Below are 144,179 nucleotides of genomic sequence, written 5' to 3'. Positions count from 1 at the left end.
TCTAAAATGCAAAGTTTTTTTTTTTTTACATTCATGTATATTCCCAAGTTTGTTTGCTATTCTTCTAAAGAGAGAATTATTTGTGATTTCCAATAAAAGACAAAGTACAGTATACAGACAGCTTTTACCGTCCAGGGGTGGGATTCTACCTGGTTGGACCGGTTCTATAGAACTGGTTGTTATGATTCTGCCCAGTTTGGAGAACCGGCAAATTGAGCCACTGGCTGGGCCCGCCCCTCCCCTCCCCACCCATTCACTCCTTATTTGGTATGCGCGCCATCAAACTTGCCTGCTAAGTTGCTATTTTTCCTTTTTTTTTCCTGACTATCAGCTGATCTGATGTGCCGGGAGATTTAGATTAGCTAGAAAGCAGGAAATCATTGAATTTCTTGCTTTTTAGTTAATCTAAAAGAAGAGCTGAACCTTCCTTAGGATTGAAGCTTCTATTTTTCAGTGCAGACTCAGATAGCAGATTGCAGATAGATAGATCTCTCGGTGAAGCTGTGATTCTGTGAGCAACTCAATCTGCCTGCTTGCTTTGCCTGATTTTGAGTAAAAGTTGCTCTTTTTAAAATAAAAAATTAAATATTTACATAAATATTTACAATATTTACATACAAGCCAGACCCAGCCAGTCACGTGACCACTAAGCCACACCCAGTCAGCAAGCCATGCCCACCCAGTCACATGACCACAAAGCCACAGCCACAAATTAGGCCACACCCACAGAACCGGTTGTTAAGAAATTTGAATCCCATCCCTGCTTTTACCATGTATAGAGTATCAACGCTGTACACTTTGTAGGGATGTAAGGTTTAGTAACTGAAACAATGCTTCCAGGAAAAAGAATTCCGACTTTAAGATTTATTTTATTCTACAATAAATCATCTTCCAGAATTGTTGAACTTTATAACATTACATCCAATATTTAAGAAAGATGAGACATAATTATTCCATTTACTACAGTTTTGGCAACCCGCATTAGACTAATGTGAGTTTCCTGGTACAATTCAAAGTGTTGTTTATCATTGTGAACATACAGCCTGGTTGTTTCAGGGACTGTCTTTTTCCATTTTTTTTTTCCTATCCATCTTTTAAGATCCAGCAGAGATGGCATGATTCAGGTCCTGTTTGTTAAGCAATGCCATCTTATGGGGCATGTCTTGTTACTACATATGCCCTCTGGGGAAAAAGATTCCCCCTTTGAGAAAAATCTCCCCTTTGAGATCCGGACAATTTGATCTTTCTATCCTTCAGGAGAGCTTTGAAGACCTAGCTTTTTTTCTAGGATCTGCACTAGGATAGCATCTGTATCCATTGTGAGGGATGAATTATGTTGTTGTGTGATGTTATTATGTAATGGGTTTAGTTTTTTTCCTTCCCAACATGACTGGGTTTTTTCCTTGTGTTTTTAACATAAAGCTTGTATGCTGCCTTGGAAAGTGGGCAGTTCTAGAACTTTAAATAAATAAACAAGCAGTTGGAAGCTGACCTGCAATTGTCTTCATTTTTGCTAACGTAAGAATGCAGCAAATAGGCAGATAACAGATAACAGATAATCAGAGTTGGAAGGGACCTTGTAGGTCATCTAGTCCAACCCCCTCCCAAGCAGGAGACCCTACACCATTTCTGACAAATGGCAGTCCAATCTCTTCTTGACAGTCTCAAGTAATGGGGCTCCCACAACTTCCGAGGGCAAGCTGTCCCATTGGTTAATTGTTCTCATTGTCAGAAAGTTTCTCCTTATTTCCTGGTTAAATCTCTCCTTGTTCAGTTTCCATACATTATTCCTTGTCTGGCCTTGGGTGCTTTAGAAAATAGCTTGACCAGGGAACACAAGTCAAATGCTTGGACTTCCATGAACAAAAATCCCTTTGAACCCCATGGCACCCTATGCAAAAGGGAAATAACATTAACTGCTAGCACTGTCTATCTCTGCAATTCCAAAACTTATTGTACTTATTTGGTTATCGGCAAATAAGAACAGTTGCTAAAAAGAAACCACTGAAATCTCTCTGAACCACTCTGAAACCACCGAGCCACCCTTCCTCTGTTGCATTTTAAAAGTTCTTGCTCGCTGGGATGGCAAAACATTAATGCCTCAATAATTTTACAACCCAGTGCTTCCCCAGTAGCTGCAGCCTTGGTTTCATGTTGGTAGGATCTGTGCAGCAGAGCAAGGGGAAAATAAATAAATAAATAAATAAGGCAACATAATCGAGTTGCTAAATTAATCCACTGGTCATTGTGTAAAAAATATGCCCTACCTGTATACGAAAAGTCATGGGAACATAAAGTAGAAAAAGTTGTCAAAAATGAAACAGTGAAGATCTTGTGGGACTTTCGAATATAGACCGATCACCATTTGGAACACAACACACCAGATATTATGGTTGTCAAGGGCCAAAGTGTATAATTTATTGATATCGCTGTACCAGGGGACGCCAGAGTCGAAGAAAAAGAACTGGAAAAAAAATCTTGAAATATCGCAACCTGGCCACTGAAAGTACATAGTTATGGATGAAACGTGTAACAGTGTCATCAGGGCACTTGGTACCATGTCCAAGAATTTTACAAAGCACATCAAGAAATTGCAGCTTCCTGCAATAACACCAGTGGAACTGCAAAAAAAACACTGTGCTACTCGGAACATTGTACATCTTAAGAGGATATTTGGTTGATACCTAGGATGCTGGCAGCAACCCGTACCAACCCTCAGAGCCAGTGAATGATATGATACATTTTTAAATGTTCAGTTGACTGAGTTTTGTGTTTAATGAATAAAAGAGATAATGATGGTGGTGGTGGTACCTTCAGACACAAACCGGTGGAAAATACCACTTGTTAAGACATGGTAAACTGAAACAGTTCTATAGCAACAACAATCTTATCTTTTACTCTACACAGAAAAGAAAAAAAAATTGCTAGAATCCTTCTCCCAATCCATAAGGCAGTTGCTCCAAAAAATTCCAGCCAGCCTATGCTTTGCATGATGGCTGATATTCTACTAAAAATAAAGTGGAAGCAGATACAACCTCCTTGCCTAAGCCAGAAGTTTTCAAAATCTGGGCAACCCTTTCAGGTGTGTCACCATATCTTCAAAATGTGGGTTACTTCTCGTTTAGTTTATACTTACCCAACTCACTGTTTACCCCTATACCCAAATCAGAGCATGCCAACACACTACTCACTTCAGCTAGCAAAAAATATCACTTGATGTTTATTTATCAGTCAGCGTCTAAAATAGTTAAATAATTGTACAGGATAAACAGTATTCTCAACCTTGGCAACTTTCAGATGTGTGGACTTCAATTCCCAGAATCCCCCTGCCCTTGAGAAACATTGGGATAAAAAATAAGGAAAAACAAGGACAGAAGCACCTGAGCAACATCAAAGTATTTACATTGTCTAGATATCTATTTATAGCTACCAAAAGCCCCACAACTTTCCAGAGCTGTCTTAACGCATGGGCCTGATGGGTTTGCCCATGGGCCCGAAGAGCATAGGTGCCTACCATCCCTGTCCTATTGTTTCTTTTTTTTTTTCTTATTTGTATCCATTTCATGTGTTCATAACCATATTTATACAGTACTTATACCTGTTATCTAATAATCGCTTGACAAAATAAATAAATAAATGAATGAATGAATACTAATCTCTCTGTGTTAACCCTTTAATGCACCTTGTATCATATAAATACAGCAACATATTTATTACATTTTTCTGCATTTTTATTAATACTAACATGCAAATATATGTTTAATTTTATCAACCATTTACATTTTTATTCCTGTGAGTAGTTGTCATAGGGGCTCCAGTACACTGCTTTGCCAGGGGCCCATAATGCTGTTAAAATAGCCATGTTTGCCTCCTATTTTCCCCACAACAACCCTGTGAAGTGGCTTGGCTTAAAGAGATAGAATGACTGGGCAATAGTTAATAGGAAATAGCTTTCATGTCTAGAATTCATGACCTTCTGGTTTTAGATGGTGTATTCAACCCAATGTAGTTTGTATGAAGCTGCAGGTATTCCAGAAAGAACAAATATCCAGAGATTCTGAGAATCTCAATCCCCAGTGAGCAAGATGAACTGCAGGGCTGGGCAACCAACTTCTGCTTTTGTGGTACAAAAAGGGGTTGCAGGGCAGACTTTGAACATGCAGTGCTTTGCTAATGGTGCAAAACAATGCCCTGGTACTGTGAGGACAGCCATGGCTCAGCAGTTACAAAGCACTGGGGAAATCATTTGCAATGAGCTTCCATATGATGCCAAGAGACAGTGGATTTTTGTATTGGAGCACGCAGATGGGATCTGGCCTCACAACCTGGTACACATAGTCCTCAACTTACAACCATTCATGAGTTCAAAGTTACAACGACTCTGAAGAAAAAAAGGTGATTTACTTGGATTTACAACCATCACAGCTCTATGATCAAAATATGGGTGCTTGGCAACGGCATGTACTTATGATGGTTGCAGCATTCCAGGGTCATGTGATAGTCAAATGCAGCCTTCCCAACTGGCTTCCAACAAGCAAGGTTGATGGGCAAAGCCAGATTCACTTAACAATCATATAATTCACTTATAACTATGAGGGGAAAAGATGTAAAATCTGATGCAATTCATTTAACAGCTGCCTTGCTTAGTAATGGAAATTCTGGTTTCAATTATGTTTGTAAGTCAAGGACTAACTATACCACAGACAGCAATCAGATCACTAAGGGCTTGAAGGGATGATTGGCAAAAAGGTGGAGACACTGCAGGGGTGTCAAACTGTCAGCCCGTGGGCTGGATGCATCATGCGCAGGCCACGCCCACCCCAGCTTTGCAAAGGGGAAAAACATCATGATACATCACGTGATGGCAACATGAGGGCCCAAATTTAACATCCATGAACTAAGAGTGGACAAGGGAAAGAGCAGAGAGTTGGCTGTTTGAGAGGTGGGAGGACGAGGAGAGTTAACTATAACCACACACTTGCTTGCAATGAAGTCTCAGAATTCTGAGCAGCTCAGGTAACAGGTAATTTCTTTTCCAGCTACCTTTGCTGGCTGAGGAATTCTGGGAGTTGAAGTCCACAAATCGCAGGTGAAAAGAGGTACTGCTGTCTCTTCCTGTGTGAACCTGATTGGAATGAAAGAATGAGGACCAAGCTGAAACACTTTACAACATTACCATTTTAAAAATGGGTGTTTTTCTCTGATGAATAAACAAATATAACTTAGTTGCACATCCTATAAGATATGCAACTGTTGTTTTAGTAAAATGATTAACTATTTGGTGAAAGTAGGTCCCCTAACAAAAATAGGAAAAACGTTTATCCAAGGCTGTTATGTATATGGGAACAAGGTGCAAGAATCTACCAATAGTTTAAACTGGCTGATAATCTTTTGTGCACTTGAAGAAATGGGATGATGGGCATTTGTTCAAACATCTGCAAAATATATATACCGTAAGTAGCCTGAAGTGAGGTACATTTGTACTGTAAAGCCATCAAGGCACAAGCCATCCTTTTCTTTCCAAGAAATGCAAGAAAAATGCTACAGCCCAAGAGCACAGAAGCAGAAGGAAGCTGAAGTTCCCACAGTCCCCTCCTCTCATAGACTCTGCAAACTTTCAATATTACAAATAGAAAAACTCCTTTTGGAGCAATTCTGTACACCGCGGCTGGGCCAAGTTAAGTGAGAGTGATCACTAGATGACAATGGAAATAATTTTCTGTTCCTCTTTTGTGCTACTTAGCTTTTACCAGCTAGCTTTGCTGGCTGAGGAATACTGGGAGTTGAAGTCCACAAATCTTAAAGTTGCCAGGTTTGGAGACCTCTGGTCTGGATTTTTTCAGCCCAAATCTTGCAGTGCTAGATCCGGTGTTTGGTGGCATCATTTTAATATATTGTAAGTTTCAATATCCATGCCAGATCTCATTTATATTTCTTTCCTTTGCCAACAATAGGTTCAAGATCCAGAAGGATCTTGACAGACTTGAAGACATTGGGCTTTATCTAATCAGATGTAATTCAGTTTTTCTTGCACTTTTCTCTCACTTAGGCAAGAAAAAACAAGTGCACACACTACTGTCAGTGTGTATCTAAACATTTCTAAATAATTAGTTAATGGTGGTTGGTGGGTGTGTGGTTGGGTGGTTTTGGATCAACATAACTTAATAGTTTATGGGGGAAAGTACACTGCTCAAAAAAAATAAAGGGAACACTTAAACAACACAATGTAACTCCAAGTCAATCACACTTCTGTGAAATCAAACTGTCCACTGAGGTAGCAACACTGATTGACAATCAATTTCACATGCTGTTGTGCAAATGGAATAGACAACAGGTGGAAAGCATAGGCAGTTAGCAAGACATCCCCAATAAAGGAGTGGTTCTGCAGGTGGTGACCACAGACCACTTCTCAGTTCCTATGCTTTCTGGCTGATGTTTTGGTCACTTTTGAATGCTGGCAGTGCTTTCACTCTAGTGGTAGCATGAGATGGAGTCTACAACCCACACAAGTGGCTCAGGTAGTGCAGCTCATCTAGGATGGCACATCAATGCGAGCTGTGGCAAGAAGGTTTGCTGTGTCTGTCAGCGTAGTATCCAGAGCATGGAGGCACTACCAGGAGACAGGCCAGTACATCAGGAAATGTGGAGGAGGCCGTAGGAGGGCAACAACCCAGTATCAGGACCTCTACCTCCGCCTTTGTGCAAGGAAGGACAGGAGGAGCACTGCCAGAGCCCTGAAAAATGACCTCCAGCAGGCCACAAATGTGCATGTGGCTGCTCAAATGGTCAGAAACAGACTCCATGAGGGTGGTATGAGGGCCTGACATCCACAGGTGGGGGTTGTACTTACAGCCCAACACCGTGCAGGACGTTTGGCATTTGCCAGAGAACACCAAGATTGGCAAATTCACCACTGGTGCACATGGAGCACATGTGACAGATGTGACAGGGTCTGGAGATGCCGTGGAGAATGTTCTGCTGCCTGCAACATCCTCCAGCATGACCGGTTTGGCAGTGGGTCAGTAATGGTGTGGGGTGGCATTTCTTTGGGGGGCTGCACAGCCCTCCATGTGCTCGCCAGAGGTAGCCTGACTGCCATTAGGTACTGAGATGAGATCCTCAGACCCCTTCTGAGACCATATGCTGGTGCGGTTGGCCCTGGGTTCCTCCTAATGCATGACAATGCTAGACCTCATGTGGCTGGAGTGTGTCAGCAGTTCCTGCAAGACAAAGGCATTGATGCTATGGACTGGCCTGCCCGTTCCCCAGACCCGAATCCAATTGAGCACATCTGGGACATCATGTCTCGCTCCATCCACCAATGCCATGTTGCACCACAGAGTGTCCAGGAGTTGGGGGATGCTTTAGTCCAGGTCTGGAAGGAGATCCCTCAGGAGACCATCCACCACTTCATCAGGAGCATGCCCAGGCATTGTATGGAGGTCATACAGGCAGGTGGAGGGCACACACACTACTGAGCCTCATTTTGACTTGTTTTAAGGACATTACATCAAAGTTGGATCAGCCTGTAGTGTTTTTTTCCACTTTAATTTTGAGTGTAGCTCCAAATCCAGACCTCCATGGGTTGCTAAATGTGATTTCCATTGATAATTTTTGTGTGATTTTGTTGTCAGCACATTCAACTATGTAATGAACAAAGTATTTAATAAGAATATTTCATTCATTCAGATCTAGGATGTCTTATTTTTGTGTTCCCTTTATTTTTTTGAGCAGTGTACATGAAAATAGGGCTGAGGCTTTTATTAAAACAACTTAAGAATTGTCCCAAAGGTACTTTTTCATTAGGCAACTGGACTTTCTGGTGTTTCTTTTAAGATGTTTCACTTCTTATCCAAGAAGCTTCTTCAGCTCTGAATCTTTTTTTTTTTTTTGAAAATTTTATTTGGGTTTTCACAAAAACAAAATACAAATAAAACATCTTTTTTGAAAATAGCATGGTCCCAGGTTATCTCTTCTTCATACAAACACAAAACTCAATTTCATGCTCATTTTTATATTCTATTCCAAATCTAATTACCATTTTATATTTTCTACATAGTTTTTCCCCTCTTTTAATTTTCTCAACTTTGTTTTAATTATGTCATCTCAATTCAAATCATTATATTTATACTTTTGTCTGTCCTGTTTCAATTTCACATTATCTTTTCTTATTAAGCAAATATTTCCCTGTAGTTACCAATTAGAGTATGACACCTTTATATCTTTTAATTTTATCCATTCAAACTCTTATTTAAGCTTCAATGTATACCTTTAAGATTATAGCATTCAATATAATACATAACTTCAAATCGAGTTCTGCTTGGTACATTCTTAAAATAGAGACTATATTCTTAAAAAGAAAAAATTATATATATGTGTGTGTGTGTGTGTGTGTGTGTGTGTGTATGTGTGTGTGTGTGTAAATAAACTATAACATTCCATTCCAATTCAATTCTATTATTAATATGCATTAAAATCTTAACATCTTTAACATTCCTTTTCAATTAAATATCATACTTCCTTGGGAACACTTATAAACTTTCCATAGTTAATTTTTTTTCCATATTTCTCACTTATATTTTTATAAATCATTACCAATAATTAAAAATGTTCCCTTTTAATTCTCTCAAACATTTTAATTCATTTATTTATTAACAAACATCCCACTACATTACAGTAAATGTTTTATCCATCATCATATTTTCTAAAATTATCTCTATTTGTAATATAACAATGCTATCTTATGTACCTTTGCAGAATCCCTTTTGCAATTAAATTTTCACCCATTATCTCTAAACAAGCTTATCATTACAATCCTTATATCTTTTCTCTGTTTCTCCATTTCTTGTTTCTCTTTTTTACAACTTCTTCTTCCCCCTCTTCTTCTCCCTCCCCTTTTTACCCCCTCGTCTCTCTACTTCTAACTCTCTCATCTGTAATCCCCTCTTCTGTTGCTTTCTAATATACTTATCTTTCAAATTGTTCTTCTTTGGGGTTGTTTTTTCTAGTCTTAAACCTTTCACTCTCTTTCCCCCCTTTTCTTCCCCCCACTTAAAATTATTTGATCATTAAAGATGGCTTCTTCTGTGTCCCAGTCTTCTTGTTCTGCAAGCATTTCTTGTTGCTTCTCATAGTTCCAGATCTCCATTTCTAATAATTGAAACACAAAGCCAAAAGAACTTCTCCCTTCTCTTTCCAATTTTAAAGTTCCGTTTTCAGTTCTTCTAAGACCATTTTAAAAACTTTTAAACAACCACCTGGTTAATTTTAGTCCATCTAGATGCAAAAACCAAAAATCACCAAATAATCCAAATAATCCAAGGCTGTTTCTACTTGCTTCTTTTTTCCACTTTCTCTTCCTGGGGTTCTATTATTTTGTTACCAAGTTTCAATTAAAATGTATCTTTGAGGAATCTTGTTAAAATTTCACTGTAAGTTCTTTTTAATTACAGTTTCATTCCTTAATTCCAGGCAGTCTCCTCCATTTTTCCAGATCCTGCCCTTTTATTCTTTTGTTTTCTCCTTTCCTGCTTTTAAAAACTTTTAAATGTCCAGAAATCTTTATTATCCCTTTTATTTTCAGCTTAGATGCCTATTAAAGTCAAAGTGGATTTTTTTTCAATTTCTTGCTTAAGTCTCTTAGCAATCAGTATAAGGAAGGGAAGAAAAAAAACCTAATCTTTTCCCTTCTCTCTCTCCTTCGCAGCTTCAAAATCTTCTTTGGGAACAATGTTGTTAAGTTTAAATTCCAGGGTACCTTATTTGTTGCTTTTGCTGTTTGACCTGGTCAACCAAAATTTTCTCTTCTTATCTTCCTCCTGCACATTCTTTTCCGGTTTAGTTCTTCTTTGTGGTGGCCATTTCTGACCACCGCTGCAACCGCCTTCGGGAAAGGGAGTAATGGCCAGCTGGGGAGGAGAGATGCGGCTCTCCTCAACCCTGCAGGCAGTCTCCCCCCTCTTCACCACCTCTATGGGGTGGCTTAGCCCCAAAACCAGCCAGCTCAGGGCGCTCCAGCGGCAAGCACGGATTGAAGAGACGCCTTGGAGAGACGAGGTTTTGGTCTGTCGCCAAAGAAGCTCAAACCGGAAGTCCCAGCTCTGAATCTTGAATGAGAAGCGAAACGTCTTCAAAGAAAAAACAAAAACTCCAATAGCTTCTTGAAAAAGCACCTTTGGGGCAACCATGACCAGAATGACTAAAATCTAAATAATTACACTTGAAATAATGATTAAGTTGAATACACATATATCATTTCTAAGTTCATCACTTAAAAATACATGTTTCATTTACTAAGCTATTTGATCTAGGACAGTTTTCATATTCAGAGCTATTTGGAAAAGAAGGGATTTAAGAGATTATCAGACAAATTATAAATGCGTTTATCTGGGAATTTGGACACTTCCAACACTGTCATCAGTTTCACCTCTCAAAATCTTAGTTTTTCAAATATTCAAAATTTGGTATAGATCTATCACAGCATCTGAATACACAACACACACACACACACACACACACCATGCACTTCCCTTTTCTAATTTAAATAGATACAATTCAGTGGCAACTTTTAGAAGTGATCTGGAGGATAACCAAGGTTACAGAATGGCCACATACGACCTGAGGCCGCATGTTGTAAACCCTAGTTCTTATCATCAGCACTGTTTATCACACAAATAATTCTTGGTGATTAGCAGAGAATGGAGACAGATAATTTTCTATCTCTTTTACCCTGTAAAAACATTTGGGTCCACTATTATATCTATGGATACTGGAAGACAGATGTCTGAAGAATACCTGGATAAAAGTTGTTAAGGAAAACGTTATTTTAACTTTTGCTTAAGTTTGTTTCCATATATAGTTTACCCCCACTCTGAAGCTATATATGGATTTAATATAAAAAGTATTAAAATCCTTGTAAATTGTTGCAACTTAGCATTAAATACTAAAAGTGTCTAAGAGTTGCATATCAATATGAGGTTTCTATTATCCTTTCTATGATCAGTTTTATAAGAATTGAAAAAGCAAATCCCCGCCCAGCTCCCCCCACCCAATTCTTTTTAAAAGGGGAGGGGGAGATAATGTCTCCCAAGTCAACACATTGTTTGAAATTTATAATGGAAACATAACACACAGTTTTATGGAAGTCCAGAGGTTGCTCAATTCATAGGGTGTCCATGTGTTCAGATTTAAAGAAAATTGCCACATAATGGTTCTGTTTGAAGGACTTGCCAGTCTAAGGCCGGTTTAAAGGTATTTTAAGGAGAAGCATTCTGTCTGACCATGAATATTCCTAAGAATGGGAATTTGACCTGAGCGATAATTAGTTAAGCAGGTTGTAAAGCTGTAACTTAAAGATTTATTTGAAGTACATTGCAGGGATAGGCAATGCTTAGTGAAATTCTATTGGCAGAGACACTGTGGCTCAGTGGCTAAGATGCTAAGCTTGTTGATCAGAAAGGTTGTCAGTTTGGTGATTCGAATCCCGAAGCGCCAAGTAACAGAGTGAGCTCCTGCTACTTGTCCCAGCTTTTGCCAACCTAGCAGTTCGAAAGCATGTAAAAATGCAAGTAGAAAAATAGGTATCACCTTTGGTAGGAAGGTAATAGCATTCTGTGCGCCTTCAGCATTTAGTCATGCACCAAAGGTTTAGTCAGGCTGGCCACATGATCACAGAGACATCTTTGGACAGTGCTGTCTATTCGGCTTTGAAACAGAGATGAGCAGCACTCCCTAGAGTCGGTCACAACTAGCACGTTTGTGCAGGGGAACCTTTACCTTTACCTTACTGGCAGAAAGCACAGGTCCAAATGGCGAGTGATTGAGCACCCCAATCCCTTTTTCATATACATAGTGATGGCATGTGAGAATGACCTTGGGAGACCTTGCAAGAAATGCAACTAAAGGAACAGTGGGAAATAGGCTAGCTTAGCCTGCAGCAGAATGTGGGAGGGGCCAGAGGCTCAGAAAAGACCTTCCCTCTTTTGGGGACTATAAAGGAGACAGGGGAAGCGAAATCCCTTCAGACTTGCAAGGTTCTGTTAATGTAACCTTACAATAAAGTAGAATTAGCTCATTTGGTCATGTTTCCTGTCTGATTTACCTCAGATTTACCTTATTACCTATGTATAAGGTTAATATGTAGTCTATAAAAATCATGCAAACAAGGATGGATATTTTTATTATTATTATTTAAATACAAAAAAAAGAGCTGAAAAAATATACAACAGATAAGATAGGAGAATGAAGCTGGTGGGAAGCCCTGTTTATACTATTTTTAGACTTTTTTAAAAAAAATATTTTTTCACTATCCTTTCACTATGTATATTTTACTTTTACCTATTGGGTTTTGTTTTGTTTTTGTTTTTATATATTATTTAATCAATAAAAAGAGAGGTTCAAACAAAAATTTCTATAGATTTTTAAGGGACATACTTTTTAACAAGAAATATTTTTGAAATGAATTCATTGCATTTATGTGGTTAAAGATGCAATGAAGTTATTCTTTATTTAAATTTATTGTTCTATTTCAGTAAGAAGCAATTACATATATTTACTTCTCTTTGAGATTTAATATTTGCAATCACATGGGAGTTGACTTCTGGACAAAAAAACTTACAAGTCAAAAGACTTATTGTACAGTATTGGAAAAACAAACATATGGCGCCAATTATTCAATGGTTTTCAGAATTGATTAATGTAGATAATTACGATTTCAGTTTATTGATATCTGTGTGACAAGCCTTTGATTGCCTGGTTGCACCCAGCATTTTTATATCATTAACCATTCTTGCTGTCAACCCTTCAAGGTTTTTCAGATCAGGAAACAGACTCCATAAAAAAAACTAGAATGATACTTGATTGAGTTAGTAACATAACAGATTCCTGCAAGTCTGCAGACTTCCTCTCCTCTTAGACCCAGAGAGTCAGGGAGGAGCTAGTCTGAATCCTTTCCAAATACTTTCCCCAGGGCTCAATGAAGGCATCTGCACTTTTGTTTTTGTAACAGTTTCTGAATATTTTCTCCAAAGTTATTTCCAGGATTCCTTATACCTGTAAGCACCTAGAAAGCACAACATGAATTGTGTCTGAGAACAAAAGAAAGAAGTGATCTGAGATTAGCAGTGTCTTAGACCAACTTCAAGTAGTGGCAGACAAAAAGATGACATAGAATAACTTCAGTCACTGAAGTTACCTTCCAAGAAAAGCAAGGAAACGAAAGTTTGTCCTTGTCCTGCCTTCCCACCTGAAGACAGGACAAGAAGCAATGGATGGAAACTAATCAAGGAGAGAACCAACCTAGAACTAAGGAGAAATTTCCTAACAATTAGAACAATTAATCAGTGGAGTGACTTACCTACAGAAATTGTGGGTGCTCCAACACTGGAGGTTTTTAAGAAGAAATTGGATAATCATTTGTCTGAAAAGTTAATAGGGTTTCTTGCTTGCGCAGGGAGTTGGACTACAAGACCTCCAAGGTCCCTTCCAATGCTGTTAGTCTGTTTAAGGAACTTAGGGTGGTGGATGCCACGCCAGCTTTCAAAACTTGTATACCCAGCCCTAGATTAATATTACAGATGGATTCCCAAAATTGAGATAAAGACACTACGGTGAAATGTCTAATATTATCAAGAGGGATTCAATTCTGTCATCCAGGTTTCAAAAGAGGTTATCTACAGGAACAATCAATATTATTTCCATCCCATATCCAAGCCTGAATCCTGACCAGAAGAGACCCAGATAATGTTCTTCATCTCTGATCCTCTGTAGACAATGCCCCTCCACACTCTGTAGAATCTTTCTCAGAAAGAGAGGTTGGAAACTGGACAGAGGTTCATCAGGTTCCACAAGACCAAAACAATCCCAGATTACAGTACAAGGTAGAGTCTTAATCCAATAGCCTAACCAGCTTCTGAGCACCCTGCATGAGCCCATGCTGCCCTGAGAAGGCTAAAAGCAATCTATTAGAGTGGTATCCCTCTTTTTTGGAAACTTCTCCTAACTACAAAAGATTTGGCTCGTTATTTCAAAAAAACTTTGCCAACTCTGCTTGTCTAGCAACCCAACTTACTTTTGGAAAGTGGAAATTGAAACAGATTCCATTCTTAGGATTCTTGCATAATAATACCACAAAAAAGTAATTTTTTTAAATTGCCCTATCCTCTGTAGACCTGAAAGGGATTAGAAAAATATTACAATATGCTATTCCAACTGAATTACAAAAATGCATTGCACATAACTACCTTATTAACTTCAGAATGCCAAAGTATTATAAAATGCAAAAAAGTAGACAGTAATTTGTTTACCAGTATGTTAATGTAGTAAATATCATACTGTTTCTTGCAATCAGTGAAATTACTGATTGCAAAATGTACCTCATAGCATAGATTTCAGAGGGCAACATTGCAGTTAATATACTACTTTTATCTTGTGTTTTACTGCTTTCCAACATAAATTGCTAATAACCAATTTACCTTGATTATATTGGCAGTGCACACATGTAAATGAGGTTTTTGGCTTTGTTTATTCATTTAGTTTGTTAGGTGCTAAAGTAGAATACAATTAATTTACTACAGAAATTCAAAGACTTGAAAAATACAGAAATTCAAAGATTTGAAAAGACTTAGTGAAGTGTTATCATTCAAGAATATTATAATTGTTTTGCTAATATAGGTAGTCCTCGACTTACAACAGTGCATTTAGTGATTGTTCAAAGTTACAACAGCACTGAAAAAAGTGACTTATGGCCATTTTTCACACTTATGATTGTTGCAGCATCCCTATGGTCACATGATTTACATTCAGATGTTTGACAACGGCTTCATATTTATGACCTTATTACTAACTAGTTCGATACTCGTGTTTCGCTACAAAACTATGTGGTCGGGCTTAGTTTTGGGGGAGGAAAATAAGGGTGGGAATTCTGCCTCTGCCTCTGCCTACCAGCATCCATCAGTATTCATCTGGCTAGCATCCTATCAGTTTGTGAGAGAGTTGAGGGCTGTTTGGAAACTGAAAGAGTATTTGCTGTGTGAGCAAGGAGACAGCAAGGAGCCTGGGCTTGGCTTAGGTCAACTGTTCAGTACTAAAACTGCTTAGTGCTGTGAAACTAAAACTGAAACTGAAACTGAAACTCCTCTCCTCTGCTTGTGTTTTGCATTTGGAACAGATTCTTTCCAGGTGGGGAGGGAGAGTAGAATTCAGCATGAGAGCATATTAATAATAATATACAAAATGCTAATGTTCTGGTGGTCATTTTGAAAAATCCTTTCTTAGTGAGCACCTAGAAGCCAAGAGGAACATACGTGCCAAGTTTCAAGTTTGTAGGCTTTACAGTTCTGGAGATTTTGTGATGATGCATGAGTGGTATTTCGCTTTTATATAGAGAGATTTAATAGTGTTTCACTTAACAAATGTGGCAAGAAAAGCCGTAAAATGCGGCAAAACTCTCTTAACAAATTTCTCACTCAGCAACATAAATTCTGGACCCAAGTGTGGTTGTAAGTCAAGGACGACCTATACAGACAATCTTCTTAGACTTCAATGGAGCAACTGGAATTTTTATTACTAGAAGTGTTTATGCTGGAAGAGCCCTTTCTTGGTTAATTCTGCATGTGATACAATCATGTTAAACTCCAACATTCTTCGCTAGATACCATAAACTCTATGTAATTCATTGAAGTGATCAGGAAAGTTCTTTCATTGGATGCTAATTGAGGGCATCAAATGAGGACCTAAAACGGGTGTTTTCATCAAGTTTTTGTATCTGCCATGTTTCCTGTAACTTTCTATTATCAAAACGAACTAAGTGATTTTTAAACAGAGAGTTAAAGGATCCATGTCCAATGTATGGTTCAATCTTGGAAATACCGAGTTATAGTATTGTGAGCAGATAGATCCCCGTTGAAAGAGAACTTAGAACCACCAAGATATGGCTGCATAATTAATCTGGTTTTATTTTTAGGAAATGTTTGGCCAAAAATATTTGATATTTTTATTAGTTTTTTTAACTGATAGATTGCTTTGATACAAACATTTAATAATATATAAAATATATGCTATATTAAATTAAAATATGCACATAACATTCTCAGTATGAAGGCAAATAGTCCAGCTTAGCTTTCAGCCTAGTAAATAAAGATTTTTGTGTCGTTGTCTCTCTTTTGAAATATTTGTTGAATGTAAATGGACATGTCTTTCTAAGTCATCAACCCATCCTTATCTAAATGTTCCAGTAGTTCAGTGACAGACCTCTTAATTGTATAAAAGATCCTAAATTGTATCCTACTTTGTGCCCAATAAATCATCCTTCCCCAAGTTGTGTAAGGATGACAAGGTTTAGAATTCCCCGGCAACTGATGAATTCTTTTGAAATGGCTGTTTAAGAAATACACAGTCATGGTGTGAAAGTGAGGTATTATTTCAGATTTGAAGGAGAAAAGATGCTGTGAAATGCAAAGGGTTGTGAACATACCCTATCTTAAACAAACCATTATTTTTCCTGGGATAGCTCTACAGCTTGGATGACACACAGTTGCTTTAATGAATTTCCCCATATGCCCCCAGGTACATTTTACTCTTTGAATCTAAAGCATTGTACAACTCTAAGAATTATAGTTTGACTGATTAGAGAAAGGTGCTGTTATTTTACAAACTGACTAGCTTTGTGTATCATAAGAAACTATTTTTATTAACTGTGGTTTAATAAATACTATAAGCAGGGATGGGATCCGACCGGTGTAACTACTGGTTCGGTGATTTACGTTTTGCGTGCACGTGTGAAATGTTGTCAGCTTGCAGCCTGGACAGCTGAGCATGGGTGCGTGGAGTTTGAAAAAGCACTTTTTTTCCTGCGTTTTCAACTGCTGCTGTGCCGCGCAAAGCAGCTGCGGTTGAAAAAGCAGGAAATAAAGGTCAGGTAGGAGCCCGGGCAGGCGGGTGCACCAAAACAGCAGTGGACATAGAACTGGTTCTATGTCTGCTGCTTTTCAGAGCTACTGGTTCTACAGAACTGGACAGAATCGGTAGAATCTCACCCCTGACTGTAAGCCTTAGTTGGATGGATTCATGCAACATATTATGTCAAAAAAATCAAATGTATGAAGCAACTACTGTATATCTTATGATTCCCCAAAGTGTATTTCTAAAAGTTGTACCTCTAAGATAAAAGATTCTCAAGCGGAAGACTTTGTACCTTGTGATGCCCTGAAGACTGTTGTATTGAGCAGTGAATTAAATATTCCTCAGAATTCAGCAGTAACCATAGTTACGCAACCTTCCACACAGGATTGTTAGAATAAAACTGCCTCATCTCAGATCTTGACTTTTTCATTTTTAGAAACAAGTGAGGTGCTACCAAATGAGGCCCCATCACCCCACATCAATACCAGTGCATTTCTCATAGTGTAATGCCCCTAATGTTTGCAAAATAACAGACTAATGCTAATCAGTGTTAAGACTCATGAAAAATATGGGTCTTTTCTCCCCTCATAGAACTAAATTATATAGCAGGTAAAAATTCAAGAATGAATGATTCGAGAAAGGATGGATTGCCTTTCAACTCAGCAGTGAGTCAAGGGCCTATGTCATCCTGAACCCCCATCATTAAATCATCTGTTATCTGATTTTTTGGAAAGAAAAACTCAGAGAACTTGCTGGTAACCTACACAGAGGACAGAAGGCATTTTATCCAGCTCTGCTTTTCTTAATAGTCTCAGAAATAAATGTTCCTGTGCAACTGGGTCTCACATGGGGAATATTTTGCAGCTCACTAGGCAAATGTGCAGAAATCTGAAGTAATAAGTACATGGGTTGAAAGGGAAAAGCAGGAAAGCTTCTTCCTGTATAATATTTGAGACATAAAAAAGTGAAGTAAAGGAACACTGGAAGGTCCCAACAGGTGGTGAGACAAATTAACCACCCATAAATTAGAAGCAGAAAAAGTGCGTGCTGATTGGCTACTCTACTTACTTACTCATTTCTACAAACAAACCCTTGCTTAAAATGCAAGCTATTGGGTGGGATATGGGAAAGCAGCCAGGATACAAATTATGAATGTCTTAAAAATGGCACAGTGCTTAGACAAAGATGGAGAGTGTCAGTATATAATAAGGCTCAGTGTTAAAATATTGCACTAAAATTCCATTTGTTTAGTTGACAGCTACCAGATCATGTGTAAAAATATAAAGCAGGGGATAATCAGTCAAGTGGTGCATACACTATATATGAGGATTAATGGTAAGTTTGAGGTTTCAGTGTTAACCAAAGTTACCAACTGATGAACTGAATGATGCAGTGAAGTAGGATGCTCTTGCTCCTAATATTCTTCCTTCCTTCATTTCCTTGAAAATTAGAAAGCTTAGAATTATTCTCTATTACCAAGTAACCTGGTCTGTGGATTGCTTATTTATTTTAAAGCATCCGGGTTCATCTAATGTCTTTGTAGTCCTTCTGGCTATCTGTAATCGTAAATGGGTTAATAAACTGGGTGTGGCATTAGGAGATTTCTGTAAACTGAATCAAGATTTTTAAAAAGTATGGTAAAACAATTTAACTTTCACCGGTTTATTTTTGTTCTTGCTGTCAACAATTATGAGTCCCTTTGATTCCCAGACATTAAAGATAATTTTGTGCACATTCTGATTGCTTCTTAAAACTGTATACAATATGAACAGGACCAAAACTATTTTTTAATATTGCAGGCTAAGCAGAAAAAAGAAGATGAATGCAAATTCTTAAAACTGTTTTCCCAAGTTTGACTGCACAACTGCACATGGGTTTTATCTGTTGCTAGAAATAGAACTGCTAATGACTCTCATCCATTCAAGCTTCAGATGAGCCCAAATTAAGAGCAGAGTAGCTCAGGCTATATCAGTGCAGAAATTTTAAAAAAATGTTAATTATGGTCAAACCTAAAGCTAATTTGTCTTTAAAAAAATCCAAACCTTTGAAGTTTTACATCAGAGATTAATTGAGTCAAATCAGAAAAGATGGCAAAAAATAATTAAATTCATAAACATAACATAACCTAGTGAGAAAATTCACTTTCTTTTTAAAATGCCATTATTACTGCTCCATTCTCCCCGTAGACAGATGGTTATTTTTATGTATGAAATGCATAGATGAAACTATTTTGTTCCACTTTTAAATCATATTTTAAGCAAGAAAATAATTGAAATACTCAACAAAGCACCAACTCCTAAAATGAAGAAGACAAAAGAAAACTAAGTAAAACCTAGCAAAATGAGAGAATGGCAAATAGCAGCATTTTGAATCATCATACTGTGCCATAATACAGTGGCATATCTACCTGATTTAGCATTCGCAAATCATGTTAAGATTTTAGATTAGTTGGTTTTTTTAATGGATGTCACTGTAATGAACTAATCAATAAAAGTATATGTAATAGAACAGAGTAAATAATAATGGGAAAAGAAGAAATTATGTTTAAAAAAACTGTAAAAAATGTTCATCCTATTTCTGAAAAGCCCTCAAATATTGACATATCAATAGTAAGAAGAGAGGACTCACTACAATATCATAAAAATGATCATGCTTTAAGATTCCCAAATGGTTAAGTTGTATTTTCTAGGAACAGAACAATGTTTACTGGAGAGGGGGAGAGAGGTTTTGTGTGTGTGTGTGTGTGTGTATTGATGCAAAATTATTATTATTAGTGCACTAGCAGCAGTAGCATGTTATTTTCCACCATTATTTCTGTGGAAGGGTTTCATTTTTCATAAATCGTTTTTCATATTTTGCAGAATTTATAAAGAAGTTTGGAGATTTGTCAAATAAGGGACAAGGAAGGGTATAACAGCAAATCTGTTAGAACACATATTAACTGAGCATATTCATATAGAGCATTTAGCCATGTTTGGTTTAGAAAATTCATTGTAACAACTTACTGTAAATAGCCATTATGTTCAAAGCTAGTATGCCCCTCAAAAGCAGGCAATCCGTAAAAGAGAATAACAGCCTTTATGTCTTTCAGGTGAATTGTCAGAAGACTCTGACCAACCACTGTTAGAATCAGAATGCTAGGTGAGAAAGAGCAGCCATCCATTTCCTGACAACAGTATGTTTCAGTATGTTTCAGATACAACAATGGTGGCTAGAGATGAGAGGAATAGTGATATAATATAATATCAGGAGAACCTGTAATAAAAATCACTGGAGAGATCCAGGGTGAGAAGCCTGGGATAAACCTTTACCCAGAATAAGATATATTCAGTGCTAAATAGTTTACATTAAAATGTTTTCCTAGACAGGTTAGTAACTTAAGGATAAAGAAATGTGTAACAAGAACATAAGTCTAGCATATAGACAGTATGATTCATTACAAGGTCTTTTAAATGGCTGGTGTGCTGTGAATATAGATTTTTATTAGCTTGGGGCTGAATGAGCAAGCATTGAATGTTGCCAGAGTCAACATAATTCAAGGTTTTTTTAACATGCAGGAGTGCCAATTTAATGTTGACCCACCACTTTATACGTCACCTTTGTAAAGAATGCTGGGCAAGCATAATATGATCATGATAGCACAAATCAATGAGGAAGTGTGCCAAGTACTCCAAAAACAGCTGCCAGCAACAGGACAGCCCTATATCAGAAGCCTTGTGATCAATGAGACGATTAATCAAGCCGAGTGTTCACAAGGATATGCGTTGCTCTTGCAAGGTCAGCGCAGGACATGTTAAAATATATATATATATATACAGACAGCACATAATACACAATTATATCAAGCTGCGCATTTTCCACCATGGAAAATGTACTGTCCCAAATGCCCCACGGTTCTGACCCTGTTCATTTTCATTGAGCAAGTCCCTTCCACTGCGGTAATCACTGCAATAGTCAATTTCTGCTTTAGAACAGAAAGCAGAAATTGGCATCATAATCTTCATCATCTATACATTAAACATTATAACAGTTTAAATGTGTCCAATTGTGTAATGTTCAGAAAGATCTTGCCTAAAGTCTAATAGGAATCGGAAGCTTCCATACAAGAGGTGGTATAATTTTTGGCATTCTTGGACAAGATGCAATGAGATTTCAAGCGATTCGAGGGGGAGAAGGAATTATCTGTGTCCCCAGCTGGTAACTTAGTCCTATCTTAAAAATCAAAAGAATCTGTGGAGGATATGCAGAATATCAAACCACTTCACTGCTTAAGTCAAGAGTATGCAACAATTGGAATCTTTTAGGTCTTTACAGAAGATCAGAGAGAGCAAATTTCACTCTGGAGAGGTAAGATGTTCCAAAGGGCAGAGAAGGCTCTTTTCCAAAGGTAGTATTCTGCAGGTTCTGACCAGTTCTGGAGAACCAGTAGCGGAAATTTTGAATAGTTTAGAGAACCAGCAAATACACCTCTGACTGGCCCTACCCCCATATGTTCTCGGCCTCCTGAGTCCCAGCTGATTGGCTGGGTCTTCTTTTGTTGCCCTGCACAGGAGAACACAGCTGGAATGCAGGTTAGTGGGGTGGGGAAGGAATGGGATTTTGCAGTAACCTTCCCCTGGAGTGGAGTGGGAATGGAGATTTTATAGTATCCTTCCCCTGCCATGCGCACCAAGCCACGCCCACCAAGCCATGCCCCCAGAACTGGTAGTAAAAAAAATTGAATCAGACCACTGCTCTTTTTCATGAAGAGGGCATAGCATAGCCATAGAGTCTAGTACATAGCCATACGTACTGTAAGAGAAACAAGTACAAACTTTCGTGCCTTCTTTTCTCTCTCCCTGTCTCTTACACATATCATCCCAATTAATAAAATTATACTCCTTAGCAGCAAAATGAAATATATTACATATAAAGCAGTCTATACTCTCCAGCTTTTGCACTTAAGGTTTCAGAGAAAGAATTATAATTTATGTCCTGTTAAGATTCATTAAAGTAACTATACAGATAATCCTCAATTTAGGACCACAATGGAGCTCAAAATTTCTATTGTTAAGTGAGTCATTTGTAAAGTGAGAGTTGCCCCATTTTATGACCTTTCTTGCCCCATTTGTTGAATGAATCACAGCAGTTAAGTTTGTAACATAGTTAAGTGAATCTGCCTTCCACATTTCCTTGTCAGACAATCTACAAGAGGTGATCACATGATCCAAGACACCGCACTCATCATAAATATGAGTCAGTTGCCAAGCCTCTGAATTTTGACCGTGTGACCATACAGATGCTGCAACAGTCGTAAGTGTGAAAAACGGTCATAAGAAACTTTGAACGATCATTAAGTTGTAAGTCAGGAACTATCTGTATAAGGAACTAGAGTCATGCTGGAGTCATAATTCAACATTTGAAGCAACTTTTCCATAATTCTTTCATTTTTTTTATTTAAGGATTGATATGCCACTTTTCAAAAAGGACTTTTTTTGCAGAACAATTTACAAAAAATGTACAGAACTTCAAATCGAAACTCAGCTTTTTTTTGGAAATGTTATGAGTTGGATTTTAACCTTCCACCTTGTTTTGTGTCAGAACATTTGGCAGTGTGGCTATTTTTATGAGATAACCCAGGAGCAACACACAGCACACAGACACTTAGACATTAACAGTGGTTTAATATACAACAGGTATACACGTGATAGGCAAAATACCTTTACAAGCAAGTTTTTCTTCTTCCTAATACACGGAGAACTTCTGCACTGAATACTGGCCATAAGGAAAGAGAACCACATCCTGTAATGGCTACCTTTATATACACACCTCTTAAGGGGATCTTTACTCTCTAGCCTTTACTCTCCAGCCATACTCTGCTGAATTACTCTTGTTATATCAGCCAGACTTATATCAGATTCACATCATCATGCAGCTGGTCAGTTTCTAAATCTTAATACCTTAACATTTTGCACAGGAATTGTTATCTGTATTTGGTTGGGGTTTTTTTTTCCTATATAGTTTATCTTTTTTCAAGCCTCCCCCAGCATATTTTGCCTTAACTTGGTTCATACAATCCCTGTTCCCCATCCCCCACCCCACTTGGTTATTTATATCTGTATTACCTATCTATATTTTTAAATTACTGGAAATGATACTTCCTCTTACAGGGCATATTTAAGGACATAATACTCAGTTTGTCATAGGATCCTAAAATCAGTTTTTGTATGTCGATGATATGTTCATAACGGCTTGTATCCAAAGCATTGATTTGAAACAGAGATCCTGAAGATCCACAACATCCTATCAATCCAGAGTGATGCCTGTTCACTTCAAAGAGAGAGGCATGTGAAATCTGCAACCTGCCCATTTATCTCTCCATAGGCCTTCCATGTATGCAATGCAGTCTTTGGACTGATCCAGTATTTTTAGGTGATACTGGCTTATCATGTAATTCGGCATTTTCCAAATAAGTTGACATTGGAAAGTTTGACTTGTCCGGGAATTAAGAAGTTTTGATTACTCATTTTTGGACAATACAAGCTCAGGCTAGGGCAGTACACAACAGTCATAGAGTAAGATATATAGAGAGAATATATATATAGAAAAGTTAACCAATGGAAAGGGCATTTAACTGGGAATTAAAGCAGTTCAGTCTGTATTATTCCAACAGTAGCTAAGTTCAGTCCAGTTCATAATTCTAATATCTACAATAGAGCAAGTGGCCTGGAATATTATAACATGGATCAATACAGCTTACCATATGACTTTCAGATTGATTAAAACACCACGACTAAGCACGCTACCATATAATTTCCACATTAATTAAAATAATCACAGTTCACAGCATTATTTTTAGCAAGTTTATCCTAATCTTGACAGCAACTGCAAATAAAGCCATCTGACTGCTACATAAATATTATTAACTGATAGCACCCCACTGATTATTTCAGTGGGTATCTTATCATACATTTTCCTGATCAATGGGAGGGGAAATTTTTTCTTTCTGATCTAGAATGCAAGTTATACAATAAAGCATAACGAACAATTGTTCCACTTTTCTACAAGTAGGAATGTTCTGCTCTATGCATACAAACTGATCATACAATTCTATTTCGGGGCAAACAATACTTATATAAGTAGTCCTCGACTTACAACAACTCATTTAGTGACTGTTCAAAGTTACAACAGCACTGAAAATTATGACCATTTTGGACACTTAGGACCATTGTAGCATCCCAATGGTCATGTGACTTACATTCAGATGTATCACAACTCATATCTAGCAAAATGAAATTCAATGTAGAGAAAAGTAAAGTCCTACACTTCGGCAAGAAAACCCAAAGTACACATATAGACTGGGTGAAACCAGGCTCAAACCAGGATCTTGGAGTCTTAGTGGACAACCAGCTAAATATGAGCCAGCAGTGTGCAGCAGGAGCCAAAAAAGTTAGTACAATCCTAAATTGTATTAACAGAGGGATACAATCAAGATCAAGGGAAGTACTAATACCACTCTATAAAGCCTTAGTAAGGCCACACCTAGAGTACTGCATCCAGTTTTGGTCACCACATTATAAAAAAGATGTTGAGACTCTAGAAAAAGTACAGAGAAGAGCAACCAGGATGATTGGGGGACTGGAAGCTAAAACATACAACGAACGGTTGCAGGAACTGGGCCTGGCTAGTCTAGTAAAGAGAAGGACCAGGGGAGACATGAGAGCGGTCTTCCAATATTTGAGGGGCTGCCACAGAGAGGAAAGGGTCAAGCTATTTTCTAAAGCACCTGTAGGCCAGACAAGGAATAATAGATGGAAACTGAACAAGGAGAGATTTAACCTGGAACTAAGGAAAAACTTTCTGACAGTGAGAACAATCAACCAATGGAACAGCTTGCCCTCAGAAGTTGTGGGAGCGCCATCACTTGAGACCTTCAAGAAGAGATAGGACCGCCATTTGTTAGAAATGGTGTAGAGTCTCCCGCTTGGGCGGGGGGTTGGATTAGATGACCTACAAGGTCCCTTCCAACTCTGATTATCTGTTAAATCATATTTATGATGGTTGCTATGTTCAGGAGTCATTTTGCGACCTTCTGACAAGCAAAGTCAATGGGAAAGCCTGATTTACTTTAACAATTACAATGATTCACCTAAGAAATGTGGCAAGAAAAGTCATAAAATAAACAAATTCACTTAACATTTTTTTTCATTTAACAACAGATGTTGGGCTCAATTGTAGTCGTAAGTTGATGATTACTTGTATAGGATTCAGAAAAGGAGGAAGAAATAGTAAACCAAAAAAACTAAAGCATAAGATTAAAAAGAAAAAAAACACAGCTAGAACTCATTCACTAGGTCTGTCTGTCTCTGTCTCTCTCCCTCTCCCCCGCTCTCTTTCCCTCCCTCCAAAGGTGGTATTCAGCAGGTTCTGACCAGTTCTGTAGTGGAAATTTTGAGTAGTTCAGAGAACTGGCAAATACCACCTCTGACTGGCCCCACCTCCATCTATTCTCTGCCTCCTGAGTCCCAGCTGATTGGCTGGGTCTTCTTTTGTTGCCCTGCACAGGAGAACAGAGCTGGAAAGCAGGTTAGTGGGGCGGGGGAGGAATGGAGATTTTACAGTATCCCTTCCCTGTCACACTCACCAAGCCACGCCCACAGAACCAGTAGTAAAAAAAAATTGAATCCCACCACTCCCTCCTTCCCTCCCCCCTCTGTCTCCCTCTCTCTTCATATCTTCCATTTCTTACAAACCATCATTCCTTTCTCTGGTCCACTCACATTGGGTGCCTGGATAAAATTTCTTTGAACAAATTAGGTGTTCAAATGGTGAATAGAAAGGTCAGGTGTACTATGTGGTTTCTTTGTAATAAATGAATGTTTATTGAAATAGGTGAAAATGACAGTGTTTAAGAGCAACAAAAGTTGTTGTTTGGAAGTAAGAGCTAGGGATGTAAGGAAACATAAAAGTAAGTTGAGAAGGAATATTTTAGAACTATAGGTAGTAAAACGCAAATTATAGAGGATCAAGTATGAATGGTCACTCAGTGAGCATGGACTGAGTATAATTACAACTCACTTGAGAAAGTCCTGTGAATGAAATTTATGAGATCTTCTGAAAAGAGAAAATGTGAAATTTAAAGAACAAAAGGCAATTGAATATTTTTAACCCTTTCTGTTTCAAATAATAAAACCATAAATTTCTTGTCCAAGGCATTTTCTTTCTTTCTTTGTTTCCTGAATCTTTCCAGTCTCCTTCATATGGATCAAACTTTTGTCCAGGTTATAATTTTCTCTGTGTTAAGCAGCTAATTGATTCATTTAATGAATATAAAGTTCAGAATAACAAATCATTGAGACAATGCAATAATCTTATTAATTGGTTTACGATTTCCCAATTCCATATTAACAATAATTTATCTTCATCTGGTCACTACTCAACAATACATTTGAAGTTTTTCATTTTTAAAAAAGGACAGTATAAAAATTCCTTCTGAAATAATAATAAGACATCTAAGCATACTTCAGGTACAATAAAGACTGTAAATATAATTGTAAACATATTAAACAATTTATGAAATCTTTTCAAGAACAGCATTATCAACTTGGTATGGTATAAAAATGATTGCATTCTGTCAAGGGCAAGTAAATGGAATAAAAAGGGGAAAACCTTGTTTCTTAGATTCTGGTTGTTTCCAGCAAATGCAGAAAGGAAACAAGCATATAGAAAACATTATTTATTGCCAAATCTGAAACATTTCTTTCCCTTCTGACTTTTTTGCTTCTCTCTCCCTCTCTCAATCTCTGTCTCTCATTCCCTCCCTTCCTCCCTCCCTCTCTCTCTCTCCATATATCACTAAGTTGTTTTCAGAGATCAAAACCTATTTAAACTTAAAGAAAAACTATTTTAATGAAAATATTCATGCAGATAATGAAAGGACTGTAATGACATTGAAATCACTTTATTATGACAATGAGCTTCTCAGGCTAACCTGTAGTTTCCTACAATTCAAAACCTACTCCTTTGGTTTGTGGGTATGGAAGACAGATATATCAGGGTACAGCCTGCAATCCAGGCCTGAAACTTTAAGAGAGAGTTTTTCTGATAGAAGCCAAAGAAATAAATAGAAGAATAGACAAGTTCCTAGCAATTCTAATAAAAACAGCAAGCATTATTTCTCCATTAAGCTTTTCAAGTGATCCATGGACATCACAATTCATTTATCACCAGGTCATTGAGGAAGTATTTAAGCCAACAGTAACATAGGACAGACAAGAGTTTCAAAATCGGTAATCAGTACAGGTAGTCCTTAACTTACAACCCACAAAATTTCTGTGGTTAAGTGAGACAACCGATAGTAAAAAACTTTGAATACCACCACTGAGCCATGTGATCTACAGACTATAGTGATCATAGATTTGAAGGGCATGGACTGTAGTCAATTGCTGTAATCAGCCAGTTGTAAATCTAGGCTGTCAGATCATCTTCACAGTAACTCCATAATTTTGTATTATTATAGTAGTTTAATTGGAGAGAGGAAAGTGTACAGGAAGACATAATGTCCATGAATATAATATTGAATTCCTGGGATACAGAAGTGGTATTCAGCAGTTTCTGACCAGTTCTGGAGAACCAGTAGTGGAAATTTTGAGTAGTTCGGAGAACCAGCAAATACCACCTCTGACTGGAGATTTTACGGTATCCTTCCAATGCCAAGCACACCAAGCCATGCCCACAGAACCAGTAGTAAAAAAATTTGAATCCCACCACTGCTGGGATAGATAAGAGCACTGCGATTATCATGGGATGTGGATGAGATACAAATCTTGTCAATAAGATGTATTTGAAATAGTGGCTGGATTGAGTCCAGGAAGCATGGCATGGCAAGATTTCCCACCAATATGAAATTTAACATTGTAAATTCTGCAGAGCTGTAATAATTCAAAGAAAAATACCAGCTTTGTTTCTGTTTCTAATGAACTGGAGCATTCAGAAACAAATGGATTCAGATAGCAAAAACAGATTTTATGAGATTAGTCTGTCAATATTCAATCCCAAAGTAGTACAAAGCATTGGTATGGAGGTGCCTTAAGCCTATATAATATATTTACATTCTTGGAGCATTCGATTAGAATATATTCATAAAACACATTCATCCTAATGAACTCAAGACATTCTTAAAATATAGTGACCATTTTTTCCTAGCCCTGACGACTGGTGTTGTCAACATGGCAATAGGTACTGAGGCAAGAATGCAAATGTAGCATTTACATGCTCATATCATCAGGTGTGCATGGCCCTACCTTCAAAAAAGGTACAGAACATGCATGGCCAATTAAACTATTTTGGCATCTAAATAGAATATATTTCCTCTGGGGAAAAAAATAAAATCTTTTTTCCTTTCCCTAGTATTATACTCCAATATGTTTCCATCCTTCTTTTTTTTTTCCTTCTCCCTCCAGTTATAGGCAGACACTGAATCTTCAACATACTCTTTCCTTCCCTTTTCATCCTACAGAGCTCTTTCTTGGGAGGATGCAGAGATTGGCATTTGAAGACAATTTTTTCACATTTTCAGCATTTACTATTAAAGACATTTCCATTTTAATTGATTAGAATTTTCACAACATTTAGGGGTCTATTTTATTTGCTTTTCACAAATAAAATGAACTCCAAACAATTTGAGTGGTGAAATGACAGCAGTTTGTGAGACCTTAAAGCTGGATCTTGGGTAGGAATGAATTCTTGGCCTACTGCCCATAAACTGAAAAATGGAAAAGAAAAGAAAAAAAGCTCAATTGACATTGAGTTATACTTTGCAACAAAGTTGCATAGGTCTCCCTAGCATGCCAAAAAGGAAAGGTTTCTTTTTAGTAATTAATTACTTTGTTCCTAATGTTGACTTTAAAGCAGTTCTGTCAGAATGACTGATGCGCTGCTTTCTATTGATTTCTGCGGAATAAATCCCCATCATGATCAAAATTAACAGCAGGGATGTTGAGGTCACCATTAAGCCCTCTATTCCCAGTGCCTCCAAGATTTTGTTCTTTGAAAATAAAGCAAAATGTAAGCCTAGACTGTAGGAGAATGAACACAGTTTCTTCCCCCTCCCCTCAATCTGCCACTCCCTGGCTTTAACAGGCAACAATCCACATTTATTATATGCCCTATGAATCCTTCTTCCCAATCCATCCAATTTGTTCTCCTTCCTTTCCATCCTCCGCAGATTTACACACAAATGTGAGTATTGAAAACGGTTTTGAAAGCTTGTCATCAGATGCCCCCTATTATCCATTTACTACAACACTACAATAAACCTTTTTGTCAATGCCACTGCCCTGCTTCATCTTACACAATTAGCCTGGTGACCCTGCCAAGTTCACAGGTTAACCAAGGAAGAATAAATAAGACAGTGTCTTCTATATAATACTTAACACAGTGCTGCAGCTGCAGGGTGACTATTCAGGTCAGGCCCCATTGAAAGTTGTGGAGGGCTTTTGTGAATACACCTACATCCTTAATACTGGGTGGTGTCTTTGACTCTGCACCTGTCCTATAATAATGGGGAAAAGCTGTAAATTTAGTATTTAATTTTACATTCTGCTGATAGCCTCATTTCTCAATTCCACCCCACCAGAACTAAGCTGAGTAGAAAATATAATCACTAACATTTCTCAGTGTTTAAATTACAGTAATTAAATTATTTTAATTTATTTTAAATCATTTTGATTTAATTTGTGAATAATAATTTCCCAGCATTCAAGTACACAACCCTCCGGTATATTTCTAATGAAAGCTTGATGGTGGTTTGATTTTCTTGATTAGCAAACATTGACTTTCTCCCCAAAAAGAGTTCATTTTTTTTCTCAGCCGTAACTTGTTACAGACAGTCCTCTCTACTTATGTATTTACAAGTTACAAACTTTTGCTGATATAAAAACAACTCTGTCCACAATTCTAACTAAGAAATTCATGGAAAGGTGGGAAAGGGTTAGTTTACAGCATGCCCAACACACACACACAAGCTTGTCAGCACCATCACATGTTGAGAAGTTGACCAAATCAAACTGATGGATCACTGAACAAATCAATTCAGAGTTCTCACCACAGGCACAGATGACTAGATTCAAGTTATCCTACTTTGGACAATTATGCTAAAACCTAACTTTCTTTAAAAATATTCTAATGCTGGGAAAGTTGGGAAGAAAGAGAAGAGAGTGACCAGTAGAAAGGTGGTGGACTCAATTACAGTTGCAGTGAGTTCACCATTGGAACACTTGGAAGAACAGGATGGGAGCAGATTGTCATGGAAAAATCTATGTGGTTCCTAAGGTGTCAGAAATGACTAGATGGCACATAATCAAGTCACAGTGACTGATGGTATCACCAACTCCAAGCAGACATTTGCATTTCTTAGAATGATTCCAAAGAAAGGGGGATCAGCACCACCCTAAACTTTTGCACCCTCAGTCAGTGCCTTCTCAGACGAAAGCTGGCTCTGTATACGGGGACAGTATGTTTAAAAAAAGAATTGCATCGTCCTGGTGACAAAGGACAATTAACTGTTATAATAACTTCCTTTTAATATGCAATTAGAGTTTTTATCTAGCTGCACCAAATTGTGCTTCAGACAGCCTAGAACCATACTAAATGTGCTCAGGCAATATTGCTCAGGTCTTGGCAGTGAATCTGACAGTGATGCCACAGTGTGACCATAGATATTAGTCCCATTTGTAATTAACTGTGAAATCATTTCCACACAATGGTTTTTTTTCTACAGACTTTGTATCACAAAGCATTATTTAAATAAACATTTCAGCAATGCTGCTTTGGCAATCTTAAAAGTCAAAATGGCTGCCAAATGAAATTTGGCATACGGGCAAGTTGAGGTAATTGTGCAGTTTATCATTTCAGCATTTGTTATAGATTACAGACAATTATAGTCCACATTTGTTTAATGGCACCTTCGTGGCATATTTGAAAAATACAATCCATTCTCTCCAACTTTTTTAACATTTGATGGACCACAGTAACCTTCAGTATATTTTTAAATCAATTGCAAATAGTGAATGGCAAATAACATATATCCTGCAAACCTATGGAAATACTACTTATAGGATACTGTGTATTAATTTGCTGTAGTATATGGAAGGCTGGGAAGAAAAAAATCAAATAACAGAGAATCATTTACTAAAAATGTATGATCCTACACAACAACCGCAAGATGTCCTACCAATAAAACAGAACAGAATAGAAGACAGCAAATGTAAAGAAGCAAAGTTTTAAAACTAGAGATGCATCAGCTCTTTAGCTCTTCAGGTTCTTTAATAATAATTCAATTTAAAACATGATTTATAAATATTGGGTGTTGGAAAACTAAGATGTAAAGAACATGGAATAGTTAATCCTGGAATTTTCAGAAATATGAAGTGGGATTATGAAATGTATACATCTCAGTTACAAATAATAAATTTCAAACATATCTATAGCTTGACAGCACTGCTTTTTTTTGGCAGTTGTGGAGGAAAAAGAGAAAGGTCTTGAGGAGCAGGAATAATATGACTACCATCAAGGTAATGATAAGAGGTTTCAGTGTAGAGCAAGAATGTAGCATGAATAAACAACCTAGACAGGTCCTAAGTTCATAAATTCTCTTGAAATTAAAGAAAAGGAAGAAGAAGCACATTTAAATTTGCAAGATTCTGTTGTTACAGCTTTACTATAATAAAGTAGTATTGATTTACATGACTTTGGTCTCTTAGCCTAGTCCACCTTGAAAAGCTGACATTAATGTGGGATAAATATATGCTAGAGCAGGGGTGTCAAACTCATGGCCTGCAGGCCGGATGTGTCATTCTCTGGCCACACCCACACCCAGTTTAGCGATGGGGAAAAATTTGTGATACATCACATGATCACAATATGTCATTGACAGTTTGACACTCCTGTGCTAGAGCTTAATATAAAAGAGACCTCCAAAGTCTTCCAAAACTGAATAATAAATATTTTAAATGTAAAGCACAAGTACAGACTTGTATATGAATTGGTAAATTAATACATACAATTGAATAAAGTTGGATAAGCCTTCAATGTCTTTATAAGTTCCTGGTAGTTTCTATCATCTCCTTTCAACAATCTAAATGGGTTACCTTGCCATTCTTGCCATTCTTGCCTTGAGAACAAAAAAAAAAAAAAAGATTTAACATTCTGTACCAGCTGGTGGAAGCTGGTAAAATGTTTACAATAGCCTGTAATAAGCAACAGTTGATTATGTCCCATCAAAATTCATATTACTGGGCAAACATAGGAAATTTCTGGTAAAAACCTTATCTGTGTGATATTTATTTAACAAAAGAGAAGTCAAACAATCTGTGATTTCACTTTGGAAACCAAAGCTGCTTCCTGAGTAGAAGGGGGTATTTTTTAAAAGGACCTATTTTTAGGCACAGAAGTTATATTTTTATCTACTATATATTCCTTGCCTCATTATCGACTATCACTGTCATAAATCCTTCAGGATGAATGATCTGCATACACCAGAACATTAACATCAGTAATCCCTGTGTGAAAGCCTAAGACCTCAGAAATCCTCAGAAAATAAATGCTATATGTGAGTATCCAAGAAGCCTCTTATCAGATAATTTATGTGCAGCAAAGAATGACTGATAGTTTACATAAACTCTGTAAAATAGAGACTTTAACTGCAATTCAGACATAATTAAATTTGTTAATTTCAAGGACAGTTACACATAAGCTTAATTCTACTCTTGGTATCAGTGAGATTTCAGAATGCTTAACCCAGCTGGATTTTATTATTTTATATATTTATTACTTGTAATAAACATTCCTGTAATTATTTACCTTTTCTTTTTAACAGAAACTGACCTTACCTTTAAGGAGCACATAACTTCACCACCTTTATAACTTTATCCTCAGAACATCCCTTACAAGTAGGTCAATAGATTGGGGAAGGGAGGGAGTTTTATACTATTATATTATTTATTAGACATTAAAGCTGTTCGGGTCCAAAAAGATTCTTGGCATCTTACAAAATTTTAGGAATCTCCACTCCTAATCTAACCCTAATCTGGATTCTACATTGGTTTAGTGCAGGGTTTTCACCCTCAGGAACTTTAAGGAGTATGGACGTCAACTATCAGAATTTCCCAGTCAGGATGGGAAATTCTGGAAGTTGAAGTCTATGTCTCTTAAAATTCTGAGGTTGAGGAAGTGAATGGATTTTATACAAAACCCAACATTTCCAAAGAACTTAGCATTCAGATCAGGGGTGTCAAACTCAAAGCCCGGGGGCCAGATCCTGCCCACAGGGTGCTTAGATCTGGTCCAGGGGCCCACCCTAGAAACCGCAAAGGAGCAGCCCATGGTGACTCTGCCAGTGAAAACGGAGCTCGGGAGGCAGTGGTGGGATTCAATTTTTTTACTATCGGTTCTGTGGGTGTGGATTGGTGGGCGTGGCAGGGAAAGGTTACTGCAAAATCTCCATTCTCTCCCCACCCCACTAACCGGCCTTCCAGCTCTGTTCTCCTGTGCAGGGCAACAAAAGAAGACCCAGCCTATCAGCTGAGACTTGGGAGGCAGATAATAGACGGGGCAGGCCAGTCAGAGGTGGTATTTCCGCTTCTCCGAACTACTCAAAATTTCTCCAGAACTGGTCAGAACCTGCTAAATACCACCTCGGGTCGGGAAGGCCATGCTGGCAGAGGGTTTCAGGAGGCCATTGCAGCTGAAAACTGAGCTCAGAAGCCCGTTTTCACCGGCAGTATGCTCAGGCCACCACAGGTGCCCCTGACAAAAGTGACGTCAAGCTGCCCACGCCCCCCCAGCCTCCCCAAGATCAAATATGGCCCTGATGGGGCCTTCAATGAAATTGAGTTTGACACCCCTGATTTAGATGGTCACTGCCTCAACCCATACCTCGATTATTTAAAATGCAACCTTGTAATGTAATAGTTTAGGTGTTGGAATAGGAGTAGGGAGACCAGATTCAAATCCATAACTTCACTGGAAGACTTTGGAACAGTTACCATCTTCTTCAGCTTCACCTACCTCACAGAATGGTTGTTTGGGAGGAAAATAAGAGGAGAAATAGAAGTGGCAGAACCTGAAGAGAGATCAGCTTAGTCACAACACAGCCACAGATAGACTAAGTCTAACCCCTCTGAACTACATTGACCCTTATCTAGCACCAAAATAGTGCTAACCATTAGTTGAGTTCATTCCTGTGTGTAGGCATGAGTAGTAATAAATCAATTTAATTGGAACTTTGCATGTGGTCCTGGTCTTTCAAGCCTGACAGAAGGGATCCGTATGAATCATAAGGACTGACTCCTTATGAGTCAGCATTTTTCTGACTGCTGGTTTAGTTGAAACCATCAAAGCTGAACTTTTTTGTGCAAATTGTGGGGTTGTGAATGGTCTGATTTTCTATTTACTTTTTCCCTGTTTCACCAGGCTGTCCACTGCATAGATGCTAGTGAGGATGTTCTTGTCCATAGTAAGGTGTCAAGGTGCCGGACTTAACATAGATGCTACCTAAAGCTTTGTTACAACTCCCCCTCACCTGAGATGCTCTTGGATGAATGCAAACAAATATGCTCCAGCATCACTAGCTTAAAACATCAGCAACCTACCTGAATTTTTCACCCCATTACTCAGACTTTGGCCTTAAGCAAGCTGTACCTCCCCCAGCACCATACCTGGACACATTATACAATAGGCTGCCATGTTACTCATCCAACAGGATAACTGTAGAGACTTTTTAATAGATATAGGAAATGGGCATCTTCATAACAATGTGGCTTCCCTATGTAAAGCCTCTCCTCTTCTTCCTCCTCTTGCTCTCCTGTTTCTTCCTTTGCAAATTATTGTAAAGGTACATCAGGTACCTGCAAACAAGGATGGAGGAAGTCTAAGCAAACTTTCTTCTTTTTTTTCCTATGGGGTTGGGACAAGAGGATTTATCTTACTGCAAGAGTGGTGAAGGTCAGAGGGCAATCCCTGTTTGATCCTCCGGAGAGACAACAGGGTGACTCATGATCCCTCTGCCTGATTTCAGAGTTGAGTCCAGGAGAAGACAAATGATCAAAGGCCAGCTTGAAATTGGTTTGGGAGAGATTTGGAGGGTGAGAGGAAGAAAATATATTGACTCTGGGTATTTCCTTCCCAATCAGGATGTATCTTTCTACTGGTATTATACCATTACAAAGAATAGAAAAGGACAAGTGTGAGATAGTGAGGAAGACAAAAAAAGTCAAGACTGCAGCTAGAACTAAATTTATTTTATTTTATTCATTTGATTTGCCAATCGCTTAAAGGATAACAGTATAAGTATAAACATATAGGAAATAGGTACGAATAAATGGGGACAATGCAATTCTATTGTTGATTTTGCTTTTTTATTTTTCCCCGGTTCTCTTAGTTGCCTAACTCCATTACATAAACTGCCTAGACTTTCTTTAATCATTAAGGCAGCATGCATAAGCAATTCTTTCTTTGGTTAGGAATGTATCAGCTCTATGTATGATGTGTTCTGTTCTACAATGAATTAATAAACAACTGTACCACATGCTTCTGGAATTTTGTTACAATAAAGTCTTTCATAGTGTAGGTAATCCTTGACTTGCAACCATTTGTTCAACAACTTTTCAAAACTACAATGCAGTTGAACAAAGGGACTTTTGAACCCCATCCTAAGTTCCAACTATTGCAGCGCCTCTGTGGTCATGTGATCAAAATTCAGGTACTTGGCAATGTACTTGCCATTACAACCACAGGAAAGCTGCAACTATACACACCTGCGCACACACCATGAGCTGGGAGGCCTTAGCCAGCCAGGGCCACTGGCACACAGAAACCTGCTGCAGGTCATTAGGCCTTGGCTGGCTAAGCCCACCTATGCATAGGACCCCTCTCTTCCTTCCCATGCCCCACTACTCTCAAGAGCCCTGAGCCTTCGCCCTGCCTCACCAGGCCTGGATCCCTTACCTTTCCCTTTCCCTGCAGCTAGTGATAGGCATGCCCAACCAAGCAAGGCCCAGCTAGAGAGCTAGCAAGGCAATTAATTCCTCAAGCCTAGGCAGGTAATCTTTCTCAAGGCTGGCCAAAAACAGGAACTTTGCTATTGCATATACATACCCACACGCACACACAGACACACAAATGCTCCCCAAAAATGATAGTACAACTTCAACACCATATTGTCAAATTGGTAATGCCAGGAATCTACAAAGGGTTAGGGTTAGATTAACTTGTATGTTGACATGATGTTCTGACAAGTCCAACATCAAGGCTTGAGCTAGAATCATGATCTCACTGCTAGTAATCAAATTCATGATACGAGCTGTGAAAACTCTCTAATCAGAAACATATAGCAATGGAGTTGGTTTAACTCCTGCCTAATGCTTATAAAATACAAGACAACCCGTAACCTATTGTGCCATTGTTTCAGAGATATTTCCTTATCTAAAAAAAACAGAATGAAAAACAGAATGACCACAGGCAAGCAAAAAGCAGTAGGAGCAGGAGCAACTTCCAACTTCCTGCCAGTTTTCCTATTGACTTTCCTTGCAGAAAGCTGGCAGAGAGCATTGGAAATGACAATCAAAAGATCACAACTGATAGTGGCAATGCAGTGGATGCAGATTTGCCAACTTTCAGTCTCACAGGTCCTGGATTATAAACAATTGTATAAGTTAGTCCATTTAAGGTATTTTGATTCAAAAATTATTGTGTTATTATATACAGTTTTGCCAAATTGAAGGTTGCAAACAATCACATAGATATGAGAGTATGTAGATGAGTGTAAAATGTGGCAGGTCATCTCACTTCAGGAAACAGTACAAAGCTTGAAAATCCCAAGCATTTCTTATAAAAAACAACAATGTCCTAAGGATAGATGCCTGAAAATTTAAATATGTGTGTGTATATGTGTATATGGGTGTATGTTGATGTATATGTGTATATGTATATCTCTGTGTGTATACACATATAAGTATGTGTATACATACTTATATGTATGTAAGCCTGATGATGGGCAGATGAAATTCTGCCGAAACGTTGCTACAACTTTAAAAGCACAACTATAATGACATGGGAAAATACCCGAACAAAGCTGAATACCATACATGTAAGTACCTGCGAAAACTTAAGAAAACACATATAAGTATACATATACATCAATATTTGTAGCTCAAGGTTGAACTGTGGAGTCAACCACCAAGAATCTCTCATCAACACTGACAGGGTAAACCACTAGTATGTAAAAATAAGTAAACCCCTCCCCCTTCTAGCACTGATGTTACCTATTTTGGTAAGGAAACATTTGCAAGAAAACCACAAACCTCAGAGAGCATCATGGATCCATAGAGAGAGAGAGAGAGAGATTACCAAAAGGGACGGGGAGAATGTTATGATAATAAATGGGATGGAAAATCAATGGGACTTCCCCAAGATATATACCAAAACATTTTCAACTATACTTTGCTTATCCATGTTTCAAATTGCTACCATTTCATAGTTCTTCCCATTCTGATTATACTTTAGCTCCATGAAAGAGAGTATGTAAGAACCATTTCTTGGCTTTTAATATATTCTGTATTTTGTTAATACTGACATCTTAGAAACTTTGCAAATTACCAAATGTACCATCAACAAGCAAAACTCTAAGTGTCTATTATGACAAATAGTGAATCTGTATTGTCTACCTTTTAAAAAGTGCCCAAAGATTAATAATAAGAGTACAGTTTTACAATCTAGGAGTTTCAGGATGGTGGAGTCTCTCCCATCCTGGGCTGAATTAAAATCTATGGTGAGCAACCTAATAAAAGTTATATTTCTTTTAGACTTCTATGTACAACAATTTATCCCAGAATTGTTTCACTCAAGACAGAGATATATTGTTCTGACCCAAAAAAAACTTTTCAAATTTATGATGAAATATATAAATATATATATAGCTATTGTTTGAAAAAACAAGCAATTTTTAAATGAAAGTATTATATTGTACATCTGCTGCTTTTGTTTTATCTATTAATGGGCTGCTAAAATACAGGACATTGGAAGATATGACAGAAATGATGTAATGCTAAAGCATTTCATTACACATGCAGTCCAACTCTTCTTCCCAGAAATGATTTATTATATTTTGTCAATCTGGTTCTTATGTGCCCACATCATTTTTAACATCATTTTTCTTCTGGACATCTTTACACTTTTACAAAAGCACATGAAGATAGCATCATAATACGAGGCCAGGCAGTGAAGTTGGCAGTTTACAAATAATGTTTCCAATATATAAATATCACATGGAAAGGAAACAAATGTTGGATATATGAAAGGCTAGCTATATTATTAGATGCCCCCATAGCTTTCCTCCTACCCAACTGACTCGTACAGTACATGTACTCTATCAGCTAAGGAGTGTGAGTTAGAATCATCTGACTTTCAATAGAGGGCTGGAGTTGGCAAGTCCACCCATGGAGTACAGAGGCAGGAGCAGCCCAGAAAGCTAGAGGAGGTCAATGCAGGATCCAGCAACCCAGGTTAAAAAAAGGAAAGGCTCCAAGTGCATTGTTGCAGCCACCATCTTGAATATTTTTCACCCCCTCCCTGCCGACAAGGGGGGAAACTTGACTGGGAAAATCAGTTAAAAGCAAGAGAAACCAGAGCAGAGGCAGTCAGAAGTCAACCAGATACTTGTTGGAAGTTGTTGGACCCATCTGGAAGAAGCAAAGCTTCAACTAGAGAAGGGCCAAAGCCCAACAAACCTCCAGCTGAAGCAGGAATATGCTCCATCTACAGACCACAAACTGAAGCATCACTGAAGGCAGCAAATCACACAGATCAAGAGCAACAAATGTCCTCCCAATCCAGAAACTATCCCAGCCAGGGGTAATCAATCTTCCCAGCATTAATTCAATTTTGACAACCCCAATAGATCTCAATAACCTTTAAGAAGCTTTAACCTGATAGCATAACCAGAAAGGAAACTAAAGAAAATGGGGAAAGGATAAACATGGGACTTGTGGGTTCTTCTGAATGGATAGCTCTGATGCCATTCAATAAAAGAAAAAATTGAATGGCAGGAAAAGATAGGCAGGACACCAAAAATTCCTTGAATAAGGCAAGATGTTTGTGCCATGAAGGTCTCATCTAGAACTACCCAAATCTTTCAGAATCAGCATAAATAGATTCAAACAATTGCCTAAATTATGTGGACGGCTATGGGTTTTCTCAAATGGGCCAATCCAGAGGAAGAAAAAAGTAGTACTAATAAAAAGCGGTAAGATAGCTGTGGCAATGATCAGACCCTACATAATCCAATGCAAATAAGTGTAAAACTACAAGAAGACAGATTTAATAGTCACAAATATTAATATATAATTATCTATAAATAAGATTACAGCTGTAACATTTTACTCAATATTTCACCCATTTGTTCTCTGTTTTAAAATGTTTTCTTGTTGTACTGCTTGATCTATTACTGTGTTGTTGTTTAATTCTATTATGAACGCAGTTCTGATTTATCCATCTTTTGTTTTACATTGTAAACCTGCTAAAATAGAGAGCTTTTTTATTAGATGACCTCAAACTGACCGAAGAAAAATTAAGCAACTTTTCCCCAGCATGTTTTTATCTACTGATCTATTTTATTTATACTGGCATAAATGGGAGTTTCATTATCTTTTCAGATTAAAATCAGGATGCAAATTAGAATTTTATTTTGCATGGAGTAACAACAGTATATGGGCCTGAATCTTTCTTGATTACAATCTTCCATCATTTTGATTTTATAATTACTGAATGACATACTGAAAGGAATCAATCAGTTTTCAATTGTTACCTTGGTGAAAGATTAAAACATCGTTACTTGTCATACATATTTCACACTTTAGCAAATTTTAATAAAGTGAATGCATGAGGAATGGTTGTGGGATGCTAATGACATTTCTATTGATTTTAATTCATATTTGTTGGTCAGAATTACTCAAATCCAAGCAAGGCATGGTGTCCTATAATTATTGCTAACAAATGAAGACCACAGAACACTGAAGCAGCTAAAATGAAATCATTAATCAAAAATTGTATAAAATAATTGCCTACAAGCTAGGGAAGTATCATCTTCCTAATGATCATCTTTTATGGCATATTGATCAGTTCTTAATGTTTACATCTTAGTGATTTCTCTACTAGAATATTAAATGCATTATTATATTTTTAAATAGGCACCTTGGGGTACAGAATGGAGACTGTATCACTATCAATCTAGTATGGTATCATTTCTGGATTTCCAAATTAATATGTCTAAAGATTCAGATCTTTGAAATCCCATGTACTACACAGAAGTCAGTTTTGATAAAACAAAATTTACAAAATTCTCTAGGCAAGAAATAAAAAGATGTGAACTTCAAATTGCAGGAGGGAATACTCCCATCTCAATTTTTGTAATCGATTTACCTACTATTTGGACTAATTCATAAACATAATGCCTGAGCCATGTCATTTTCATGTGAAAATAATGTTCACAGTCAACAAGAAATTATAAAAATAAAAATAATTAAAATGAACAAATCTTATAAGATGTTGCATAATGTACCGTACTTACTGATATTTCATAAGATTTCAGTATTCCAACATGAGATCACATTAAATTCTAGGGTGAGATTGCTGAAATATTGGGAAACTTTACTAATTCCAACCATTTTTTTTTAAATGAGCAGGATAGGAGCTCTAAATCAGGACTGTCAAATTCATGGCCCGCAGGCCAGATGTGTCATACACTGGCCACACCCAGGCCTGGTTTAGCAAAGGGGGCAAAGTCACGGCACATCACGTGATGACGCTGTAATGATGCAGGTTTGATATCCCTGCTCTAGATCATGGCATAAGATCAAGCAACAGAATCCAGGGACTGAAAAACAATCTGAACTTTGCAGAGCTCATCCAATGTTTTATAGCATTTAATGGCAATTTACATTCATATCTGGAGCTCTTCCTGGCTTCATCAATTGTACAGTACTGTGCCTTGTACTTCAGTGGCTGCATGAACTGGAACAATCTATTTTATTCTGTTTAATCTTGATGATTACTGCTCTTTTACGTTCGTTTTTCAGAGCATAGAATTCTGGATGTATTTCTAAAATAGTGCAACTAAATTCTTTACACTAAATTTGCAGCACTCAAGATTCCAAAGATGATAATTGTATCTTTGGGTTATTTTAATACTAAAAACTGGAAATGCCAGGTGAAATGGACCAATTATTTACTGTGCCATAAGGCAGCTTTCCATGTCTCTAATAATCTGAATGCATGTGGTTTCAGTGCCTTTCCCCTGGATTTAACCCCCCCCGCCCTTTGTTTTTAAGATGAAATTTTGCTTGAGAAGAACAGTGTTTATTTGTCTCATGTTAATTTAGCCAAATAATTTTAATTTTTCAGAGAAGGAGTTATGTGACAAAATGATTCTGTAAATTCTGTCAATTATGTTTCTTTCTTTCTTTCTTTTAATAAACAGCTTGTGTTTTTAATGAAGCCACAATAACTTGAACATTTACTTTTTTCATTCTGAATTTTTTTCAGAATTATGATCATCTTTGTCTCTTTATCTATTAATTTATTTATTGATTGATTTTGTATGTAGATATAATAACCAGGCTACCAGAAAACATATAACATACAAGAAAACATGCCACTCTAATCCTTGATAGCACCATTCTCACCCTGAAACCCCTGCAACACCTTTTTACAGAAACAACCTTTTTACAGAAAGTAAAATCCTTAAACTGGGCATCAGCTTGGCCTCAAGGAACAGGTTATACCATAAAACAGGGGCAATCTGTGAATTAACATGTTGGGTCCTCCAACCGAAAATGGGTATTTAACCAAAAAGGGCAGTGGTGAGATTCAAAAAATTTTATGACTGGTTCTGTGGGTGTGGTGTAGCTTGGTGGGCATGGCTTGGTGGGCATGGCAGGGGAAGTATACCGTAAAATCTCCATTTCCTCCCCACTCCTGGAGGAAGGTTACTGCAAAATCCCATTCCTTCCCGACCCCACTAACCTGCTTTCCAGCTCCGTTCTCCTGTGCAGGGCAACCAAAGAAGATCCAGCTGATCAGCTGGGACTCGGGAGGCAGAGAATAGATGGGAGAGGGGCCAGTCAGAGGTGGTATTTGCCAGTTCTCCGAACTACTCAAAATTTCCACTACTGGTTCTCCAGAACTGGTCAGTACCTGTTGAATACCACCTCTGCAAAAGGGCTGTTATGCATTGTGTTGTATAGCCAGAGATTCCAGGAGTACAGTCACTTAGGTAAGAGGAAAAAAATGTGCTTATTTATCAATATTCAACCTACAAAGAAGGATCAAGGTAACCTTGTGAAGGGCACTGTTCAAACCAAATACACCACTCGAGCGCCCATAGATGAATTCCAATGCCCCATATATTTGGGTGGCATTTTATAAGTTGATCATACTAACATTAATTAACCTAAAACCATGCTTCTTGTTTCCAATCACTATTTGTAGGAAATTATTATATATCTAACACATGCAGATTCTATGGTGGCCATTCATTATTTGTACCCATATACAGTAATAACTTGTTCCCAATCTCTTGAGAACGAACCATTTCTTCCTCCCAATGATGGGATTTAAATTTACTTGCAAGTGAAAGAATACAATCATGTTAACCACTGGTTTCCATGGGATAATATCTTCCATAAAATTTCTTCTTACTACAGAAATTAGTGAAGTATCCACAATATCAGTGTTATACGGCAATCCTAAATGTCAATAATTACCAAGTGCAGTTTTTGGGTAGTTTTTAATGGAAACTCTATGTAAGTGCATTGTAATTGTCCAATTACCAAATACGTTGGCCTCTTTTTTTTTACCAGTGCCAACTTCAAGCACTAATGTGGGATAGGCACATATGAAGTATTTTTAATTTAAAATGCATTTAAACAAAACTTCTATTTTACTTCCAGATAATTTTGGAAAAATAATGGCTCCAGAGCAGTGAAACATTATACTATGTATATAACTATATTCTCAGATAAAAAATAAATATATCACATAAAGCTGAATTCCAAAAGTAGTATCAGAGTCTGCAACACTTTTACATGAACAAGAGATCATTATTATTCTTTATTCATGCATGTTAAATATCAGAGTGGACTATAGTTGCAAAATGAAGTATGAGAACTTGTTCTCAAAACTCTGAAATAAGGAACGGATTAAAAGATTAGTGCAGCCTGTCTGGTTTGTTATGTTTTACGGTATTTATTTTTTTGTTTAAAATACATTCGGTCAGGTACAGTGCAATATATCTTATGATTCATTCTAGCCAGCACAATAGAGCTTAAAATATATAATAAACTTGTCAACTCTAATTCAAACCTGCTGCATTAACACAACAAAATATATTTCTATTTAAACTCTATTAACAGGAAGTCGGGAATCTATATTATCAAAATTAATGTTTTTACTTTATAATGAAAGCTAAGAACATTAAAAACAAGCCATAAAATACTTAAATTTAGAATGCCTGGTTGCAAATTATGCTCCAAAGAAATTTTTTTACCAAGAAATTCAAGTGCAGGCAGAGCTCCTAGAAAGGAAAGACCCTGATTCAAAAGATTGCTAGATGTAGAGGAACACTGTATCTGTCCTGCTGTGCTCAGAAGTTGATCAGAAGATGTCGTGGATGCAAAGCTGAAAAAAAGAATTGAGTCTATCAAAGTGCAGATTCAGCAAGTCATTTTTATACACACAATGTCTTACCTAGCTTTGTATTTGCACAAAGATTTTGTCTATGTCAGAATTCTCTCAATATTTCAATAGTGGGGTACTACGGACAGTCCTCAATTTATTTATTTATTTATTTTAATAAAGTTTTATTTGGGTTTTCACACACAAAATACAAGTAAAACATCTTTTTTGAAAATAGCATGGTCCCGGGTTGAACTTCTTTATACAGACACAAAACTCAATTTCATGATCCTTTTTGTATTCTATTCCATATCTTATACTATTTTACATTTTCTATATAGTTTTTCCCCTCTTTTAATTTTCTCAATTTTATTTTGATTATCTCATCTCAATTCAAATCATTATATTTATACTTTTGTCTGTTCTGTTTTCTCCTGTAGTTACTAATTGGAGTATGACACCTTTATATCTTTTAATTATATACATTCAACTCTTATTTAAACTTCAATATATACCTTAAGTTTATGACCTTCAATATAATACATAATATATAACTTCTAGTCGAATTCTGCTTGGCACATTCTTATAATACACACTATATTCTTTTAAAAAAAAGATTGTAAATATATGTAATTATAAACCCTCATTCCATTCCAGTTCAGTTCTATCATTAATAATCATTAAAACCATAACATCTTTAACATTTCTTTTCAATTAAATATCATACTTCCTTAAAAACACATATAATCTCCATAATTAATTTTCCCTTATTTCTCTTCACATATGTTTTATAAATCATTAAATATACCTTTTGTTACATTTATTGACAAGCATTCTGATAGCTTATGATAGCTATTTTATCAGACATTTTACTCATACATTGTTTCATATTTTCTAAAATATTTCTGCTTCTAATATAACCATACTATCTTATATACCTTTGCAGAATCCCTTTTTCCATTAAGTTTTCACCCATTATCTCTAAATAGACCCTGTTTCTCTATATTTTGCTTCTGTCCTTTATAACTTCTTTTCCTTTCTTTCTTCCCTCTCATCTTCTCCCTCCCCTTTTTACTCCCTTGTCTCACTAGTTCTAATTCTCTCCTGCATTTCCCTCTTCTGTTGCTTTCTGATTTTATACTTATTTTTCACTCTATTTTTTTTTAGTTGTTTTTCCTAATCTTAAACTTTCCATTCTCTTTCTCCCCTTTCCTTTTTCCCCCCATCTAAGATTACTTGTTCATTAAAGATGGCTTCTTCTTTGTCACAATCTTCTTGTTCTGCAGGCATTTCTTGTTGTTTCTCATAATTCCAAATCTCCATTTCTAAAAACTGAAATACGAAGCCAAAAGAACCTCTCCCTTCTTGTGCATCTTCTTTGTACTTTTAAAGTTCCTTTTTCAGTTCTTCTAAAAGTGGAGCCATTTTTAAAAAAAATTAAACAACCACCCGATTGATTTTAGTCATTCAAAACAATAACCAAGAATCCAGAAATCATCAAGTAATCCAGATAGTCCCGAGTTATATCTTCTTATTTCTTTTTCAACTTTCTCTTCCTGGGGTTTTTGTTGTGATATTTCAGTTAGAATGTATCTTTTGGAAGTCTTGTTGAGATTTTGCTGTAAGTTCTTTTTTAATTCCAGGCAGTCTCCTCCCTTCCAGATCCTGCCCTTTTATTCTTCCTCTCTCCTTTCCTGTTTTCAAAAGCTTTTAATTATCCAGAAATCTTTATTATCCCTTTGACTTTTTATTTTCAGCATTAAATGCCTATTGATGTCAAAGTGGATTTTTTTCCAATTTCTTGCTTAAGTCTCTTAGCTGTCAGTATAGGAAAAGGAGAAAACCAAATCTTTTTCCTTTTCTCTCTCCTTCGCAGCTTAAAAATCTTCTTAGGGAACAATGTTGTTAAGTTTAAATTCCAGGGTACCTTATTTGTTGCTTTTGCTGTTTGACCCGGTCAACCAAAATTTTCTCTTCTTATCTTCCTCCTGCACATTCTTTTCCGGTCGAGTTCTTCTTTGTGGTGGCCATTTCTGACCACCGCTGCAACTGCCTTCAGGAAAGGGAGTAATGGCCAGCTGGGGAGGAGAGATGCGGCTCTCCTCAACCCTGATGGCAGTCTCCCCTCTCTTCATCACCTCTACGGGGTGGCTTAGCCCCAAAACCAGCCGGCTCAGGGCGCTCCAGCAGCGAGCACAGATTGAAGCCTCGCAGAGACGAGGTTTTGGTCTGTCGCTGAAGAAGCTCAAACCGGAAGTCCAGACAGTCCTCAATTTATGACCAGTCACTTAACAGCCATTTGAAATGACAATGGACCTTTCTCCCCAAAAAAGGTAGAGAGAGAGAGGGAGGGAGGGAGGGAGGGAGAGAGGGAGAGAGAGAGAGAGGCACACACACACAAACCTGTGGTCATTTAATTTGGTCCCTTTGCAACCAGCTCACCTTTACACAGCCATGTGCAATCACATGACTGCAATATGCTATATTATTTTCCAGTTTCTGTCTTTTACTTCTGGTTTCCTGCAAAATAATTTCTCCACCATTTCTGCTGTTATTACATGTTTTTTTCATTTCAGCTTTTTTTATTTTTATCCACCTCCTTTAACCAATCTGCATTCTTGTTAGATTTCTTTGGGTTATTTGTATCTATACTCAGAACTGCACTGTTTTTTCCTTGTCAGGTATTGACTCATTCACTATAGTTTCTCCATTGATGGATAGGTAGAAATGTTTCTGATTGGATTGAAATTGGAGAGTCTGCCTATAATTTGCAATTCAGCCTTCATATCTCCTGATCTTCTTGGCTGTAACTGTTATTTGCTGCTTTATTATTTCTAATGCTTTCTTGGTCTTCCTTGTTTCTGGGTGATATTTCTTGATCAGATACTCTTTGGTCTTCTTGTTCTTCTGTTTTTCTTTTGTCTTTTCTAGTTTGCTTGCATCTGATCTCAGCTTGCTGATCTTATTTTCCAACATGATCTTCCATTTTGGTGATGCATTGTTTGGCTTTTTTTGTTGTTGATTTTGCATCACAAGTATTCAGTCATAACTGCAGCTATACTGCACATTGGCTGGTTTTTTTCTTGCAGTGACCAGGTGCTTATATTTGACACATTAATGTTTGTGCTAGCTGTTTATTTGAAATAAGCTGTAACACAGGCAACCTTATTGTTATTCTTGTGCTGTTCTACACTCTCAGCAATTATTTGTTTCAATTCTTCTACTTTTTAGTTAGAAGGCTTTGTTCTTTCTGAGACAGATGAGAGGATGCCTGATTTTGGAATGAAAACAATTCAATAATTGTGCTAGCTTCCCTTCTGCCAATTCCCCTGGTTTGCCTCTACAATCTGAGTTACTTTTGGCAAGGCTTTGATTTCTTTGTTCTGGATAGACCTTTTCAATTCTTTCAATTCTGCTTCTGTTAATACTCTATTTTGCATTATCAATTGATGTTGATATGCTAGCCTCTGTTCTTTTATTTCTGAATCTGAGTGTAGTTCTTTCCAAAACTGGTGCATTCTTTTCAAATATCCTTTTCTTGCTAGACTTTATCTGTAATAACAAATTATTATATATTTCATTTACACAAATAACTACATACATTTATTATGGAATTTCTAGTCTAATCACTCTGCTGAACACCTAATTCCCACAGTATGTATCATGTTTAAGGATATATATATATCCATGTAGTACGGCTCTATTACTATTATCCTTCTCATCTTTTCTACTATCTTCTCCTATTGGTATCTTATATTACTTTGTTGTTTGTATGTACACTGAGAGTTTATACATCAAAGACAAATTCCTTGTGTGTTCAAGCACACTTGGCCAATAAGGTATTCTATTCTATTCTACTGTTGGACTAGAAAAAAATATAAAATGAGATTTAAAGGATTAATTCTGGAAAGAACAACACTTATTATTGTTCCAACCTCACCTATAGAAACAGACATTGCTAAGAATTGCTAAAACTGATTTCCTAATTGATTGCAGCTTTCTCAGCAATAGATTCTTAATGACATTTATCAAAATATTTTCCAGATAGCATAAAGATCAAATGTGTCATGTTTATACTAAATAAATCTAACAAGAGAAATGGCCATTCTTTTTTCAGATCATGCAGCCTATCCTTTGCCCTAAAACCTTAGTTTCCGTAACACAATGATGTTCTGAGTACAAATACAAGATAACACTAAATTATAGCAAAAAACATGATTAAAACATAAGATTATGTGATTATGTCTATGAGTAGCAGTAAAGGTGTTTTTTAAATGGCAAATCATTTAGCTGACATATCAAGGAAGCAGAATAGTGTTTTTCCTAATATGTTTTTTACAAAATAAAACATTGCCAATCAAGAACATGAAGCCACTTCTGAATTGATTCTGGAGTTGATGCTGGCTGGTTTCAGGATCTGAACCATATCTTTGTGGTTCTATGCTGATATATGTGGAACTAGAGCAGAGCTGGATCTTTCTTTCTTTTTTCTTTCTGCAATGCAGCAGCTTATGGACAATCTGTTTCCTATTCAGGTCCCTTATAATATCTTCCTAGTGGTAAATAAACTATTGACCAGGTTCTGCAACAATCTAAGCCATGCTAGGAAAAGGAAAGGAATAGATTAATGTATCTATGTGTGTGTGTGTGTGTGTATATGTTTTCTTAAGTTTTCGCGGGTACTTACATGTATGGCATTCAGCTTTGTTCGGGTATTTTCCCACGTCATTGTAGTTGTGCTTTTAAAGTTGTAGCAACGTTTCGGGAGAATCTCATCTGCCATCATCAGGCTTCTGTATAGTGTTCATCTGTGAACTAGATGAACACTATACAGAAGCCTGATGATGGCAGATGAATTCTGCTGAAACGCCGCTACAACTTTAAAAGCACAACTACTATGACGATGGAAAAACCCAGAGCAAAGCCGAATGCCATATATATATATATATATATATATATATATATATATATTATATATTTGTTGTTGGTTTTCTCCCGCGTAAGATTCGAAGTATCTAGGCAGCGTTTCGATGAAGTCTCATTCATCATCTTCAGGCTTCTGTCTCCGGCTCTGTGCTTCTCAGAGTAATGTGAGTAATCTGAGAAGCACAGAGCCGGAGACAAAGCCTGAAGATGATGAATGAGACTTAATCGAACGCTGCTCAGATACTTCAATCTTACGCGAGAAAACCCAACAACCAAAGATCCATATACAAATACCCGCAGAACCTCAGAAAACATATATCTATCTATCTATCTATCTATCTATCTATCTATCTATATATATATATATATATATATATCACCAGGTAAGCACCTTTTCATCCCACTGTCTGTCACAAATGACAGTTTAAGAATGAAGGCTGTAGAAGTGACTGATGCCAAATGCACATCGCATACACATTATTTCACCATTATAACTCTCAAGCTATGGAGACTGAAGGCAATATAAATAGTTAGCGTCCTCTCACCTATCATATGACCAGAGCAATGCACACATATACAGAAAATGTGAATGGAAGGGTCAACATTTTCTCTTCCCATGAACTTCTACTGTTACATAGCAGCTGCAGTGGCTCAGAAAGGCTAAATGGTATTGGTGCATGGGGGGAGGGAAATGCATGTCAATAGAACATGAAAAGTGAGGAAATGTACGTCATGATGCCACAATGCTAACCCCATAGCTTGAAGAAATTTTGCTTCTCATCCAAGAAGCTTCTTCAGCTGAAGAAGCTTCTTGGATGAGAAGCGAAACATTGTCAAAGAAAAAACAGAAAGTCTACTTGCCTCTTGAAAAAGCAGGGTTCCCATCATTTACTTTAAATAAAGGAAGACTCTGGATCAAAAAATGGAACACTCACATGCCCAAACTATAAATAAACAATGCAACTGCTGTCATCGGGTGTATGGCACATGAGATGTGTTAAGTTTGGGAAAAGAGAGGCTGAACCAGAGCATGAGTGCAACAATACTTTATTATAACAATAAAGGGCTGACCGTGCTTGCCAAGCCGGGAACTGGCTCGCAGCGATCAGCAACTGGTTGGACCCCGCAGCCTGCTTTTATAGCTGGCTGCTGGGGAGAACCAACCAATGGGTAAAGGGGGAAACGCCCGCAAAGTGAATGGACCTGAGTGAGAACTCCTAGAGTCCTCAGGACATAACACCCCTTCCCCCAGATGTGAACACGCATAGTCTTTGAGGTAGGCAGGAGGTTTATGTTGGCGCCGGAACGGCGCAGCTCTGGAACGCTGACTGTCCGCTCAGAGTCTGTCTGGGAAGGCAGAGCCGGGTAGGTGTCACCAACGTGCTCCCCGGTTCGGGCAGGCCCGGGACTCGTAGGGTTGGTCACTGGGGACATGCTCCCGTATACTGGATCGGGCTGGTCCACCGCCTGGGCGCCGCTGTCCGTGCTCGGGCTTTCTGGACCGACTGTTGGTGTACTGGTCGCCGGAAGGATGTGGATGTGGGGTTGATGCTGAGACCTCCTGTCGCTTGCAGATTCTGGGTCCCTGCTAGTGTGGGTGCTGAGGCGCCTACGCAGCTGGTCCAGGTGCCTTCTCCAGACCCGCCATCCTCCAGTCTGACCCGATACGACCTTGGTCCGGTGATGGCCACGATCTCGCCCGGGATCCAGAGGGGTCTCCAGCGAAGTTCCTCGCAAATACTGGCTCCTGTAAGATAAAATGTCTAACCCCCGATGTGGAAGCGAGGGAGAGTCAGGGCAGTATTGTGGGTGAAGTCTGTCCAATACAGTCCTCAGACGCCTGCCCATCAGGAGCTCAGCTGGGGACTTGTTGGTGGCTGAACATGGAGTTGAATGCTGGCTCATCAGGAAACGCGAGAGTTTGTGGTGCCAGTCATCCTTATTTTTAGTGGTCCTGACGGCCCTCTCAGCCAATCCGTTACTGGCAGGATGAAATGGGGCTGTGAAAATGTGGCGGATACCCAGGTTGGCAGCGAAACGGCTGAACTCGGTTGATGCGAACTGTGGGCCATTGTCGGAGACAATGGAGTCGGGTAAGCCCGTGTGCAACAAACAGGCGTGTTAATACGTTGGTGATTGCTTGTGTGGTGGTCGTGGATAGCTGTGCAACGTCAATCCATTTAGAATAGGCGCCCACGACCACTAGGAACATTTTCCCATGGGGCCGCCAGGTCGATGTGGATTCTGGACCACGGAGCGCTGGCGCTCTCCCATTTAGTAGGGGTGGCAATAGGAGGAGCCGGACGGGATTCCTGGCAGATGTTGCAGGAACTTACCCAACTGACAACGCCTCGCGAGGCCTGGCCACCATAAGCGTAGCTGCGTGCTAATGCCTTCATTCTCACCGATGCCAGGGTGTCCCTCGTGCAACGCTCCAGGACCCGGGTACGAGTGAGGTCGGGATGAGTGCCCCACAGTAGACAGCCCTGCAAACTGACAGTTCCTGCATGCGGTCTTGAAAGGTGAGAATTTGTTTTCCACATTGCCACCCGGCCACCCCCTCCTCACCCAGTCGAGCACCTGGGCGGCGCTTTGTCTGCCTTGGTTTTAGCAGCAATGTCAAGGGCAGTGATGGGGAGGTCCAATTGGGTTACCTCGAAAATGGCGTGGACAGGAGCAGGGTCTTCAGCCGGAGCCGGCAAGGGACAGCGGCTGAGAGCGTCAGCGTGGGACAATGTTTTACCTGGCCGGTGTAAGAGTCTGTAGGAGTAGGCTGCTGGAAGAGGGTCCATCTCGTCATCCTAGGGAAAGGACTTGAGGGGTCTGTTTGTCTCCGGCCAGTAGACCCAGGAGGGGCTTGTGGTCTGTGACCAGCTCGAAAAAATGGCCAAAGAGAAATTCATGAAATTTTTCACTGCTGCAACAGCCGCTGAGCTTCCTTATCGATCTGGCTGTAATTACGCTCTGTTGCGGAGGCGTCCTGGAGAAAAAGGCAATGGGAGCCTCGGCGCCATTGGGAAGCCTGTGGTTTAATACTGCCCCAATTCCAAAGGGGATGCGTCTGCTGCCAGGACTAAAGGAAGGTTGGGGTCGAATTGAATAAGTACCGCCTCTGACGTGAGTAGTGATTTCACGGCGTGAAAAGCATGGTCTTCTTTGTGCCCCCAGTGCCAAGGTGACTTTTTATCCAGTAATCTGTGTAGGGGTTCAGCTACTGATGCTTTATGGGGCAAGAAAGACGCGTAAAAGTTTAATAGCCCCAAGAAGGCCTGTAGTTCAGTTTTGGAGGTTGGAGTGGGTGCCTCGTGAATTGCCTTAACCTTGGACTCCAGGGGTGAATGCCTGAGGCGTCAATTTTATAACCCAGAAAGTCCACCTGTCTAGTGGCAATGGCGTATTTTTCTTTTTTTCAATTTGAGGCCATGCTGTCTGAACCTCTCTAACACTGCTCGAACTCTCTGGAAGAGTTGGGGTCTGTCCCTGGCCGAGACTAAGATGTCGTCAAGTAGGGTACTACCCAGGAGGCCCTGTAAAATCCGCTCCATGAGGGATTGAAAGATACCTGGGCAACACTTACGCCAAATTGGAGACGCTTGCATCGGAGCACCCTGTGAGTGACGATGGTCTGGAGTTCCGCTGTTTGGTTATCAACAGGGAACTGTTGATACGCTTGAGACATGTCCAATTTGGCAAAAATGCTGCCAGGTTCAAAAGTGTGTAATAAATGCTGAATGACGGGCACTGGGTAGCGCTAACTTGTAGAAACTTATTGATTGTGGTCTTGTAGTCCGAGCAAATTCTCAGGCTACCGTCTTTTTGAGGGTGTGACAATGGGCGTCTCCCATTTGGCGAAATCTGTTGGCTCAATGACCCCTTGTTTTAATAGTTTATCCAATTCAGCATCTAGTTTTGGCCGAATAGCGAATGGGACCCTACGCGGTTTAGCCTGATTGGGACTGCCTGGGGTCGACTGAGACGATATTGGGGTGCCGTTATAACACCCCAGCTCATCGCTGAATACATCTGAGTAATCAGCGAATAAGGAGTCAGTGTCTGAGGTTGAGACAGCATGGACTCCTGTTAGCCCTAGGCCGAGATGGGGAAACCAATCGAGCCCCAATAAGGTAGGGAGATTGCCGTTAACTACCACTAGAGGTAGGTGACCTTTAAAAGCTCTAAAACAAGGAACTTGCCTCTGCCGATTACAGGAATGGTCCTCCCCTGGTAGTCCTTCAGGCCAAACTGGCACTTCTGGAGCCGGCTGGTTGATAGGCTGGGCTGGAGCCTCTTGAGGGTGTTCCACGAGATAATTGAGAGTGCTGACCCTGTGTCAACCTCCATGCGCACCGTTTACCTTCTAAGTAAACGGAGAGAGATTTTACTAACAGTGTGGCAAGTGTGCTTGCACGGTGATGTGTGCGACAGTTCAATACTTGCCTGGGCGGCCCGAGTGTGAGACGGGGGTGCCTTTGTGTTGAGCTTTGAGGGGCTTGGCAGACTCTCACGATGTGCCCCCTTTATGGCAGTTATTGCAGGTGGCTCCTTTAAACTTGCAGGTGGCCCTCAGATGAGGTCCACCACAGGCTAGGCACAGGGTGATGTGCTTGGGTGGACCGATGTTTTCTTGTTTGGCTCCTACCTGCGGCCGTCTGTCGCTGGAGAGGCGGTGGATGTCGTTTTCATCACTCAGGGATTCCTCTGCTACCACCTCCTCGGAGTGGACTGGAATTGATGTCAGCTTGGCAGTCGGGCCATGGATTTCGGTGGCTGAGTGCGCTGCCAGTTCTGCTGCTAAGGCCTCCTCGACTGCTTGTGCGAGATTGAGGTCTTTTTTCGCAAGGAGGCACCTTTGAAGGTGTAGGTCCTTGACCCCGCAGACTAGTTGATCGAGGAGCATGTCCTCCAGGTAGGTTCCAAACCCACAATGCAATGCTGCTGTTCTGAGAGCGGCCATATACTGATTAATGGTTTCCTTGTCCGCTTGCTTCCTCATACGGAAGGTGAATCTCCTGGCAATCTGTGAGGGCCTGGGGAATAGTGGTTAGTGAGGATTTCAAGTAGCTCTGACCAAGGAACGTTTTCAACTCACGTGGAGCCACGAGGGCTGTGGCAGTATCGAAGACGATGGCCCCACAGTAGATCAGGAAATACGATTTTTCCGATGTTCTCCAGCATCAGCAAGTCCAATTGCATCGATATAATGGTTAAAGCGGTTCTTGTATGATTCCCACTTCTCCTCATCCGGTTTGAACGCTGGGAAGACTGGATTGGAGTTCATGGTGATGGGGCCGTAGAACAACCTGTGGAAAAATCTCTCTGGGGCAGCAGAAAATGTTCTAGTGCCTGTGGCAGGCAAGTGATTTCAGCTCTGGAGAGGCTTTTCGCAGCCTCTCTCTCTCTCTGGGTTAGCCAAGTTTGGCCGTCAGCCATTGGTGGCATTTGAATTGCGCCTGAGTGGGCGCAGTGACTTGACTACGGCACCGTGCTGTGCCTTTTAGGTTTGAAATTCAAATGACAGCCATTTGAATTTCGCCTAAACAATGAGCGGCTGCGGCTCGCAGCGCTTCACTTTCCCTGTAGCTGGGCTAACAAGCGGCTACAGACGCTTCTAACTTTTCGCTCTGACCGCTCTCTCTGGCTGCGGATCAGTGTTCACTTCTATTGCTTGCTGGCCGCTTTCTCTGTCAGCGGACCAGCGTCGCTTTTTTGTTTGCTCTTTTTGCTTGCTGACCGCTCTCTCTGGCTGCGGATCAGCGTTGCTTTATCGCCGCCGATCGCTCTCTCTGGCTGCGGATCGGCGGCTAGTGACTCAGCGTTGCATGGTGCTTCTGGTAGCCATCCCATCCTCGTCGCCAGTGTTAAGTTTGGGAAAAGAGAGGCTGAACCAGAGCATGAGTGCAACAATACTTTATTATAACAATAAAGGGCTGACCGTGCTTGCCAAGCCGGGAACTGGCTCGCAGCGATCAGCAACTGGTTGGACCCCGCAGTCTGCTTTTATAGCTGGCTGCTGGGGAGAACCAACCAATGGGTAAAGGGGGAAACGCCCCCGCAAAGTGAATGGACCTGAGTGAGAACTCCTAGAGTCCTCAGGACATAACAAGATGGGTTTAGAAAGGAATAGAATAATTCCTTATGTAAATGACTATCAATAGCTACTAGTGTTAGTGGTTATACAGTACCTCCTTGATTTCCCTGATGTCAGCTGATGTTCAGATTGAATTTGGCATTTTTATCTCCTCTTGAGTCCTTCCCAAGGACCTGGGATGGTCAGATATTGTTGTTTGATGGTGCTGAAGATATCATCACAGACCGTTCCAAACAAAGCTTCCTTTTCCAACTGACTGATGGCGATTTTGTCGATGCCGATGAATGATGTTCAAGTAATGCTCCAGAGGTTTTGGGAGTGCAACCAAGGTGCCTGTTACTACTGGTATTATCTTTGCTTTCTTTTGTCATTCTACCTCTATTTGCAAGTCTTTGCATTTTATGATTTTCTTCAGTTCCTTCTCTTCTATTCTTCCATCTCCAAGATTGCAGTGTCCAATATTCACATTTTTTTTGTCCTTATTAAGAATTGTTAACTCTGGGATGTTATGTAACAGGTGTCTGTTTGAATTGTAAAGCACTTTAGTTTCTTCATTTTCTATTACTTTGTCTATTTTGTAATTCCACCAGTTCTTGCTTGCAGGGAAAATAGTACTTCTTGCAGATATTTCAATGCATAGTTGCTACTTCGTTGTGTCGTTAAGTTACTGAAATTGCTTATGCTTGTCTGGAGGGGGCAGAGTCAACTTTTATATATCATTTCTTTTTTAAAATTCTCTTACTCTTTTTGCACTTCTGTTTTTTCTTTTTCATATTTTCTATCTACATATATAAAAGTGAAATACCACTCACGCACTGCCTACAAACTTGAAATTTGGCATGTATGTTCCTCTTGGCTTCTAGATGCTCACTAAGAAAGGATTTTTCGTATATTATTATTAACAAGCTCTGATGCTAAGGGGTTCTACTCCCCCTCTCCACTTGAAAAGAAATTTGTTCCAAATGCAAAACACAAGCAGAGGAGAGGAGTTTCAGTTTCAGTTTCACAGCACCAAGCAGCTTTAGTACCAGAACAGTTGACCTAAACCATGCCCAGGCTCCTTGCTGTCTCCACCTTGCTCACACAGCAAATACTGTTTCTGTTTCCAAACAGCCCTCAATTCTCTCACACATTGACAGGACGCTTGCCAGATGAATACCAATGAATGCTGGTAGAAAGAGGCACAATTTTTCCCCTTATTTTCCTCCCCCAAAACTAAGCCCGACCACATTGTTTACTAGCAAAGTACCAGTATCAAGCTAGTAGTTAATATTAGTTTTTTATTTTTTAAATATTCCCCAAAAGATAGCACCCGGAAACCAAATGGTAGCCAATGTAGCTTGTAAAACCATGGCATAAAAACATGATTTTTAATGGCATAATGTTGTAGCCTGCCCAACTGTGCCTGCACATTCAGAGCCAGCTGTAACTTCTAAGTGAGTTTTAAGGACTATATTGCAGAAGTCCAGTCATGAGGTGACTAGGACAGGGGTAACCATCTGAAGGGCTTCCCAATGTAGGAATGGGTATAAGTAACACAGTAGACGAATCTGTGTGAAAGCCCTCACTGAAGATGGTATTTAATTTCATTGTACTGGTACAATGACAATAAACTAAACTAAACCAGGAACAGGAACTCTGATACCACCTGTAGATTGCATACCAGATTTCATTGGGAAATCATACCCTCAATAAAGACTAAAAATGGAAGGACCAAAGACCCCATATAACTACAGTCACTCAGTTGGTAGGATTGAGCCTGACTCTGTTCCTCTCATCTAGACCTGTACAATTTCTAGACTCTGGGGAAAGAATGTGACATCATTTGATTGGCTGACAGCTAAGATGTATAGTAGGTGCTGATTCTGAACAGATGGATAACCTTGGATAATGTTTATATTATCCAAGTGATGACCTTTCCTCCTTTAAACTCTATTTCTAAACTAGCATTTCCCCCACTGGACTAGGGGAATTAAACAATGATTTCTACCCTGAGAAGGTGATCTTTTCTCACTTTAGTGAGAAAGTGAAGTGATCTTTTCTCACTTCAGAAGAAAACAAAGAGAAAGGAATTCTTCCCAGGCACATTTTAGATTGCTGAAGGAGATAGTCTAAGAAAGAAGTTATAGAGTGAATGCAGAACCATTGCGAGGGCTTCCTATATAAAATAAATAAAACTGCCAAATCGTGTTTCATCTTAATTTTGGCTATAGAGATTAGTCAAATGTTTCACATGTTTTAAAATTTGTTCTTTTCCAGTCACCAAACTCTTGGATGGCCCCTTTTAATTAACTGCGGCTAATGAAAAAGAAGGAAGTAAAATGATCCTTACAATTCTATTATGCATTCTCAAGAAAGGGCTACATGTAAATAGTGTGTGGGAATGATCTTGGCAGACAAGAGGAAGTGTGTGGATCCTCCTCTTCTCTCCCAAGGTCATTCTCACAGGTGTCTTCTATTCAGAACCACATATATGGTGTTACCAGTAGTCCTCGCTTAACAACATTAATTAGGATTGGAATTTTCCTCACTGCGCAATATAGTCATAAAGCACAATACACATGCCTGCATTGCTTGTGGCTCAGGAAATTATGGGTTGTTAACAAAGGGTCTCATGTGACTGTGATTTGCAAAGCATGAAGTTCTCATATTCCATATAAGGTATTTGTTCTGAAGTTCTCCAATGTTCAACATTGGTCCATTTAATGATGCCAAAAGCCCTTTCAATCAGTCATTTCCTCAAGAAAATGGTGAGATGCCTTCCCTAAGGACTGTACCAGTTGGCCATTTAATTGACCTGGACCCTTGCATTAGCCAACAGCTAGCAAGCTATAATTTGAACTGCAAATATCTTGCCAAATCAGAGTTCTTTAAATAGCAGGCATTCATTCCAGAATATGACATGTCCAATAAAATTACATTACTGTACTATATCTATGACTTTGGAAATTAACAAGGAGAAAAAAGAATATTTTGGCTATAATAAAGAGTCCACTTCAAAGAAATATGCTCTGTGTAGGACACCTTCAGACAGGGAGATAATTTACGTAGTTATGATAAATGTTCTGAGCTCTAGTATAAAAAAAGCTAGCAACTGTTTCAAAGGAATGTAAGATTAAGCACATTTCAGCACTTATCTGAGGACCTGACTTGTTGGCCATGTACTGTCTTGTTTTCACTATGCAGTACATAGAAATGCTTCTGACATTTATGAACCGAAGAGCAGTGGTATTTCTGAGAATTTAAAAAAGAAAAAGAAAAGAAAACCTAACCAGGCATTCTTCTGGGAACTATTTTTGCTCAGGTAGAAACAAAAATCAACACAAGCCAATTTGTCTAGTCACTGCTTGCTAAAGTCCTGTGTTAATACATGTGAGTAGGGAGAAGTTTGCTTTCTTGAACAGACCTAGTTCCTGTTTTTTTATTTCATTTGTTTACAGAAAGAATTCTTTTCCAGAAATAAAGTTTTAAATCTCTACCCCACCAGTCCCTTATTTTATTACAAAGGCACTTTAAACTTGGACGTTCAAAGAAAAATATAATATTGACACAAATGTTAAATACTGTAAATGTTGCTTCATGTTAAAGGACATAGCCTTGTATGTTCTAACCTGTGTGGAGGCTATAGTGCAAATATAGTGTGACCTCTGCAAAGAAGCAAAGCACAGAATCCTTCTTCTTTTATAAAAGGCCAAATTGAGAGAGAGAGAAATCTCCATTTACTAAATCAGTCTTTCCCAACTAAACAGTCACTTGGTGTGTTGGGATTGCAATCCCCCAATTTTTCAGCAACAGCACTGGATGGTGCTTCCTATTTCATCCTGAGGACATCAGGTCACAAAATGTGCTAATAACAGGTAATAATAACAGGGCTGGACAGTGTATCTGGACAAAGCCTGTTATTTTTATAGCCACTTGGGCTTGACAACCTGCCCTTTCTCTATACATTGGTAAGAAATCCCATTCAAGCTGCATAGTTCTTTCCTTAGTACCACACAATCCAAGATCTTAAAAGAAAAGAAGAAGAAAAATGTTAAGTTCTCCATGGCCAAGTGGAAATTAATATTAATTCAATAACTGTTCTCTTTCTAAGGCTACAGAGGGCCATCATTTTATTTTAGTTTTAGCAAGATTTGTTTTCCTATAAGCAAATGCCAGAGTTAGAATTCACCCCTTCTCACAGGAGATCCTGTTACTTAGTGGTGGTATTAAGAAACTGGACCAAAGGGCCATGGAATGCAGCCGTCTGCATGCTTCCCTGAAACCACTGGCTCTTCCACTCTTCAAATACAAATATTTTTGTATTTGAAAACCTCCCATGCAAAGTACAGCCACAGACAGCAGAATGGGGGAACCAAAAATACAAAGCCAAGCCTTAACACATGTCAGAGCCTCTCAGGCAAAAGCATGCAGTGGTGGGGAGGGAAAATACACAACCCTCTTCCCCACACTCAGTCACTTTGTTATTCAGCTGTCTTTCCCTCAATTGTCCTTCTGAAGGAAGGTTATTGCTCGATAAGCCCATGGCCATGAGAGTAAAATGTGTAGTAAAGAGGAATAAAATGCTAGATGAATATATGTGCATGGGTTAATTTTCAGTTCCACCTATCACTCATCGATTGATTCACTGAGGGAAGCTTTAGAATAAGACCCAGGACTATTTCTATGAGACTAACTGTTTATACATAATTGCTTACATTTATTTGTTTATAAGGATGTGGTCATAGTAGATTCCTGGTAAAATATTTGTAGCATTTATCAACTTGTATTTGCTTTCCTGTGATTGTTTCCAATTCTGCATGTGTATTTTTCTGTCTTTGTTGTGTTTTTGTTTGCAGAATCTCCTTTCTTTTTCTGATGTTCGTAAATGTTTGTTCTTTTGTAATAAATATCTTCTCTGCAGTAAAAAAAAATGTTAACATCAAAATAACTTGTCATTTTGAGATCATCCTAAAACCAAAAACCAAAATACAATAACAAGAAGCAACTAAAACAAAAAAGCAAATAGTTAACACCAATTTACACATCTCCAGCGTATTTACATCCCACAGTATCAGAATATTTATAAAAAATGAAATAATCCATATTCTTATTTTTGGATAAACAATTGAATTAACAATTGAATGGGATTGCAAATGTATTAACAGCAGCAAGTAATTTATTCATTAGTATTAATAAATACAGGCCCTTCTGTGATAACAAGAGTAATTAGCTTTTGGTTTTCTTTTCTTCTTTAAAATTCCACTTTCAGAATTTACTTTAAATTCTAAGAAGACATTGATATCTCAAAGCCCAAGTAAGATGCAAATCTCTAATAGGATCGCAATGTATGCCACTGAAATGGAGGGAAATGTATATTCTAAACTGCTTCTTGAGACTGTGACAGAAGTGTTGCCCAAAGTCAGCAATGCTGTCTTTGTATTGTGTATCACATAAGCCACCTGGAGTCAGTGAGATGGGTAGCGCAGAAGCGTGCTGAATGAATGAATAAATAAATAAATAAATAAATATCTTTGGATCTGGACCATTAACACTTCTTACTTTGACATAGCCATCTATTTGTACAAAATAGTCATGAAAGCCATTGTTGTTGCCTGCAGCCAAAGTTTAAGAACTATGCAAACAGTCATGCTTTTCTTCCCCTATTACTAGTGGGTGTCTTCTGGAGGTCAAATTTTCTGGGCTGTTAAATATTCATTCTCTGTTTGACAACATCTCCCCCTTCTGGATATAAAATATATACTATTATGCTATATGCTGTTAAAATCCATCAAAGGTTAAGTAATATCAGGAAAGGGGAAATTTAGTAATCTCAGCAAGAAACTGAAGTTCCATATGGAATTGTTATCACAGAATTAAACTCTAAAACTGAATTTTGCCATTTACTGATAGTGGATAGCTCTTTAATCCATTCATTTCTCATAAGTAAAGGTATTAGAGTTTTATGAATGAAAGTCTTCTGATTTACAAGAGATTATTTGATTTTGTAAAAAGTATAGCATTTGCATGGATAAGTTTAAACAGGACAAGGTTGACAAACACCACACAGTCACTACACATTCTCCTTGATCTTAATCAAAGGAGCTACGCTATGAATCACTGGAAAATCAGTATCTTCACATCCGAGTTCTCCTGCTTGATACCAGTCATTCTAAGAAACAGTGGCACAAGTCACTTCTTGACCTGTTGAAGCAGTATTTTGGTTATACAGTAAGCTTGTGGTATTTTGGGTATATAGGACCCATTTGCTCTCAATCAAGGACATGTGAATAAATATAACTTTAAATTTCTGTTGATAAAGCAAAGCTTGAAGTTTTCTTCTGAGAAATAAACTTTGCTTGAACACTAGACACTATAAACTGGGGCTATCACTTGGAATATATTTATCATGCTACATTTGTTAATGAATAACACATTTTCCATAATGAGTATTTCCTAGAAGTATATATAGAATTATGGGCTAAATTAACACTTAGAAACAAATACAATCTAATATATTTCTGATTCGATTCCTTCAGATACAGGAAATTGGATGCAGTGATCTGAATTGCCCTTTCCAATTTTAATTTGAAATATTTTCTTTATTTAGTCCTGTGCATTGCTACTCTAATATATATCTCACTAGCTAAGTTCATGTACTCCACGTATTGGTTTGCTTAACTATGTTTAGTTGAATAAGCCACAAATCATGCATCAAGTGTAAGCTATGATTAACAAACCACAAGTATGTCCGTTCCATATGTTTAGCCAAAATTGCACAATATACATAATGGTTTAGTATGCCACTGTGTTAATATAGCCTTTCCCAGTTTTGAAATTTGCTTGTTTCAGCTCAGAACTTTGTATGCATCAGATCTTAGACAGTATTTATTGTTAATTGTAGAACTCTTGTTCCAAGATAAAAGTGGTCAAACTGCAGCCTTTATGCTGCAAACTGTCTTTGAGTGGACTTTGTACAAGAGAAGACAACATTTATTTATGTTTATTACATTCTTATCTGCCTATCATTCAAAAATTCAGGACAGTATATACTGTATAATGTTTCCTCCTTCTGTTTTTTCCAAAAGAATGACCCTATGAGGTAAGTTGAGCCTGAGGGAGATTGACTGGTCCAAAGTCATCAAGTGAGCTTTCAGGACTAAGGATGGATCTGAATCTCTTTGGGGTCCATCAACATAGGTAACTAGTACACCACGCTGATTTAAGGGAAAGCCTTAATGTAATTGTAAGTCTTCCTGAACATCCGAAATAGTTTTGGAAAAATTTTAAGCCTCTGCAATGGTCTGTGTAATCATACTCTTCAGTATACCACAATGGCTTTCAAGCTGACAAAACCATTGCAAGCCTTCAAAATGGGGATGAACAGTGTTCTGTATTGCTACATTAGCATTCTTGTAACCCCCCGATCCTGATTGGCCAGGACGCACGGAGTTCAGATTGGCGGAGTAAGCCGCAGCGATTGGCCCGTCGCGAATCTCCTGCGATTGGAGGAAACCGATCGCGGGGGATTCGAATCGGTGTCATTGGCCGCGGCTGGCAAGGCAAGTTCAATATAAGCCGCCACCAATCCGAAGAAAGCCGATCCGATCTCAGAACGAAATAAAAGAGCTTAAAAAAGGACACTGAGTCTCACGCCTCCTTTTCGCGATCGGCGAACATGACAAACAGGTCCATAATTACAGCCTTATTCAATACAGTTATATCCCAACTTTATTACTCATGCTGAATGCCAAAACTTTTGATGGTTCTGTGTTGCCTTGGGCACTCCAGTTGTACACCTCTGAGTTATGGTGCTGCTTAGACTGAGGTGTCTTCCCTCTCCTCTGAAGACATGCCAGTACAAGTACATTATGCAATAATCAGTCTGAATGAAGTGATGTTGGAACAAAGGGATATTCTGATACACAGATGTAATAAAATTGGCTTGCTGTGATTTACTCAAATGGACAAAAGATGCATTGAAATCAGAGACGTACGTATCCAAAAGTTGGGTGAGTTGTCTGCCTTTTGTGGGGTCAGATATGGTCAGCTTCAGTCTCACCTTTCACCTTTATTACTCTGCCCAAGAATTTGGCTGGGCTTACTAGCAAAAAAAATCCAGACAGTACACAAGGGCCAAGCAGACAGATATAAGTACCATGGTCAAGACATCAGAGGGTAAAATTGAATTTAGGGTCACAAACTGAAGCTCCATTGCCTGGATGGCAAGGTATGAAATTACACTCCTTCCTCAGTATGATGAGCCAGGAATCACATGGCACTTCGTAAGTTAAGAAGAGACTCTTGGCCTGCAGTCATAAGCAGAACACTTGATCCAGTAATATAAATCTTGTTGGGTTCAATCTGAATGGAGCTTATTTCTGAGAAAACTTCTTACAGGAGACTTTAGACTGCAACCCAATGTAGTTGTTCTACCAAGTCTTTGGAACTTGCTTCTGAGTTATTATTAGACTACAACTTTATACCTTATTTTATATGAGAATTCTAAGTGAACTCAATAAATTCTTGGGAGAAGCCACAGCCCACAGCAGGACAAGTATTTCCCCGCTGGAAAGCTTCTGATTCAAGCGCAGACTCTCTAGTTAGAAAGATATGAACCACTGGCCAAGGCAGTTGTAAATTATGGGAACCGTGGTATATCAATATTTGAAGGCCACAGATTTTCACTCTGAATCTAAGCCCATATAGCCAACTAAATAACACCGGGCTACAAGTACCAACAATATGTCATTACCGTGTCTGAAGGACTCGGGTCAGAGAGAATCTACTCCAGAGAAAATGGACATAAATATTGTACAGTAAGCATCATTCCAGGAGAAAAACGATGCAGACATACGCCGATAGATGGCGCTGCCTCATAGCATTTCCTAAAGCCCTGATGGGCGAATCCACTCAGGCAGGAGCGGGGGAAGAAATGGGAAGTTGAGCAGCTAGTGTCTCCACGGTTCCGGTCCCCGTTTTCCCTTTCCGCTTCTCTGCAGTTCCGGCTGCTGCTGAGGACGTGGCTTTTAGCTCAGCGGCCTCTTCCTGTTCCGCGGCGGGCTGAGGCCTGCTACGGGTCGTCTTTTACCTGTTCGCTCACCTGGCCCTCGGTCCGGAGAGGATGAGGAGGCCCCGCGGCGGCGGAGGTGGCGGCGGCGGCGGCTGAAGAGGCCGGGCGTGAAAGCCGGCAATGGAAGAAAAGTTCAGCGGGAGCAGCAGCGAGGCCCTGGCCAGAGGCGGGCGGCTGGGGCCTGTGGATGTGCCCAGCGCCCGGTAACTGACCGTCCTGGGAGTGTTTAGGCGAGCGGGTCCAGGCGGAGCCTGCGAAGAGGGTTCTTATTTTTTTGATGGGACTAAAGGTCTTTTGGCAAGAGTTTCGCCTCCTGCAGCCTGGCTAAGGTGGAGGCATCGTCTTCTTTGTAGAGCAGCAGTCAAAGGCTTTCAGCCAGGTCGTTCTACGGAAGCCTCGGCGACAGAGTCGTCGTTCCGCTACAACAGGGGGAAGCCCCGTTAGGCTTTTGCAGTTTGCGCCCCGCATCCTCATCAGAGGTTCTTTATTCCTTGCGATGAAAGCGACAGAAGGGGACAACAAGCACCTTTCCCACCTGTGGTTACGTTTTGTTTTACCCGACACCTGCTAGATTTCTTCTCGGCAAAACTATTAAAGATAGAGACAGGAGGCTATGCAACTTTTAAGCGGTATTTTCGAAAATGGTTATCCATAGTCTTCTTGGTGGGGCTAAGTGAAGCTTCCCCAATTGGGCTTTGTACCTAATGCTGGATCAAAACCCGAGGCTTCCTTTTTCTAACCTGATGTCGTAATCACTACAAAAAACTGGCTCCCCGATTTAAGATACAGATGCACAATTTCCTTTAGTCATACATCACTATTAATCTAGAATAGCAATAGTTCTTTTACACTGAACTACTTTTGTGTAGTAAAGCTTACACTGAGCCAGATTCAAAGTTCAATTTTAAAATGTCTTGTTTGTCAAAACCAATTTTATTTAACCTAGCCCCAATAAAACCCCAGCAGATAGTATGTGACTTAGATATAGTGGAATCAAGCCTATCCTTGGATTCTTCCCATATTTTTTTTTCCAAAATCCCCATAGGAGGCTTTTTGGTCCAAAGTTAATGTATTATTAGATGGTAACCTGGACAGACCTCAATCTCCTGTATTAAAATCATACTTGAACATATTGAACCATAGAGACTGAATCAGTTTCTCATTTTTAATCTGTCACTTTAGCCTATTATTGTAAAAGTCAACTAGTTCCTTACAGTTTTGAGTGTCTTGCTTTTATGTAACTTATGCATGCATATTAAATTGTTGTATTGGACTATAAAGCAATAAATATGCAGGTGATATATTATTTACTAGTAGTAAATGTTTGCTATTAGCAGTACTGCACTGGACCAATCCAGGATCCATCTTTTGTTTTAAAGAAATTACAGTAAAGCAGAGAAATTAATAATGGGATAGTATTTTGAGCAACAAATGCATCATGGATAATACAATTATGCTTATTTTATATAATTCCAGAGTATAAATAAGGACATAGGTGCATTTAGTTCTCTTGGCATTTTACACCTTAAATGTTTGATTGGCCATTGGGCATTATAGATCAGAAACCATTTTATGCAGTTATCCGTTAAAATATATATTCCAGTTAAATAATTAAATCTTTTAAATTGTCTTACTTTTTATTTTTCCATTAGGAGTAAAAAAAAATTATGGCCTTATGGTAGTTTTAATTCTAGAATTGATACATTGAAAGTTAACTTAAAATTATGTTTACATAATTGTATAGCCTTGCTTGAAAAGTTAGCATTTAACTTTTTATTCTTCTTCTTTTCAGCCTGACTAAATATATAGTGTTGCTATGTTTAACTAAATTTTTGAAGGCTCTAGGATTGTTTGAATCCTATGATCTCTTGAAAGTAGTTCACCTTGTACAATTTATCTTCATTGTAAAACTTGGGTGAGTTGACTTTTGTTATTATTTTTAACAAAGCACTTGCTATTATCATTTGTTTTGTATCTAAATGCCTATGGAGATTCTCAGTCATTCAGGTCATAGCTGTACCAAAGATGCTTTTTCAAGAGGCACCTGGACTTTCTTGTTTTTCTTTGAAGATGTGTTGCTTCTCATCCAATACGCTTCTTCAGCTCTGAAAAAGCACCTTTGGAACATTTGTATCCAAATATCTTTCCTGAGGACTGTTGAAAATTTATGGTCCACTGTTACCAAGCATACTCCCTCATTTTAATTCTTTTTCATTGCCATCTCTAGTCACTTGTTGGAGTCAGTCACATCATTGTCTGTAATTAAATGAATGTTATCCCAAAAAGTATGCAACAGTAATTTGCTAAAATAATTAGCATCAATTTAGAGTTGAGACTATTGTCAAAAGAAATACATTTGCAAATTGAGTGTGGTTAATTGGCTAGTAAAAATGTTGCAGATGTATTTATTTCTGCATATCTTTTAAATAAGTATGTCGAAATAAATACATAAATAATGCAGAAATGCTGTTTTCCTGTAGCTTTCTACAAATCCATATTTTCCTACATGAAATAAGATTTGTTGGGTTCCAGATTAGAAATGATGGATTTGTCTTATTCTGTCAAATGAATGCTTTAAAATGTCATAGCCAAATTTGCAGGATATATAAATATAATGCAGGCACTGGTCTTTTTTTTTTCTAAATTGCAATAATTGACTAACAAGATTTTGTATTTTTACAGATCTGCATTTTTTACAATTTTGATTCAAAAACCATTTTCTTCTGGAAAACCAGTAACTAAGCATCAGGTCTGTAGAACTTTGATCATGTTTATGCAAACTTGTTTAAAGGAATTGTTAAAGTGTCCAGACTAGCTGTGTATATGTATAGATCAGAACATAGCATGTGGAATTAGAATGGCATAATGCTTATTTCAGTTGGAAACCAATTGTACAGGTGAAACTCAAAAAATTAGAATATTGTGCAAAAGTTCATTTATTTCAGTAATGCAACTTAAAAGGTGAAACTAATATATGAGATAGATTCATTACATGCAAAGCAAGATAGTTCAAGCCGTGATTTGTCATAATTGAGATGATTATGGCTTACAGCTCATGAAAACCCCAAATCCACAATCTCAGAAAATTAGAATATTGTGAAAAGGTTCAATATTCTAGGCTCAAAGTATCCACTCTAATTGGCTAATTAAGCCATAACACCTGCACAGGGTTCCTGAGCCTTTAAATGTTCTCTTAGTCTGGTTCAGTAGGAATCACAATCATGGGAAAGACTGCTGACCTGACAGTTGTGCAGAAAACCATCATTGACACCCTCCATAAGGAGGGAAAGCCTCAAAAGGTAATTGCAAAAGAAGTTGCATGTTCCCAAAGTGCTGCATCAAAACACATTAATAGAAAGTTATGTGGAAAGGAAAAGTGTGGAAGAAAAGGGTGCACAAGCAGCAGGGATGACTGCAGCCTGTAGAGGATTGTCTGGAAAAGGCCATTCAAAAGTGTTGGGGACTTTCACAAGGAGTGGACTAAGGCTGGAGTCAGTGCATCAAGAGCCACCACACACAGACGGATCCTGGACATGGGCTTCAAATGTCGTATTTCTCTTGTCAAGCTGCTCCTGAACAACAAACAACGTCAGAAGCATCTTACCTGGGTTAAAGAAAAGCAGACCTGTCCTCTTTTCTGATGAGAGCAACTTTTGCATCTCATTTGGAAACCAAGGACCCAGAATCTGGAGGAAGAATGGAGAGGCACACACTGCAAGACGCTTGAAGTCCAGTGTGAAGTTTCCACAGTCTGTGGAAATCAAGAGAGCCATGTCATCTGCTAGTGTTGGTCCACTGTGCTTCATTAAGTCCAGGGTCAATGCAGCCGTCTACCAGGAGATTTTTGAGCACTTCATGCTTCCTTCTGCAGACGAGCTTTATGGGGATGCTGACTTCATTTTCCAGTAGGACTTGGCACCTGCCTACATTGCCAAAAGCACCAAAATCTGGTTCAATGATTGTGGGATTACTGTGCTTGATTGGCCAGCAAACTCGCCTGACCTGAACCCCATACAGAATCTATGGGGCATTGCCAAGAGAAAGATGAGAGACATGAGACTGAACAGTGCAGAAGAGCTGAAGGCCGCTATTGAAGCATCCTGGTCTTCCATAACACCTCAGCAGTGCCACCGGCTGATAGCTTCCATGCCATGTCGCATTGAGGCAGTAATTGCTGCAAAAGGGGCCCAGACCATGTACTGAGTACATATACATGCTTATACTTTTCAGAGGTCCGATATTGTTCTATGTACAATCCTTGTTTTATTGGTTGCATGTAATATTCTAATTTTCTGAGATTGTGGATTTGGGGTTTTCATGAGCTGTAAGCCATAATCATCTCAATTATGACAAATCACGGCTTGAACTATCTTGCTTTGCATATAATGAATCTATCTCATATATTAGTTTCACCTTTTAAGTTGCATTACTGAAATAAATGAATTTTTGCCCGATATTCTAATTTTTCGAGTTTCACCTGTATATGTTTTTCCCAGGATGGTAGAGTTTGGTGTTGTAGTCCTATAGAGCTTTAGATACTGCAGAAAAGAGAGTTTAGTAAGCATCAAGTGGCTTCCAAAGTTCTATAGTTCTGCAATTTTACTATACTGTTTAAATATGAATTATGGAATTGTGTATTTCAGAGTTAAATAATCTAACAAAACATTGGGTGTGCTTTTTAAGAGAATGGTTTGGATTCAAAATTGAGTATAAGAATCCTCATGCATTTTTCTTTTCTTCCAGTGGATCAAAATAATTAAACATGCTGTTATTGGTTGTATAATATCATTCTTATGGTTTTTTGGCCTTACTCTGTGTGGACCACTAAGGTAAATATATTGTGGATTTATTCATGAAAAATGTGATGTACAAATCGTGTTTATTTAGGTTAACCTTTTCCAGTCCTACAGAAGTATTGTCATGCCCCTGGTGGAGACTGACTCTGAGGGAGAGGAGGAACAGCCAACAGGGAGTGGAAGTGTAGCTCCGGAGGTTGTGGAGGAGGCTGGGGAAGGGCAGAGGCCAGCTGAGCAGTCAGAGGAGGACCCAGGCCCATCCCCTATCCATCCTAGGGCACAGAGGAGGGAGAGGATAAGGGAGAGGCATGGTCTTCACGGGAGGAGAGGGCCTTAATCCTCTTCATGGGCTGCAGGTGTGACAACTGAATAAGAGTTGGGACCTGCATACTGGCAAACGCTGGAAATAAATTATGTAAATATCTCTAGTTTATAGTTTATCTCTGAGTTTGGCGTCCTTCCCAGTGTGTGTTATCTGTGGACATCCTACAGCCCTTATCTTGCCTAGTTTGTGTTGCTTTTTTCCTTCTTCATGTAACTGTGTGGGAGGTTATTTGTCTTCCATTAAAGATATTTGGAGCTTGGAAGCAAACTAAGGAATAAAAGAGGCTTCACCTGTTTTCTGTGACAGTGTTTTATATCCCACCCTGGGTCATCACAAGTATTCAAATAAAACTTCCATTCCAGCCAGCTCAAATTAGCAGTATTTGAACCCAGTCACAATAATAGTAAACAGCTAAACTAAAAGGTTACAGTACAATATCTTAAAACAGACTGAGGTGCCACAAATATCCAGGATTGTAGCATTGATTTCCTGGATTGTGAATTAAAACCCGCATTATAACTCTTGGAGAAGCTTTAACTTTTTTTCTTACACCAGTTTGAAACATTAAGTCTAGAATTCATAATTTTATTCTAGCCTAAACAAAAGTTATGTTATCCCAGACCCATCCCTTCAGTGCAATCCTATACCTCTCTTTTCAGAAATTGATCCATTTAATGATGGAGAAGGAATTTCTTTAAGGGTAGGACTTGTACGTATTCTGTGCAAGGTTACTTAAGTGTAATATTGAGAAAATATAGATGGAATTCTTAATATGTAGATCATCATTGAACCAGAGAGAGAGGCAAAATTTTATTTCTGTTGGACCTTGCAGAATTCAGCAGAAGACATACTATATACCCTACCCCCAACTATAGAGAAGAATGAGATGGTACTGCAACAACTGTTCTGATTATGTTGGTAGAAAGAATTCCAGAATATTGTTTGAATGTTTGAGCATCGGGTTTTCATATTGGTATCTTACAAAAGTACATGCTATGTTCTTCTTTTGCAGAACTGTGTTGATTTTTGAACATAGTGATATAGTTGTCATTTCATTGCTCAGTGTCCTGTTCACAAGTTCCAAAGGAGGACCAGCAAAGGTATCATTTGGTTTGCAAAAAACTTTATGTAATAAGTTTTCATATTATCTTTTGTTGTTCTTGTTGCCAGAAGTTATTCATAATATTTGTCTCCTTTTACAACACGATTCTCCATTTTTCCCCCAGACTAGAGGTGTGGCATTTTTTATAATTGCTGTGATCTGTCTGCTGCTTTTTGACAATGATGATCTCATGGCTAAAATTGCAGAACACCGTATCCTTTCTGGTTTTATAATAGAAAAAAAATTACTAGCTGCTTAATTTCAATGAGTGTTAACATATTGCAAAAAAAATGAAGTACTTTATTCAGTTAGAAATTGTGCTCAATTGAATTACAGTACTATTTCTGAAATAAACTTGCTAATGCGTAACAGCATCATTAGTGGTTAGGTAATAGCATGCTGTGGTATGTTAGAGCATGTTGGTTTTTATTTAAAAAGTAGTTAATTTTCTTAATTTTCTTCTTCCTTGAAAAATAATCATTAATGAGAAAGGAAACTATAGTTATACCTTTTTCACTCCTGTAAATTAATGTAATAATGAACAGAACTAAGGGTTTGTTTGATTTGTTTGCTTTGCCTATATATAACAATGCTTATTGTTTATTAAGGGCCCGCCTTTGGCCTGCAGTGCTTTTGGATGCTGGGGAGGACAAAAATGGGACATGTGGAGGCTTTGGGAGGCCAAAAATGGGGCCATTTTTAGCCCGCGGAGTGCTTCTGGGCACCAGGGAGGGCAAAAACTGGACTTACAGAGGCAAAAAACTATTTTTTCTTGTTGTCCTCCTCTAAACCAAGGTACGTTTTATGGTTTGGTGCATCTTATAGTCCAAGAACATATGATAAGTCAGAAGGGTTCATGTAGCTTGTGAAACCAGCTGTTACCATGATCATAACCCTCTCTCACCATAGTTGCTGAAGGCACAATTTTCCGACATCTTGTGACAGGTAACAGCTGAAAACAGTAGTGAAATAAGTATAGAAGTAGTCCTCACATAATGACCATTTGTTCAGCAACTATTGAAAGTTATGGCATTGCTGAACCAATAGTAGTTTATGTCTGGTTCCCAAAGTTATGGCCACACCTGCAGTCAACATGAACAAAATTTGGGTGCTTGGCAACCTACCTGTAAGGGTGTTTCAAAAGAGACCAAGCCAGGACTTGCTTGGATCAAGATGGCTCTATCGTGACTGTTGAGATTTGGTTAATAACAACAGGGATTGCTGTTGCTAAATGATGTGGTCACATGTCATCCCTTTTGTAACCAGAGTACTTGTTGATAGAAATTTCAATCCCAATTACCGTCTTAACACAAGGATTATCTAGATCAGTTTTTTTAAAAGTCCTGCAAACACCCTGAAAATAGTAGTGCTCGCTTGTTGTATGCTACCCTATTACTTTATGAACCACAGCCTCTCAAAAATGTTAAGTCCAGTCAGTAAAATTGTATCTGGGTTATTAATTGCTCAACTCTGTTGACCAGGAATGTAAAATGAGAATCTAAAGTATAATTTCTTCACATTGGAGAATTCCTAAGTTGGTCCCATAAATAATTATTACAGAATACAATTATTCCCCCTTAAGAACATAAAGCACACAATTCTCCTTCAGAGACCATTAACTATCTGCAATATAATGAGCCAGCTTTCTTACTAAATCAAGATCCAGATTTTTGGCATGTCTACAGATTAGGTTCTTAATAGAAATGCATTCTGTTTGAGGCTATGGAACATTACCTTTGGTAAGAATAAAACAAATAAGGAACAAGATGGAATTGATAGTGTAAAAGTTACAGATAGTGTAAAACAAGGTTTCAGTGTAAAAGTTCTAACTCACTTTGAAAACTTTCCCATTAGATTGAAAATGGTGATTTATATTTTTGCATATGCATTCTAATAATGTTTCCAATGTGTGTATTTTATCATTTAGGTTTTTTTAAGAGCTATCAACCAATTAACAAAGAAATAACAGTCATAAACAGCTAACAAAGTCATGTAACTTCAACATTTACAAAAACCCTAAAAGGTAAAAAAAAGATCTGGGAAAATTATACCGTGAACAAAACAATTCCAAAATATTTGCTCAGATTGTTAAAAAATCCTCTTACTTGTTCCTTTGTTTTTCACCTGTAAGGCAATTGTTTGTGATTGAGTATTGCTTAGCTTATCCTTCAAAAATCAGATTAAACTCATTTACAAGGATTTTCTTTCATTTAACTTCTTTAAGAAAGTAATTAATACAAATCAGAATGTTCATGTTATGTATGCCTGAATGAGAGAGGGATACAATCCTGTTGCAGAATTTTCCTTAACTTCAAATTTTTTAGCTGAAGGACATCACGACAGTGCTCTAACCCATATGCTTTATACAGTCATCACTTTCTTAGGAGTTGCAGATCATAAGGTAAATGCTGTATGAACTATTGAAAAGTTAGTAACTGATTTAATTCTTCTAATTGGTTACTATTAGCAAACATTTTTTAAAAAAGTACTATTATTAGTTTCTGCTAAAAAAATTATTTAACTTTTTTGGATATGCACAGTCCTTAAATGTAAGTATCTTTGTAGATGAAGGACAATCATCTTTTACTTGGAGGAAAATCCCATTGTACTTAGGGTAGCTTCACAGAAGAAAGACTACATGTATTGCAACAGCATTGACAAATAATTTTTTATTTAATGGCCTCCAATTTGCAATAATTTATTGTGTATTTGTATCATAATGGCAGTGTGATAAGGTAGCAGAGGACTTGTATTTAGGAAACTGGAAACTTGGATATCACTTGGTGTAGCTGTAGGCATTGATTTTATCAATTGTTTACAAATTTCTGGGGCTGCCAATAATTTTATATGTATTTTTTTCTTCTGCTTTCTGAGAAAAATGTAATGTGGTATTTATTACTAGAGATATACTTAAAGGAATATTGAGCATTTGTTTTTTAGGGTGCTAATTGAAGTCTTTTTCATTTTTTCTTTTGGTAGGGTGGAGTAATCTTGCTTGTATTAGCATTGTGTTGTAAAGTTGGATTTCACACAGCTTCCCGAAAACTCTCAGTAGATATTGGTGGAGCCAAACGCCTTCAATCATTATCACATCTTGTTTCAGTTTTCCTTCTGTGTCCTTGGGTGATTGTTTTGTCTCTGACAACAGAGGTAATTAGCATCACTTGACTATTAAAGAGAAAGGAGCATTCTGATGTTAAAACACTATATCTAAGTCACCTTTGTTAATGCAGTCAATCTTCAAGCCCTCACGCTCAGAGAGGCAGTTTTGTTTGCTCCATGCCTTTCCCCAAAGGATTGAAAGTTCTGCAGTTTCATCTTGAAACATGTTCTCTAGAAGAAGTAGCTTTTTGCACTTCTCTCATTTCCCAAAGAGAAAGGAACAAAATGGGTAAAATAGAAGCACCTCCTAGTTGACTATCCCATCTGTATCATTTCCTTCAGCGTAAAGGTAGGAGGGGGGCAATCAAAGCAGGACCATGTTGATACATTCTGTTCAGGATAAGGAAAAGAGGTTTTGAAGAGGCAGTTCCTGCAGTGTGTCACAGTTTGACACAAAGAATACTACAGTAGTCATTAGATGAAATTATGAAGGAACAGGTGAATGCTAGCAATAGCAGTAGCACTTATATTCTGCTCCTTAGTGCTTTACAGCCCTCTCCCTCACTGGTGGTCCATGAGAAAATTTTGGTGGTCTGCAGAGAAATGTCACCCCCAAAACACCCCCCCAAAGCAATTAATCCAGGCTGCACAGAAACACAAGGCCGCGCTGCCCACATGCCCCGCATTGCAAGGCTTGCATTGCTTGCATTGCAAACAACACGAGGTAGTGAGGGGAGGGGAAAAGGGCAGAGAGAGGGAACTTGCCCCACTCGCGCCGGGCTTCTTTTTCTGCTTCTTGTTTCTTCTGCTTTTGGCTGCACACAAGGAAAGCAGCAAAAGTCTTTCTTTCTCTCCCCCAAACTCTGCCAGAAATGAGTTTTGGGTCCCTGCAAGGCATCCTGCTCCAAGAGGCTGCACTGGCAAACACTCATATCTGGTGGAGTTTGGGGGAGAGAAAGAAAGACTTCTGCTGCTTTCCTTGCATGAAGCCAAAAGTCTCTCCCCCCCGCTCCCCAACCAGAGAATGGAGCTGGAGATGGTATCCTGCGATCTCAAATAAATAAATGAATAAATGATCAATCGGAAGGAAAACAGGGTGGGGAACTTTCCTGCAGACTTTGGCGGGGATTTTCCCAGGGTCTCTGCTGCTTTCTGGAGAGACTCTGGGAAAATGTCAGCAAGCCACTGTCAGTCAAAATTCATATTAGTGGTCCGCGGGATTTAGAATTATGAGTTTGGTGGTCCCTGAGGTCCAAAAGGTTGGCGACCCCTGCTCTAAGCGGTTTCCAGAGTCAGCATACTGCCCCAACAATCTAGGTTCTCATTTTGCCAAACTCAGAAGGATAAAAGGCTGAGTCAACCTTGAGCCGGTCAGAATCGAATTGCCAAACTATTGGCAGCCAGCAATCAGCAGAAGTAGCCTGAATTGTAATCACTGTGCAACCATGGCTCTTCTATTATGTTTACTTTGTCAATTACAGAAGTTAGAAATGCAACTATAGTCGACTTTGTTTCTAAAACTGACATCAAAATTACAGCTGATTTTCACCACTCCAAATTTCACTTTCATTTTTTAAAAAAACACATCAATTTAATTCAATTTCTTGCTATCTTTAAGAACATTGTCTTTATAATGTTATGAATTTTGCTACCTTTTCCTTAAATATTTTTATAAATCTAACAGGCTAAAATTGACCTTCAAGTCATTCTTGACTTCTGGGAATTGCCTGGACAAGTCCCTGCAGTTTTCTTGCCAAGGTTTTTCAGAAGTGATTTGCTGTTGCCTAATTCCTAGGGCTGAGAAAGAATGACTGGCTTAAGTTCACCAACTTGATTTTGTGCCTAAAGCAGGACTAGAACTCATGATCTCCTGGTTTCTAGACTGATACTTTACCTACCAAACTGGCTTTCTACTTGGAAAGCTGATCAATTACAATTCTAAATTTACTGTGATGCACAGTACTGTAGAGATTGCTAGAGTAAATTCTTGGAGATGAATGTTGTACTTGTTAGGAATATGAGTCACCTAACAGCTATTTGGGTTAGAAATATATAAACCGGGATAAACATTTTAAAACTGTATCTTTTAAGAAAATGCAAAACTGTAATTAGGTGTGGTTTCTCAAACAGCCATAAGATGGAGCCAGAAACCTGGGTTGTTTTAGTCTTAGTCTCAGAAGAGAGTGTGAGTTTTCCTTCTGTTGAAAAGTATTGCTGTTCCTCCATTTCTTCTAATTGACTGATTTAACCTGTGAATGACTTTGGACTGCCTATTTTGAACTTTGCTACCTTTCTGGCAGGAAAAACTTACATTTACTGTACAGTGTATCTGTGTTCTGTGTGTGTATTATTCAAACACTACTCTCAAATACGTCTCCCTATATGCGCTCATTCTCCTAATGGGAGTACCTCAACAGTACTCAGGGATTTTAATCTGATCTCACACGATATTTTCTTACGATAGAGAGAGAGAGAGATTCTGAGGTTCTCGCGGGTATTAGTATGTGGATCTTTGGTTATTCGGGTTTTCTCCTGCGTAAGATTGGAAGTATCTAGGCAACGTTTCGATGAAGTCTCATCATCTTCAGGCTTCTGTCTTCGGCTCTGTGCTTCTCAGTGATGTGAGCTTGCAGCTGCTTCTTCCTTTTAACTGCTAGTGGGGGTCTGACTTGGTTGGGTGGGGGCTTGGCTGTGTTCTGATTGGGTGGGGGTGTGTTCTCATTGGTAGGGGTTTTGGCTGTGTTCTGATTGGTTGGGGGGTTGGCCGTGTTCTGATTGGCTGGAGGCGTGTTCTGTTCAGGTGGGGGCTTGGTTGTGCTCAGGTTAGTCTTAGTTGCTGGGGGATTTGAGCTGGTGAGCTGTGATCTTGCTGTTTGGCTTCGAGTTCGTGGTTGTGCTGCATCTTCATGGTGGGTGTCAGTTTGCTTCATGTATAGCTCGGAGGGGGTTGAAGTGGGTAGTGATGCAGCTGCAGTGCGGCTTCTGGTCCGTGGTCATGTCTCATCTTCTGTGTGGGTGTGAGTCTGCTTTCTGCGTGGAAGTGTGGTGGTAGCGTCATTCTTCATGTTAGGTACTCATCTGTTCATGAGGGCGGGTTTGGAGGGCCACACAAGAGCCGAAGACAGAAGCCTGAAGATGATGAATGAGACTTCATCGAAACGTTGCCTAGATACTTCCAATCTTACGTGGGAGAAAACCCGAATAACCAAAGATAGATAGATAGATAGATAGATAGATAGATAGATAGATAGATAGATAGATAGATAGATAGATAGATAGATAGATAGAGGTATAGGTATAAGTATAGGTATATATGTATATATCTTAATATACTGTATTTAGCTATTCTTGAACTGTTAAGCAATCCTGACTGCACAGTGTTGTTTTCAAATCATAAAATGTGTTGATAAACAATGCTCATTTTTGTATGTTTCAAAAGTAAAGAAAAATAAATTTGTTCAATAATGTATAAATATTTAAATGTTTAAATATTACTGCCTGTACTTACATATTTGCATATTTTGATTGCAGAGCAAAGTAGAATCATGGCCTTCCCTCATCATGCCCTTTTTAAGTATAATATTTTTTGTCATAATTTTGGACTTCTATGTAGAATCTATGTGTTGTGTCAAGATGGAAGTATCAAAATGTGCCCGTTACGGATCCTTTCTCATTTTCATTAGTGCTTTAATTTTTGGTAATTTTTGGACACATCCAATAACAAGCCATCTTCGTGCTATGAACAAACCAGCACACCAGGAAACTACAGAGCATGTTATATCTGGAGGAGTGGTAGTCAGTACCATTTTCTTTATATTATGTAAGTATGACTGTTCTTTTGAAAAAAATGTGAAATATTGCTCAGGACATTTGTATGCATTGATAAAAGACCTTGATATCAAAAAATGCAATGTTTTTCCCCAAATACAGTGCTGAAATTTTTAGCTGTAAATCATCACTAATGCTACTATAGAGATTTGGTTCACAGAGAACTGCATTGTTCATTTTAAAGTAAATCAATAAGTTACACTAAGTGTTCTGAACATAAATTGTGAACACATGCAGAAAGGCATTCCCTGTTGGCTATTCTGTAGCTGTATGAAGACAAAGTTATTAAGTTTGGAGTTTCTAGATTTTCTTTGAAAGCAATTTTTTGCTTCATTTTTTATAACAGTACCTATCAAATTGCATGAATTATCTTCTTTGAAAATCCTGCCTTGGTTAATAAATTGCAGAAATAGATTGGTTTTTTTAATTTGAGGTTTCTTGCTAGTCAATCCATGGAAGTTGAATGATTAGTTATTGTTTAATTTTTTAAAAAGACAGATATCTAGTACTTGGACCCATCTCCTGGCCTTGCTAATTATTGTGTTTTTCTCAGCTGCTGTGTATTTTAATTTTGTGTTACGTTTTTGTTTCATCTTTCTAATATTGTTCATCATCCTGACTCATTTGAGATGGTGGCCACATACAATCAATCAATCAATCAATTCAATACCATCACGAGGCTTAACTTGAAACACAAAGAATATCACCCTAAGCATCAAATGATTAAATGCCTAGTATGATATAAAATTGAACTGATATTGAATAGTTAGAATCTCTGAAAAAACACTTTTAAAAATGTGTTTGTATTTCAAGTGGCCTTTTTTTTTCTTTTCAGCTGCCAATATTCTTTCCTCCCCAACACGGAAAGGGCAGAAAGGCACTCTTATTGGTTATTCGCCAGAAGGAATACCACTGTACAATTTTATGGGTGATGCTTTACAACACAGCTCTCAGTCCTTGCCTCGATTTATTAAAGAATCACTGAAGCAAATTCTTGAGGAGTCTGACTCAAGGCAGATCTTTTATTTTCTATGCCTAAATCTGGTAAGCTTATCTTTAAAATAGTTAGCCCTGTGTGAGTATGAAAGAGAAATACAGTATATGAAATTCCTTTATTTTATTTGGCATTGAGAATAAAACAGAACCCTCCATTTAATGTAAATCTCTCTGGAAGGGCCTGCACTGATCATATAGTCCAGCCATACAATTTTAGACAAAAGGCTGCATCTTAATGAAAGCTTCTCAAGGAAACCCCAGTTGCTCTATAGATAACTTGGTAAAACAGTTTTGTGTATAAGGACTGCATTTTTTAGAAGTTTCCTAGCAATCAGAGACTAATTTTATTTCTCTGCATTTTCCTACGAATGTTAACTTCACAAAAACGTATATATCTTTAAGGATCTAAGTCATCCATTTAGTTAGCAGTAAAACTAATGGCAGTGTTCTACAGAACTATGTAAATGACTTGTGAACTAATCTGAAGGGGCAGCTGCTTTTGAAACTGATGACAAAATTCAAAAGCATTCGGTGATACGTCACGAGACATTGTTGTTCATATGATATAAAGTGGGTGAGGGAAGGAAACACTAAAGAAAGAGTGTTTGATTCCTTTCCATTACTTTTGTATGTTCCTAGATAATAGCAATCAGCTTCATCCAAACTTTGTACCCCAAAATCCAGAATATGCTGTCTTACCCAAAAATTGCAACGGCTAAAACTGTACAAGAAGGAGCTTTACCTCAGTGTGCACAATTGATTGACTTGGAGTAGCACTTACTTTTTGTTTCCTCTTGGAAATTTTGTTTTCTTAGCTGTTTCCTTGGCCACATTGCCCGACCATTGTTAAAAGCCTTGTTAAAAACATTTTTGATCCTGTCTTGCGCTTTGCATTTTAAATGTTCAGACAAAAAATTGCACGATGAAAAGAAATAATGGATCAGCGGATTGTTTTATTCTTATCAAAGCTAGATAAATTACTAAAAGGCAAAAGACCATAGCAATAGCATTTACAGTAGATGCAGTAGCACAGTAATGCATGCTAACTCAATATTCATTCCAGGAATTTGATTCTGACCAACTCAAGGTTGACTCAGACTTCCATCCTTCCGAGGTCAGTAAAATGAGGACCCAGATTGTTGGGGACAATATGCTGACTCTATAACCCACCTAGAGAGGGTTGTGAACATATACTGGTTCAGCAGTGTGAACCAGTATATGTCTAAGTGCTGTTGTTATTACTAGACTTATACAATGCCCCATAATGTTTCACAGCACTTTCTGTACAATTTACAAACGTCAGCATATTGCCCCAACAATCTGGGTCCTCATTTTACTGATCTCAGAAGATGGAACGCTGACTCAACCTTGAGCTGGTCAGGATCGAACTCCTGGCTGTGGGCCAAGTTAGCCTGCAATACTGCATTCTATGCACTGTCCCGCCACGACTCAAAAGACAAGCAGTAAAACTTTTTTCTACATCTTCGCTTTAATAGTTGTGAAATGGAAATCATTCTCGGGTATAATTTTCTCTTTTATAAAAGCAAACGTTTGAAATGCTTATTCAGAATATAATTTTCTTCCTGAGTATACTTTGTAGAGTACTATATGTATCTTTTTTTCTCCACTAGATATGAATTTTTGTAATCAGTTTGATACGTAACATTAAAATGTGTTTCATTTTCAAAGACAACATTAATTTTTTATTTGTTTTAGGCTTTTACATTTATAGAATTATTTTATGGTGTATGGACCAATAGTCTAGGATTAATTTCGGATGGATTTCATATGCTTTTTGACTGTTCAGCTTTAGTTATGGGTCTCTTTGCAGCACTGATGACTAGATGGAAAGCAACCCGTATATTCTCCTATGGGTATGTATACTGAATAAATTATAAAGATTTCTTAAAGGGTATAACAACAAAGTTGTGAGACTAAAAGATAGGTAACTTATACCAAATAAACATAATGAAAAGACTCAGTTTATACTAAAGTAAAACAATGATATATTGTTTTTGAATAATCACAATTTATGTATTGTCTAAGTTTTTTTAAGCCATGGTTTACAAATCAGAAGGAGAGACAAGACTACTGCTCCCAACTCTTAATTTTCCAGAAAGTATTAAATACCCAGTTCCTATCCAAAGCCTTGGGTTAGGATGCTGATTGAGCCTCTTTTAGACTTTTAGTCTGGTCAACTGTATTTTTTTTTTTTTTGAAAAATTAATAAAATATTGTTACAGTATATTTATCATCCGTCAACCAGGGGGAGTAATTATGTATATGTGTTTTTGTCTTATCCTTTTTACTACACATTTTTGAATGTTCTGTCTATTTTTGTTTGCTTTTCTATTCGTATTTGGGGAGGGGGAGGTTGGAATTTGTATTTTAACTTTAAGAATAAAATAATCTGTTAAAAAAAGAATGATGGACTTTCAAGTCCCAATTAGCACTGTTAAACAAGGACTATCTGAAATATTAGGTTCTCAGAATAGTTTGAAATTTCAGCATATTCAGAACAGCTCAGTATATTTTGTCTATAGTCTTATTCCTTGTTTTTTCAATTGCAGGTTTGGCCGTGTGGAAATTCTCTCAGGTTTTATTAACGGCCTTTTTCTCATGGTAATAGCTTTCTTTGTCTTCACTGAGTCCGTGGCCAGACTGGTTGATCCTCCAGATATAGATACAAATATGCTGACTGTAAGTTGGTAACTTTGTTTTCTATAACCTTTAAATATAGTGCTCTAAAGCATTTTTAAAATTCAGTAGAAACAGGATTCACTTTTCCAAGTATATCTGATGCTCTTAAGTTCATAGAAGTTTCCCATAACAATGAAAATAAATTACACTTGGGTGACATCAAAATTTTCATCCTTAATTTTTTTAAAAAACAGTGCTTTTCCTTCAAAGAAAAAATGGTGGTAAAGGTGTTGAACTCAGGCTGGCAACTCAGAAAGCCTTTATGTGCCAGGACCATTGACATCCTTTTACGTTTATGTGGCAATAACACTGAAATGGGCATAAAGTGTCATGATTTCATATTTCTGCATAGCAAAAAAAATGGACAGTGTTATTCTATTGTTGGTAATGGCAGAGAAATTGCACCAGTTTTGCTCTTTTCTCCTCTTGGAGATAAAAATAAAACCTAGTGTCTTGTCATTGTCTCAGTCAAAAGATTCAGAATTGTGCATTCTCAAGATGAAAGTTGGAGAATTATGTGAATAATAAAGTAAAGAATACATGTCTGATTATGCGCCCATGACCCACCTAATCTAACATACTGCCTTATCTCAGGGGATATTAATAATCAGCCTCTTTTAAGTAATGTACAATAGTAGAATAATCTATTATTCTTCATTCCATTTATGCAATTGTTGCCATGTTTAAACAAAAATACATTCATGTAAATATAAATATAAATACTTGATTCCATTCAGTATTTTCTGCCCAGGCTGAACTGTATATTGTGATATCTATTTCAGGTTTCCCCTAATTAAAAGAATGTGAATAATAAAAATTTGCAACTGTTTCACAGTTTGCTAAATTCTGTCTTCCTTGTACAAAAACTTGGGACATAAGCAGGTTGGCAGATGCCATAATGATACAGTGGTAGATGGAATCTAATCTACATTTCTCTTATGGCCTGAAATTTAAATTACTTCTGAAGTAGAGATTTGGCTGCAAACTGCATTTACAGAAGGAAAGGACATACAACCAGTGCCAACATTAGACTTCTGTGTGAGGTTTAGGGCAATTTGCTAACTTCTTGAATGTTTTTTTCATATTCTTCAGTGTGTTGTTATTTTTGTATTTAGTCCTATATTGCTTGTTTGTTTTAATGATGTATTTAACCCACTTTAACATGAGGCATTTTGATTAGGTGTCCATTGTAAACTAATTAAATGAATGAATGAATCAATCAGGCTTGACCATAGCTCCATTGCTTTTAAGAGTTCCCAAGGGGTATATTCATATATCATTTCCATAGTTAAAGGAGTGAGCTGATTCTAAATCTTAATTAGCATCAAACTCTGATTAATATTAACAGTGAACATGTAAATGTACACGGCTAAGGAATTTCCTATGCAGCAATATTGTAAACATACAGTCTTGCATTCTTTCTTCCATCTGTTTCTTAGTTGTGCAGAGTGAAAGATTGCAGTTTTGCATCACCATATAAGAGATTCTTTATTCCTGACAATTACATAACAAGACCTAAGTGTTGTCAGCACCATGATTCTCTGAATACAAAACATTTATATTGCAATATATTCATTCTGTTTTCATTAAGAATTCTGTAATCTATGGGACGAGGATAACGACTTGGGGAGGTTGCTTTAGGCGAGGTTCTTTGTTTTCTTAGGCATAGCTAATGGCATTGAATAAAGTTTAAAGATTTCTTTTGTTCTTCTTCATGCAGCCTGTTTCAGTTGGAGGACTGATAGTAAACCTTGTTGGTATCTGTGCCTTTAGCCACGCCCATTCCCATGGGCCTTCTCGAGGAGGATGCCATGAACACAGTCATTCCCATCACAGCCATGGTCATGGCCACGGCCATTCCCACAATGACCACGGGCACACTCATAATCATGGACATGGGCATGGATCCTTAGGAGGCAGTATGAATACCAATATGAGGGGTAAGTAGAAAGCAATGGATTTTTTTATGGCTTCAGTTTTTATTTACCATAGAATGACATATAATATAAAGGCATCCCTCAGGAAGGGCATCTGGCCAGTAAACACTGAGCTCCATTCAGTCACCCTGATTCTATCCCAAATTAAGGGATTATAGAGTCATAAAAGGGAGTTTTTTTAATGACATATAAGATAAAGGCCTGTAGCAAACTCGCCTGGATTGTGTGTGTGTGTGTTGTTTGTTTTTTCTCATTCTTATCCAGTTCTTGTTATCTTTGCTATTCTTTTTATTCTTTATTTGTATTACTGTTTTTTTTATTTTACTTGGGAACGATCCATAGTTATTGGAGTTGAGTGGCATACAAATGTAATAATTAATTTTTAAAAATAGATCATAAAAGTATCTTAAGATGTCAGATTTTAAAATGGATCGATTAGAGAACTTGATAGGAGTACTTACCTCTGCTGTTCATGTCGCTTAACTGCTAAGTGTATTAATGATCTGTGTTTCCTTCTCCACTCCAGGAGTGTTTCTACATGTCTTGGCAGATACCCTTGGCAGCGTTGGTGTTATCATATCAACAATTCTCATTCAACAGTTTGGATGGTTGATAGCTGATCCACTCTGTTCTCTATTTATTGCTACGCTGATTTTTCTCAGTGTTATCCCTCTAATAAAAGATGCTTGCCAAGTACTCTTGTTGAGACTGCCTCCAGAACATGAGAAAGATCTGCACATGGCTTTAGAAAAGGTTAGAAGTAATAACGCCTATAACAACATACAAATGCATTTTTTTTGGATAAACATCATATTGGACAATATAACAGAATATTTATTACTGGTTATTCTGTGTTTTTTAACAGATCCAGAACATAGATGGTGTCATCTCCTACAGAGATCCTCACTTCTGGTGTCACTCTGCTAATGTGGTGGCAGGCACAATACATGTACAAGTAATGTCAGAAGTAATGGAACAGAGAATAATACAGCAGGTATCTTAGTATGTTTATTCTTCATGAATCTTCAGTTCTCACACTTATGACTTTCTCTAGATTAGTGAAATATCAGTTGCCAATAGCACAACCAAATGGTAAAATTACCTTCGTGATAACATCTTCTGAAAGTTGTTCATTGCCTTCAATTAGTAGAATGATTAAACTGATGTAATTTTAGCATGTCTTGCATATAACTCTCCTCTGTGTGCATTATTGAAGGCAATCTTGGTCCGGGGCAGTGGTGCTATGCTACCAGTTCGGCCCGGTTCTGCCAAGCCAGTAGCGGCGATGAGCAACAGAGACAGAATCGGTTCTCTCCACCACTCTGCTGTTGGGCCTACCTGCCCACCCTGTCTCCCATACTCACCTTTATCTTATGCTTTTGAAGCGCAGCTGCTTTGCGCAGCACGGAAGAGTGCCACACGGCAGCTGCTGAAGCGACCAGGAGAGTGCAAGCTTGCAGGAGATGAGGTGGAACACCTCTGCGCCTGTGCAAACGCCTCTGCGCCTGCGTAAAGTGCGTGTTTGGCGTGCACATGCATGCAAAGTATGTGCATGAGTGCAAAGCACGCCCCCCCAAGCCACACCCACCAAACCGGTGGTAAAAGTTTTTGAATCCCACCACTGTTCTGGAAATTATTTATTTTCAAAGTTATTTCCAAGCCTTCAGAAGTTTCCAACAGATGTAGTAGTGATAAGATGACTTAGATGAGACAGGGATGGAACTGTGGAACACTATACCTATTTTTTTTGCCTTTAAAAATTAAGTGTAACATATATGTCATTTGCGGAATGCATTTATTTTTCTATTCCTTCCTCCTTTAAAAAAAATGATGATGAGATTGATCAGTACAACTTTGCAGAGTTCCAGTAGGAATTGGGAAATTAAATTCATTTCCCTTGTTTTTCTAGTTTTGTTTGAAATTGCAGTGTCTCTGGCACAACGTACTTTCACTGTAGTATAATATTCACTTTTGTGCATATTATACCAATAGAAAAAGTAGAATCCCAGGTTAGACTTGCTGAGACAACAAGTCATTCCACTGCTGCCCAGAAAGAAGCTTTTAAAGAAAATTTTTTTCACATGTAGAAGATTTACAATGTAGATTGGGTGTCAAACTCACGTCATGGCAGCATCAAGTATCAGGACTTTTTCCCCTTTGCTAAGCCGGGTGGACATGGCCAGCACATGACGCATCCAGCCCATGGGCCAGGAGTTTGACAGCCCTGTTATAGGTGATAGAGTAGTATTTCTTGCCTAAGAGCAGTTATCTTCAGAGAGAGTTTTGCTGGAAATTTAATGTTTGTGTTTAACTGTTCATTTTTTTGTTTAGGTATCAGCTGTTCTCAAAGATTCTGGTGTTAACAATTTGACTATCCAGGTGGAAAAAGAAGCTTATTTTCAGCATATGTCTGGCCTCAGTACAGGGTTCCATGATGTCCTTGCAATGACAAAACAAATGGAATCCATGAAATACTACAAAGATGGTACTTACATCATGTAATTTGGAGTTCATCTTTATTATTTCACCAAGAGAATTTGCACATAAATGTACAGATATATTTGGATGGATTTATAATCCACACACAGACACACACACACACACACACACACACACACACACACACACACATATATATATATATGGATTTTTAGACAAACTGTTACCTTTAAAACCAGATCAAGAGGTTTATAAAAATGTGGGACACCTAGGACATTTGCTGTATATGTGGAAATAATGGCAATGTAAAATATTGTATTTGGTGTCTTATTAAACTGAATTTGCTATATGAATGTGGATGAGCACAAATGTATTGTACACTTTCCCCAAAGAGGAATAATGAACAATTCTCTTCCATTGCAATCTAAAATTGTTTTCATAAGCTTTGTAAAGGAAATTAGCACTCCATAAAAAAATTGTCTTCAAAATTATTTTGAAGCTTTGCTGCTGTATGTATAAGTACTTACACATTGAGTGCAAATGTTTTTTAAAACATTAAATACAAATGTACATTTTATATAAATTCCATTTCTGTATACAATCCTATTTTCTAAGGATGGCTTTTTTAAAAATGAAAATAGATTCTGCCATAGAAATATTGTCAGGTGAATTAATTTTTTTAGAAGGAAAAATTCCTGGTAACCACAAATCAGGGAGGGAAACACTTTTTTTTGTTTTTGCACTTCTGTGTTCCTTAGTTTGAACCACTGTGTAAAATAAATACTTTATAATTTTTATAAGCATCTAGTGAAATTATTGCATAAATTACAGACTTAAAATTAGAAAAAAATCTGTGACAATTGAGTTTTCTGCCTCAAAATGACACTGAGTTCAATTTTCTATAGAATTTTAAGCTATAAAGTTCCTCTAAAATGGCATAGAATATTTAGACAAGTTCAATACCTGTTATGACAACACACATTGAAAGAAGCAGAATAGGCGATGGTGAGGCTGGAAAGAGAACATAGGACTGGTAAGGATGTTTTTTTTCATTTCAGATGTAACAAGTATGAAATCATTAAAGGATTAATTTCCCTTAACTATCATTGACCCTTTCAGTATTTCAAATAATGGAGGCAGTTGTCTACATCAGTAAAAAACAATTGTCCTTAAATTATGCCCCTTAAGATAATGAACCACATTTCTGCTTAATATGATGCAGTTTGTCTTCCCCACCATTCTAGAACTATGAACATTGAACAAATATGTAGACAATATTATGTCTGTTGTATCTGCTTGTATTTGAATGCCAAAAGATGATAAAGGTATTTATCCAGCACTTTTAAGTTTCATTCTGTGTTGAAATGCAGAATACAAGACTTAAATGGATGTGACAAATGTAAATAAAGTTTGCCCAGAGTCCAACACAATATTTTGGTAAGCAAACTGAGTAAATATAAGCCAAGCCATTGCAGCAGATGCCACCATCTGACAAACCAGATTCACCGCTACCACAGCCATAGCACAGTTGGACCTGAATGTGAAGAAATCCAAGGGCTGTTGACTAGGCTGAAAAGTTCAGTGTCTTAGAAGCAAGCACTGACAAAGCACTTTCATGTTGCGATTAATAAAATTATACAAATACTTCTATATAGTTACAGAAAACAAGCTCAATTTGAAGAAATCTTTTGATAAAAATCTCAATGATTACTTATTTCTACTCAAACTGAGATGTTTTGTCTGAGTATGTCCTTCAACAGTTTTATTATTTATATTGTGTAAAGACGGTTTTCCTCAGTTACAGTTTCCTTTATGTGTTGGCCACAACTACACAAGACTCATGGAGGTTTTATGACAACTTTACCAAGCCTGGTGTTTCCCCCACAACTACAACAGTCATTAGTCAATATAACCATTGCTTATTGGAAACATAAGTAACTCCTTCAATAGGTCCATAAAAGCAGTAGCATTTTAATGACATGAAATCAACAGGTGTCATACATTGATAATATGGCAGCCTATTGACTACCAACTGCTTTTAAGGGTCCTAAATTTTGAATCCTATCTTCACCTGGGAATAACCCAGCCTGAAGTTTACTTCTGAGGAGGCATTCCTGGGATTGTCATTTGTTATATACCATTAGATTTTAGCATTAAGACAATTAGTTTTCAATCACATAAAAAGCACATATGATAGTAAAGTGATATCAGGATGTTATGGGCCAATAAAACCTAAGAATACCTGCCTTCTGTATATTTTGGTGTGAGAGTTATGTATTACTGTTTGCCACCAAGTTAATTGATTCAAGTTGAAGAGACTTAAGATGCTCAGTATGTTTCAAATGAAATCCGTAACTGACCCAATAACTTATTTCTCAGCTTAACATGCACCATTGTTGCAACAGTGAAATTCCTGGCTTTTCTATATATATATATATTTTCTATGTGAAAATAATAAATATCCATTAGTAATAAGAAATCAGGAGAAGCCACCTTTCTCTCTTTTTCATCTACATTTTAACATTTCTATGACCAGCAAAGATGCCCTTGGCTCCAGCAGAAACGTGCAATCAGAGAGATACCATAAATGTTGATTGTTTTGACGATTATAAACGTTTAATTTATGGGGACCTAGTTGGGAAAAGAGGTATCAGCTGTACTTACAATGATGCACTTCATTGTGCTGGTTTACTAAGATACACCGAATTTCAAACTGACCTGAGGTTTACGATGATAGTAAATAAAACTGACCTAAGATTTTAATAGTTTTCCAAAGAAACCCACTTATTTTTGTAAGCTGTGGTATATTTCTACTAGAGCAGAGGTTTCCAACCTTGGCAATTTTAAGACTTGTGGACTTCAACTGCAAAGCTGGCTGAGGAATTCTGGGAGTTGAAGTCCACAAGTCTTAAAGTTGCCAAGGTTGGAGACCCCTGTACTAGAGGAACGATTCATATTTTCTAAAATTTCTTACAGTTAACATATGCGTAATTTAAGTTTTCAAAGTGATCATCGATCGCAATTATCCCACCCTTCTAGTAATAACCTTTTCTCTCCCAGCTGAGCATTAAACTGTGATCCAACCTGCCAATCCTCTCTTAACCACGCCTCCTTTTTCGAACTCTTGGAGGAGTCAGCCTTCCGTAGTCGTAGAAACGCATTTAGAATAGAACGCTGGGCAGCCAATGGAAGGAGGCGGAAACTGAAAAGCAGCCAATGAGCGCAGCCTGGTGCGAGTTTTAAATTTGCTGCTGCAGGCAAAGAAGATTTCGGACTCGTGCAGCAGCAGTAATCTGCTCTCTTTTCGGTCCTGGGCGAGTAAGGGAGCGATTCGGAGCAGACCGGTCGTGAGGATCTAGGAATCCAGCTGAGGCCATGGCTTTGCGAGTTACCCGGGTATGGAGGAAATTGCCTGGGAGATATCTTTAGGCCGGTATTGCACGTTAGGATTTGTAGGAGCCTGGCGGCCATTTATGCTGAAATTCTACCTAACTTAACGCGGGGGGGGTACCTTTTGAGCATCGTGGGGTTTACTTGTAAATAAATCTGTTCCAAAGATGAGTTGTGCTAGTTTTGTCTACGATGAAGGTGCGGTAATGGTGCGAGCAACATGGCGGTTGTGACAAATATACCTTGTTCCTCTCTCTTTCTGAGGTTCTTGTCGTATTTCTGACCCTCTATTTGAACGGGGAAGTCGAGGTTGCCTGTTGCGGGTGGAAAAACGTCATCTTGCCTTGTTAAACGTATATAACTGAATCCTACTCCTAAAATATATCTGAGGGTTTGTTTTTCCCTACATTGAAGAGCCTACAACTACTTGAAAGAAGCAAGCTACTTTTTTTTCCCTTCCCAGTTTTTCATAATGCCGAGTAATATTTCTGAATGTTTTGTCACTTTTTTTTTTGTTTTTGGGTAGAACACAAAGGTCAATGCTGAGAACAAAACAAAACCTGCAATGGCCCTCAATAAGCCAGGGGTTGCTGCTAGCAAGCCAGCTTTAAGGCGTAATAGGACTGCTTTGGGAGACATTGGCAACAAAGCTTGTGAGCCACAGTCTAAAGACACAGTGAAAAAGGTAATCCTTTCTTTGCTTGTTCTTTATTCAGTAATGCAGTAGGGGTTAGGAATATGCAGGACTATGGCTTTACTGTCTGTTTTTTCCTTCCCACACCACTTTTCCACTTAGGAAGTGTTGAAGCAGCCTACAGCCGTGGACAAAGTAACTATTCGGAAAACCACAAAACCTACTGAAAAACCTGTGAAAGAAAAGCCAATTCCAGAACCTGTTAAGGTATTAGTTTGTAAATAAGTGTTTAAGGGACCTGGCTAATTAGGAGCAAAGACTTTCTATTTAGATTTGTAAACTTGTAGTTGTTGGAAGCAAGAGATTTAGAATTTTTATTTACTTTTAATAGGTTGCAGTTTCAAACTTTTGCTTTATATATAGGTTGCAACATTTCAAATGACCTCTAGATGGCAGTAAAGAAATATATTAGCCCCTGATCTAGCTATGATAGTCAAAACAGCTAAGATTCTAGGTTAATAATTTTATTCTGGGCTTATTTTTATAGTGATTTCATAGATTTCACCTAACATTGTCACTAGTTGAGATGGAATATAAAAATATAAAGTACATCTTAACCTACAATCAAGGTCAATTGATTTGCTAATAATCAAGTGCCACTTTGAATAGTGATAGATGGTATATAAATGTAATAAATTTAAAAATTATGTAACATATTGAGCTACTTTCCTTAGATGTCATCAATACAGTATTTTTTCGAATGCAATATCCAACTGCTTTCTCTCCAACAGTATTACATTTTTAATCTGCACAATTAGGGCAGAGCCAATTTTAGCATCTCTACCCTTCAGTTCCTTGAAAGATTCAACTTTCAATTTACCTCTGATTTGCAACTGTACTTTAGGCCCTTCTTTTGTATAAAGTAAGGCTTAATACTATCAATAAAACTTGGATAATGAGCAGATATTTTATATTTGCATGTTCGTAAGCAACTAATGAATTTAATTGCACCTATAGTTATGCAGCTGGAAGTACATACTGTAGGTGAAGCATCCACAGGAAATAGCTGCAATTTCAGCCTATGAAACACAAACAAATGCATTCTTAGAGACACATGATGTAGCCTTTTCCTGGCACAATGTCAATGAGTCCAAAGAATGCTCTGAATGAAGCAAAAATATGCTACATATTTTTCTGATGTGGGTTATGTACTAAAGATTATATTCCTTATAGTTGGAGTCTCTATCCCCAAGCCCCATGGAAACATCTGGATGTGCTCCTGCTGAGGACATATTATGCCAGGCTTTCTCTGATGTACTGCTTGAAGTGAAAGATGTAGATACAGATGATGGTTCTGATCCAAACCTTTGTAGTGAATATGTGAAGGACATCTACAACTACTTGAAAGTTCTTGAGGTTGGTTTAAAGAGCTAATCAGGCCTGACATATGGCTGTGGAATTAAAACTACTTTGCAAGATATTTTATTACAAACGCTAGACTGCTGTTGGTAATTAGTTATCACATCTCTAGCACAATTTCTGAAGAATCAGTAAACATTTAAACACTGATATTTTTTTTTAATCTTGATTTACCTATAGTTTGAATAAACTACATGTAACTACACGTAGTTAGGTGTCAAGCTATTAAGCTAATAATCACAGTAAACTATATGAATACAAGATGGCAGCTTGTTCTAAAATTGAGGTGATTTAACTAGGGAAAGAAGGTAGGAATGTTCTTGTAATCTAGAGGGCTTCATATTGGGAAATATGTCTAATCCAACTGGACAATGACAACATGATCAGAGGAAGAAATATACAATTTAACTTCCTGCATATTTCTGCTCCTTGCAGGGTCAGCAATCAGTGAGAGCAAACTACTTGGCAGGTCAGGAAATTACTGGAAGTATGCGGGCCATCCTAATTGACTGGCTTGTGCAAGTTCAGATGAAATTCAAACTCTTGCAAGAGACCATGTACATGACTGTTGCCATAATAGATCGTTTTCTGCAGGTAAGGAAAACTGGTCAAAAAGCTCATTCCAACTTTGAATAAACAGAATGAGAACTCTCCACTACCTTTTAGCCTAAGTAATGTGGCTTCTTTGAAATCAACAGATGAATGTCAATTTAGAGATTTACATTATATAAGCCTTTCTCTTTAGTAATAGCTTTTCCTTTGCTATTACCAGCAGTTGGACAATACATACACTCGAAACTTGCTCTGCAATCAACTTATATGCATTTAGCTAATGAGCATGAGTAGCCTGACAAATGGATACAGGTGGTCCTCAATTTATAGCCACAATTGGGACCAGAATTTACATTGCTAAGCAAGAAAGTTATTTGAATCCTGCCTGGTTTTACAAAAAAAAAATTTAAATTTTCATTTAACTGAAATTTTATTAAGTGAAACAATATGAGTAAATAGAGCTGGCGGGGTTAAATAAATCATCAGCCCAGAGTTGTTACATTCCCACAGTCTCAGTCCAACTCCTTGAATTCTATTGACCCTTAATTTTGCACCAGTTTAGTGTTCAGTATAGTTGTCTAGATTCTTGGGTATAGGCTTGAGTAAAAAATATTCTGAACTGCAACTTTAATGTATGGTCCTGATTCTTTGCACCTGATAACACTGCAGTTAGGTGAGTTGCATTTTTTAAGCAAATCTGGCTTCCTCAGTTGACTTTGCTTATCAGAAGCCAGCTGGAAAACTTTCAGATGGTGGTAATATGAACCCCAGCATACTGCAACCATCATAAATACATGCCAGTTGCTAAACATATGAATTTTGATGACTATGGATGTTGTGATGGTCATAAGAGTAAGGACAGGTCAGTGTTAGACATTTTTTTCAATGCCATAGTAACTTGATGGTCACTAAGTAAATGATTGTAAGTTGATGACTACCGGTACATATACTCTTAAACTTGTTCTGAAATTAACTTACATGTATTTATCCAATGACAATGAATACTGTATTGGGACAGCATAACCATTGTTTTTCAATATTTTAGAATGTTTAAAAAAATAATTGATGGGAACTCTCTTACAGAATAACAAAGTAGCCAAGAAGATGCTACAACTGGTTGGTGTAACAGCCATGTTCATTGCTAGCAAATATGAAGAAATGTTTCCACCAGAAATTGGTGATTTTGCCTATGTGACAGATCATACTTACACCAACCTACAAATCAGGCAAATGGAAATGAAAATACTAAGATCATTGGATTTTAACCTTGGTCGCCCTCTTCCACTGCATTTTCTAAGGAGGGCATCAAAAATTGGAGAGGTAACGCTCCTTTAAATGTTAAAACTAGAAAATATCTTCTAATTGCCTATTTTTTATGAATGTTCTCATTTTGATAATAGAATTCTAATTGTAAAAGCAGAGTTAACACAATATAGTGATGTCTGCTGTTTTCCAGTGAAAGGTACTTAAAAACCTTTTAGTTTGTTTTTCTTTACATATATACAATTAGAAAAAATAAATTGATGCTTTAATCTTATGCAATGTGTAATAAAAGACATTTCTTAGCGAGATTTGTAGGACAATAAATGCAACATCTTTATTCTGATTATTTTAGGCAGATATAAATCAGCATTCCTTGGCAAAATACCTGATGGAACTTGCACTGGTGGATTATGAAATGGTACATTATCCTCCCTCCCGGATTGCAGCTGCAGCTTTTTGCTTGTCTAGTAAAGTTTTGGAAGAGGGAGAGTGGGTAAGTCACAGAACCCGAACAAAACAAAGGAAAAGTTTCAGATAGTCCTTATTTAGTGACTGACTGTTTTAGTGATCTTCACTGATATGATGGTGATGAGAAAGTAACTTTGTGATTAGTCCTCACATTTATGACCTTTGTAGGTCTAAAAAAAAAAAGGAAAACTGAAATAAGATCATAAGCAGTTTCACTTTACCAAGCTGCTGTTCCCAACCAATGCTTGAAGTAATGACTTGTTCAGGTGTTACTGAAGCAGATTACTGTGGAAAAATTGAATTAGAAAGGTATAGCTCACTTTTTTTCTGCTATAAATCTAGTTCTATAGATCTGTAACCATATGATTACTTGGTCCTGAATACACCTAATAGTTTGCTATTAATAGAAGGCTCTCAAAAAGGTTCAATGAAGACAGGTCTTTGAAAAACCAGAAGATCTTCGAAGTCTTTAATTTATAAATTTACCTCTTGCCTTTAGACACCAATTCTTGAACACTACATGTATTATACTGAAGACGCTCTTATTCCTGTGATGGAGCATATGGCAAAGAATGTGATGTTGGTAAACCGGGGCCTTGTAAAGCACATGGTAAATATATCTGCTTGCTTACTTATACTTACCCACACTTAAAAAGCACAAATCTCAATCTTCATGAATAAATCCTAGGAAAGGCTGTGAATTAAATTGTCCCCAGGAGCTGGGAGGTGCCTTTAGAATATCAGATCCAATCACTTGCTCAGTATAAGAATCTAAGTCAAAACTCCATTATGTGCCTATCCTTTACCTGAGGGATAAGGTGAACCTGCCATCTCTGCTTAATTCTATTACTCTCTATTAAGAAAGCTTTGTCTAAGTAAGTTGGTTTATCAGAAAGTAATAGTAGCTTTGTAATTTTTAGCAACTACTGCAATTGTATAAGGTGAGAAAATATACGTACTATAATGCCATGAACACTTAAATTTACCTGTAGACAACTCTCCCTGGAACCCACAAGTTTCCCTATCATTCAGAATGTCTTTATTTGTAAGAATCTAAGGCCCAAATTGGTTTCATAGGCATTCTGAGAAAATAAATGTATTTCATTATTTGAAAGTACCCCATCTGAACAGAAAACAAGGATACAATGGGCAGAAGGGAAGCATGCAGAAAATATTTCCCCACACCTGGAACAAACAAACCACCAGGCATTAGAGGATCAATGGGTCATTAGAACAAAACTCCAGAATGCTTTGGTTCTGTGTTTTAGACAAAATAACATTCAAATAGAATGACTACAGCAAGACTGGTATATATTGCTCCCTCAGTGGCTTCCAGAGAAGCTATTTCTCAGCCTCCCAGTTTTCATAGCACATTTCAAAAGAAATGTGCCAAAGAATCCACCTTGGCGTGTCCCATTGGCATTGTGTCTGTCCATATTGTTGGAGCCTCTGTGGCACAGTGGTTAAGAGTGCAGTACTTGCAAGCTACTTCTGCAGCCAGCTACCTACAGTTTGGCAGTTCAAACCCCACCAGGCTCAAAGTTGACTCAGCCTTCCAAGGTGGGTAAAATGAGGACCCAAATTGTTGGGGGCAATATGCTGACTCTGTAAACTGCTTAGAGAGGGTTGTAAAGTACTATAAAGCTGTAAGTAAGTACTATTACTATTGTCCTTGCATCTATCTTCCTCCTTTGCTGTTGCTAATGCTCTTGCCTTCCTCTCCGCCCCCCTCTCCCCCTCCCCCCCCCCGCCCCGCTCTTCTATCTCCAGCTCCCAAATCATTTCTGCCTGGTGGAACCACACATTGTCCCAGACTTGGCAAAAATGTCCTAGGACATGTGTAGCTTCTTTCAACAGGGACCAAGCAAAAAAAGTTCCCTAGTGGGAAAACAATCTAAGTAGTGGGCTGCCTTTTTTCCTTCTTCTACAGAACTAGCATAATAGGTTCCCTTCCTTGTGGCAGCCATTTTGTACCTAAGCAAGTTACTATGGTAGTCATTTCCTTATATGCTCGTAATACATTCTTAGGATTTTCAATTTTCTAATTCCTATGAGTTTTTTGTATAATATAGCAATACAGCTTTATCTATGAAAATATTTAAGCAATGATTATGGAGCTCATATGGTTGTTATCTATTCCTCAAAAGAGGTGGTTTAGCATCTGTTTGATAAATGGGCTGCCTTAGAAATTCAGTAAAAATATGTTAATGAAATGATGCTCTAGAACAAAGTATTTCATAATGAATCACATCTTTGTCCCTAGACTATCAAAAACAAATACGCCAGCACCAAGCATGCCAAGATTAGCACTCTTCCAGCGTTGAATTCTGCAGTCATACAGGATCTGGCTAAACCATTGTTGAAATAAATATAATTTAACTGTTTGGACAAAGTTGACACCATGTGTCACTGTTGTGTGTATATAATATATTCTCTTAAAGTTTTTAATAAACTTCCTTACTTTTATTTCAACTGTTGTCATGGTCTACTTAACCATTTGTTTTGTCAGATATTAAGCCTAAAATAAAATAAGATATTGGAAGCTCATGCCTATACAATATATTGACAAACAGAAAAAAGATCTCTTTATTTACTCAGAGGGGAAATTTTCATTATCTGTATTCTGAAGTAATAAAAATTACAATGGCCATTCCTAGTTACTTGTTTTAGTAAATACATAAAATGGATAAGATATTAAACATTTTGTGTTTAGAAGCACACCAACATCAAGAATTGGTCATGAAAGTTGTCTTAATATAGGCAATATTTAACTTTCAGAATAAGTTCAATTGAATATGACAAACTATCAGAACTATTAAAAATGTAATTGTAACTCAGATTCAGTAAGTGATGTATCATTCTTACTGTAAGCTATACTTTGCATTTATATAGAGCATGACTTTACAAGGAAACTGATTTTTACTATGAAGAAAATGATATACAGCATTTTAATGTAAGAAATATTTTCAAAAACCTGGAAAATATTTTCGGTTATTTAATAAATTATAGTATATCTAGTCAGAACATCTGAAGGGTTTTCTCCTAGGCTATCAAGGCTTTCACACATTAAAATGGACATTTATATTTCTGATTAGTGATAGCTACAAATGGACCATAACTTTTTATTTGCATCATTGTGTTGCCAGTGATACATTTTGTAGCTCGTTCATAAACTCGATATAATGGAATGTAGAATATTAAATATATATCAAAACTAAGTGTGTAGGTTTTTCCTTTCAATTAAGTTTAAGTGTGCTAAACTATGATCCAAATCAGATTTAGGCAAGTTACCATGTTAAAAATTAAAATGTTGATGCATTCGTAGAATATTAAATTGGATGAAAATAGATATTTCGTGAAAAGAACCCATTTTTTAACAAAACAATGACATTGTTTTAATTTTTTTCAAATGTCTTCAATATCCGATAAACAGTTTTGATTTTGTAGACCCCAAATGTCCCTTTCAAATTCTAGATCAAGGGTCTTCAAACTTGGCAGGTTTAAGTCTTGTGGACTTCAACTCCCAGAATTTGAGCTAACATGACTGGAGGAATAATTCTGGGAGTTGAAGTCCACAAGTCTTAAAGCTGTCAAGTTTGAAGACCCTTGATCTAGAGCAAGGGTTCCCAACCTGGGGTGCTCGCACCCCCTGGGGGTGTGATACGATATTCCAGGGGGTGCGAGAAAAGTCCAGGTAAACAATAGGATATTGGCTATTTGTTGGCATTTTTATTCCAGGGGGTGTGAGGTTCGAGTGAAATTTCTTTAGGGGTGCGGGACGAAGAAAAGGTTGGGAACCACTGATCTAGAGATTCAACACCCTCCCCAAATACAGTATCACTTTCTGTAGAAAATGTGAATTTAATATTAAGAAATCACTCAACCATCTAATTCAGAAGTGTTACCAAATGCGATGGCATGGTAACCCTGTTGGAAGCACCAAGGCTCTTCCAGGTTGAAAGGATCAGCCGGTGATCTTACCATTGCCCGGAGGATGCCCAGATAAGAGTTCCTGTCCTATCTCTATTAATGCGTCCACCCAAGTGGTATCTATCTACTCACAAACCCACATGCTCGAATGTCTTAAGGCAGGGGTCCCCAAACTTGGCAACTTTAACACTTGTGGACCTCAATTCCCAGAATTCTCCAGCCAGCTAGTTGCCAAGTTTGGGGACCTCTAGCCTTAAGGAGATTCTCAGTCATCCTCATAGTTGTCCCAAAGGTGCCTTGTTTTTTTCCAAGAGCCAACTGGACCGTCTTGGGGTTTTTTTGAAAACGTTTCGGTTCTCATCCAAGAAGCAAAGGTGCTTTTTCAAGAGGCAACTGAAGTTTCTGGTTCTTTGAAAACATGGAGCTTCTTGACTGAGAAGCGAAACGTCTTCAAAGACAAAACCAAGACAGTCCAGTTTGGGTGAGCTCTCAAGCTCTTGTGGCACTTCGCAATTCGACAGTGTTTACTCCAAAGGTGCTTTTTCACCCCGACCCAAGACAACACTCAGGAGCTCTCAAGCGCAGGTTTGCTGCTACTCAATCCCACCGTCCTAAAGTACGTTGAGCCACCGTGCTCCTTACTAAAGTGATACAAATTCTCTCCAAGTGGAAGGTTTAGGATTGCAGCCTAAAGAATTTTTCCCTAGTTTAACTTATCCCTGATCTCTCTCGGATCTCTGCCCCGCTTTCTTTGGAGAAACCCGGAGCCGCAATCGGCGCTCACGAACAGAAATGCCGCCTCCAATACTTTGCTCCATTTCCCTCCTATCCCCACCTCCAACCCCCGCTTGGGCGTCCCGGACTAACGGAAGGCCGCATCAACGCAATTCCCAGGCTCCGCTGGGCGGGGCGACAACATTTTTTGTACGTTTTTCCACCCCTCGCGAGGCCTGAGTAAAGAGCGCCGTTCTTTCCCTTCCGACCGACAGCAGGCCAGAGCAATCCATCGTCGAGTTGACGATACTCTTCTCACACGTAACGCGGAGGCGGTCGGCGGGCTATTTGAAAGAGCGGCCCGTGCAGTCTCGGTGGAGCGCTCGGGTAAATCGGTGAGAAGAAAGAGGTTTGGGCGGCGTCGCCGGGATGGAAGCGCGGGATGTAGCGGGCTGTCCGGAGATAGGAGACAAGGCAGCGCTGGTGGCGGCTTTCGGTAATCCCACGGAAGGAGCGATGGAGGAAGGAACCCGTTTGCTCTTCAACGAAGACAGTGAGAAGACGCCGGACTTGCTCAAGCTCTATCGGTCAGTCTATGGAGATTTTCAGTCATCCAGGTCATGGTTGTCCCAAAGGTGCTTTTTCAAGAGGCGACTGGTTTTTCTTTGAAGACGTTTCGCATCTCATCCAAGAAGTTTCTTCCAGCTCAGTCGTTGTCAGACTTATAGCCAGCCCTTCTTCTCTCAGGAGGCCATTCTATTGGCAGTAAAACTTCGGAGGACTCTTTAGGTGGAGATTTTTAAAAAAAAAACACTCTTAGCTCTTGGCTTCCATCTAATGGTGGTGCGGAGTTTTGCAGTCTTGGTTGGAAACTCCACAGGAGTAGTACCACCCTAAGGAAATCCCTTGACAACCAGGGAAATCCCACAATGGCTACCCTAAAGTTGTAAAGATGGTGATATACAGTATAGCCACAGGCCTGAATGTGAAGACAGATTAAAGCTGGTCCCTCACCAGTTGTGCCGACATATTTTTCCATTGACTCAGGAAACCGAGCAAGGCTGGAATGCAGGTTGTTTTAACTGTGAGGAATATTGTTGAACATAAGCCTAGAGGGCCAGAAATATTGTTTCCCTCCAAAGCAACTGCTTTGAACTTAGAGAGGTAGAAGTACCAGCAAGATAAGTTTTAATATATCAAAACGTTTCTAGTGTTGTTTCCATTAGGCAATGCTTACAAGTCTCTTAATAAAAATTGCTCCTGAGATCTCTAAAACTGATGGCTGCGAAGTGGGTTGCCACAACAAAAAAAAACTACAAAAGGAAAAGCTTAAAAACTCTGAACAGTGGTGTAAATGGAAAAATCATGTTCATATTGCAATGGTTTTATAACTTGTCCTAATTTAAATTTAGGAGATTTTAAATATTTAAATATACATTAGCTGAGTTTATGAGTTTAAAATCTTCAGTGAACACTAATGCAATTTAGTCTTGCAGTAACTACTACAATTGCATTTTTTTTCTAATTATGAGTGTATGTGTTTGTTTTTTAGAATCAAGGAACAAATAAGTCAGCATCTTATGGAATATAATACAATAATCAATTCAGGTAGGTGGATCATAAAAACTCAAACTTTGTTATATTACAATGTGAAAGTAAATATTTGAAAATTAGGTTAAAGTTTCTGACAAAATTAAAATGTCAAGACTTTTGACTGTCCTTTCTCTGTAGCATTAGACTTTTCTATGCCATATTTGTGTTGAGAGATGGGAGGGTTCAGCTATTTTTTATAAATATATATATTTTTGTTTAGCAGCTGCAGAAAAGATTCCGGATCAAGATAGAAATGAAAAAATATTGGAGGGGTATGTTTTCAAAATTTGTTATATGTAGCATGATAATATCTTTCATTGTCTCATACGTTTGAAAATTAGAATTTATCTAACTTTTCTTTATTTTTAAGGAAACTTGTATTTTAAAGATTTTAATATATTGTGTTTTACCTGATAACATGCCACACTTATCTGATTGGAATTTCTTTCTGAGAAAATGTATCTCAGACTAATACATGCTAAATATGGGAGGGTGGGTGTCCTTCAAGTAACTACTATGGCTGATGTATAGTATATGCCTTTTCTGGTCATGAGAAGCATCAACTTCTTGTATTAATGCCTTATGTTTATTAGTTACATTGCTGAATCCCATCCTATTTTCATAGTTCAAGAATCAAAACATGTTTATGCTTCAGTTTTCAGTATGCCCATGACAAATCATAAGCTTACATTCTTTTTCTATTGTGATAGAAATTCTATTAAAAAAGAAAATTATTTCTGAAGCAATGTATTAATCTTAATGTATTAATCTTAATCTAGATTAATAAAATTAATTTTATTAATCTTAAATATGTTAGCACTATATTTTGGTTTACTGTTAAAACCAAAATATGTTAGCACTATATTTTGGTTTACTGTTTTACATTCTATTGACAAACATGAAAAAAAAATCCAGATCTAGTATCAAAACAGATGACCATCTATCTGGTCACTCTATCAAGCAGAAAAATTATTTTAGATCTGGTATGAAACAAATGATATGTCTTAACATTAATTTCTGAGAGAATACAGGTTATTATTAAACTTCCCTGTTATTTTTAGTTCCATAGAAGAATTGGAAAGAGACTTGGAAGAGATGAGGGTATCGTATCAAAACAAAACATTAACATTACAAAGGTAAAGACTCTGTATAGTTTTGCTTTATTTATTGCATTTCTGTATAATATCTACTCAAGATGCGTCCAATGCAGCCAATTAAAAATATAATTCAGAATTATAGATTAACCAAGTTGGAAGGGACCTTGTAGGTCATCTAGTCCAGTCCCCCACCCAAGCAGGAGACCCTACACCATTTTGACAAATGGCAAGAATTCTACTAAGAAGCCATAGTTTTTAAAGTAGAACAAAATATGTAATATATTCAGTTACTGTTCAAAGTTATGACGGTGCTGAATTCCAATCGGCCCAGCACTCCTACCCTACTTGTAATCATAATCTGGGTAACTGGCAACCAGCTCACACTTATGACCAGTTGCAGCACATGTTCACCATTTGCAACCTTCCCTGCTGGCTTCCCTGCTGTCAATAGGGAAGGTCGCAGGAAAGGTTGCTCATCACTAAGCTAAGTCTCTCTCATGCCTGTGGCCTCCTCCAATCCCCTTATACCTTTGCATCCCTCCTTGACCTTTACCATGTATCCCTTTGGCCCCATTCTGACCCTTGCTGCGCATTGCATATCCCCACACACCCTTCTTGACCTTGCCACACCTCCCTCACATTTTCTGTCATCTGATAGCACCTAATTACTTGCCTCTGGCCTGCTGCAAATTTCCTGAGACTTGCAACTTCCTGCCAACTTCTCCACTGACTTGGATGTGGGAAGACAGCAGGAAGTTGCCTCACTTAATGACCATGGGATTTGATTAACAATGACAAGTGGGACTGTAGAGATTGCTGTCAGTAAATGATGTTGTTGTGCTTTAAAACCATGTCACTTAGCAAAATTCCAATCCTAATTGCCATCATCAGTGTACCTGGTACACTTATATTGCCATGAATTTAATTTATATTCTAATTTGCCTACATACTAAAAAATTGTAAGTTTTCTGTATTTAAAAATCTCCTTGTATGTCTGTTTTAGTTAAGGTAGGATTCTGAAATTGTGCTCATAACCCAGGAGGGGGGATGCAAACAGTATTGAGGGGTTTGTACTTGCTGTGCCTGGACAAGTTGGTTGCCGGAGAGAAGGCCAGCATAGTCTGATAATATTCCACTACAATATTCTATTGCTGTGGGGTTGCAGACAAAGTGTGTTGGTTCCACTTCCTTTGTTAGTTCCATTTGCAGGACCTATACAAAACTAAATCATTTGACTGGCTGATTGATACAGTTTTTGCAGCTGCCAAATATTCTGGCTCTAAGTAAGAAAAGGTTTTGATTTGGGGAGAAAAGGGTTACATGGAAAGTCAGCAGCATGTGAAAGACAGAACATTGTGAAAGAATGGAAGTCTTTGCAGTTCCAGAGAAAAACACATCAAATAAGAGGGGAGTACACCCTTATTTCTTGCTGCCTAGAATCAGAAAGAAAAAGGGATAGAAACCCTTTCAGACACACTGGGGGTGAATACTAGTGGAAGAGGGATAACTGAAAGAGGAAAACAATATGAGAGATAAGACAAGAACCATCAGTTCTCAGAAAATAAATATTAGTTCTGTTAGCAGCTTTAAGGCCTTCAGGTGCAGATTAGAAAGTACATTTACACAAGGCATTGTAATAAATAATTTTATTTAGTAGTCATGTCATATAACAAATTTCAGCCAAGTCCAGGCTCAGCAGCCTCATTAAGCTGTACAAAGTCAGGATTTTGTGATTTATATCTGAATCCTGGTTCAAGTAACCTGATCAAGGGTTAATGGATTTTCTACAAAATAGATTTTCTACTAATTTTCCCTAGTTTGAGCAAGGGGAAAAGAAAGTAGAATCCCACTACTGAAAACCAGTCTTATTATCATTGAATTTCAGAGCAGAATTTTGAGGTGCTGATAAGCTCTAAATGGAGTGATCAAAAAGCTACCTGTGATTGCAGGCTTACCCATTTCTGCCCATTAGACAGTGATACCTAGGCAGTCTTGGCTGATCTCATAAAGTTAAACAGGGCTGGTCCTGATTAGTACACCACCAAGTCATCCTAATATAAGGTCCTCTTTGTTTTGTTACCAAAATACATTTGGAACACTTGGAATTACGATATTCTCAAAGCTGACTGTTGTTTTTTCTAATATTGTGTTGGTTCTCTCTTAAGTCACCACTGTGAACCAACTGTTTAAAATATGCTAAATTCTCCAAATCTAATATCTCTAACAGATGAAAAAGTTCAGCTACAAATTGAAATAAGCAGCTTTAGAGAAATATTAAAATCTAAAAGTATTTAAGCTTATACTTAAAATAAAAACTTGTTTACTTAACATTGTTTTTCATCTTTGACATACAGTGCTTGGCATTATGTGAAATTGGTATATATATGCGTGTGTGTGTGTGTGTGTGTGTGTATGTATATGTGTATATGTATGGTAATATATGTATATATAAAACCAATTATATATATATATAATGAGATGAGGGAAATATACTGTACTTGGTATCCAAATATATCCTTGTATTATAAAAGCTCTAAATACACTGTTACATGTCTCAGAACAATCTTATATCTACTTTCTCTTTGTTTTATAGGATCCAAATAACTGATGCCCTTAGAACCAAACTGAAAAATGAAGATGATGATTCAAAGTAAGCATTAAAATCATGAAGGGAATACATTTTTTAAACGTATCTACAGTATAATTGAGAAGAATCTTCACTTGGCCAGCCATAAAAATACTGTTATGTGGTTCATTAAAGCTTATGGCCATCTATTCTCAGGCCTGAACTTTAACTGAAAAAGGTTCAAATAGTCTGCTTCTTCTAGGATCGTGGTGGCGAACAGGAAGTAGCACGCAGAGGCATTATTGCCGGCACGCGAGCCCTTGCCCAGAAAAGGTCTACTGCGCATGTGTGCGCGCTGTCCACCCGAAAGCTGATTGTCAGGTATCAGGCACAGCGGCGCAAAGGAGACATTCACACATGCGCAGAAACTCTAACCACTGGTCTAGGAATGTAGCTATATCTCAACTACAGTCATTATAATCTAGAATACAATTTTAGAACAAATGTTATTCTGATGTGAAACCAATGCTAAACCATTGTCAGAATCATCAATAGACTTCATGAGCAGTGAGCATTATAAAATCGATCAAAATGTTTCCACTGTAATTCTTAGTCATAAATATTTTCAGGCACAATAGATAAGAGTATAAGAGTATAGCAGGCATCTTCTTCACTTTCAAAAAGCAATCTTGAAATATATTTGTAGCTCTTTTGTCTGTTTCTTCTCTTGCATTTAATGTTGCCGGTCAAAGCATTTTGTAACAAGCAGGGAACAAGAAAATCATATTGTAGCTTGAGAAAGAATTAAGCAAGATACTCCGGTGTTTTAAATCTATCCAACATGTGATTTGGATTCATGTATTAGTAGATCTTGTTGATTTTTCTACATTTTCTCATTAGGTTTATTTGGGATACCGTTAAACATATCATAATGCTTAGTACAGCAATACTTAAATCAAAGCAGGTGAGTATCCTTTATATTAAAATGATAGTGAATATTGTCTATAAAAGCATCATTTGAAACTAATGGTGAAACATTTGAAAAGTTAATCTTTGTAGTTGTATTAATCTGGATGTATGGGTACATTTAATATATATACATTTATATTACTTGGTTTTGCAGCAATCCCGTGAACTGGAAGAAAAATTGAATGAGGTTAAGAACAGAAGACTAGGTAAGTTATAGTAATTTGTTGTGATAAAAAAATCAATAGGATAAATTAATTTGAAACAACACAAATTTAATTTAATTTCAAATGTTAATTTCATTAGTATAATCCACAAGTATAGTGAATGCAAGGCATGTTCCTGAACTCATTTTTTAAATTAGCAATTACTATCTTCCCTCCCCCTCCAATACTCCAATAGAATTAAAGCGAGCTGGAGAATGTAAACTGGCACAAATATATAATATGAAGAGAAAACAGAAAGAGGATTTAGAAAATATGGAGGTTGGCGAAATGTTGAAGAAAGTTCGTGAAAATTTACAAAAGGAAATTCAGATGACCACATTGATTCAAAACATTTTCCAGGTAAGTGATATTTGTATAGATAGGAAAATGTCTTACTTGATGGGATTAGTTAATTTGTAGTAGATGTGAAACATGAAAATTAAAATGTTGATATCAAATGCAGGTTGTCCTTGGTTAATTATGGCAATTGGGATTGGAAGTTTCATTGCTAAGTGACTTAGTTCTAAAACATGATGTCATGTGGCCACACTATCTAGCAATGAAAGTTCCAGCACTTCCAGTTGCCATCATTAAGTGAATCATGACAGGTCATTAAGTGCAGATGTCACACTGTCACCATTTATGACTTTCTGCCAACTTACTGACTCTGTAGGAAGCCAGCAAAAGTCACAAATGGCGGTTGTGACTGTGAGATGCTGTGATGTAGGAAATGTGTTCCAAGCACCTTGAATCTTAATCCTGACTGCAGGGATGCTGTGAACAATGTTGTAACTACCACTTCTCCTGTAGGTCTGAGTGGTCCTTAAGCAAGGACAACTTGTAGATATCGAGTGTTTCTATGATTATTGATAGATGAATATTGTACTTTGAACTTATTACCACTATAATTATAGCTACAGGTATAACTTGCAGAGATTAGTATAATGTAGAACAAACTCTATACGCAATACATTTTTAATCCCTTTTTATTCAGATTAGAGATAACCATCAATTTATGACTCACATTTATGACTGGTTGCATTGTTTTAGCAGGTTTCCAGCAAAAATGCCCTTTCTAGAGGATGGATTCAGATTTATGACTGCATAATTCCCTTAACAACCCTTGTAATTTGGACTTATGACTACATGATTCATTTAATGGTAAAAATGGTTGTAAAATTCAGTTCCAATTGCAGTCATAAATCAAGAACTGCTTGTATAAATGGAATTTATTAAATATATTCTAAGAATAAACAAATTTTGCATAGATAAACATTTGAAAAAACTTCCTTGTAGAAACATAATATAATTCACAAATTATACAACCTACCAACAATTAATTGCTTATTTTGTTGTGGTACATGCAATTATCTGCATATTAAAACTGTGATACTTGAGAACAAAAAATCCTTATTCATTCATATTTAAATGATTAATTAGTTGATTTTATATTAAATAATATTAATGCAGAACCTTATTACTGGAAGTGGAGTCAATTGGGCAAAGGATCCAGCATTGAAGGCAATTGTTCTACAACTAGAGAAAAATGTGACTGGCATCTGAAACAACATCAAGTTAATGACTGTATTTTCTTCCTGTGATTTCCAAATTCAGAAAAAAGGGTAATCTATCAGGTTTTCGTAATATACTAGTCATTGTCTAAGAGTTTTGTATCTGTACAAGAATATATTCCATTGAAGTACGATTAATATAGCAACAAAAGAGAAATTCTGTTACAGTCATTGTAAATGTATTCAAGGAGTTATTACAGGAGAGTCATTTAGCTGTAAAATAATTCACATCTCCTCTTAATATTGCATAAGTTACCAATTCCAGTAACATTAAAAATAGCCTTTTGGAAAAGCAGGTATTTACAAAGGTAGCCACTTTATTTTCTTATCACAATTTGTCCTCATGTATGCCTATGTATGATGCAATTATTTATGTCTAAATTTCAATGGATTTTTAATGAATCATCAGTAGTTCAAATATTCATAGTTGATATTGCCAAATATTATTCAGCAGTATTTTCTTCTGGGCCATTCTTGTAAGATATTTTTAATAGTCTATTTCTCTATATCTGCTGTAGATTTTCATAGCCAATGAACAGATAATATAGTAAAACCAGAAGTAAATTCTACAATACCTAAATAGGAGGCAATCTCCTAAATGTTGATAAGAGTTTTTTGCAGAAATGTTATACTGTAATTGTTCTATATTGTTAGGTTACCTCGTTTGTTTCCAGACAAAAATAAATATTTTTAATTAAGACACACAAGGATCCATACAAAATGGCAGTAGGATCTTGCTCTCTTAACACTATATATATAACATTCCCACTGCTGCTATTATTTTAATGGTGATAAGTGCTTAGATATGTACTTAGATAAAAATACATACTGATATGTACTTAGATAAAAATCTGAAGGAGCTTCCCTTTTAAAATATCCTATTAGGAAAACATTAGAGAACAAAAAGGCATAATGAGTGCTGTTATAACTGAAGTTCATGCTATCATTTGCACTTCTTGGGGCAACAGTTTAAGAAAGATACCAAACTGGTTATGTCCAGAGGCAGTGGCAAAAATTGTATGAGGCCTGGAAATTTCTTAAATGGTTGAAGCTGATATGCTAGCGGGAAAATATTTTAAGACAATAAAAGCTGTCACACAAAAAACAAAGCAGGTTTGTTTTTTTATTACTAAAAAAAGCCCAATTAAGTAGTTTAAAATACAAATAGGCTTGGGAAAAATAAGGATTTGTTAAATATTGTACAGCCTGCTTTCAGAGATAGACTTGACTTTGCTAGAGATGTTTAAGAAAGGGTAGGATGGTTAATTAATTGTCAAATTAATTGTCCAGTGATGGTGTGAATTTTATACAATATATAATTTAATAAATGTAGTGTTGGAAGAAATGTCCATCTGGTTTCAGTTCCAAGTGGAAAGAAACACACCAAGCACATGTGATTCTGGGTAGATGACCACATGGGATGGTGGGGAGAGTTATACCCTTTCTTGGGGTTTGAATTTGAGCTTCTGGTTCCTGTAGCGAGGGATCCTATTGGCTGCTGTACAGGTCATATGCAAATCCTAGGAGTTTGTCTGAGATAAGTCTAGTTGAAATGTAGACTGATGTAATGTCCCCAGGTGATTTTGCAATGCAGTGAGCCCTGCTGTTAGATGGGTAGAGGGCTAATCCTATCATGTCCGGAGAGCCATGTCTTAAATCCATCATCCTGGAGCTGACGGGGGGCCAGGGAGCTGCAGAGAGCCACTTTGTCTTTAAAAACATGTTTCTCCTTTTTTCATCCAGGGAAATATAATATTCTGCTTTTTTAATTTTTCTTATAATGTTTCATTCTAGGAGAGGGGTGGGTGCTAACTTTCTACAGTAGATACACTGTGGTACCGAAGCTGTGCTGGCAATTAAAAAATACTTTGTGTACTTGAATAATCTGAAACTAGTATTTTCTAGTTAATGTTAACTAGAGCTTACACATATCTTTTCTCCACTTTGAAGGTCACAGAGAAGATAGCTAAGTATCTATCACCCATAGATGAAAAGGTCAATGCTTTGAGATGACTTAATTCAGTTGTTGGAAGCAATATCCTTCTGGGTTCAGTTCCAAGTGGGGAAAAAGACAACGGATTCATGGAAGTTGCTTGGAAAGAAGGTTTAATGGTGGACAGGACCACATGCCTTGGAGCTCCTGGGCAAAAAGGGGATAGATGCTGAGAATCCCTTGGTTTTGTACCCTCTGTTTCCCCCCCCCCCTTTAGTGTTTTCTGTTCCTGTGTAAGAAATGTATCCCATTGGCTGTCAGACTCCCAGGGTGGGTTGGCTGGGGGTGGGGGGTGTCTTAGCTAACTTTGTAGGCTTTGTCTGGACCACATGGCTTCACCTGAGTGCTGAATAATGCAATCTTCCTAGACCATGTGGTGAGACCAGTAACCTTATCATTTCCTGAGGGCCATCCTTAATCCCATCACCCTGGAGCTGAAGGGGGCAGGAAGCTGCTGTCTTTAAAACATATTTCTCCTTCAGGAAAATATAATATTCTGCCTTTTTAATATTTCCTAGAATATTTCATTCTTCTAAGAGAGGGGTGGGTGTGTGTGCGTGTGTGTGTGCGCGTTGTAGGCTAAAGCACATCATGCGCGCGCGCGCAGATATTCTAAAAAACCAGGCTGCATTTGCCATATTTTTGTGCAGATATGAAAAGGAGCTAAGCAAACAAATATGCATAGTGAAAAGAGTTATTGTTTGCTACATGATAACTATGTAAACCTGAATAAATCAATTTTAAACAAGGAGTAATTAATCATTCAATAAGTTTGGGTAAGGCAAACAGTTGTTTTAGTGAAATTAAACAAGTATTTTTCAATTGTAAGTAGCCTAGTCACTGATTAAGATGAGCGGCTATAGAAGTTGGATAAATAAATCGCTTGGTAGTTAAAATAAACATTGGCTATCTGCCAATCCCTCATTCGATAGCTGCACGAGAAACCCTCTGCACCAAACCCACCTCACACTTCTTCCGTTGGGTTCGAAGCCGTGCCCTTCGTGGAGGCGGGCCTTAGCTAGACCCCGCCTTACCGCTCCCGCAACGCTTTATGCTGGCGCGCTCTTTCCTTTGCCCGGGCGGCGTATCATCATGGGCAGTAAGATGGCGGCCGCCAGTAGGGTCGTTCAAGTAAGTCCTTCAAATCGAGTATCTTGACGAAAGCTTTGGGTGCGCCTGGAAACTGTAGCTGCAGTTCTATACAAGGTTTCTGGGGCCTGCAGGTTAGCGAGGGGCTGCAGGTTGGGGACCGAATCCTTGGTGCTGAGCTGCACCAACCGGTGCTGGTGTCCTTGAGTGGAAAGGAGAAGGAACGCCAGTCCTGGAAAGTGGATTCGACCTACTCGGGTGTCTTGGCTGGCCAGTCTCAAGAGACTTCCCTAGCAGATTTCATGGGAAAACGGCGGACTCTCCCGAGACTTTTCTTAGCGGTCTTCTACACCTTTGAATTTCTTCTCCCCAGTAAATCGGTAGACCAGATTTCTCTGCGCGTGTTATCTATCCGCTTTGTTGGACTGCAACTCCCGGACCTCCAAGTAGAGGTACACCAGCTTGTAGGAAGGACTTCTAAGCCCAAACACGAAGAGGCCTTGCAGACGTTGCTTTAAAGGACGGCAGTTGCAGATTTACGGCAGACTTGGCAAAATACATACTTAATAAAAAACACATTTCCCAAATTGGAGACGAGGCTAAATGTGAATCAGGATTTTATGCTGTTGCATTAATATCAGCTTTGATAGAAATATTGCCCTCCACTCAAATATTTGTTCGACGTTTAAAAAAAAAAGTTAGAGGGGCTCCTTTATCATTGAATTGCATGGTTGGTTATTTGAACAGCTTTGCTGCTATGAAGTCAAGCATTTAAAAGATATTGCGTGGACAGTGCATAATCCTATAGTTAGTAAATAGTTTTAAGCATCTCTTCCTACTGGTCCTGTTGGCTGGATTTGTTGAAAGCTGAGGTGCAGCAAGTTCTCTTTGGGGTTACTTAACATAAAATGCATCGGCTGGGATATCATATCCTTTTTCTCATATCTAGTTCTTTTCCCATTCTCTGCCTACTAAACATGCTCCCTTTATTGGCTGTTTTGAATATGATGGAATCAACCATTGGATGTATTCAAGATGCATCTTCATAGACATCTATCTGGGATGCTTTGATTTGGATTTCTTCACTAAGCAGATGATTAGTACCAGTGGTATAAATGGCCTATGATTTTTCAATTTTTATGGATGATCCTCACTTCTATTGTGGGGAGTGATTTTTTTAAATTTAAAAATGCAAGTCCTATTCAGACCTGGTGATACCTGTAGTTTTTCTCTGTTGCGTGTATCTTTCTTTCCCTCCTCCCTCATATGCTCACTTTTTTCCATTCATTTTCTGTTCCATTCATTGTTAGATTTACCTCTGAGTTTTACAGCAATTTAACAATTATTTTAGATCCACTGAATAATTTGCACCTCATTTTTAAAATATATATCTCTTTTTTTTGTTTCTATAACTAATGGTGACTGGGTGTTTATATTTTGACTCTGCAAGTACAAGATAACTTGGACCAAAAATAAAAATATTTTTGTTGATGTTGGTGTGCATAAAATGGGGAAGATGTTTTTTGAATCTGGAACAAACGTTCATATTCCACGGGTTCTACCGAATCATTTCAGATCAGCCAGGGTTCTGTGAAACTCAAAACTCAGAATGTTTCAAGTTTTATATAAAAATTCTGAATAAGGAAAAAGGGTAAAGCTGGGCACATAAGTATCCTTGTATTCCTTTCCATTCCTTAGCAGTCCCTAATGCAGAATATTGTACCAATCTGCCCTCTTCTGTAGCATCTTTCCTCTCTATAGTCACTGTTGTTAATGCTGGTGATACTGTTCAACCAGCCCAGATGCCAAATATCCCACAATCTGTCCTCCACTGCTGTCCCAATACATCCCCATCTTCCTCCCATTAGCCATTGCCTGTTCCAATTAAGCATAGTTCTCCCCTTACTGCCTTCTATCCTTCAGTCAGGAATGTCTCAGTACAAATCTTATTAGCCCTTCCCCCAATTTTCCTAGTACTTTCGCTTTCTTCCTCTTGGTTCACCATAACAACTAGGTACATTGGTTCCCCTTTGCCCTTCCCCAGCCATATCTCTTGGATTAAAATAGATCCAAGAGATTGAACTAGAGAAATGTTTAATAAAATCCAGTAGGATTGTTCTTTAAATTCTTAACCCAAATATATTGCTTGGAATAGTTTCACTTTGCCTGATAAAACAAGATTTATTTTTACCGGTACTAGTAACAGATTTTCCACCAAATTGTGCCAAAGGGAGACAAGCAGGGATTTTCTTGTTTTGTATCAAAATGTGTTCAGAGATCCTTTTTGGCTTGAGTAGCAAAATAAAAATACTATAAATAATTGCCAAATTCACAGGATTCCTTAAGGAAAAGGGTAATATATTCCCTGATCATTCTTTGTTTATGTATGCATGAACCTACCATTCCTTTTTTCTCTCTGCAGTATTAAGAATAACTGTACAAATCTGCAGATGGTAACTGGACTCTGCACTTAGTGCTTGCCAATCACCCATGCATATAAATATTCCTCAAAAATAATAGAAGAATTCTAAGAACTGGTTGTGTTTTTCTTTGGATGTCATCTGAGTGCAAATTAATAAGTAGTGTGCCTAGAAGTAATAAGATAGTTTTAGCACTGGAATAAGTCCAACTTTCTAAAATTGAAAAAGCAGAGCAGTTTTGTAAAAGTAGATTCATTCCAGTCCTAAATTATTAAATTCTGGTTCCTCAGTTCAGCTGATATTATATGGGCTTCCACTTAATCTTCACTGAAACATCATTGTTATATTTATTTATTATCTTTATTTTCTACAAATCAAGGCAATGTGCATAATGCTGTCACCTTTTTTCCTCACACAACAATATTGATGTGTGGTGGATAGTGTTGAGAGAGCCATCTTTCATGCCTAAGAAAGGACTAGAATTCATAATCTTCTGGTTTCTAATCCAATCTAACACTGCATCAACTCGGCTCTCAGTCTAAAAGGAGACATAGATTTTATCCTTTCTTGACAGAACTGCACACATATAGAAATGTATATACTGACTTGCTTTTCCCATTTCTTTAGGTAGTCAAACCACATACACCACTGATTAAGTTTCCAGACAGAAAAAGTACTCCAAAACCTAAAAGTAAGTATGCCTTTACTAAGTGCACATGGTGCAATGCCTTACCATAATTTATGCTCAATACATTTAAATTGTCATTCATTGCTTATAATTCACATTATAGGTTAGCATGATAATGTGAACCCAATATAATGTTTTCCAACTATAACCCCTAATGTTGTGTTGCTCTGTAAGGGAGATGGACTGTTTGGTCTAATAGTTAAGGCACAGGGCTAGAAAGCAAGAGACCATTAGTTCAAGTCCCACCTTAGCTATGAAAGCCAACTGGGTCATCTTGGACCAGTTACTCTCTCAGCCTAACTCACCTCACAGGGTTGTTGTTATGGGGAAAATAAGAGGAGGAAGGTGTGTTGGATATGTTCACTGCCTGAATTATTTGCAAAAATTATAAAGTGGGAAATAAAGATTTTAAAAATTGATATATAAAATAAAACATTTTTTTCACATCACTAAGATGTTGACAGTATTCACTGTTGTGCTCAAATGTAATTGTAGCTTCTGGGTACTTCTAAGTTTAACTAGAGTCTTAGTCTCAGTTAATTCTTTTCTGAATTAATCATTTAACTTCAGTAGTTTACATGATGCCAAACTTCCTTAATCCTTGACTCTCCGTATGTGCTAGATTATAACTCTCTCATCATATCCACCCTGCATGGCCAATGTTCAGGACCAGATTGACATTGTCAGCCTTTTGAGGTAGGCCAGATCAGGAAACTTTATTGAGCCTTTAAGGTAGCCTTTAATGCAGTGTTTTGCTGCATTAGACAAACATGGTTAGTCATGATGTAGGGCACCCAGAGTATTTTTGCTGATACGGTTTTCTATCTTATTGTTCCAGTGCACGACTCTCTACAATCAAGAGTGCCTCCACTTCATGGGATAGCCTCGCAGTTTTCTTCAGAAAACAAAGCACCATCTTCTCAAAATACTTTATTTACTGGTAGAATACAAGGTATACCTGACACAGCAGAATTAATAAGAACTTTACCTCAAAAATACAGGAGGAAACCTATGTCAGTCGAAGAGATGGAATACATTCAAGTAAGTTCTCATTTTAAACAAATATTAAAATATTAGTATTATTTTCAAAACCTCAGTTTATTAAAAAAAATCAAACAATTAAATAAAAATTTAGACTCTGTGGTTTGCTTATTTTGATGAGAAGCCTCTTTGGGTGTATATGTGTGTGCTACAGAAGCAGGACAATACAATCAGAAGGTTAGAACTAGGCTTTAGCATTGTATTGGTTTTATTTCACATTACAGATTGTTAATGATTAGCGATTGAATTTCAGCTGGAATAATCTCTAGATTTTACCCCCCAAAATATTAAGGGGCATACTTAAACCAGGAATGGACTGCCTATTGCAAAACAAAATTCTTGGCAATATGAATCCATCTTTTCAGCACCATAATATGGGTAAAACAACTAAAAATTATAACTCAATAGCATATCAGCCAAACTGAAACCACAGATGAAGAACCAAATTATTCAGTGGAAAAATACTTTGTAATTAAACTTTCTCTGGGAGATCTAAAATCCCTGTCAACAGTGAATATTCTGTGAATGGTACTAAATAAATGGATTGATTTAAGTTATACAGCCACCTATTTCACTTGCATTTTCATTAGTTGTTTGTTTAACTAGCTTATGCGAAATTCTGTGTTATCTCAGTTATCAGCCAAGTTCAAATGACTGCAAGGAGAATTGTATGAAACCCTAATCTATCAGCTACCATCGGTAACTATGCAGAGGGTTCATTCTTCCTCAATAAAGCAGCAGTTAGCAGCAATTACATAAAATGCTGTTAAGAAATCCAGCAACACAAATCCAGGGGAATCCCAGTTTAAAAATCTGTTCTTCCACCATGAGTGTAATTCCATAAAGTATAAGTTGAATACCTCTCTGTTAAGTCAGTTCTATTTATCAAGAGCAACAACAATACTCCATCCTTTTCATTACTTTGTATCCTTCACATATTGGTGATTGTTCTTTCCAAATTCTGAATAGTTTTACTAATAGTTTGTGGTTAATATGATCAGGAACTTCATAGTATAAATGTATGGCACAGGAAAATTTTCTCAGACCTATCTTTTCGAGAATGCTTCTAGGTGGGAATTTAGTCACTTTCTCCCAAAGATCCACTACAAAAATAAGCAAGAGAAAAGAGTTTGGTAGCTTTAAATCTTGAATTTGGCACAACTGATTTAGACTAGTGGTCGCCAACCGGTGGGCCGGGGACCACTGGTGATCCATGAGAAAATTTTGGTGGTCCGCAGAGAAATGTCACCCCCAAAGCACCTCCAAAAACAATCCAGGCTGCACAGGAACACAAGACTATGCTGCCCACATGGCCCGTGGGAACACAAGACTTGTGTCGCTTGCATTGCAAACAACATGAGGTAGTGAGGGGAGGAGGGAAAGGACAGAGGGGAGGAACTTGCCCCACTCACCTGGCTCCTTGGGCTCCTTCTTTCTGCTTCTTTCTTCTGCTTTTGGCTGCATGCAAGGAAAGCAGCAAAAGTGTTTCTCTTCCCCAAACTCCGCCGGAAATGAGTCTTTGGGATCCTGCAAGGCATCCTGCTCCAAGAGGCTGCGCCAGCATGGCAAGTCTTACAAAGACTCACTTCTGGCGGAGTTTGGGGGAGAGAAAGAAAGACTTCTGCTTCTGCTGCTTTCCTTGCATGAAGCCAAAAGTCTTTCTCTCTCTCCCTCTCTCTCTTCCTGTCCCTCTCCTTCCCTGAGAACAGAGCTAGAGAAGGTATCCAAATAAAGAATGATCAATCGATAGGAAAACGGGATGGGGAATTTTCCTGCAGACTTTTGGGGGATTTTCCCAGGGTCTCTGATCCACGGGATTTAAAATTATGAGTTTGGTGATTCCTGAGGTCCAAAAGGTTGGCAACCCCTGATTTAGACAACCTGGTACTCCAATATAGCTTGGCATATTATCTGGAGCTAGTGGGAAGCTGGAATATCTGACTGAAGCAGCCTGAGTCTGACATATCTGGAGCTGGATACCTGTATTGGCTTGTGATAAACAATATGATTGGTTATCCTTGTTTTAAAGCATTCAGAACACCAGACCTTGTCTCAGATATGAATTGTGATAAATGAAACAATTATAATGCTGAAACAGATTTCCTCAAATCTGCTCAAGTGCTCTCCCCTCTTTCCTTACTGAACAACTAATCTATTTATGCTATTTCAGACACTCAAAGTAGTTAGTAAGAAAATTGCAAGAAATGAAGTGTAGAAAAAATATTGCAAGGTCAGCATTGCAAAAACATGGGTAGTTATGCAACATTGCAGTGGCTTGATATTGTTCCAAATGTTATTTTTAATTAATTGGAAATCTTCTGAAATTTATCGATTTCAGGAGATTTCTAATTCCATTTAGAAATTAATTTCTAATTCCATTTTGTAATCCTCAAGTACTGTGTCCTACTGTATTTTTTCATTGTTTAATTTTATATTTTTGTTCTCCCCAAACCACTCAGTTGTATATTTAATTTCTCTCCTAAAATTTAACTAAGATGGCAGCATTTGGGAAATGGTTTGTTAATTTTCCAGTTGTCACTCAGATGTTGTCTGGCTTGTGCCTGAGTCAAATGGAACATGTTGAGTGAAGGATCTGAAACAGGAGCAGAAATGAGAATGTCTGTCACTATGTATGATAGCAGTAGAAACTACTATTATAATAGTTAAGGTATTTGAATAGGGGTGAAGAAATCAGGTTCTAGTCCCCTCAGCTACAGGTCACTAGATGACTTGGTGCCAGTTCTCTTTTAGTTCAGCCCACCCTACAAGATTGCTGTTGTGATATTAAAAAGGAGGAGGGGGCATATCAACTTGATTTCCTATAGGAAAGGCAGTAAATGAATGCACGATGAATATTATTCTAATCAGCAATGTTGCAAGAATTGATTTTTGTTTCTGCTAAAAGATAATATTTTATTTTACAGCGTGGAGGTCCAGAATAAGGTGGAGCATTGTGCAGTTTGTAACTGCTGAATAACACATCGTTGTACTTACAATAAAGTCCTTCTTCACTTTCTCTCTCTCTGGATATTAAAGGAAGTCAAAGGAAAGTTTTTTCCAAAGTGCTTTTGTGAGAGACTAAAAAGTAATCGCTTTAGAAAGTGGTTATGTCTCATTCAAAGATAATTATGTTTCAGGTAACCAGAAGCATCCACTTTAATTGCCTGATGAAATTTATTTTTTCATTCTATTCAGTATAGTTTCTTTGTCTCTTATACTTGCTATTGATACACTAATAATTAAAAATAGCTACTATTAAAATGACAGTAATAGCCTGAATAGAACCATGTTGTTTTCAGAGTTTGAACAATGCAGGATTAGTTCCTTCCGGCAAGTAGCATGTCCTTCCAAAGAACTCTGAGAATTGAACTTAAGTTAGCCATATCAAAATTTGACAAACTTTGTTAGTGGACTTATTGTACAATGTAATCCACAGATAAGCACAATACTTCTTAGAAAAAGAAATAATCCAGCTCTTTCCTTTCTTAGTGCTATACTACCTCAACATATACAATTGTTAAATTTGGTCCAGAATAGACAGGAATTTATTTTGATATGTCTATCTTTAATCCTAATGACTACATTGTAATAAAAAATTAATATTTACTTGTCAATCAGAGCTAATACCAATAGGCTCAGATGAGTTCTAGAAATTTCCATGAATTGCAGCGTATAGGCATCTCTTGTGTACATTTAAATGCCTGTTTCTTACAGGGAGCTCATCACTTGGACATCAAAACATCTCCATGATTGGGTTGTTTTAGTCACTGAATCGGGGAGCTGGAAAAACTTGAGTTGATTGATGTGGGTAGCACTGATTTGTACACTACTAATATATAAATCAAAAATGATATGAAGTATAATTTATAGTATTTAATTAGTACATGTTTATTATACACATCCGTGAATTATATGAAGTACATACAAAAATTATTTCTATGGAGCAGCAAATGAACTGCAAATGAATATATTAATAGATCTTGTGATCAATACTTGATTTCATTTTTAACATGTACTTGCTATCACATATATGTTTTTATGACAGAAAAGAGGAACTATACAATCAATCAGTAGAGAAATGTTATTTGAAACAATAATTTATGATTACATAAACTTGAGAAGAATTTTCATCTGTTTAAGTAGGAAAAGGATTCAAATTTATAATGCAAATGTGTATGCAAGGTTTTACTAAAGTAGGTAAAAGTCCATTAAGCCATTCACCTTTTATTATTGTAAAAATACTTTTGTGTATGATACCAAATGTACTGTTTGCATTTCTATTTTTGTTTGATATATTCTTCATATGTATTTTAAGATTTGTTCTATATTAACATTTGCACAAAACCCAAATGAATTATAATTACCAATTATAGACGGGTGTACAACAAATAATACAAATAATATTGTAGCAGAAACTCTTGCTTCCAAATCAGGACACAAGACCACGAAAGGTTGGAGAATACAGGTTTACTTGTGCACAAGGTTCAGAGCATTAGTATGGCAAATTCTGAACCCCCAACTCTTCCTGATCTGTCACTTTTATACATAGCATGACCTCAGACTAGGCCGGGGCATTCCTTTTATTATATTTTTACCAAAAAAGGAGAATAAGATATATATTTGTATTAAGGAAATATAGAGGAAGTGAGAAGTACATTTTTGATTACTCAGTTACCTTACACCATCTGTTATTTTCTATGTCCACCGTTGTTTACAGTAACGTGGTTATTTCCAGTTCCTTACTTCAGGAATTTTGTGGTTTTGCACAATATTTTTATAAGAAGCAAAGCTTGGGGTCGGGTTTTCTGGTAAATGTATATTTTATTTGTGACTTTCCATACTGCTTCATTCCCCCCTTTGAAACTTCACCTAGATCTCCTGATTACAGTGGAGTTTCACTAAAGGGGAAAGGTTCTTCTGTTGTAATCAATTTCTCATACTCCCATAAAGCCATAGCTTTAGCAGTGGCTTTCTTCTCCATTAACATAGAAAGACTATTACAGATTGTTTTGACAAAGATAGGTAAGATACATGGTAGAATTACACATCCTGCAGCAATCATACCAACTAGTGCAACAATGGCTTGAAGGCCAGGTAATTTAGGAAACCAAGTCCCAAAAATGTCTCCAAGGACAAACCCGTTCCATTTCTGGACCGGTACTTGTGCAAGATTCTCTATGTGTCTAGCTTGTTGCTTGATGATTTCAACAACATCATCAAATTCCAGGCAACAATTGGTGAAATTAAACTTACCACATACACCTCCCTCAGCTGCCAGGAGGTAGTCTAAAGCTAGACAGTTTTCATAGATTGCATCTCTAAATTTCTTCTGTTGGACTGCTAGGGTGCGCAGGGATTGAGCTGTTTCATTGGCAATTAGTTCTACAACGTTGCCTGGAGTCTGATAATATGATTTAGCATATAAATTGGGGTACAATAACCCAAGTGCCATCCGCCACCCAGTAGCCGGGCCATAGTAATGAATGATGTGTTCTGGGGGCCACTCATCATCCTTCCAATCTCCTATTTTATAATCTGCTTTTAGTTTCCTGCTCTGCCACTGATCAGCATTCATAACTTGAGGTATATTTAAGGGTAATATAAAGAAAGAGGGGTTGATAACTCCCAAGGTACAAGTTCCTCTCCACTTTGAAGGAAGGGTACTATAAGCCACATCACCACATATCCAATGTACCCCAGGAGGGGCCTCAGTAATGTTCAGAGAATAGTTGGCCCAGAATTGGTTTGTTTTATTAGGCCAGTATTCCCAAGATTTAGTAGAATGGTTCCATTCATGAACTTCTAAACACTCGGTTTCCCCTACAGAGGGCCCGTTCCTTGTGTATTAGCTAAGCACCACTGAGCTATGATAGGGTCAGTCAATTCCCATCTGGAGAGTGGCTGGTGTTTTGGCATTGCTGCTAGGTTATAGGCTACCGAATAATTCCATTCCTGTGCTGCCCATGGCCATTGGTCCCCAATTTTAGTATCTCCACAGATGTAACAGTTGGTGACATTAAATGTATGGGCTATGGTAGAGGCTAGTTTCAGAAAAAGGTTTCGCGCTTCCTGTGAGGGTTGGAACTCGATGTCTACCTCCTGCCAAAATTCAGAAAAATATCTGTAATTGGGTTTAACAGGATGTTTTTGAGTCTCTATAGACAGATGGATGATACCTCCAGGGTCAGTACCTTTTGTTCATTGTTGGCACCTTGGTTATACCTTTACATGATTCATGGCATGTTTGTACCCTGGTGTTATTTTGGCATGTTGTTTTGCATGAGGTTGGTTTTCCCCACGTCATAGGTTTACATGGTGTTAAGTTAAATTGTTTGCATGAGGATGGTTTTCCAATCTTAGCTTTGAGGGTTCCTTTACTGTCTTCACATAAGGCACACTCAGTATTTCCTGCATTTCGAGGAATGCGAACATGCCTAATTGGTACCCAGGGGTGTACGTAGAAGTTGGCACCTTATAGTATTGTTGTACACGCACTGCCAATATCTAGTCCCTTCATGTTCACATTGGGGAAGGTTGGTTGTGGAACAAGTAGGAAACCTGATTATACTATAAGTGAAATGTCTTCCTGTGGGCTGTACCATAAAACACATATCACATGGCCTAATCTTCTCATCTTATGGTGCTGGTGCTGGGGTTTCCTCATCGTCTAAGGGGTCTGGTGAATACCATTCATCAACTGCATCCTTATCAAGGGGTATTTCCTTGTTTGTGTTACCATCCCTACCTATTAGTAGCTCATATAGGTACAGGGAGTTAAGGGCAACACTTAACAGGATAGTTACAGTCCAAATGGAGGTCATAAGACTTCTGCGGATGCATGCAGTTTCCCGCATCCTTTGATTAGCCTCCATATCTTGATGGGTGATGTTTCCTATCACCACCAATTCTCCCCTTTCTAAGGATTTTTACGCCTTAGGTTTTCCTGGCTTGTGACCGAAGTTTCCAGGGGACACCCGTGCGATGGGTGTTAGCTTCTGGAATAACACCTACAGGGGTCTCTTCGTCTGTTCCCCAACCCGTGCGATGGGTGTCAGCTTCCAGTGTGACACCTGCAGGGGTCGTTTCCTCTTCGTCTCCCGTTGATAGAAGGACAGTTTCCAGAGTGTCACCACAAGGGGAGATATTCCACGAACTCTTTCGGAGAGTTACTTTTAACGGGTGAGTCGGGTGGGATTTTACTTTCCAATGGGTAGCTCGAGACCAGTGAATCCAAGGTTTTATCTTAGCCACCTTAACGGCAAGGGGAGAGCACATAATAACAGTGTACGGCCCTTTCCACTTCGGGCTCAGTGTTTCTCTTTTCCAATCTTTTACCCATACCTCCTGTCTGGGGTGTATATTATTTGGAGAGGTCACTAAAACATGGGGCTTATAAGTCAGTACATATTTCTGTAGTTTTTGGACTATCATGTTAAGAGTCTGAAGTTGTTGCATTCTGATAGTATCAGAAATCTGTACATTATTGTGAATATTTAAGCGAAGTAGGTTGGGGATGCGACCGTACAATAACTCAAAAGGGCGAAAGTGAGACACCCTTTTGGGGAGCACACCTAACAGCAACCAGAGCCAAACTCAAGGCATCTGTCCATTTAATATGGGTTTCTTGGCATATTTTTGCCAATTTTTCCTTTATGGTTCGATTGACTCGGTCAACCCTGCCCCCGGAAGGGGCATGGAAGCTACAATGTAGTTTCCCATCAATACCTAATACTTTAGCCACTTGTTGAGTGGCTTTGTGAATGAACTCAGGACCATTGTCTGATGAGATCCTGGAAGGGAGGCCAAACCTGGGGATTATGACGTGGAGCAGTGCTCTAGCCACTTCAGCGGCCCTTTTTGTTTGGGTGGGGATACACTCAGGCTATCCTGTATAGGTGCACACGATGACAAGTAGTGCATTGTATGGACCACAGCGGGGCATGTCAGTGAAGTCAATCATCAAAGAATCAAATGGGTAACTGCCTCTGGGTTGATGGCCTGGTGGTGGCTGGGGCCCCTGTCTAGGGTTATTAACTGCACAAACCTCACACCTTGCACAAATATTAGCTGCAATGCTGTGTATCTTGTTGATATAAACTTCCCCTTGTAGGGCCTTTGCTAAAGCCGTTTTACCTAGGTGCAACTGTCTGTGGACTTGCTGCACTATATCCCAAGCCATATGTCCTGGTACAAATGCTTATGGATTTCCTCCTACTTTGACATCTGGCTTTAGTATCTCATTTACTGCATTCTTGATTTTCTCCCTCTCTTCCGGATTGAATAGGGTCCCCATTAGCTGCTGGAGATCTAACCATGTGGGATTGTGTATGTCGACTATCGTCTTCACTAAGTCTGCTACTTCAGTAGGTTTTTCGCTAAAGGGACCATAGTGTAATTTCCAGTTGAGTAAGTCTGATGTGGTGAAGGGCACATGCTGGAACAACGGTAGGGTGACTGAGGCACTAGGATCTTGATGGTCAGTTACCAATTGGTCCATTCTCCTAAGTGGTGCTATCAAGGAGGCTTGTTCAGTCTTTGCTCTCGTTCTGGCTGCCACAGGTTCGGCCTCTCATTTAGGGGTTACATGGGAGATTACCTGAACTCGGGCATCTGAAGGTGAGTCGGCTTGGGCTGAGCGATCAAATGTATCTGGCGGGTCCCCAGGGCTTCTCAGGAGGGGGGGCATACGGTCCAGTTGGGCTATCAATCCTGATACCCCTGAAGATTCACTTCCCTAGGATCTACTCCTCAGGGCAAAGGGAGGTACATATGGGGGTGGGTGCGGTAGCTCCTCCGGGCAACTGGACAAGACCTGTATAGTTTTCTTTTCCTTCTTTAGTGACAGATTACGGGACCATAGAACCTTGCAACGTTGCATTTTGAGCTTCTTGAGCCATGGGGGTGGTGGTTTAGTAGGTCGAGCCAGACATCAATGTAAGGAGCCTGGTCTGGGTGTCCCAGTGTCGGGTGAAATACTAACTGATGAACCTTTACTGCTATAGGGATGTCCATGGGAGGCCATCCAAACCCAAATGTTGGCCATTCTCCCTCACAAAACACCTGTAGTTTGTGTCTACTCCACTCCAAACCATAGTCCACTCCAAACCATATGAACCATAGATTCATATGCTTCCTTAAAATGCTTTAGCATAGCTCCTAATGGGGTCAGGGGCTTACTCTCCCCGCTGCCCATGATCCACCCAGGTCACCAGACAATTAGGGAAAGGGGCTGGAAGAAGGTGTGGGGTCCTCCTCAGGGTAACACCGGGGATTTCCACATACGTCCGACCCAGGGAGCCAGGTGCGCACTGTCTCCGGTGGGAACTGCGGACGCCACTCGCTTTCTACTGGCCCATGGTGCTGGACACTCATAGTCACCAATGGTAACCGCAGTAGTCACTCACTTCAACCACTTCTGACAATTCCATCCACCTTACCTTAAGAGAGGGTGATCAGTCCTCTCCTCTGTCCCTGCTTACAGGGAGGGATTATTTCCCTTGTCCAATACTTGCCTGAAAGTGTTGTCTTCCTCCCACCAGCCGGATGGAAAATGTCCTGGTCTCCTCTCCTTTCACCAGTGATTCTTGGGGGTGTCAACCGCCAACACCAGAACAGGGCAGTCTCGGGAAGTCCCTCGGATTCAAAGGACCGATGGCGCCTGGGATGTTACCTTCAACTCACCGAGCTGCTAGCACCCGGAGTGGACCCTCCAGCGGGCCTCAGGGCCCCTTGCATCCTGCCGCGGTCGCCATTAAATGTAGCAGAAACTTGCTTCCAAATCAGGACACAAGACCACGAAAGGTTGGAGAATACAGGTTTATTTGTGCACAAGGTTCAGAGCATTAGCATGGCAAATTCTGAACCCCCAACTCTTCCTGATCTGTAACTTTTATACATAGCATGATCTCAGACTAGGCCGGGGTGTTCCTTTTATTACATTTTTACCAAAAAAAAGGAGAATAACGTATTTGTATTAAGGAAATATAGAGGAAGTGAGAAGTACATTTTTGATTACTCAGTTATCTTACACCACCTGTTATTTTCTATGTCCACCCTTGTTTACAGTAACGTGGTTATTTCCAGTTCCTTCAGGAATTTTGTGGTTTTGCACAATATTTTTATAAGAAGCAAAGCTTGGGGTCAGGGGATTTCTGGTAAATGTATACTTTATTTGTGACTTTCCAGACTGCTTCAATATAGCAAACCCCTCTGGAGAGTTAGCTAATAAAAACCACAATATGGATCTGCAGTCTTGAATGCACCTCCTTAATAGAATGTACATTTCAGTGCTGTCTGCCTTTTCTGAAAATGTCACTCAACATATATGCTGATAATGAAAGAATAAATGGCACTAATTTCTTTTTAATGTATAAGATTGTTAAAGGGCGAACAAAAGGCAGTTATTCTAGAACTTATTTAACAATCAGACCCTGCAGCATGCCAATCTGACAAATATTGCTTTCGTTAGACATATTCTCATCACTTAGGTTTTAAAAATATGCAATGCTTCGCTCAAATTTCTGAAGATCTCTGTAAAAATGTCATTCTTATAAAAATGCCTGTCAAAAAAAAGCAAAACATTTCTAAAGCTCTTAAGCACTGACATATAATCATACTTCATAGAAGATTCTCCAGACTTCTGAAGGAATGTTCAATGAATGACATAAATCAAAAGTAGAATTTTTAGGCTACGTGGACATTATTATATCTGAAAGGAATTAAACTGCATTTCACAATAAAAACATTCTATCTCTTATGCACAATGTCACAGTTTGGGAGTGACCTAGACTTGCCATCATATGTGTATCTGTATCAAAATTTTGCAGGAGACTACTAAGCCATTTGGCCATCAGCTAAAGCAAGTCATGCAGCCAGATAGTAATCACAAACATAAAAGCAAACTTAAAAAAACAAATGCAAAACAACTTCATTGTATTTGAAATGAAATGGCAAAAATTGTATGACTAATGAATATTGCCAGGGAATGTGGATATTCCTTACTAGAAGTGCAAGATATGCCTAGTGAAAAACACCTAATTGCATCTGCTACAAATGCTCAACTTACAACCACAATTGGAACCAGAAAAAATGTAATTAAGCTGCACAGTCATTAGATCATGCATTATATAACACACCTGATTTTATGTGAACCACAACTGTCATTAAGTAAATACAGCTTTCCCCATTGAGTGCTTCTTGGACACTGGCTGGAAGGATTGCACAGACCACATGACCAAAGGATGCTGCAAGCGTTGTACATGCATGCCACTTTGCCAATGATTCAAATCATGAACACGTAAGTATTGGAGTTGGTGTAACAGTCATAACTTCAAGGTTAGGTTGTAATTTATTTTTTTCAGTGCTGTCATCCTTTTGAATTACTGTTGAATGATGATAAGTTGAGGGCTACCTGTATTATATTGCTAGGGTTCAATAATCAGCCTCACAACTGGAAAATAACTAAGAGGATTATCTGACCATTATGCTATTTCATCTGGGAAAGATCACCATTAGATCCATTTTACAGTGGTGTTTTATTCAAGGCTTGGCAAGTCAAACATTGCAGCAAATTGAGAGTGAAATTTAAAGAAGAGAAAGTAAATCAACTTTCAAATACATTTCTCCAAAACAATTTACTGTCTACAAACTCATAGATGAATATTTCAGACTCTAACTGAAGAATGATTTGAATCTGGCAAGATTTTAATGCACTGCAGCTTTTGTGTGTAAATTTTATCTACAACTCCAGATCAATCCCAGCCCTTCCTCTCTGAATAAAAAAATACTGATAAAACCATCAAAAATAGGTGCGGAATTTCGGATCTCACCAACAGATACTATCTGAGTAGCAGACATGACAAGGATCAGATAATTTGGTCGTAGTTGTCTTCTCTGACGTGATTTGTTTAAATTATGATTTCTAGAGCGATGCAAATAGGTTCCAATTAGCAAATGCAGATTTACTCCTCTGGGGTATTTCCACATAGCTGGCCATTTAACCTAACTATTACATATTTCAGGTCACCTTACTGGCATCAGCAAAACAGTTGAGATTTATAAAGTGCTGCTTCTCTGTCCAGCCTACTTCAAAGTGTTCAATGTACCATGACCATGATTAAAACTTATTACAAACTAGGTGCAAGGCATCTAAGGACAAAACGTGGCAAATGTTATTTAAAAACTAAAAATTGTATCGTGTTTTCACTCATAGGAAATACGCACTCCTTCCAATGCCAAGTTTTGGAAAGGAGTGCTTTGCTGTTCAGTCAAGCTAAGCGCGTTATCCAATTTCCGCGTCCCCTATTTCCCTTGACAGCGGAGTCCCAGCAATGGTTGTTGCGCTCTTCGCGTTTGGATGCCGTTGCCAGGCCGGCAGAAGCGTCTTTAGTCAACGTGCGGCGCATGCGCAGTCAATAGAGCGCTGTGCCGGAAGCCGGAAGCGGCGGAAGGGAATTGCAGTTTTTTGAGTTTTCAGAGTTTTAAAGATCCTTTTCTGCTACGGAGGGTTTTAAATCGCTTTTCCAGCCTTCCCTGGTCCCGCGTCGCCATGGATGCGCGAGCGCGAGCCAAACGCTACGAAAAACTGGACTTTCTGGGTGAGGGCCAGGTAAGGAATAGCGGCCTCGTCTGCCTTTTAATGTGCTTCGATCTGTAATTCTGGTCTGTGCCTTAATAAATACAAATTATTTTTATATAGAGGGAAACAGCCCGAAGCTATTCTTTGTTTTCTTGGGGTTATTCTAATCTACCTCTTGCCATTTTCTAGAAGGGAATTTAGGAAGATCTTTCTTCTCTCTGTTCCCAACAGCCTTGCTGTCTGAATTGGGGAGTCGTTAACATTTGACGGAAAACGTTAACTCAGTAAACGATGCGCGTCATGCCAACATAGCTGCTGGCTCACTTCGCTTTTCTGATTATTTTTAATATAAAGGAGGCAAACGAATAGGGGGGGGGGGATGGTTTTTGCCGTTGTCATCTAGTCCTCCCCAGGATGTTTGTGCAATTTTTTTATGCCACAGATCTCCTGCAGAAGAGGCATCTTCTCTCTCCTCATCAGACACTTCTTTTTTTCTCAGCATTTTCTTTTATTCTAGGCCGATTTTTTTTTTCCAAGGAAAGCAAGCTGTGGCACTTCTGGCTTCTTGGCAGTTTATGCAATCCCACACATCCCTAATTTGCAATCAGTTTGCATTAATCTCTGATCTTTAATTGTGAGAAAATATGTTTTGAGTAGATATTGGTGTAACATAGTAAGTTGTAACTGTCTGTTTTGGGCATTACCACCTGAAAATTGAGTTATTTGAGTAAACCTCAGTCAATAAGCATGTAATACAAATACAGCCTCTAAATTTGCTTTCTTCAGATTGGTGTTTTCAGACAGCATTGTGAAGATGTAGGTTAGCAATTAGAAACAGCAAAATAATCTGTTAAAATAGTGGCAGAGAACGAGACAATCTAAAAACCAGCGATTCTGTGGTTGGCATCTCAGCCTATACTCAAATATTTTACTTCTTCCAAACAAATGGTCACAAAACATTATCCTTACGCAGTATGTTTATCTTGGTTTAGACTGATTGCTAATCATCTGATTAAGAAAGTTGTATAAAATTGAATTTAATCATGGTTATAGAAACAATTACAAAATAATGCCAAAAAGAAAATAGCTCTGCAAAGAGATAGTGCTAAAAAGACAGTAACTCTCTTTTGAGAAGCTGATGATATTAAATTTGACAAAATATTGTTGATGTCCCTAATCTTTCACCCAAAAATAAATTAAATTATATAGCATAGCCTTTTGAATGTTTGCTAATGGACAAATAATGCATTGCTTTTATATAAGAAACCCTTCTTACTAGAGATTTAGAGTCTTTTGGATGAATGCTTTGTTATGTTAAACTCTCACATGTATGTACTTCACAGTGATTTATGTTTAAAATAGCTTTGCCTTGAAATTTATGCTGTAATTATAGGTAGTCCTTGACTTACAATCATTTGTTTAGCAACTGTTTTAAATTACCACAGCACTGAAAAAAGTGACATGTAACTGATCCTACGACTGTCACAGCATCTTTACGGCCATGTAATCAAAATTTGAGCGCTTGGCAACCTGCACGTATTTACGACAGTTACAGCATCCTGGAGTTACATGATCACCATTTGCAAACTTCCTAGGAGGCCTCCTATAATCACAATCAATGGGGAATCTAGCTTCACTTAATGACCATGTCATTCACTTAACTGCAGTGAATTGTTTAACAACTATGGCAAAAATATATATAATTGAGCATGATTCACTTAATGTCCTTGCTTAGTAATAGTAATAGAATTTCTCTGATCCCAGTTGTAGTCATAGGTCAAAGATTTATGTACAGTTGCTTCTCTACCACTGCCAGTAAAAGTGTTGACAGTTCATAAACCACATAAACTGACATGCCAAGCTTTCTGGAGAAGATCTTGTTTTCATGTTCTAGAATGGATGTGCTGCTTCTACCACTGCATTTTATTGAATATTTTGCATAATCTTACTACATATTTCTTAGCCGTGGAGTGAAAAAACAGTTGTTCTTCAGGAGCCCTGGTGATGCAGCGGTTAGAATGCAGTATTGCAGGCTAATTCTGCCCACTGTCAGGAGTTCAGTCCTAACCAGCTGAAGATTGACTCAGGCTTCCATCCTGCTGAGGTCAGGAAAATGAGGACCCAAATTGTTGGGGGCAATATGCTGCTATTGTAAACCTCTCAGAGAGTGGTATAAAGCAGGGGTCCCCAATTCTCAGGCCATGGCCCACTACTGGGTCATGGCCCACTACTGGGTCATAGCCTATTTGCAACCAGTTAAACTTTGTGTATGCAAGCATGTGCACCAGCCCATCACTCGCACACGGTTCAGCTCCCCTCTCCCCCCCTGGCCGCCAAGCCATAAAGGTTGGGGACCACTACTGTAAAGCACTTGAGTGTAAGTCTTAAGTGCTATTGCAATTGCTATGTTTCTTCAAATATTACTGAACTACAGTAATATTTAACTACAGTAATATATAACTACTTACAGTACAGACCACCTGTACTGCTGTTGCCCATGCTGAGGAAGGCTATTTGGCTATTTGAAATTGTATTTTCAGGACCTGAAAGAACAGTTTCCCTTCTTTATGTTCCAAGTAAATAAAACTGGATAATGATGTTGCTTTATCTTTGGAAAATTGAATTGTTTAACATTCAGGGTATTTTCTCTCTCTTTAGTTTGCTACTGTTTATAAAGCAAGAGACAAGAACACAAATCAAATTGTTGCTATTAAAAAAGTAAGTCTTATTTTGGCTCTATTTTATATCTCCTCAGATCATCCTTTGTTCTAACCATAATTTAAAATACAGCAATGATTTTGGATCTGAACTATTCTTTAACTATATTCTGTTGTTTTTCAACACATATCCTGATTTTCAATGTACTTCATATACTGTAGGTTTATCAATTTAATAATATCAACAATATCAATTTAAGCCTCATAGTTATCAGTTGGTAATGAGTCATGTCAATATGTATAAATCGGTGCAACTGATGACCATGATGCCTCAGTGGATGAAGGGAGGACTGATGAATCTACACATTATGGCTCAGAGCTGCATGAAAATATGCAGTTCGAGAAAGCATATCTAAAAAAGTTGGCTTACTTGTACATGAAATTTTCTTAACTAAAGCTTGGTATATTAAACCAATTCTTTCACTTCTTAGTGATTGTAATATAAAAGCAAATGTGTATAAAGTAGAATGAAACTTTAGGTCTTTTATGTAGCATTCCTTGTGAGCTTACCCCCAAAAAGGGAGAAATCATTGATAATAGCAGGCAGGCTTCCCTGAAATTACTTTTCTACTACTACTGGTTTTCTACTGTACTTTTCAGATTAAAAAAGCATTTAGGGGATTCTACACTACAGGGAGACAATATTTAGATACAGCAAGTCTGACCAATATCCTATATGTACATAAAAGTATATATTTGGAAAACACTAATAATTTTTGCAAAAGATAATGGAGCCCCAGGCAAACAATATAAATTGGAAAAACCATTTCATTAAACTAAAAAGAAAATCATTGCAAAATAGCCTGTTTCTTGTATATCAAAACATAAGAATCCATCTTATTTACCTGAAAAGAAAACCAAGAGTATTTTTCAAATAATTGTATTTTATCTTAAATTTTCTATAAATACAATAATGAAAGTTTGTTTTCCTAAAATGCTTAAAACCATCAGCAATTCTCAATATATGCCATGGCTGTTGGTATTGTATTTTTGGATCTGCATTTGCAGCAAGAAAATCAGCCATAAGTCTGGGCTACATTAAATTTAGGACATTGATCTGTTATTTTTTTTAACCCATTCTCACATGGAATGAAATTAATAAAACAATCATGTTATTTGAGACTGTGGTATAATCTGTAGTGCTAATTCCTGTTTCCCAGTTAATATACTCTGCTGGACAATCACTCAACTTTGCCCCTTTTATGATATCAAAATACAGACAATAAGTTTATTGATCTAGACAGTAGCCAATATAGATAGATATATTGTCTTTGAATTTATGTTGCAGCAATGAGGTCTCCTTACTGCTACATTGATGATGGCTAGTATATAGTGTCTTAGCACTGAATCCCATTCTTATCACTGAATCCCATTCTAAAATCTCCAATTAATACATATGCAGTAGGGAAATTTAATTTTTCATAATTATTTTTAAATGAAGGTTTGAGCCATAGGGGCAGTAGATAAACATTATTAACTAAAACCCATTGAATTTAAATTTGGCATATGAAACACAACTTTCACGATACATCATGTAAATGATATATAGACTTCCTTGGTTGTTGATGGTATTTGTGAAGTGGAACAAAGTTAAACTCCATATACAGGTCCACTTTTTTACAACATGCCTTACTAAACAGGATTCCTGGTTTACTGTGACATCTAATTGGGTTTGGCCACAACTATGTAATTCTACAAAACATTTGTAAGTGCTAAACTCTTTGAAATAATAAAATATATAGTTGGAATGTATAGTTTTTATGCATTTGTATAAATAAACGTGTATTTATTTATATGCATAGCTATTTGTCTGTTAAAGCTGATACTGAATTGTTGCAGTTTCTGACCTGCATATGTTAAAAAGGAATATTCTGTGTTCCAGATAAAACTTGGACACAGATCAGAAGCAAAAGATGGTAAGTATCTCAAATACCTAATACCTTTATTAGGTGGCTTCTGAAAGATGAAATAAGGGGCGATGATTAGGAGAGAATCCCAGTTCAGATTTATTTATATACTCGAATTATCCCTGTCACAATTGGAAAGACACCCTGCAGTTCACAATATATATCAAAACAATATCATACAACATCCGCAATAAAGCAGAAAAAAAATAAACCAATCCTGACATAAATTTAAAATTGTTGGTATCAACTCGTATCACAAAATTTTAAGAAGGCCTCTGTTTTTAATTGCTTCTGGATAGGGCTGATCTAATTTCTAAGAGGAGGCAATTTCAAAATGCAGCAATACAGACAAGAAAAAAAGCATTTGCAGCCCTCTAACCACCACACTACATGAAAGTGGAGAATCACCATCAGTTTCTCCTGGAATATATGTATTGAGAAAAAATCCCAGATGCCTACCAGAAACCTTTTGAATTCATAAGGTATCTAGAGCTGACTATCCAAAAAGTCTGTTTGCTCTGCAGGGTTTTTAGTAGGTGCCATAATCATCTGGACCAGGAAGGAATCTGATCACAACAAATGACAGATTTAATTTCCTTCCATATCCAGATCATAATATCTACTTGGACAAAACATGCCCAACTGCTTATATGTTGTTACAAATTACATGGGACAAGCCCACAGTTGCCACAGAGGCTATGAGGTCCAAAATTCTTTCCTAACACCCCTAAGACTTCAATGGAAATTGAAGTCACACAACACCAAAAACTGAGTAGATTTTAACACCAGCTTTGAGACCACATCAAACAGATGAGATACACAAAACGTAGAAGTAAGAAATCTCTGATTGCTTGACTTTTGTTGCCTTTGTCCATCCAAGTATCAGTAATACATACTGCATTCACATACTCTTCTACAATGAATTTGTAAAGAATAAGATCTTACTAAACATGGACTTCAGATCACATGATCAACAAAGTTATTTGATCATCCGACTCACAAGCAGGTGGAATGACCAACATGGCCTTTGAAATTAATGTTAAAGATTTACTGCATGTTGAGGGTAGCTGATATCTGAAGCAGACTACTTCAGGCTGTTTGCATGCTGTTGGATTTGCAATTATTAGAGAGCCTGTGCAGTCATATTGTGGATACAGATAATATATGACATGTAATTACTGTACTCTAATTAATGATGCTTAGGAAATTTAAAATTCTAAAGTATATCAGTATAGATATGGGCACCTAATTTTCTACCCCATAGAAAATAAGCTCTTACGTTTCTAGTTTGTCCCCATCACAACCTACTGTAGAAACAATGAATTTTCGAGGAAATGTGGCATCATACAGGAATATGCATAGGGACCTAGCCTTTTCTGGAAATAGTTTTTTCTCCATCACTCAGGATATAATTCTACTCTTTTTTCTGTAATATTTGAGTGACTCTTGGATATAAATGAAATATTCAAGAATGGTGTGTTTGTGTAAATTTTATGAGGAAAGTTCATGTCATGCTTAATCTGTTTATCATGAAACTGCTTTAACATACTATTAAACTAGTTCCTGTGATTTATCTTTGTATATGAACATAAGAAATGGTAGGAACTATCTGAAACTTGCTTTCTTCTTATTTGGACATTCTAGTGATTAAATCAGAAACAAAGCAATTATTGTACAACTCTTACTAGGGGAAGCTGTCTTTTAGAGGGCTGATCACTTCAAATTGATTCCGGATTTTTAGACTTGAATCTTATGGGCATTACACTATTACAAATGTTTACATAAATCAAGACAGAAGTATCAGCATTGAGCACTCCTTATCAGTGCAGTCTTTGAAACACCTAAGGTACCTCAAAGTCTTTTAATTTTATGTTCTTTCAAATAAGGTATAAATAGAACAGCGCTTCGAGAAATAAAACTGCTGCAGGAGCTTAGCCATCCAAATATTATTGGAGTAAGTATGAAGTATTATATAATAAACTTTGTTATTTTGTTACTTTTTCTACCCCATAGCTGTCAATATATAATTGGCTAGAAATTGTTATTTCTATGTGAGAATCCCCAGAAAAAAATCAATCTTCTAAAGTTGATAGGGAAAAAAATTGATTTGAAAAAGCCGTTTGTGTATTAGGTCTAATTCATTATGTAATATATAAGCTACGTTCTTGGCATGGTTCAATTTCAAATAAATCTTGATTATGTTAATGGGGGAAGAAACCATATATATTGCAATAAAAGAATGTAATTTAGTGCTTAGTTATTTCATCTTTAGGTCAATAGAAATCACTCCTATGACCCAAGGTTTTATTGCCTAACATTATCTCACCACTATGGTTCTATTATAGAATTTGTTAAAGTTTGCAATTTAACCAGGTTAAAGAAAAGCAGCTCATCTTTGCTGCTGTAATATATAAACTAGGCTTCTTACATTGGTTTATTTCTCCTAACTTTTTTGGCTTGAGATGGAATTTGTGGAGTTTTTCATCATACTATTGTTTTTGCTATGTGTGATTTAGAAAATTATAACATATTCAAAATGCTAAAGATAAGAGCAAACAGCTGCAAAGATAGAGCAGAAACATTGTTTTATTTATTGAAGTATAATGCTAGCACATAATTTAACATCCCTTTCTATAGTCTGTTATATTTAAACTGAGCCACATACCAAGAAGTCAAAAATGCTGTTTCTGGTTTGTGTATTTTTATTTCAATTTATCCTGCTTTTCAGAATATACATAGTAACAAGATGAATTATAGAAAACATTAACAAGAATTAATAAAATCATAGTATATATTTCTAAAACAATGAGATAATTCTCTTTAAGAATCAAACACCCTTTCAGATTAATATTATACTGTTAATATTCCCTACATATGGCAGAGCCATCACAATACTTGATATCTTTGTCAGATGGTGGGGAAAAGTTGTTAGTTTCCTCACTTTAAGAATTTTCCAGCTTAGCAGTCCTGGACAGCAGGTAGCTGGATCCAGTATTTCTTTGGGACACTGTAGAGTAGCTAGAGCAATCATATGATAGCTTGGCATGCATCCCAGCTAGCTAACACTGCTTGTAAATTGACCAAGCAGGAAGACACCCCAGATTATTTTTCTCATAATTTAGAATAGGATAGAATTAGAATAGAATTCTTTATTGGCCAAGTATGATTGGACACACAAGGAATTGTCTTGGTGCAAATACTCCCGGTATACATAAAAGAAAAGATACTAATTTAATTTCATTAAACCTGGATCCATTTCCATTTATGAAACTTTAAACCTGGATCCATTTCCATTTGTAAAACAAGAACAAACATCTAAATGTCTTTTTCTTCCAGCTTCTTGATGCATTTGGACACAAATCAAACATCAGTCTAGTGTTTGATTTTATGGAAACTGATCTAGAGGTAAGACTGCTTAAACCAATCATTTTCTACTAGTTTAACTGTTCCTGTAGAGACCTGTTCACTCTTTATACATAATCAATAATCATAATCACTATGCATAATCAAAGCTCATGGAAAGAAGTCACAAAGTTGCAGGAAGAACTAGGAAAAAGAATAGAAAAGTAGAACGTGTCACTTTATTAACTAAACCTAATTGTTTTAATGTCTGGAAATATCTCTCATAAGATTTCTCAGGTATCATTTCTCAGGTATCATTCCTTCAACTTTAACTTGTTCTTGAACGCTTTTGAGGTATCTTATTGCTTTTAAGTCTAAGAATGTTTAACTGAAATAATTAACATTCTGTCCCTAATTCGATTTTCTTCTATTAGAGGAATAGAGGTTTTCATCCTCTAAATCATATAGGAAACGTGATACTGTACATGGCATTATTCTGAAGGCAAGTAAAATAATTGAGTCATACTGCAAAACAACCTATTTGATATAGTCCAAAAAGTAACAAATCCATGAAACAGGACTGAAAGTGATAGTGTTTTTATGAAAGAGAGTAAAGTTATTCATTTAAATTAAACCTAAAACATTCTACTGAAGTGTCTGATAACTTTTTGTTAAATAGAAACTGTGAGTCACTTGATCATGCTTGTCAGAGAGCCACAGAAATCAGAGAGACTAACTTAAGACAAACTGATCTCCTATGATTTAATAATTCTGAACTTTGTGACTCAGTTCATACCATTTACTAAACCAAAAAACCAAGCAAGTCACCTTATGGTTTAATGTAAAGTGTGACTCCAACCATTGGAGTTTGTAAACTACAGATTATATTTTAGTATCTTGTGGGAGCACCATAGAGATTTCACAAAAACATATAATCTTTAGTGGAAGGTAGCCTTGTCACTCAGTAAAGCTGTATTACTAATATCATTGAAGAATACACCTTCTGTAAGTCTGTGATGAAAAGTGTTCATTATTCTGGAAACCTCCATGTTTGCTGTTTCTCACTAATTCCCATGAAGCTTTGTACCATCTGAATTGGTCTGTTCTGTATTTGAATATAGACGTGTGTAAACTTAGTTATTAAATGATTGCAATTTATAAAAATGTATTGCTTTACAGGTTATAATAAAGGACACTAGTCTTGTTTTAACACCTTCCCACATTAAAGCATATATGCTGATGACACTTCAGGGATTAGAGTATTTACACGAACACTGGATACTTCATAGGGTAAGTAAACCTAGAGACAAAATGAATGGACTTCCAGCCAACAGCGGTCTTCTTAAACAGGAGTTGGGGGACTAGAAAGATGGAGCCCTTTGTAAATTCCTTGTCTTGGCCTTAATGAAATCTAAAGTGTTAATATCTAAATAAAATTCCATTTATTTGTCTAAATAGCTTGCAGTCATGTTGCTATTTTTGTCCTAATAGGGAAATGTAGAAATGGTGATCTTTCTGAAAGAGACCTCTCTCAAAGCCAACACTTTCAAATAATATATCATTTGGATTTATGGTATCTTTTAGTAACTTGCTCAGAATGCATTCAGTGGTGGAAAAACATATTGTGTTGCCAAGATAGAGAGACATACAGAGTGATCATTAGGGTAAAAATATTTGTCTTAACTTTTTATTTGTTTCTAATACATTATGAACCTTCACATATCCTCAGAGACAGAAATAAGCTTAAACGTTTAAGTAGGTATTATTGTTTCTGTTTGATTGTTCAATCATATATGTGTGTAACTGTAAACATCTGCTTCCTGGAAACCTATTTCTCATTAAGTACATGCTTTGATATCTTAATTTATTCCTTTTATAAGTGTAAAGGTTACTCTTTTTCTAAACATAAAGTATTTTCATTTGACTATGACATACTCCTATCATTTTGCTCAATCTCTCTTTTCAAGGATCTTAAGCCAAATAATTTGTTGCTGGATGAAAATGGAGTTTTAAAACTAGCTGATTTTGGTTTGGCAAAATCTTTTGGAAGTCCAAACAGAGTTTATACACATCAGGTAGTCACAAGGTAAGAAAGAAAAGTTCAATGCATACAAATAAGCTATTCTTATAATCACTTTGTTTGCTTGTCTAGTCATACCTTAGGAAAGGACGGACTGTATCATAGTTATTGAGGGGGGATTCTTTTGCTAAGGAAAAGCTCCCATATAAGTAAAGCATTTTGGAAGAACAGACCTAAAGATGTTTCTGGTACTTATTTAGTGTAATAATAAAGTAAAAACACTAAATTCCACATTAGCTGAATATAAATACAGTAAATTACATAATGGTACATTAAAACAGAGCTTAATTTATGATGATAGTATAACATTAAATATATTTTCAGATCCTGGGATAGATGAATATTTTAATCATTATTTCCTCTCCTTCTCATCATATATAATGATTCCGAACTGTGGAAGGTTCTTTTTATAAAATTAAAAAATGTTTAAAAGTCAATTTTCATAGGTTTGCTATTATTGTTTGTTCAATTCAGTTCTTTTGCTGAATGGTTTAAATGGGATGTAATTACTTTTTCACATGACTATACTTGGTAGGAATGGACAATAATACATTGGTTTGCAAGATAGTCTCTGCAATAAAAATCCTGGCTTGAAGAAAATAATGTGAGCATGCTAGGAATAAGCCTTGTATTTGATTGTGCTTGTGACATACTGGGTAAAATGCACCAAAGATGACTTCTCCCTACATTTAGAAACTACACTATGTGGCATGGGTACAATGGTGGCTGATAACTAGATTACACCATCTCTGTCTTACAAATAATGCTATGTAAAAGTCTTCAACGACCAAAACCATGTTGGGTGGTGATGGTGGTAGTCAATATTTATAAGCCCTTCTGATTATGCCCATGGAATATGGAAGTTTGTGTCTTGAAATGTAAGAAGAATAAATAATACAAAGCATGCATTAATAACTGAAAGAAAGAATAGGTAATTGTCTGTCAGTAAAAGTAAGTGAAAGATGGTGGATTTAATAAAGGTTGGTCAAACTTGGAGAATGCAGTTAATAATTACATGTAGGAAAATAGTATGGCTTTAATTATGAATGAAAGACTAAAATATATATATCTAAAAGTATGAATTGGAGTAACCTAATATGTTGTGTATATGAAAATAGGAAACCATAGATTGTTGTTACATTATTACAGTGACATATTCCACTGAACAATGATAAAAAATGAATTTTGGATAAAATCATACATTTTAAATGAATACAAATGAGGAAGAAATTATTTTGTTAAATTATAAAGAACAAATGGGAGGATCACAATAGAAAAGCATGGAAAAAACTATTGGTTTATGAGGTGACCTAAAAATGAATTAGAAGAGCAGATGGTGAGAATTAGTTAGAATACAGTCTGTCTGTTTTGAATATGTGGTTAAGCTTAAATGTATTCATATATACTTGGCAAAGAAAGTACAAATAAAAAATATGATTAATGTGATTGTATTGAAGGATTGAAAGAAATAATGAAGAATACAAAGGTGGTGAGTGATTTTGAGTGTGGGAGAGATCATTTCTGGATCTTGGGGGGGAAATGGACATGAAAGGAAATGGAAGAAATATAAGTAGAAAGTTGTTAAAAGGAAATATACCTACTCAGCTATGTGAAAATGAGAGTTTATTATGCACCTTTTCCATACAACTATTACTTATCAATAACTTTAATTCTTCCAAGAACTTTCAGTGCATGTGATACTTCAGAATTGGCCCTATTGTTAATATCAGTAATTACAGTTGGAACTCATTCAGCCTAATGGTGAATTTAAGCTGAATTAAAACCATCAGGTTCTTTAGAAACTTTGCTTTTGAAGATTTGGTATTAATTATATTTTTCATTACTATTTCTGCAACTTTTAAAAATATTTTTTCCAGTTAATTTTAAGGTACTAATTTGTAGGAAAGGTCTATACTTAAATATTTACATCCTCCAACACAAAGTGAACAAGTTTGTAGTCTCTCTCTCTCTCTCTCTCTCTCCCTCCCTCCCTCCCTCTCTCCACATAGCTTGATTGTGAAAAGGATATAAAATATCTTATACCATGGTAAGCTTATAAAGATGTACTAGAATGTATTAATCATATATGATTCTTTTAGTTGACTATCCACCCATATTTTATTTATATTTGATTTCTTATCTGCATTTCTTACTTATATTGTTTTAAACTTGTACTTTGAAAAAAAAATTGACAAATTTCAGTGAAGAAAGACAATGTAATCTGTTATCTGTTTTACAGGTGGTATCGAGCACCCGAACTATTGTTTGGAGCGAGAATGTATGGTGTGGGTGTGGATATGTGGGCAGTAGGCTGCATCTTGGCTGAATTGCTTCTAAGGGTAAGTATGAGACAGGGCTTGACTGAAAGTTATTGACAGATTAAATTTCACTTTTTGCATCATTCAGTCTGTTGCTGTTAAGAGAGAACTAGGGAGAGCCTTGACGGAGAGATTTTCTTAGGTTCCAGTTCTGCCAGACTCAGGTTTTTTTTTTTTATCTAACCATTGTCTTGGTAGAGGCTGTTCCTGAAGGTTATTCCTTCTGCCATAACAAATACAAGTATCTTATTTATTTAGCTATACTTACCCCAACCTAACTGACTGTGTAAAGTACTAAGCAGAGCTTCCTCATTATTAAAACAGAAAATCAGTTGTCATACTCATCATAGCGGGGGGAAAACAAAACCAAATGAACCCCACAAATTATTCCAGGGTCCATCAGCCCAATGGTGGGATTCAATTTTTTTTACTACCAGTTCTGTGGGCGTGGCTTGGTGGCTGTGGCAGGGGAAGGATACTGCAAAATCTCCAGTCAGAGGTGGTATTTGCCGGTTCTCTGAACTACTCAAAATTTCCGCTACCGGTTCTCCAGAACTGGTCAGAACCTGCTGAATATCACCTCTGCATCAGCCCATTAAAATAGAACGTAAGGGTCTGTCACGCTTTGGGGGAGGTGGAGAGGAGGAAAAGTACTCTGCAACCATCTTTGCTATCTCCAGAAAACCTAATAATTTTCTTCTGGTAAGGGTTGCTTTCCTTGAACTAATAATGGATGGAGTCTGAGCCACATTGGAGTGGGACACCCTGTCTTTCCTTTTGCCAATCTCTTTCTCATGTCCCTCGTCATGAGGCAGTGAACAGATTGTTTGGAGAGGCCTTTTCTCCATTCTTTCATCACTTCAGTCATTCCAGGGTTTCTCCCCATCCTCCTCCCCTCCTCATCTGTATGAAATTAAATTATTCCCCAATCATTATTAAAAAAAAGAGTCTCGCAATATAGATAATTTATTGCCGTGGCTTGAATTTATTGCTCAGAAACCCTGAGACTTGTAAAGCCAAATCATTAAACATTTTGAATCCCAGTGTGTTCATCTTACTATAGGTTCCATTTTTGCCAGGAGATTCTGATCTGGATCAGCTCACCAAGATTTTTGAAACCCTTGGTACGCCAACAGAGGAGCAATGGCCTGTAAGTTGATTAGCTGAAGTTGTATTTATAGATGGGGACTATCATTCCATCATAACTAATCTTTTCTTACATTTATTTCCTTTTCTTCCAACAGGGTATGACAAATCTTCCAGATTATGTTACTTTTAAAAGTTTCCCTGGAATGCAGTTTGAGCACATCTTCAGTGCTGCTGGTGACGATTTGCTGGAATTACTGCAAGGCTTATTTCACTTTGATCCTTGTACCAGGCTCACAGCTAGTCAGGTAATTAACTTACCCTAATAAATTACTGCTAGTGTATTCAGAAAAAATTTATTGGAAAAACTTGCGCTATTTTGAGGTAAAAAAAACAACAGCCTACATCTTCCATTACTATTGCTCTTTTCAGGCCATCTTCTTGGCAATGAGCTTGTTTCTAGTGTTAACAGTGAGTTAATCACCTTTCAGTTTGCCTTCTGACAGCCAGTTCTCAAGATAAAGGCAAAATTAGCAAAAGGCTAATCTGAATCAGGCTGGTGGCTGAATTGCAAGGCAGGACTTCTTCAGCCAAAATCTAGGGCCACCAACTCAAGCAATCAGTCAGGTAAAGCAGCTTAAGCAATGGAGACGAGAGAGAAGGGAGCGAGGTTTGTGTCTTGCTAATGGAAAGGAGAAGCATGCCTGACCTCTCAGCACTTAGTGGCAAAGCAATTTCTCCCTTGGCTCAGACTGCAAAAAAGAATGGGCACTGAACCAATAACTTCCCTTTCTTTGAGGCCCCACAAGTAGCTACAGTGCTTGCAACAGAATTTATTATAAGATGCAAGTACCACTAAATTTAGAGATATTTATTCCCATATTGTATTTGTAATTGAAAGCATGTGTTTTAAAATCTTGGTTTGGTGTTTTTTTTAATCAACACTAGCAAAATATTTCAGACCTTTTTCCTAAACCCTTTCTTTAGAATTCCATATGAACAAATGGTTCCAGATAGAGCTGCCTTTATTTTTATTTTTTTTTAAGACTGGGAACATCTAGTTATGTGCTGCAGCTGTTCTTGTGGTCTTCATATTTTTTTTCTCAGGTCACAATAAAAGTTTTTCCTGGCATACTTAGAAATATATTTCATTCCAGTAGGTCCCACTAGAAAATATGAGGTGTCTAGTTGCAACAAACTTGTCTATTAATTGTGTATAGACTATTCTTTTATGATTGTTATTGTATTGATCTTATACAAAATATTTTGTTGTATAAAGATCTTGCTGTTTTGTGAGAATGATAAAAACAGTGCTATGGCACTGCATAACGAACTCTGCCTTTTTTGGGCATGCATGCTATATAAGCACCCTTAGAAAAGGGACCTGCACTTTAACACTACTTTATTAGTACCTGCAAACAACTCTGAGTGTGCAAGCCTTCTGTACATGTAGTTCTTGACTAACAACCATTCATTTAGTGACTGAGCAGTTACAATGGCACTAAAAAAAGTGACTTGACAGTTTTTCACACAACAGCATCCCCATGATCAAAATTCAGATGCTTTGACAACTGACTCATATTTATGACAGTTGCAGTGTCCCTGGGTCATGTGATCATCTTTTATGGCCTTCTGACCAGCAAAATCAATGGGGAAGCCAGATTTACTTAACTATGTTACTCACTTAACAACTGTGCTAAGAAAGGTCACAAAATGAGGCAAAACTCACTTAATTGGCTTGCTTAGCAACAGAAATTTTGGGCTCAGGTGTGGTTGTAAGTAGAAGACTACTTGTACCTTATTCAAAGGTACTTCATACATCCTTGCAGCCATTCAGCATCCTATACCCCCTTAGCTTTTTCAGCCCTCTTTGGATGTTTTTGTTTGGGGGTAAAGTAATACAATTGTATGCAAATCTTTTCACTTCCACATTCTTTCTTGTTTAAGAGCTGTTGGTTGTATAAAGAATAGCACGCAAAGGAGCTTCTGATTTACTTAATAGCATATATACAGGGTTTCCTTGAGCAGGGAGTATCTATATTTCCTATGAGCCTATATCTATATGACACTGGATGGATGGATGGATGGATGGATGGATGGATGGATGGATGGATGGATGGATGGATGGATGGATGGATGGATAGATAGATAGATAGATAGATAGATAGATAGATAGATAGATAGATAGATAGATAGATAGATAGATAGTCTCGCGAGCAGGGAGTTGGATCAGAAGACCTCCAAGTTCACAACTAAGTTAACCTAATTTATAATTAATTAGCTTGCCTGCCTATTTCTAGTTTCCTGAGAATGATCAGGCTTTGATATGCTCTGCCTGTTGAGACCTATATTTTATAAAAATGAAAGTATCAACACAATATTAGCAAGTTAACTGGAGATTAAAGAACTGATATCCAGTGTATCTGGAAGGCGTAAAGTTACTGGAGGCTAAGTTAGTATGATAAATCTATGTTCCTAGCTGGTCCCAAACAAGTCCAGATTTTCCAAGTCTGATTGCAGCACATGTTGGCAACATGGTCCGTATTAATTTACTAATACTAACATTGGACATCTTATTGCCTTCTTTTACCTTTACAGTGATACCATTTTCAAATCTTGTACCATTTCTCATTCTAAATGGAATATATAGAACTATGGCAATATTCTCTCTTATTACCATTATATTTCTTTTCAATTCATGCAAAAAGTTTTAATTAAACAAACATACATACAGCTTGTACAGAGTTGTACAAGCTGTAACAGAGTTAAATATAGCTTGTGTAGAGAAACGTATTGCTTGAAAGATGCAGCTTATTCTGTTCTTTTGCCTTTCAGGCACTGAAACATGAGTATTTTAGTAATCGACCAGCACCAACACCTGGAAGTCAATTGCCAAGACCCAACTGCCCTGCAGAAGCTTTGAAAGAGCAACAAAATCCTGTTTCTAATTTAAAAAGGAAAAGGATGGATGGAAAAGGTCAAGGTAAAATTATGATCAGTTGTTTCTTAGATTTTGTGTTAATCTAATTTATATCCTGCTTTTTCTCCCAGAAATTTAGGGTTTTTATATGGAGATTTTATTTAATTTTATTTCTATAACAGCCCTGTAGGTTGGACTAAAAGAGCTGACTGGCCCAAAGTCAGGCACTAGGTCTCCATGTCTGAACTTAAACCTGTCGGACACCATAACTGCCATGTCCATGGGCACCCACAAAGAGGATTTATGAAAGTCATAATTATAACTGCAACCATGTGGTCAAAGCCATCTATTTTTATGTATGCTCCCTATTCTATAAATAGGGACAGAGCTTTGATCACACAGTCATCTTTACTTTTCATGCACACAAAAGCATATTTTGTCCAAAGTAAGGAGCAGGAAAGTGGGTTTGCCATTCCTGGTTTAACAGTTCAATTAGTGCTGCCATTATTTTAAATGTTTTTATTTAAACATTTCTAGACTACCTTTTAGAAAAAACCCTCTAAATGACTTACAGTTTGATTTGTATGAAATTATCTAAGAAAAATTTAGCCATGCTCTGCTTGAATGAGATGCAGTTTTGATGAGTTACATTTCACAAATGGGAAACATCCAGAGGTTACAGTCCTAAAATTAGAAAATATTTACTGGAATTGTTCAAACAACAATGACTTTTATTGCTTGGAAACTTCTATCAGACTTCATGAGGATACCACTATAAAGCAAGAGAGTATTTGCATTTATTCAATAGTCTTTTTTATTTAAAGATCAGAAGAGAAATTCCTCATCCCCACAGTTGGGATATATAGGAATAGATAGTAAAACCTGTACTTTATATATTCCCAACAATACATAAATATAATAAAATTTTGAGAAGGATCAGGACATAGTAATTTGCTAAACTGATATGCAAAAATATGAGATGTGTATTTTTTCCACCCAGGGTTACCCAAAAAACTGGTTTTTTGACAACTGTGGAAATGAGAATCTTTAACATTGCTGCTGCTATATCTGAAAAGACCAAATGTGAGAACTGGGAGATGTCAATTTAAAATAGGAGAAAGCTATGTTTGTAAATGTATGTAATATGTATGTAGTATTTCAATATACAATAACCATGTATTTTATTACCACTTTTTTTAAAAAAAATAAAAATACAAAAAAATGATGTGAGTAAAAATGCTTTTAAGTGTAAATACATGAACAATCAACTGAATGAACTGGAAAATTATAAATTGCAAATGCAAAGATTAGAAATGAAACTCTTTTTTTCCGAATAACCCTGTTAGGCAGAGACAAGGCCAAAATATTTTGATCTGACAATATGCTTCAGTATATATAGGATAAAGCTGTTTTCTCCTTGAAAAATCAGACTACCAAGCAGAAACTCATATACTTTGAAGACATGATGTTGAGCTGATGTTGAATTTAAAAAATGTAGGATTTTTTAAAATGGATTGACATAAAGATATAACAATGGAGAACATGAAATAAATCAAAGAGATTACTGGAATGTCCCTGGAAAAAACCTGAGGACTTATTTATTTCATAATAACTTTATGCTTCCCATTCAAGACAAAGAACAAAAACTCTTATACTCAGAATAAGTGCCTATATCATTTTGGGTCACTGAGTCTTCAAAGCATTCTTAAAGGTCAGCAAATTCAGGAATTTGCAAAGCGGGGAGGAAAAGAGGTTATTCCAGGGGTCAGATTTGGTGGTGGGGGAAGCATGGTAACTGTAGATAGATGGTTCCACAAACATCCAGAAGTAGTGATGTTACATGAGGATACTTAGGTGGCCTAATTGCAGCTTTCAAGGGCTGTCCCAGGTAGAGTACAATGCAGTAGTGTAGGTGAGAAATAAGACATGAGTGACTGAAAAGCAATCCCAAATTCAGGAACGTGAAAAGTTGGGATATAACCTCTTATCACCTTTTGCAAACTTCTGACAAGCAACATCAATGGGGAAGCCAGACTCTCTTAATGTGATACTAACTTAACAACTGCAATGCATTTCTTAACAACTGTGGCAAGGTAGGTCATGAAATGGGTCAAAACTCAATTGTCTTGCTTAGCAACAGAAATTTGGGACTCAGTTGTGGTTGTAAGTCAAGGACTATCTGTATTACTCCTGAATATCCCTGCATTTACTGATAACCCATTCTAATATGAAATTCTAATATGAGCTGAACATTAGTTTTTCCTCCAAGAGGAGCTTTCAAACACTTCTGCTACATTCCTTAGGTCTATAATATGCTTTTATAGTTACTCTTTAGAGGAGTGTTTTTCAAAATTGGCAACAGGGCTCATTGGAAATTCTGGGATAATAGATTGGCCCTCCAGAGCTCAGTTTTTGCTGGCAGAGGGTTGCAGGAGGAACTCAAGTACATTTTCGCTGGCAGAACGTTCGGGCCACCACAGGCGCCCCCAACACAAGTAACATCAAAATGGCCATGCCCATCCAGATCAAACACAACCCTGATGCGGCCCTCAATGAAATCGAGTTTTGATACCCTGTTTTAGAGTCTAGTCAAAAGATTCTGAAAACTGCTGAGATCCATAAGAATGTCAGTTCTTATATACTCAGTGCCTCGTAATGCTGAGAATTCCCTTTGTATCTTTATAATTCACATAACTGTCATTTGTATAAAACGAGGCTGACATTATCACATCCACC

At 37.7% G+C, this 144,179-nt stretch overlaps 4 protein-coding genes and 2 long non-coding RNA genes across 10 annotated transcripts; 4 read left to right on the top strand and 2 right to left on the bottom strand.

Moving 5' to 3' along the window:
* Window positions 1-48,079: 48,079 nt before the first annotated feature.
* On the bottom strand, window positions 48,080-59,453 carry LOC148127398 (uncharacterized). The gene is made up of 2 exons (XR_015742335.1): window positions 59,317-59,453; window positions 48,080-48,207 (listed from the first exon to the last, which is right to left on the bottom strand). It is a non-coding gene; the product is annotated as an uncharacterized LOC148127398 (long non-coding RNA).
* A 26-nt stretch (window positions 59,454-59,479) lies between these two features.
* Window positions 59,480-63,474, bottom strand: LOC148127397 (uncharacterized). The gene is made up of 2 exons (XR_015742334.1): window positions 63,354-63,474; window positions 59,480-59,516 (listed from the first exon to the last, which is right to left on the bottom strand). It is a non-coding gene; the product is annotated as an uncharacterized LOC148127397 (long non-coding RNA).
* A 134-nt stretch (window positions 63,475-63,608) lies between these two features.
* On the top strand, window positions 63,609-85,696 carry SLC30A5 (solute carrier family 30 member 5). Its single transcript, XM_087927198.1, has 16 exons — window positions 63,609-63,874; window positions 65,464-65,586; window positions 66,354-66,420; window positions 68,415-68,500; window positions 69,805-69,892; window positions 70,019-70,106; window positions 72,219-72,295; window positions 72,874-73,044; window positions 76,528-76,816; window positions 77,660-77,868; window positions 79,537-79,694; window positions 80,391-80,520; window positions 82,241-82,460; window positions 82,984-83,210; window positions 83,323-83,451; window positions 84,789-85,696. Exons 1-16 carry the CDS (start codon window positions 63,792-63,794, stop codon window positions 84,957-84,959), a joined length of 2,316 nt encoding a protein of 771 aa, XP_087783324.1. The 5' UTR covers window positions 63,609-63,791; the 3' UTR covers window positions 84,960-85,696.
* A 2,333-nt stretch (window positions 85,697-88,029) lies between these two features.
* CCNB1 (cyclin B1) lies at window positions 88,030-95,094 on the top strand. The gene is made up of 9 exons (XM_026714438.2): window positions 88,030-88,292; window positions 88,813-88,971; window positions 89,083-89,187; window positions 90,154-90,336; window positions 90,775-90,933; window positions 91,975-92,211; window positions 92,507-92,647; window positions 93,122-93,232; window positions 94,886-95,094. The coding sequence occupies exons 1-9, from the start codon at window positions 88,272-88,274 to the stop codon at window positions 94,988-94,990; spliced, it is 1,221 nt and encodes a 406-aa protein (XP_026570223.1). The 5' UTR covers window positions 88,030-88,271; the 3' UTR covers window positions 94,991-95,094.
* A 2,463-nt stretch (window positions 95,095-97,557) lies between these two features.
* Window positions 97,558-107,143, top strand: CENPH (centromere protein H). 4 transcript variants are annotated; one of them, XM_087927196.1, is made up of 9 exons: window positions 97,558-97,853; window positions 98,819-98,874; window positions 99,083-99,131; window positions 99,921-99,995; window positions 102,550-102,606; window positions 103,423-103,486; window positions 103,646-103,697; window positions 103,891-104,054; window positions 105,165-107,143. In XM_087927196.1, exons 1-9 carry the CDS (start codon window positions 97,696-97,698, stop codon window positions 105,255-105,257), a joined length of 768 nt encoding a protein of 255 aa, XP_087783322.1. In that variant the 5' UTR covers window positions 97,558-97,695; the 3' UTR covers window positions 105,258-107,143. The 4 variants fall into 4 exon arrangements, with proteins under 4 accessions (XP_087783322.1, XP_026570236.1, XP_087783321.1 ...); XM_026714451.2 differs by having other exon boundaries at window positions 99,080-99,131; XM_087927195.1 differs by having other exon boundaries at window positions 97,577-97,901.
* A 1,183-nt stretch (window positions 107,144-108,326) lies between these two features.
* CDK7 (cyclin dependent kinase 7) lies at window positions 108,327-142,680 on the top strand. 2 transcript variants are annotated; one of them, XM_087927197.1, is made up of 14 exons: window positions 108,327-108,389; window positions 111,395-111,458; window positions 112,294-112,496; window positions 127,732-127,791; window positions 129,673-129,706; window positions 131,584-131,651; window positions 133,034-133,102; window positions 134,219-134,329; window positions 135,007-135,125; window positions 137,359-137,458; window positions 138,501-138,587; window positions 138,682-138,831; window positions 141,359-141,506; window positions 142,444-142,641. In XM_087927197.1, exons 1-14 carry the CDS (start codon window positions 108,351-108,353, stop codon window positions 142,467-142,469), a joined length of 1,278 nt encoding a protein of 425 aa, XP_087783323.1. In that variant the 5' UTR covers window positions 108,327-108,350; the 3' UTR covers window positions 142,470-142,641. The 2 variants fall into 2 exon arrangements, with proteins under 2 accessions (XP_087783323.1, XP_026569691.2); XM_026713906.2 differs by lacking the exons at window positions 108,327-108,389; window positions 111,395-111,458; window positions 112,294-112,496 and adding an exon at window positions 124,915-125,103 and having other exon boundaries at window positions 142,444-142,680.
* The last annotated feature ends 1,499 nt before the right edge of the window (window positions 142,681-144,179 follow it).

The sequence above is a fragment of the Pseudonaja textilis genome, chromosome 2 (assembly GCF_049901715.1).
Source record: "Pseudonaja textilis isolate UNSWEBS1 chromosome 2, rPseTex1.2, whole genome shotgun sequence".
Lineage (NCBI taxonomy): Eukaryota > Metazoa > Chordata > Lepidosauria > Squamata > Elapidae > Pseudonaja > Pseudonaja textilis.
This window is presented reverse-complemented; position numbering and strand designations above follow the sequence as displayed.

Coding starts and splice junctions, on each gene's coding strand:
- SLC30A5 (XM_087927198.1), top strand. CDS start 63,792: ATGGAAGAAAAGTTCAGCGGGAGCAGCAGCGAGGCCCTGGCCAGAGGC. Junction 68,501..69,804: donor ACTCTGTGTGGACCACTAAG/GTAAATATATTG, acceptor CTTCTTTTGCAG/AACTGTGTTGATTTTTGAAC. Junction 83,211..83,322: donor TGCACATGGCTTTAGAAAAG/GTTAGAAGTAAT, acceptor GTTTTTTAACAG/ATCCAGAACATAGATGGTGT.
- CCNB1 (XM_026714438.2), top strand. CDS start 88,272: ATGGCTTTGCGAGTTACCCGG. Junction 88,293..88,812: donor TGGCTTTGCGAGTTACCCGG/GTATGGAGGAAA, acceptor GTTTTTGGGTAG/AACACAAAGGTCAATGCTGA. Junction 89,188..90,153: donor CAATTCCAGAACCTGTTAAG/GTATTAGTTTGT, acceptor TATTCCTTATAG/TTGGAGTCTCTATCCCCAAG.
- CDK7 (XM_087927197.1), top strand. CDS start 108,351: ATGGGCAGTAAGATGGCGGCCGCCAGTAGGGTCGTTCAA. Junction 135,126..137,358: donor ACACATCAGGTAGTCACAAG/GTAAGAAAGAAA, acceptor TCTGTTTTACAG/GTGGTATCGAGCACCCGAAC. Junction 138,588..138,681: donor CAACAGAGGAGCAATGGCCT/GTAAGTTGATTA, acceptor TTCTTCCAACAG/GGTATGACAAATCTTCCAGA.
- CENPH (XM_087927194.1), top strand. CDS start 97,696: ATGGAAGCGCGGGATGTAGCGGGCTGTCCGGAGATAGGAGACAAGGCA. Junction 98,875..99,079: donor TAATACAATAATCAATTCAG/GTAGGTGGATCA, acceptor ATTTTTGTTTAG/CAGCTGCAGAAAAGATTCCG. Junction 103,698..103,890: donor GGTTAAGAACAGAAGACTAG/GTAAGTTATAGT, acceptor ATACTCCAATAG/AATTAAAGCGAGCTGGAGAA.